This window comes from Eschscholzia californica, unplaced genomic scaffold (assembly GCF_041429995.1).
Source record: "Eschscholzia californica isolate CP2 unplaced genomic scaffold, dmEscCali1.0.p SCAF_3, whole genome shotgun sequence".
Classification (NCBI taxonomy): domain Eukaryota; kingdom Viridiplantae; phylum Streptophyta; class Magnoliopsida; order Ranunculales; family Papaveraceae; genus Eschscholzia; species Eschscholzia californica.
The window spans coordinates 11,249,857-11,354,381 of NW_028238420.1; the positions used below are offsets into that span (position 1 = coordinate 11,249,857).

General features: G+C 37.7%; 5 protein-coding genes across 13 annotated transcripts; 3 read left to right on the forward strand and 2 right to left on the reverse strand.

The window, feature by feature from the left end:
• The first annotated feature begins 33,377 nt into the window (after positions 1-33,377).
• Positions 33,378-38,533, forward strand: LOC147548383 (alpha-galactosidase 1-like). Its single transcript, XM_086666993.1, has 15 exons — positions 33,378-33,642; positions 34,816-34,874; positions 35,042-35,098; positions 35,231-35,265; positions 35,397-35,500; positions 35,695-35,770; positions 35,907-35,965; positions 36,065-36,130; positions 36,494-36,577; positions 36,665-36,729; positions 36,841-36,923; positions 37,425-37,515; positions 37,665-37,714; positions 37,957-38,097; positions 38,190-38,533. Exons 1-15 carry the CDS (start codon positions 33,488-33,490, stop codon positions 38,280-38,282), a joined length of 1,218 nt encoding a protein of 405 aa, XP_086523119.1. The 5' UTR covers positions 33,378-33,487; the 3' UTR covers positions 38,283-38,533.
• A 5,596-nt stretch (positions 38,534-44,129) lies between these two features.
• LOC147548384 (alpha-galactosidase 1-like) lies at positions 44,130-46,789 on the forward strand. Its single transcript, XM_086666994.1, has 10 exons — positions 44,130-44,199; positions 44,336-44,394; positions 44,494-44,559; positions 44,910-44,993; positions 45,081-45,145; positions 45,252-45,334; positions 45,709-45,799; positions 45,947-45,996; positions 46,214-46,354; positions 46,448-46,789. The coding sequence occupies exons 3-10, from the start codon at positions 44,504-44,506 to the stop codon at positions 46,538-46,540; spliced, it is 663 nt and encodes a 220-aa protein (XP_086523120.1). The 5' UTR covers positions 44,130-44,199; positions 44,336-44,394; positions 44,494-44,503; the 3' UTR covers positions 46,541-46,789.
• A 6,087-nt stretch (positions 46,790-52,876) lies between these two features.
• Positions 52,877-59,557, reverse strand: LOC147548385 (D111/G-patch domain-containing protein). 4 transcript variants are annotated; one of them, XM_086670604.1, is made up of 8 exons: positions 59,340-59,557; positions 59,157-59,210; positions 58,556-58,678; positions 57,931-58,026; positions 57,754-57,807; positions 56,289-56,411; positions 55,882-56,057; positions 52,877-53,310 (listed from the first exon to the last, which is right to left on the reverse strand). In XM_086670604.1, the coding sequence occupies exons 1-7, from the start codon at positions 59,400-59,402 to the stop codon at positions 55,923-55,925; spliced, it is 648 nt and encodes a 215-aa protein (XP_086526730.1). In that variant the 5' UTR covers positions 59,403-59,557; the 3' UTR covers positions 52,877-53,310; positions 55,882-55,922. The 4 variants fall into 4 exon arrangements, with proteins under 4 accessions (XP_086526730.1, XP_086526729.1, XP_086526728.1 ...); XM_086670603.1 differs by having other exon boundaries at positions 52,877-53,400; XM_086670602.1 differs by lacking the exon at positions 52,877-53,310 and adding an exon at positions 53,710-54,561.
• Positions 52,909-54,888, forward strand: LOC147548386 (uncharacterized). Its single transcript, XM_086670600.1, has 2 exons — positions 52,909-53,408; positions 53,820-54,888. The coding sequence occupies exons 1-2, from the start codon at positions 53,060-53,062 to the stop codon at positions 54,608-54,610; spliced, it is 1,140 nt and encodes a 379-aa protein (XP_086526726.1). The 5' UTR covers positions 52,909-53,059; the 3' UTR covers positions 54,611-54,888.
• Positions 59,558-72,428: 12,871 nt separating the features above from the next.
• LOC147548387 (uncharacterized) lies at positions 72,429-93,171 on the reverse strand. 6 transcript variants are annotated; one of them, XM_086671454.1, is made up of 20 exons: positions 92,206-92,341; positions 91,407-91,621; positions 89,787-90,408; positions 86,132-86,465; positions 85,805-86,012; positions 85,316-85,467; positions 82,673-82,756; positions 82,529-82,591; positions 81,849-81,980; positions 81,562-81,765; positions 79,785-79,904; positions 79,600-79,649; positions 78,139-78,298; positions 77,889-78,014; positions 75,213-75,335; positions 75,027-75,125; positions 74,375-74,464; positions 74,185-74,266; positions 73,006-73,136; positions 72,429-72,895 (listed from the first exon to the last, which is right to left on the reverse strand). In XM_086671454.1, the coding sequence occupies exons 6-20, from the start codon at positions 85,355-85,357 to the stop codon at positions 72,746-72,748; spliced, it is 1,656 nt and encodes a 551-aa protein (XP_086527580.1). In that variant the 5' UTR covers positions 85,358-85,467; positions 85,805-86,012; positions 86,132-86,465; positions 89,787-90,408; positions 91,407-91,621; positions 92,206-92,341; the 3' UTR covers positions 72,429-72,745. The 6 variants fall into 6 exon arrangements, with proteins under 6 accessions (XP_086527580.1, XP_086527577.1, XP_086527578.1 ...); XM_086671451.1 differs by lacking the exon at positions 85,805-86,012 and having other exon boundaries at positions 86,327-86,465; positions 92,206-92,449; XM_086671452.1 differs by lacking the exon at positions 89,787-90,408 and having other exon boundaries at positions 85,831-86,012; positions 92,206-92,336.
• Positions 93,172-104,525: the final 11,354 nt, after the last annotated feature.

Genomic DNA, 104,525 nt, shown 5'->3' on the forward strand with positions numbered 1-104,525 from the left:
GTTATGGATTAGCCATGAATTATGTCAAGGGTTACACTCGGTTCGTGGCCAGCCGTTTGGTAACGACCATTCTAGTTTACCTGGAATGGGGTCCGGAGAGGATGGGAGTTGGGGTATTCCGACCCTTGGAGTGATTAGGGGACTGACCCAATGCCATGCTTGTTTATTTATTCTGCTAAACCACTGGTGTGTGTGGTTTGAATTCTGTTGTGATTGATACTTACAATGTTTTCACCGAAATAAGAGAGGGTGTTTACCCGAGTTTTCTTAATAAGAAAATACTAATTCCCTGAAAGTGGACACTAGTAAAAGCTTGGCTTTAAACAGGGTTTACCCTACCTTAAGACATGAGAACGCTCTTCTCCTTTGGGTTGATGGGACCTTAGGAGGGCTCTGTTTTTGTAGCTTTGGGAGCCTATCAGATCATTTAATACTATTATAGGTTCATGCATATGTTTGGGTATTCTTCGAATGGTCAATGAGTTACCTTGCGAGGAAGCGTCAGATCTGGCCGGAGATAGGACGCGCCTCAAGATGAGATAATTGTATCGCCGTGGGTATATGGCTCTGCTACACGACGATGTTCTTATAGTCGTCTGGGTAAGTCATGACATATTCTAAGCGTATCATTGTTTGGGTGAGATTTACTATTTGATGCGTATTGAGATCACAAGCCAGCCCGATGGGCGATGATGATGAAGGGAGAGTTACGGAAGCTCTTACCGTGGTATTACGTGGATCCATGTGTACACTGCAGTAGTCAAACGTTCGATAAGGCGCCGCCTGCCTACATACTAACAAAGGCCAAACGGTTCTTCCTAGCCGAATAGTAGGTGACCCCGACTGAGGGCGTATTCAGTCGTGATCTTGGTAAGCTAGAAGAATTATCTTGCTATATCGCCTTGCTTGATGTGCATATTGATATCTCTGTATATATGTAACATATATAAACTATTGATATAATAAAATGTTGATGTGTGTGGTGCGGGTAGGATGTCTGGATATCCTACTGAGCTGACTTTCGAGTTATCTCACTCCTTCTTTTGTTTTTGTTCAGGTACTATATACTTAGATCGATCTCATACTGCCTGTGAGCAATTTCTGATGTAAGATCGATCAGCTTTTGATATTTTCAAGTTATGTATATTATCACAGAACAAACCTTATATATGTATCACTGTAGTATTTAGTTACGTGTGAGATGTTTGGAGTTTGGACTTCGATGTGTGTTATATGAAGTATATGTGAGTATATATATATAAATGTTTGACAGGTTTTTCAGGTTTGATTGTCTCAATTTACAGAGGAGACTCTGCCCAAATTTAGTCTTGACCGTTTGACTTTTAGTTCGTTTTCAGAAAACATGATTTCTTTTTAGATTTCTGTTGCTTCATTTTTATTGGTTTGTTATCGGAGATAAGTGTTTGGCTTTGGTTTATTTTAGAAACTCCGTTTAAGCGAGACTTAGACCTAGTTTCTTTTATAAACTGCCTGGCAAACCGTGATTCAGAACACGGGGCGTCACAAAAGTGTTAATATTTAAAATTTTAATCTTAAAAGTTAGGTTTCCCTGCATGTTTTTAAAGTCATCATTCCAGAGTTTGAGGCACTTCCTCTTATAGGTAAATTACCTCTCGGGATGAAGCTGTCTATTAGTATGAGAAAGAGGATTTTAGGTATTAGTTCAATTTTTAGGCTGAGAGAGAACGAACAGGGGAGGACGAACTAGAGAGAGAGAACCAAGAGAGAAAACTCACGGGATAAAGAGAACACGGAGATTTAAGTCTTCCAGCTTCAATATTAAGGTTCCAAACTAAACCCTAGACTTTAATTTGGTTATTTTTATTTATCTTCTTGGTAAGGGTTTAAATTCTTAGAGATTATTTTAGTCACTTCTTTGGCTTCCAAACTAAACCCTAAAGTAACTAATCTTTATAGTTATGATTCCGAAAAAAGATCTGCCATTTATGAATATCACATTGAGCCATAAGTTGAAGCGCTAAGAACACTTTATAGTAAGGATTCTTAAAAGTTTTAATATTTAAAGTTTTGATCTTAAAAGTTTTAATATTTAAAATTTTGATCTTAAAAGTTTTAATTTTTAAAATTTTAATCTTAAAAGTTTTAATTTTTAAAATTTTAATCTTAAAAGTTTTAATTTTTAAAATTTTAATCTTAAAACTTTTAATATTTAAAATTTTAATCTCAAAAGTTTTAATATTTAACGTTTTAATCTTAAATGCTTTAACATTTAAAGTTTTAATCTTAAAAGTTTTAACATTTAAAGTTTTAATTTTAAATGTTTTAAGATTTAAAGTTTTAATCTTAATAGTTTTAACTTTTAAAGTTTTAATCGTAAGAGTTTTAATATTTAAAATTTTAATCCTAAAAGTATGTAACTTTCGTTTTAATGTTTAAAATTTTAATCTTAAAATAATGGTGGTGTTTGGTGAAGATAAAAAAGAGAAATAAACAATTAATATTTAACGTTTAACTCTTAAAATAATATAACTTTCGTTTTAATCTCAACTATGAGTTTGGACAGTTTAAATTTAAAACGGATCCTTTAAAGTTCTAACAAAAAGCTTAAGATATTCAAAATTTTAATAAAAAAGTTTAGAACTTGATGATATAAGACTTTTAATGTCCCAAACCTTTAAAAGTTTCAAAACCAAACAGATGTAATAAAAAGATTATAAGGAATAACAGACCCTGAAGTGGAGCTTGAAGTTCCATCTCGTTTGGAACCAGAAAGTCGCCAATATATATTGTCATATCACTACAAATCCGAGAACTGATATCTTGATGAAACATCACTGAAAGTTTCATTGTCATTTGTTTTACAACCAAACAGTGAAACATAACAAGATTTATTGGTAAATACTGTTCTGCAACAAGTTAACCAAATGGAACTCTAAAGAACTAGAAATTTCTGATGTGTAGTTTGTTTTTGTAGTTTCTAAACATGAAGAAAAAGAAAGTAAATGTCTTAGTTTAAACTTTAATTAGAAAACTTACTTGATCATTGGAACAAATTGATTTTAGAGTTGCAAGTTAGTTCTAAATAACTAAAACTTTTAATTAATAAATAACATTATTAATTTTTTTTGTTAAGATAAATAACATTATTAATTAGTATTCTCTTAATAAATTACATCATCAAAAAGTATTCTATTTATAAATATTATTAAAAATTGTTAATAGAGAAAATTATTAAAAAATTATCATAGTGTTTATATAATATTTAATTCATGTTTTTTTATTTTTTCATAATGTATTGTAACATTTTAAAAATAATATTTTTTTTATAATATATTTTCTTTTTTAATACAATATATTTGATTTTTAATACAATATATTTTCTTTTTAGTATAATGTATTTGACTTTTTTATTTAGTTCATGTACTATACATTGAATATTAATTATTAAATTTTAGAAGTTAATAAATAAAAATAGTAAGTTTTTAGCTTTAAAACTAATAAATCATAAAGATTTCATAATAGACACTAGAATGATGATTTATGTTTGAGTAAATCTTTATATTTTGAAGAAAAATTTATAGAAACTTCCAATATAGAGACTTAGAGCATCTCCAATGCAACACTCAATTTGACACATAGGATTAGTTGAGTTATTAACAAAAAAACACTCTCCAATGCAACACTCAACTAGAATCTCAATATGATGTGGCAACAATAAATATTGAGATACTGAAAAGAAAACTCAATTGTTGAGTTTTCTTTTGAGTATCTCAACATTTATTGTTGTATTTCAATTGGTCCACATCATCCTTTTATATATTAAAATAAGAAACAAGAGTAAGTCTAAAGTAAATGTTGAGTGTTTTTTAGTGTGGCATTGGAGAAGAATTTTGAATTGAGTTTCTCAATAGTGGCACTTAGGAAAGAGAAACTCAATTCACACTTAGCATCTCCAATGCAACACTCAATCGTAGGAATTCTGAGTGCCACTTAGGATTTTTAGAGTTTTTTCTTAAAATTCCTCTCCAATGCAACATTCTATTTGGATCTCTAAGATGACGTGTCGAGGGTGGAATAGAGACATTTCAAGAGGATACTCTATTTCTAGAGTGTCCTCTTGAAATATCTCTAATTGTCCAACTCATCAATATTTGATTTTCAACCAATAGAAATCGAGTCTTCTATATTTTCTAAAATAACTAATTATATATTGACAAAGATAACTATGCCACATAAGTAAATAAGATAAGTTTAGAGTTTTGCATTAGAGACAAAAAAAATTGAGGATCTCTATTAAGGCCACCTAGGAGTGAGAATCTCAATTGGAACTTGACACATAGGATGAACAGAGATTTTTGTGAGTTTTGCATTGGAGATGCTCTTATTGCTAGGAGATGCTACAATTACAAGTAAACATTTAATTTAGAACTGAATTATTAAAGTTTATCAAAAGGAGAGTTTGGACTTCTATAGGATTGTTATCCAAGAAGTTTTAGGCAATATATGTTGCCCCATTCTCAGGAGCTGGAGCAAGGAGCAGAGAAACAGAGCAAAGGAGCAGAGCAGAGCAGAGAAGCAGAGCAAAGGAGCAGAGCAGAAAAGCAGAGCTGAACAGAGGAATCTCACCTCTCTAAACAGAATATACCATCATAACGGAGGCTGTCATGCATCAACTCCCTTTTTCATGCTGATTTAACCGGGAGCCAATTTTCGACATCAACAAACTCTATGATTATCACGAGGAAGAACCCCCTAGATAGACAAACTAGCCATGAAGGAAACAGGTGAAATTGTTCACCCATCCTAGCCATATTTATAGGCCTAGGCAGTGGGAAGACGGAACGAGCAGCCAGTTTCAGGAAAATATTAACCGAGCAGTCAGTGTTGAAGACGAATCATCGATCCTTCGCGTAAAGGCAATTAATATCCAGAAGATAACAAGCAATAAAGGGAGAGCCATACCAGATGATTTTATTCATTACTCAGCTAAGTCTATTACAGAAGAAATTGCAACATAAGTACATCAACAAGAGTGTGACGACTCAGATCTATTACAGAAGAAATTGGGAAGAACACACAAAACCCTTGAAAAAGAAATCGAGGGCTAGGAAAAAGCCAAGGAACGTGAACGACCTGAAAGACAGCCACGCCATTCGGTCGAACGGAAACTCTACAGTTACCAGGTACCCCTTTCCAGAAAAGCAGCCAAGACAAGAAGACAACCAAGGAAAAAATAACCCTCTCGTCGTCATCACCTTACCCTGAGCTGATGGGGAATAACCTAGTGTATCTTATACACCTAATTGCCTATTAGTGTTGGTAGCGGAATCTCAAACATCATATGTTTAACACTAATTCCAGGATCTATACATGAACATACCAATGAACTAGATTGGAAAGAAGATTACCTCTTAATCGCTTTCCCACGAACTAAATTCCGATCAGTATTCGGAAGATAAGAGCTCCAAGTGTAGCTCCTCTACTTGAGACACCGAATAATGACTTGAACTCCCTCCTTTCAGTCAGCTAGGACCTTCTTGAAGGTAGAGATGAAGAACTCCTTCTTCTTGACTAGATACTTGAGAAAACTCCTTTTCTCTCTCTCTCTCTGAGATGTATATTCTGAAACTCTTTCAGTTAACCCTCTCAGTTGTTGAGAATTCAATCTCTTGAATTGCCTCCTCGCTTTAGGTTGTATAATTAGGTATATATAGAATTCCCTAGAAGAGGTATTAGACTCAAACTAGGATTCCATAAACCTAATTATTAGGCAACACCCAAAATACCCTCCATTGGGTCACTTAAGTGTGGCCGGCCAACATAGCCCTTTATGGGCTTCCTTGGCCGGCCCACTTAGGGCCTAGCCGGCCATCACATGGCCGGCCCTATTGCCTTGGCTGGCCATCACATGGCCGGCTTCCTTAAAGCCATTCCGGGCCTCCCTTTTGGGCCCGGACATGTTTATCTCTTTCGGACTTCTACGAATCTTTCTGGACTTACCAACAACGGATCCAATCCACTTATTTGCCATTATCCATCTAGTCAATTCTCTCCGTTCAAATCATTATTCTGTTGTGTAACCCTTGTAGGATCCGGTCTATGTTAGCCGCGAATCAACTCTTGATTCGACGATCGTAGTTGGCTTCTAGCTAAGCATTACGACCCCTAATTGGACCGGACTAATGATCTTCCGAATAAGGTCATTAAGATCCTAATAGCCAAATTGCACGCATTGCATCCTTGGTCGAAGGACACTCCTTCGGAAGGATACCATTCCTTCAGACTTCAGGCACCATATCCTTCATGAGCATCCCAGTCGGAGGTAGCAGTGGTAACCCTACTTCTTGGTGGAATCCACCAAAATAACTCATGAGGTTACCAAGGCCATTATGGAGAAGTCCATCTTTAACTATCTCCATCGTCGAAAATACACCTTTCAAGCAGGTAATTAATAAGAAATCAAACAGAGGCCTCATCTCAGATCCACGTAAAGGGGATTGTACTAGGGTATCTCATACACCTAATTGTCTAGTGTTGGTAGCGGAATCTCAAACATCTATATGTTTAACACTAGTTTCCAGGATCTATACATGAAGATACCAATGAACTAGAATGGAAAGATGATTACCTCTTAATCGCTTTCCCAAGAACTAAATCCCGACCAGTATTCGGAAGATAAGAGCTCCAAGTGTAGCTCCTCTACTTGAGACACCGAGTAATGACTTGAACTCCCTCCTTTCATTCAGCTAGGACCTTCTTGAAGGTTGAGATGAAGAACTCCTTCTTCTTGACTAGATACTTGAGAAAACTCCTTTTCTCTCTCTCTCTCTCTGATGTATATTCTGAAACTCTTTCAGACACTGACAATTCTGTCTTTGAATTGCCTCTTTTTTTCCTCCTTCTTTAGGTTGTATAATTAGGTATATATAGAAATAGGGGTGTATTCGAGTCGAGCCGAGCCGAGTAGTAAGATGTTCAAGCTCGGTTCGTGTATTTGACTGTCGAGCTCGAGCTCGAGCTCGTTCGAGTAATTGTCCACTTGTTCAAGCTCGGTTCGTATAAGTTTGAACGAGCTCGAGCTCGAACTCGAGCTCGCATTGTTTTAAGCTCGTTTATCAAAATACTTCAAATTAAAACTTTCTAAATCATCAAAATACTTCAATGATCATTTGTCACATACAATAATAATGATTAATGATTCATATTCCGATAATTTCGTAATGGTTGATATTTCATGTACAAGTTTCAATACTAATACGTAATTATGTGCTATACAATTATAAGAGTATGTTAAACGAGCTGTTCACGAGTAGCTCGTGATACACTAAAGAATGTTCAAGCTCGGCTCGTTTATGTAAACGAGCTTGATTTTGAGCTCGTGTTAAGCTCGGGCTCGTTAATATTCGAGTCGAGCACGAGCAATAGTCGAGCCGAGCTCGAGCAACTCGTTAAGAGCTCGGCTCGTGTACACCCCTATATAGAAATCCCTAGAAGAGGTATTAGACTCAAACTAGGATTCCATAAACCTAATTATTAGGCAACACCCAAAATACCCTCCTTTGGGTCACTTAAAGTGGCTGGCCAACATAGCTCTTTATGGGCTTCCTTGGCCGGCCCACTTAGGGCCTAGCCGGCCATCACATGGCCGCCCCTATTGCCTAGGTCGGCCATCACATAAAGTCATTCCGGGCCTCCCTTTTGGGCCCGGATATTTTTATCTCTTCGGACTTCTCCGAATCTTTCAGGACTTACCAATAATGGATCCAATCCACTTATTTGCCATTATCCATCTAGTTAATTCTCTCCGTTCAAATCACTACTCTGTTGTGTAACCCTTGTAGGATCCGGTCTATGTTAGCCGCGAATCAACTCTTGATTCGATGATCGTAGTTGGCTTCTAGCTAAGCATTACGACCCCTAATTGGACCGGACTAATGATCTTCCGAGTAAGGTCATTAAGATCCTATTCGCCAAATTGTACGCATTGCATCCTTGGTCGAAGGACACTCCTTCGGAAGGATACCATTCCTTCAGACTTTAGGCATTATATCCTTCACTCTCCCACTTGTACTTAGAACAAGTGCAATGCTCGATTCCCATGTTTTTTCGTATCTCATCTGATATGTCATATTCATCAGACTCTCTTGATCCCGAGAACAACTTCCAATCCAAACGATTAACTCTTAATCCGTTTGAGCACGGCCATGCATTTTTCAGTTGTTTCTCATCAAGTGGCCCGGCGATACTTTATCCTGATTTTACTCAGGAAAACATAATTCATTCTTGTACTCCCACTCAGCTTCATGTCTATCCTGTCTCCCCCAGTATCCCGCTTTTATAACCACTTTTTACGGATGGCGTTTGACGGTACCAAAGTTCGACATTCCTTCCATAAACTGAGTGAGTACTTATGTTTTGAGGAATCTCTCCAATTTGCTTAAATGAGAGTTATGACATCTTATAACTTCAACTCTTGAAGTACTCTCATTTGGCGTGTTTCCAGTGTATCAACTATACACCCATGAAGTTGACCTTTGAATACTCCTATTCCCATAGCCCAAGAAACAGCATCTTGTCAATCACTCATGCTAGTCTTCTTAAGTCATTATTGTCCAACTAATGACCTGGACTAGAGATAGTAAGATGGTGTGCTTCCATGTTCACTTAGTAGGGTTTCTTTCATTAGATCACGTATCTAATAAACCTACCTGGAACACTCCATCCTTTTGGACTGTCGTCTAAATTCTAAACCACAATTTAGCTGACGAAATAAACCCAGTTTATTTCGGATAACAAGAGTCTGTAAAATTTGAGCACCCGCGTGAACTCCTTCACGTTCTCAATTTTACAAGTCATCTTAGGATTCTCCTTCCTTGATCCTAATTCCTTAGATTCGAGCATCTCATGATCGTTCTAAGGTGACAGTTTAGTTTCCTTTTCACTTCGCTTTGTTATTATCTTGCTTTCGAACTCTTTGTAAGCTGTTACGATAATATCAGTTTTCTCCCACTGAAATTAGTAATTCCCAAGTTCTAATTTTACTTTCTTATCTAGTAGAGTTAAGTAACGACTCCCAACATGAAAAACTCTTTTTCCCCTGTTAGCCCTTCCTAAAAGATTCCTATCTTTATTTTCGGAAGATTACTTTTATGACTTTCTTCAATCTTCTGACTTGTAAGGGTGACGACATCTTTTGTACTCCAAGTACTTCTCAGATGTTCGGGTAAACAACAATCATCTCATGATCGTTCTTATGTTTTTCAAACATAAGTGTCTCTCCCATGTTTATCACGGGAGCTAGGTAGAATTTCTCTCCAAGAGATCTTCTTATTCAGACCTCTTCAAAACTCCTTTTGAACGAGTCTTTATTATCCTCTTGTCTATCTCCATAGATTTTGATGCCCATGGTTAATTTACCCTCGTCTTTCTGTCCTCTCGTGTATGTCTCCTACATACAGGACATGAAACTCGCTTGTTTCACTCCCACTTACCTTCTTGTCACACAAGATTTAACCATTCTTACTCTTATCTCTTTGGATTTCCGATCCAATTTCAGAGTGGTTTCTGCTATAGTTCTTTTGAATCTTCTCAAGACTCATCGGGGTTTTTGAGCAACCTTCTTAACTCCTTAAGAAGTTTCTACGCGATTGTCCCTTGAACCGTTCAAGGCGACATCCCTCGTCACGTAAGCCGAGTAACTCTTACTCCCTTTCGTTTTAAGGCAAGTAACTCCTAACTTCCTTTTGTTGCTCTTTATCGAATCCTATTCGATTTTTCCTCCCACTTGTCTTCTTTGAAGGACCCTCCTTTTAATGAAGACACCATCGAGAGCAACAATCTCATTGTGTTTCGATGATTTGTGCGAAAACCCCATTTTTCTTCTCGAAGAACTAATGTCTAACACGCTTTAGACATTAGAATAATTGACAAATTTTAGAACTCCTTCTAAAATTATATCCATATCCATATGGACTCAATTATTCACTATAGCTTTTCTAGGTTTTTAGTGGGTTGGCAGATACGTATTAGACTTTTGTGTTTTCGGAAGACCGATGACTATTGAACTTATGATCTCATCATATTCTTTAGTCACCCAGACCCATTACTCGATTTAGGATTTGTTTCCAAAACTTCTCCAAAATCAAGTCTTACGTCCATTCTTATCACATTAATCGCAGACTTTTATGTCTAACATTATTTTCTACGATTAACTGAACTCTTGTACTCTTACAAGATTAGAATGACTAAGTCGGATCATTCGGTATAATTACTTAAAAGTTAAATAGGCTTTTTTAAGAACATCATAAAATATCTCATATTTTATTCACTCCCATAATCTCATTACAGAGTCAATGTTCTGAAAAGAAAAAGAAATGCTAAAACTGCTTTAAAGTATTGCCTATCGAGTCTATGATCCTTCTTGAGCTTTTCCAGCAACTCTTGCCTTCTTAGCTTTTGACAGGTTCATCTCCTCTTCAATAAATACTCAGCTCCCCCTCGCTCCTTTCATTCATAATGATAAGAGTCTTTTAGGTATCACATACCTTGAGGAATTTGTATTTAATTGAATAACTTTTAATAATTTTTACCTTGACCGGAACTCCCAGTTCCGTCGTTTAATTCTTCCAAAAATCGCGGGCAATCTCTTAATCGAATATGAGATGTACTACCGCACACAAGACATCTCTTGTTAGGAAGGATAGTTCTGGGTTTCGGTGCTTTCTTGCCCATTCTCTTGCCAGACGGCTTCCTTCTCCTAACGTCTTCCGTTCCCGTATTTACAGTCACCTGGACACCTAGAATTTCTTCTAGAGTTTCAGGGGTGCTGAACCTACTTTCAGCAACTTCCAGAATCACTAGCAGACTTTCGAAGGATACCCGGCCAAACTTATCTTCAAAGTTCGTTACTACATCCTGAAACCTTTCATCTAATGAATTCAGGATGATGTCAACCGCCATGTCGACTGGCATGGGAGACCCCATCCATTCCATGTCTTTGACGTGATCAATCATCTCCAAAACGTGATAACGGACGGATTTCCCTTTCTCCAGTCGCATTCTCAGTGTCACCATTGTGATTCTAAATCTTTCCATTCGACACTGTGTTCCAAACAATTCCCTTAGTCGTCGAATGATGGTGTATGCTTCCATGTCAATGAACATATCTATATATTTTCTTTCCATGGCCATTAGCATTAAACCGGTTACTGGCGCTGACTTCCTTCGAATATCGTCTACTTGCTTACGTTCATCAGAAGAAGTTTCTGAAAGCACGGGGATCGGAATGTCCATACTTCTGCGCATTCTCCTAGAACCTTTCTCAGGTTCCTCTCCCATTGAACGAAGTTGGTATCGTTCAATTTCTCAAGTATGGTATAGAGGTTGAAGATGTTCTTTGTCATAATTAAACTACATATAAGAAATGCGAAAGTGATTAAACTTGTTATCCTGGCAATTTTCTTAATTTGCATATATTATTCTATTTTTGATGTCCCCTTAGAATAATATAATTCCAAGATCCCATTCCTTCGAAATTAAGCGTACTTTGGCAATGCCCTTAATTCGTCGTCCTGGGTGAGTAACTCCTTACTGATCATACTCCTATGACTCTTGGTTAATGATTTAAACATTAAATCGTCCTTTAGCCTCGAAGTCCAAAACCCTTTTGCTGACTCGTTGAGAATAACCATTTAGATATGTAGACCTCTTCATAGATCTACCCGTATTGTCCCGAGGTAAAAGATGGCACCCTGCTTTGGCATGACCCACCATCGATGAATAAGGGCTCAACAGGTGTCTTAATCTGGGTAGGCTTTACTCAAAATTCTTTTTGGGACTTATTACGTAATTTATCAAGTTGCGTTACTGTGAACTCTTGCATAACCATTCATGATTTATTACGTAAAAGTTTATGTGGGTTTGTGTAATGATTTGTTAAATCTTAGTATTACCCCTTAAAAGATCTCATCTTTTAAGTTTATTTCTTGTTCGCCTATGGTTCGTTTGGATCCATATCCAAGAACCTCTATTGACTACTCCCACTTGAACCATGATCTTATCATTCAGTTCGTCAATAGATTCAAGACCCTATACTCTAAGTATTATTCGGGCACAACTCCTTGCGCTTAGAACAAGAAACGATAATCTTATCTAAAGGTATACTATTCTACGCAATCACATACATCCATACATACAATAATATGACAATCATAATAAACAAAGTATGTATCCTAGATTCGTTTCTAGGTTTTGCTATGTCTCGTATAGCTATTCGTGGGAATTTGTGACATCTCTATGTCTAATGGGCTCTAAAGTTTCGTATTTCACAATACTTAAACTAGAAGCACATTACGTTTCTTCCTTAATTGTTTCCTAAATCAATATAAGGAAAAACTCCGTTCGGGCTTTTCTCTAACCCGGGTCTATGTCGGAAAAAATATGCTCGGAACCGGGAGAAAAAGTCTGAAAAACTCCCTTCTAGGTCATGGCCTAAAAGCCCTTGAGTCACACTCAAAAAGACCTAAGTCAACCCTGGTCAAAGTCCCTTGACTGGTCTCTGGTCAACCCTTGACTTAACCTTGTCAAGGTCCGGACCATGAGACAGCACCTTCCTGTCGTGCTCAGTCTCTCGGGCAGACGCGTCCTAGCCCAGCTAGACGCTTCTGTCCTGGGACAGACCGTCTAGGATGCGTCCTGGTCGCGTCCCAGACGCGTCCAGACCATCCGGTCACCTTACATCCTTCTCGGGTACTCAATCCGTGAGGTGTTGGAACTTCCAGACGCGTCCTGTACGTGTCTTAACCTGGGACAGCACATGTGCCATCTCGAATGTTCGGTCCGAGATGCACTCGTGCTCCACAGTCACGTCCCAGACGCTTCCGTGCATAGACGACAAGGCCATCCTACCTGGGATGCCTTCTGGACGCGTCCAGATGCGTCCTAGATGCTTCTGGATGTTCCGGTCGCACCCAGTCGCGTCTGGAAGCTTCCAGTCGCATCTAAGATGCGTCTGGTCGCTCCAGACGCATTCTGAATGCGTCCGGACACCCGTCCAGTGTCTCGGTCCTAGACCGAGACTCCAATAGGTTCCCTCGAGCACGTCCAAGCCGCGTCAGGGACGTCCGAGACCCGAGAGTCACGGACTTCTAGTCTGTGTCGGACTGGGATATCCCAGACGCGTACAAGACGCTCTGGGACGTCCGAGACCCGAGAGTCTCGGACTCCTAGTCCAGCTCGGACTAGGATTCCCGGTCCTTCACGGACTGGGATTTCCAGTCCGTGTCCCTGTCTGTCTCGGACTGTCTGTCCGAGACGTGCTGGTCCGGCCCGGACGCGTCCTGTCCGGTCCGGCCAGCTAGGTTTCCAAACTCTTTGGAAATCCAACCGTTCCAACTGATTTTCTTTTTGTTTTTCTTTGTTCCAGCTGCTGTTAGGTACTGTTTTTGGTAAATTCATCAACCAATCTTCATGGTTTTGATGATTTTTATCAAAATTCTTATACCCTAAAGCTTGTTTATGAAAACTCTTTTCATAAAACTATGTTTTTAGTGTTTCTAGGTCATGAATCTCATTCAAAACCCTAATTTGATCTCATCAAACTATGCTTGAATCTCTATTCAAACATCATAAACACTAGTATCTAGTTGTTCAAGTATGAATTTAATTCGTCTAGTCAAAGATAGTTTATGCAAACGGCTCGTGATGCCACTGAAGGGGATTGTACTAGGGTATCTCATACACCTAATTGTCTAGTGTTGGTAGCGGAATCTCAAACATCTATATGTTTAACACTAGTTTCCAGGATCTATACATGAAGATACCAATGAACTAGAATGGAAAGATGATTACCTCTTAATCGCTTTCCCACGAACTAAATCCCGACCAGTATTCGGAAGATAAGAGCTCCAAGTGTAGCTCCTCTACTTGAGACACCGAGTAATGACTTGAACTCCCTCCTTTCAGTCAGCTAGGACCTTCTTGAAGGTTGAGATGAAGAACTCCTTCTTCTTGACTAGATACTTGAGAAAACTCCTTTTCTCTCTCTCTCTCTGAGATGTATATTCTGAAACTCTTTCAGACACTGACAATTCTGTCTCTGAATTGCCTCTTTTTTTCCTCCTTCTTTAGGTTGTATAATTAGGTATATATAGAAATCCCTAGAAGAGGTATTAGACTCAAACTAGGATTCCATAAACCTAACTATTAGGCAACACCCAAAATACCCTCCTTTGGGTCACTTAAAGTGGCCGACCAACATACCCCTTTATGGGCTTCCTTGGCCGGCCCACTTAGGGCCTAGCCGGCCATCACATGGCCGGCCCTATTGCCTAGGTCGGCCATCACATGGCCGGCCTTCCTAAAGTCATTCCGGGCCTCCCTTTTGGGCCCGGATATTTTTATCTCTTCGGACTTCTCCGAATCTTTCAGGACTTACCAATAATGGATCCAATCCACTTATTTGCCATTATCCATCTAGTCAATTCTCTCTGTTCAAATCACTACTCTGTTGTGTAACCCTTGTAGGATCCGGTCTATGTTAGCCGCGAATCAACTCTTGATTCGACGATCGTAGTTGACTTTTAGCTAAGCATTACGACCCCTAATTGGACCGGACTAATGATCTTCCGAGTAAGGTCATTAAGATCCTATTCGTCAAATTGTACACATTGCATCCTTGGTCGAAGGACACTCCTTCAGAAGGATACCATTCCTTCAGACTTTAGGCATATATCCTTCACCACGGAGGAAGCAGGAAATCAGGAAAGAGAGTTGGAAAAAATAAAGACTTTCTTTTATCTAACCTTTGATGATGAGTAGTTGAAGAACAAAGGCAGGCTATTTATACTAGAAGAAGAATAGCCAAGGGGCTTCTTGCAAACAAACAAGGGTCATTAAAGACGAAAACCAAAAGCACCTTGGGAACACGCAAGGGAATGATGACCGATGGATACACACAGCTTTAGACCGATGGTAGAAGGCATATCAGCGGATTTCAAGGAGACGTGATAGTCTCACCACTAACAAAGCATCACGTTGAAGGATATATCCGTTCGGTCTGAAGGAGATGTCCTTCCGAAGGAGTGTCCTTCGACCAAGATGGCAATGCGATCAATTTGTCAGCTGGGATAACGATGACCATACTGTGAAGATCATCCAGTCCGGTCCAATTAGGGGTCCTAATGCTTTGCTAGAAGCCAACTACGATCGTCGGATCACTTCGGTGATTCGCGGCTAACATAGACCGGATCCTACAACGGGTTACACATTAGTGAAGGGAATTATACCCTTATACTAGTGTTTATAGAGGATAACGACATCTAATGTCTAACACTAGTATCCCCAAGATCATCATGCAAAACTAATAATTAACTAATAAGAAGATAGTAGATTACCTTAATCGCTATTTCCCTCGAGCTAGTTGAATAGATTAAAGAAGACCAAGAGCTTCAAACGTAGCTCCTCTACTTGGGACACCGAATAGTGTATTTAATATCCCTCCTTGAAAGCTCGCTAGCACTCCAGTGGTGGTTTGATAATAAGAAGACCTTCTTCTTGCTTGACTAGAAGAGATAGCTAGGGAATTAGCTCACTTTCTCCTCTCTACTTGATGTGGTAGAGTAAGAAAGCTTAGAGAGAAATTCCACACCTTATTCTCTGCCCTAAGAGTATTTATATAGAACCCTAATGAGAATACACCTCCTCAAAGGTTTCCTAAAACACCCTTTAGAATAAGATTTAGGGAAATAGTCGAAAATAGCAATTAATGATATTTTCTCAATTACCTAAGGAGCAGGTGTTCAAACACCACGAAATTTTTCATGCATACTACTGGCTATGTCAGAAAGTCACCCTCCAAAATTCATCCCAATCCGAGTCCCGGAAGTACCCGAACCGGCCTAGGCCCAAAATCCTTATTTCGGACCTTTTTGCTATCTTTTGCCCAAATTCTATTTAGTCCTATGAGATATGTTTATGGGACATTCCCAATGTTATATCACACTCCCACTAGTCATATCATCCGATTAAATACCCATTCTTTTGTGTAACCCGATGTAGGATCCGATCGAAGTTAGCCGCGAATTACTTCGTAATTCGACGATCGTAGTTGGTTTCTAGCTAAACACTACGACCCCTAAATCAATCGGACTTCATGATCTTCTTCATCAATTGTCCTAGCCGACATATTGCTCGCATTTCCATCTTGGTCGAAGGACTTCTCCTTCAACTCCTTCAGACTCCCACTTCGACTTAGAACAAGTGCAATGTCTTTATTCCCGTGTCAATTTAGTATCCCATCTGATACGTCACGTCATTAAGACTTTCTTGATCTCCGAGTACAACTGTAAAAAACAAACGATTAATTCTTAATCCGTTTGAGCGCGGCCACGCATTTTCAGTTGTCACTTATCAAGTGGCCTTGAGACACTTTTGACCTAATGTGATTAGGATGACACAATCCATTCTTGTGCTCCCACTTAACTTCATGTCTATCCTGCCCTTCCCAGTATCTGTCTTTATAACCTCCTTTTACGGCGCGGTGTTTGACGGAACCAAAGTCGGACATTCCTTACATAAGATGAGTGGAGCACTCATGTTTTGAGGAATCTCTCCAATATTGTCTTTTGAGAAGTATTTGACGTTCATCAAGAGTGATGTACTTCTCATTAGAGGGTTATCCAGTATATAAACCTTTTACACACCCACGTAGTCGAATCGAATACACTATTCCTATAGCCCATGAAACTACGCTATCCCATCGACTCCCGTACTAGTCATCATGAGTCATTGTTGTCCATGCAATGACCTGGACTAAGAATTTGACAATAAATATTCCAAGTTCGCTTAATAGGGTTTCATTCATCAGATCACGTATCTGACAAACCCATTCGGAATGTTTTATTATCAATGGACTGTCGTTTAAACACTAAACCAAATTTAGACGACTTGTGAAATAACTCTATTATTTCTGATAACGAGAGTTGTAAATCTGTGCGTCATCCGTAAAACTCTTTTTACCCACTCAGTTTTACTTGTCGAGGTTTATTCCAAATTTACCTAATGCCTTAGACTGTGTATGAATCTCATACTATGTCTTAGGTGACAGTTTAGTTTGACTACAGTGGTAGTCGGTTTTAAACTTTGCTTTTGCTATCTTCAACCTTGATAATATCTAGTAATCTTTACTAGAGTTAAGGCTTTTAATTTCTTATGTAGAATTTGCAACGGTTACGGCTTAAACACTTTTAAGCCTACTTTCCTTGCATGTCCGGAAGTTTGCAACAATGACTATTTGTACTACTTTCATCCTTTAGCCTTCTAGGATGTTTCAGTAGTGTTTCGGGTTTCCAATCCGAATTGGATGTCTAAATGCTAATCACGTTCAACATGACTTACTTTATGTTTTCAAACATAAACGTCTATCTCATGCGTGCTTGCTCATCGGTGTCTTTTCAAACTCCGATTTGGCAACGCTCTTTGTCATGAGTTTTGGGTCGAAACTCTTTTATACTTTTCCGAGTCTTTGATTTTCTGTTTCGGATCTCAAGCATCTCAGCGTACTGAGTCTCTCTAATCCTATCATCTTATTTATCTATGTTTATAGATCTTCAGATGCCCAAAATGGCATTTCATCCTTGTGTGTGGTCCTTTTATTGAGTCATTCACTGTTACACAACATCTTATGTCGTACTCAATCTTTTGTATGTACTCTGCATACGGACCCGGAAGGTTTGTTTCTCTCACTTACCTTCATGAAACTCGTGATTCAAGATTTTTCTTCATTCCTCAGGAATCAAACTTCTTTAATTGCCTCTTTGAATCGAAGATTCTAACTCTTGCGTGCTTTTAATCCGTCGATGGATTTCTGAAGCATGCCTATGGGCATAACTTGATTGGAAGAATCTTATTCTTCTTGTCTAGTTTCAGGAAACATGAATGTTTCCATCCTTCTCAGTTTCCGTTGACTTAAATTATCAAGCTTCATGTCTTGACGAGATATGGATTCCATGATGATTTTGGCTTCTAGCCAAAATCTAGAGTCACTTTCCGTTTCTGCGCAGGTCTTTTATCTCCTCGGAAATAACCTTTATTTTCTGAGTCTTTGAGATTTTACTTTTGACCTTCTAGGGCTTTTGAACAACAATTTGAAATTTTCTCAACTACTTTGAGATATTCCTTTAGAGACACTTTCACTTGCTTTGAGAGGTCTCCTGCGAATGGCATTCGCTTTTGTGCGGTGGGCTTATAAGATCATATCTTTAACCTTTCCTTTTCTGAGGAGCCGCAGTTTGTTGCTCTTGCTCGAATTTAATCGTCTTGTACAAGTTTCATGATTGTTCTTCATGATTGTTCTTCATGACTCTTCATGATTTTTCTCATGATCGAATTAAATCGACTTGTACTTTTCTCCCACTTATTCTTGTAACAATTAGTATTTTTCTCCCAGACTACTAGGTGTGCTAATTACTAGAAGAATACTATCATGAGCAACAAACACTTTGTTCTCTTGATTGGTTATGGAAGAAGCCCAAATTTCTTTCAAAAAGAAATTGCGTCAGATATTAACTAGCTTTGTAACGCTTTTACAAGTTTTAGACTTAAACGAAGTAGGTTAAGTGTGGAAGCAATCGTGTCTAGAATATATTCTAAGGTATTCGGAAGACAGGCTTAAACCCATTATTGATCGAATCATGCATAGAAGTGTTCGATTACTCCCACTGAATCCACCATCCGTCAGATGTGTTCCATGGAGCAGAGTTGGGAAACTGTTTCTCAACTCCTTTGATGGTTATCAAGTGTTTGACTCAAGTTTTCACTATCTTGTCAAAGTGATTCTTTACTTCGGTTTGTACTTTGTTTGAACCTTTCAAACATTCCGACTCACACTTTATGATTTGTACGTTTCCATACTTCATGAAGTTTATCGGAGTACGTATTGAAGTATCTCTCGTTAGCTTCTGCAAGTAAATTTATAGGTCTGCATAATACTGTATGAGTCCTAATAGGTTACCACTCTTATGCCCTTTTGATAGGGTGACTTTGTCAATTAGTCCTAAAGACCTAATCGACAATGTTGAAGTTGATGAGTGTGAATCTCTTGAAATCAGCCATTATCAATGTTAACCTTTAGTTAATTTACCACTGGTTTAAAACATCAGATGTTTCTAGAAGAACAAAATAATTATTATTAAGTTCTAAACTAGATCAGTGTCTAAGAGAAGACTTCGATCTCTTTCAGCATCCTTAGCATTACTGCTTCTGCTCCCTCTTGGATCCTTACTTCTTTTAGTCAAGTATGCGATTCCCTTGAGCTTTACCGAGCCGATCATCCGGTCTAAAAATTACCCGATGAAAGAATTTTACGATACTTGTTTAACTTTGTTGACAAGGATATGGAACCAGAATTCATAATTCCATTCCTTTTGCCCTTCAGATGCTAAGGGTAGTTTCCTTTTAAATGGTCTAGCCATTATTTGGAAACATTGACAGTAATGAGGAATACTCTTGATCATGTACTCGACAACTGCTTTTTTTTTTTATCAAATGTTTGTCTCACTTGACTGACCCTTTGCCCTTTTGAATCTCAAGAGCTCTTTCTTAGATTCTTTGTACCAAATCTCAAGAACCTTTCTTATATTGGATATTCCCATATGTTCTGTTGTCTATCTTTGTTCAGTCGATATTGAAATTAGGTGATAGATGTATTCTGTTGTCTTCCCTTAGGATGACTTTCAGATTGCCTTGGAGGTCTCGTACCTCCCCCATTTATGACTTCTGTTGGAATTTCTTCCTCAGTTTGTCTTAATGGCCGTGCTAGCATCCATTGCTCTTTCAAAGAGAATGTTATACGATTGCTTGCAAAAGGCTTTTGACCTTCTCTTGTACGAGTCAACATTGGGATTAGGTATTCTAGTCACCTTCCTTTTGAATCTGAGAACTATTCTCGGATTCATTCTTCCATTATAGGAAGTGGATCAACACCTCCCTTAGGTGTGGTTTAAAGTTGAAATCGTTTCCTAGTGTCATCTTTAAAACTACATAAAAAAATGGCAAAGTTTTAAAACTCGTTATCGTTTTTGAAAAACATTAGTTTTCCCACGTTATTCAATAAAAAACCGTCCCCGATTGAATAAGTGATTCCAAGATCCCAGTTCTTCGGAGTAAAGCGGATGAAGGCCCTACCCTTTGACTCCGTCGTTCCGGGTGAGTGAACTACTTCACTGATCATACCTTATGACTCTTGGTTGATAGATTTCATTAATAAATGACTAATCTATCCTTTTGCCTCGAGTATCCAAGACTCTCTTGCTGATCTCGTTGAGTAGAACCATTTAGACGTGTAGGCCTCTTCTATAAACCTACCCGCATTGTCCCAAGGTAGAGGAGGTACTCTGCGGAGGCCGACCCACCTTCCTCAAGGGCGCAACGAGTGTCTTAATCTGGATAGACGATTACTCAAAATTACGTTTTGGGGACTTTTACGCTAGTCTGGCGTTTGTTATATTGAACTATTTAGCCTAACTAACATCCACGACATAAAGCGTAAATAAGTAAGTAAATGCGCGGGAGAAAAAAAATCAAGCAGGAAATCCAAAGTTTAACTTTGTTTACAGGATCTGCGAATAGTTTGAGTCTTGTAATTAGAGTTTAGGTTTATGAGTCCATTGAAGAAACTCAAGGAGGAAATCCAAAGGCGAGTGGGAGAAATCAATGGAGGTTCAAAGATGGAGATCTAGACGAACTAAAAGGCGAAACTAGAAGCAAACTAAAGGAGATTAGATCTTCTAGGTTAGGGGTCATAGTAGGATCCATATGTGCTTGATTTACTTTCTCGCACGCATTTACTTACTTTTTACGCTTTATGTCGTGGATGTTAGTTAGGCTAATTAGTTCACTAAAACAAACGCCAGACTAGCGTAAAAGCCCCTAAAAGTAATTTTGAGTATAGTGCCTATCCAAATTAAGACATTCCTTGCGCCCTTGTTCGAGGAAGGTGGGTCGGCCTTCGCAGAGTACCTCCTCTACCTTGGGACATTGCGGGTAGGCCTATAGAAGAGGCCTACATGTCTAAATGGTTCTACTCAATGAGATCGGCAAGAGAGTCTTGGATACTCGAGGCAAAAGGATGGATTTTACACTAAACATGTAATCCATCAACCGAGAATTATATGGTATGATCAGTGAAAGTGTTCACTCACCTAAATCAATAGGAATTTAGGGCAGGGGCCTAGTCCGCTTAGTCCTTGAGAGATGGGATCTCGGAATCGCATTATTCATCTAGGGACACGTTTTATCTTGAATAATGTGGCAAAAACTTAGGACTTTTTGCAAAAATTATCGAATGTAATACTTAGCAAAATCTTTTTCTGCTTCATGTAGTTTTACTATGGCAAAAATCAATCTTTTCAACCTATGTTCAATCCTCGATGAGGATAAATTGAACATGGATAACTTCCTTGATTGGGAAAAGAGATTGAGAAATGTTCTCAAGTCTACAAACAAAGAAAGCGTACTAAATACCCCTATTCCAAAAATAATTGCGAACTCAAAGGTTGAGGAACAAAAGCAGGCCAAAAGTATCCGGATGAAATCAGTTTCAGTAACTTGCCTTATGTTGGCCACCATGGAGCCTAATCTTCAAAAGAGATTCAGGAAAATGGATGCGCACACAATCATCCGTCGATTAAGGGACATGTCCCGAAACAAATCACGGTTGAGGAAGTACGGGACTTCCAAGGCAATCCGGAGTGGCATTGGAATGTCTGAATCAAAGAAAGAACTTCAACTGATTCAGAAGAACAATGGGAAGAAGGAAGGAACTCACGGTTCCGACCAAGGTATCTATGTTAACTTAGAAAATACATTTGATTCTCAATCCTGGGTATTTGATACCGGATGTGGTGCTCATATCATTTCTGATGTGCAGGGCCTTAAGGGAATCAAGTATTTATCTGCAATGGAGCTTGTCCTACGAGTAGCAAATAGAGCAACGGTTGCTGCGAAAGCTGTAGGAACATTCAGTCTACCTTTAGAAACTGGTCTAGTTTTAGAACTTCATAATTGCTATTATGTACCCTCTATTTCTAGAAACATTATCTCTGTCTCAGAGTTAGACAAAGAGGGATATCACCTATTAATAAAAACCAGCGTTGTTCTTTATATAAAGGTGAAATGTTTTATACCAGTGCTAAGTTATACAACGGTCTCTATATTACGAATATTGAGAGCGAAGACTTTAACATAGAAACCAAATGGCTACGGTCAGATGATTCGAATCCAAGTTACCTTTGGCATTGTCGTTTGGGTCACATTAATATGACACGCATGAAGAAGCTCCATAAGCATGGACTTCTAGGTTCGTGTAATTTAGAATCATATGACACATGCGAATCATGTTTAATGGGTAAAATGTCGAGGTCTTCTTTTAAAGGAAAAGGAGACCGAGCCAAAGAACCTTTGCAACTCATACATACGGATGTATGCGGACCAATGAATACTCCGGCGAGAGGTAACTATGGCTGCTTCATCACGTTCACGGATGACTTCACTCGTTATGGTTACATATACTTGATGAGGCATAAGTCTGAATCGTTTGACATGTTCAAACAATTTCAGAACGAAGTAGAGAATCAACTTGGCAAGAAAATAAAAGCCATTCGATCCGATCGAGGTGGTGAATATTTGAGTCAAGAATTTGACGATCATCTTAGGAGTTGTGGTATAGTATCTCAACTCACTCCGCCAGGAACGCCTCAGATGAATGGTGTTTCCGAAAGGAGAAATCGCACCTTGTTAGACATGGTTCGATTTATGATGAGTTTAGCAAATCTTCCGAACACGTTCTGGGGGTATGCTCTAGAAACGGCTGCTTTCACACTTAACCGAGCTCCGTCAAAAGTTGTAGAAAATACGCCATATTAGTTATGGTTTGGAAAGGTTCCAAAGTTGTCTTTTCTCAAAGTCGTTTGAGTATGCGAAGTTTATGTAAAACGTTTACAAGGGGATAAACTCGCACCCAAATCAGACAAATGTCTCTTTGTAGGCTATCCAAAAAAGACAAGGGGTTACTACTTCTACCAGGAATCTTAGAACAAAGTGTTTGTTGCTCGAGATGGTGTCTTCCTTGAAAAGGAATTCCTTTCCAAGCAGACAAGTGGGAGAAATGTAGATATCGATGAAATTCGATATGAGCAACAAATAAACACGAATCTATCCACAAAGTATGGAAGAAGAAAATGAGGTCGAGATAGAGAAACTCGTGGAACCTCCCGCACAAGTCGAATTAAATTCGCAGGAGACATCTCAAATAGTTGAGAAAACTCCAAAAGTTGCTCAGGCCCCTCGTGGATCTCAAAGGCTCCAGGAATTATCTCAGAAAACAGATGTCCTATTGTTAGAAGATAATGAGCCGAGTACCTACAACCAAGCTTCGACGAGCCACGAATCCGAAAAATGGCTAAAGGCCATGAGATCGGAAATGGATTCCATGTCAGAAAATCAAGTATGGGACTTGATCGATTTGCCCGATGGAGCAACACCAATCGGATGCAAATGGGTTTTTAAAGTAAAAACTGACAAGGATGGAAACGTTAGCGTTTTCAAAGCTAGACTCGTGGCAAAAGGATACAAACAGATTCATGGTATAGACTATGATGAAACCTTTTCACCTGTCGCAATGCTTAAATCCATTCGGATCATTCTAGCAATTGCAGCTCATTATGATTATGAGATTTGGCAAATGGATGTCAAAACCGCCTTCCTAAACGGACACTTGGAAAAGGATGTGTACATGACACAACCCGAAGGTTTTGTAGATTCCAAAAATGCTGGAAAAGTGTGCACGCTTAAGAAATCCATTTATGGACTCAAGCAAGCAAGCCGGAGTCGGAATCTTCGATTCGATGAGAAAATCAAAGAATTTGGATTTCTCAAGAATGCAGAAGAGTCTTGTGTTTACAAGAAGGTTTAGTGGGTAATGGGCCTAGAAAGTTTCCTAAATAGGTCACCACCCGCAAGTATACGGGCGTCAAGTAATAATTCCGGTAAGACCGGTTCGTTCCTCAGAGACTAGTTAAACCTATTCTAAAACTTAGAGATAGTATGGTTTTGGTTTTGATTTTGGTTTTACAAAATACTAAAGTACTAAAACAAATAAAATAAATGAACTCAAATTGGGGAGAAGTCTAGGATTTTGGAATCCACTCTATAAAATCACTTTTTGGAACAAATACTTAAACTGATTAATTCTCTTTTCCTATAACTCAGAATTTCGATTAATGAACTAACTTAATTCCGGGGGATGTTTTTGTTAAAACCGATAAATCATAACAATGTAATTGTATTTATTTTGAAAAACAAACCTCTAAACTATTATCTATCAAGTGATAAGTATACACCATCAAAGGATTTAACCTAAGCATGATGTATCAAACCTAAAAGTATAGATAATGAATAGAAAAGCTATTTAACAAACTAAAACAAAGTAAACCATAAAGCATAATAAAGAATAATCAATCAAAGATATATCTCTAAAAGATCAAAAATGAGTTTCATCGTAAAATCCTAGATGAGAGATTTAGCTATTCATGATCAAAACAAATATGACAAATAAGAGAAGAAAGGGAAGAACAACTAATCTTCTTTTTGCTTATTTCCTGTCTGGCAGCCAAACGCTTCTCTGGAGAAAATAATTTTCCAGCGTCAATGGAAAATGATTTTCCAGCAACACTTCTTGACCAAACGCGGTCTTCTTCTCCAACAAAATCTCCCTCTCTCTCTACTGTTTCTCTCTCTGTTTCTATTTCAATATGAATCAGCTAACACATGGAAATTGAAATTGAAGATTGTATTATATAAAGAATTAAATTACAATCCTCTCTCTCTATATACAAATCACTCTCACTCTCTGTTTGTGTTTCTCAATTTCTACTCTGTTAGTACTCTCTCTCACAAAAAGAATTACACAAGAAGAAGAAAAGAAGATAGATGATTCTCTGATTTAGAAAAGAGGAATAAGAATACAATTCGGAACTCTCTCTCCCCTTCTCTCTCTAATATTTCTGTTTAATTGAGCTTCAAAGAGGATTTGATTTCCCAAGATGAGATGACCTATCCCCCTTCTGTTTCTCTGATTTATAGACGTTGAAGAAGAAATCAAAATCAGAAATATCTTGGTAGCTGTCCATTTCTGAAAATAACTCAATCTTTCCATAAACTTTATTCTTTCGAAAGTCGTCTTCCAAGCTAAAATTTCCTCTTCATTCCCTGATTTCTAAGAAGCAATCAAATCCTCCCTTCTCTGTCTCCAACGAATATATCCAGCTCCCATCAAATCTCACTACAAATCTTCATTTCTTTCCTTTAATCTCTGTATTCCTCTTAAACTTTCTTTTTCTTCTTTTATAAAAGCCAGCCATTAATCTTCACTCTCAATCTCTTACCAAGTCCAACCAATATTCATGATTCTTTCTCATTATCTCCTTCAATCTCTAGAGATTTCCTGTTTCTTTCCATCTATGCTTCTAAATCAATCTCTATATTATCTCTAACATTTGTTGTATTTTAATCCTCCATCTTATTTCCTTCTTCATGCTTTCTCTTTTTTTTAAAGAAAGAAATTTGAATAATATCTTTCTCCCTCTCATTTCCTTAATAGTAGTAGGCTAGTAGATAAGAGAGAATAAGGGTCAAATGAGTGAAGATGAGAGAAAGTAGGAAGAGGACTTGCCATAAATATGGCACCAATTAACGAGGATTTGCTGGCTCAATGCATTAAAGATGATTCCATGCTTCTGAGTGTAGGGAATAAATTAGCAAAGAAATTCCAGATGCAGCCACGTGAGTAGATAAGCCCACAGACGTCCAAGTCCTTCAGATTTGCGTGGGGGAGTATTAAAGCTCAAACGTGCAATGCACCGAATCTTTAATCATCCTGAATCTGGAAAGTTGTCGTCCACAAAATTTTAGTCCGTCTTTTTCATGTGTTGAGTTTTCCTTCATATTCATACTAACACATAGAGTGAACCACTCTTGAGTGACTTTAATTTTGTAATGTATGACCGTGAGGCAGTAGTCGAGGCGAAATGTATCGAGACGGTAATCAAGGTCTTGTCTTTTCAGAACCGAAATGATACTTATATTGGCTGGTCACGTGCACTTCGAGTCTTGATTACTGGTGAAGAGATTTTTAGCGTTTGTATGGTTTGATTGACTTGGATTTCATTTCTATTAACTTTTGAAAATCTACCGGATAAACATTTTTAGTCCATATCATATTTAAACCCTTCTGCATTTTTGAGATTTTTGAATTTTGTGGGTATATTCACTGCAAACCCTCACGAGACAAAACTCATCCTCTAGGGCAACCTAGAGGTTTAACGGCTTGTTGCACGTGCTAAGTGCAATCGTGATTCCCTACGAAAGTGGTGAAAATGGGTTGAGTTTTATTTTCTGTTTTGCTCGAGGACTAGCAAAATCTAAGTTTGGGGATGTTTGATGAGACATGAAAATGTCCCATCTGAATCTCTTAACTCGGGTTAGTTAGTCCATTTCGGGCAGTTACTCTAATGAATTATGTGTTTCTCTTTCCCAGGTGGCTTTTACGGAGTTCGATGTGAAAATAACTAAAAATCGAGAGAAAGACGTGTTGAGGGCATTTTGTGCTCTGAGAATTTTGACAAATATTCACAATCGGATGAAACTAGAGTTCATGACGAACTCGTGGGCGAAAACGGAAGTCAAATCGGAGTCCGGACAAGAAAGATAAAGCAGGTCAAAGTTTTGGTCCAAGTCGATTGACCTACGGTCGGCAAACACCAATTCAGCAACACGTGGCGAAGATCAGAGCCGCGACTTCTTCTTCTGAGGGTTACGTTCGGGATAGCGAGTGTATCTCAAGGTCTAATGGAGCGTTTGATACAGTACATCCGCGAGCAGGAAGCTACTGTACATCAACATGCATTTAACGGTCTCAGCTGTCCACGTCCACATGGCACTATTAGTAAAGAGCGTTGTAGCATCTTCCTGTGCTTCGCAACATACTGGATCAATTCTTATTGATAACTTTCAGCTTTTAAGTGCTGATTGGAGCCAGCTCACACGTCCTCCCTACTTATCTCTTTTCTCCATCTTTAGGAAAGAAATCAAACCAGTAAAATGGAAGTGATATTCCTAAAGAAAATTAGTGGCAACTCCATCTTAAACATATGGGTTTAGAGCATCTCCAATGGGACACTCAATCTCTAACACTTAGAGTGCCACATAGACTTTTTGGAGTTTTTGTTAAAAAATCATCTCTAATGGAACACTTTATTAGACACTCTAATATGAGGTGGACACATTTATTATAGAGTGTCTAGAGAGAGAAACTCTAAAATGAGAGTGTCTACTTGAGACTCTCTAAGTGTTACTTTTAAATTTTAACCAATAGAAAATCTTGCTTTTCAACTACTTTTTATCTATTGAATTGAAGAAGGACTTGTGTATTAAGTGTAGACACTTTAGAAATCTCCATTGGAGACCAACAAAAATTAAAGTGTCTCTATATTGACATTTAGGAAAGAGAATCTCTATTGGTCCTTGACAACTAGGACTTTTAGAGTGTTTGTTAGAGTGTCCCATTGGAGATGCTCTTAGTTGGGAAGAACAACCAAGATGGATTCGATTCATATTTCATGTAGAAACTTGAAAGAGAAAGAAAACGAAGAGGATTTGGTAGAAGAAAGAGAGAGAGAGAGAGAGAGAGAGAGAGAGAGAGAGAGAGAGAGAGAGAGAGAGAGAGAGAGAGAGAGAGTTTCTCTTTAGGAAAGATAGAGATAAACAAATAAGGTTTTTGAATTAGAAATATATGATATTATTAAATCAGAGAAAGGAAACTTTCTAATAACAGTGATGTAAAGGAGGGATTTGGTTGATGAAATATTTCTACTGAGAAGGCATGAGCTGGTGTATTAACAGAGAAGGACAGTATTGGAGGAGTTCGGCTAGAACAGAGATTGTTAGAGAAAGAGAGCTATTAAGAGAAAGAACGAAGGAGATATCTATGAGATGAAGGAGGATTCTTTTCTTTCTTATTTCTTGAGAATCGATTAAGATAGCTGGGCATCAAAAGAAGATTGAGAAAAAGATTCGGTTGGAAATTAAGGAGAACAAAGACGGTTTACTTTAGAAACAAAATTTCAAGGATTTAAGAAGATGATCTTATTGACAGAGCAGGGAATCAGTGGGCAGTGATTTTCTTTCTCTAATCAAAATGTTTTAGAGAGGGATTGACATAGGGACTGGTCGGCTTCTTCCTCTGTATAAAAAGAGAAGTTAGACAAGGGCATAATCATCTCGGTTTTGGGGATTTCATCCTCTCTTGAAGCTCAACTAAAGAGAAATATTAGAGAGAGAGAGGGTGAAAGTTCATCATTTTTTATCATCATCATCATCCACTTTTGTTCTTTTCTTTTCTTTGTATTTCTTTATTTTTTGTGAGAAGAAAGAGAAATTACAGAGGGAGAAAGAGAAAAAGAAAGAGTGACTTGTAGTGAGAGAAAGAGAGAAATCAGAGAGTTTTGAGAAATTTATTTTGGTTTATATCAAGATTGGTTTAGATTCATTCTCTCTGTTATCTCATTAGTATTAAAGACAGAGTTAATTATCATTGTTAATTTGAGAAGAGGGAGAGATTTCAGAAAGTTAGAGAGAGAAAAAGAGTTGGAGAAGATGAGAAAATCTGTGGAAAATAATTTTCCCACAGAGAAAATATTTCCGGGAAGATGAGAAAATCGTGTTCCTTTAGGGTCTGTTTGGTTTGTCGATAAAATTATTTTCCCATCTGCTGGAAAATACTTCTTTAAGGCCCTGTTTGGTTGCAAATCAGCAAGAAAGTTAATTCTCTTCTCACTTTACTCTCGTACTTTAAATTGTTTAAATATTTATCTCTCCCACCATGAATAGCTAAAATATCTTGCTAGGATTTGTAATGAAGTTTTGACATATAATTTTGATATCTTCTTTATGCTTTAATATCTTGATGTGGTTTAAATGTAGAAATATTGAATTCTTAGTTTCGATAGAGGACGATTTCTTCATTGACTATGCTTTCGATTTGATAGTGTATGCTTATAGATTGATAGTCAATAGTTGAAACTTTATATCAAGGCTTTAGAATTTAGACTTTAATTATTTTCGGCGTTAATTAAACTATTTTTCGGGGATTGGTACATTCGGTTACCAAAACTCGAGTGATAAAAAGATATGCATGATTAGGTTTTCATGAGAATGTGTTAAAATGGATTCTAAAATCCTAAGCTCTCTTCTCATTTGACTTCTCCCCATTTGAGTTCACCTTTTTAATCGTTTTAATATTTTATTTATTTTATTTTAAAACCAAAACCAAAAACTGTACTAATTCTAAGTTTTAAATAAGTTTAACTAGTCTCTGAGGAACGAACCGATCTTACCGGAATTATTACAACTTGACACCCGTGCACTTGCGGATGTAGACCTATTTAGGGTAACCTTCTAGGCCCATCATAGACCTACCAGGGCTGGAGCGACGATGGCTCAGAGGTGCTGAGCTATGATGGTAGCAGATCTAAGTCTAGAGGAGCATATTCAAGTCAAGGTGGAAAATTGTTAGAAGTGACTCGAATATGGATTAGTATCAAACCCGGTTTTGGACCCGCCAACCCGCGCCAAATTTTAGACCCGTTAGCAGAGCTGATTACTGAGACAGGGCTGGTATGCGAAGCAGGGCTCCGAGGCAGAGCTGGACTCTGAGACAGAGCCGGAATGCGAAGCTAGGCTTATGTCGGTTATTAGTGTTAACGTATCCGTGTAATGTCGGTTGTAGAGAGAGAGAGTCAGTGAGGCGGTGGGATTAGGGTTTAGTGGCTATATAAACTAAACCCTAAGGAGATATCAGTAGCACAATCTCACGAAGTCTCTTATGTAACTTGTTTGCTTATCATAGAGGAAATCATCGCGTCGTTGTCGCCGTGGAGTAGGTCTCACCAACCGAACCACGTAAGTCTTTGTGTTCTGTTCTTGACTGTTCTTTACTATTCTTGTTGCTTCTGCTTGATTACTCGTATTGATCACATTAAACCCCGATTAGCATAACAAAAAGTATGGGAGGCTTGCTTGAGAGCAAATTTGGACGATGACTGGAAACTCAATAGGAGGTGTGGGTTTTATAGAAAGGTAGAGCAATAGAAAATATTGTAGAAAGAATCATTTTAGAGGAAGTGTTTGGTAACTGTAGCCCTTTGTATTCAACGTTTTCATTTGTTGAAAGTTATATTCAACCTTTGATATTCCATGTTTGCAGAGAGAGGGAAAGACATTTAAGAGGATGAATAGGAAATGTTTTTTTCTTCCCTTTGTCTTTATATTTTTTATTTGAAATTGTGTAGTTATTATTTTTTCAAGAAGTTGAACTAAATTACTCTAAAAATATAATTTTTACATATATAATTCTTAGAATCATTCAAAGAAGATTAAACAGTAATACGTTGATTTGAAGAAAAATTTCGTCCAAGATTGTCGTTTTCTGGATGTTGTAAACTATAGTGCAGGACGAAGCTTTTTCATTGAGTCGGTCCAGAAGACATTCGATACAGTAGATTAAGACATAATGAGTAAGTAGATCTCGTTTGCCTTATTTTATATGGGTTTTTCATTTTCAACATTTTCAATGTATCCCAAAAAAGAAAATTTCTGGCCTCGCCGCTGATCCCACCGCCTCTCTCTTTCTAATTCTGAAACTTACACGGACACCCTTTACATTGATAACCACCTTAACATAAGTCTTGTCTCACATACCAATGCTGCTAATCATGTCTAAAATTCTGTGCCAACTCCACATGTTAGATACCGACCCACATTCAAATCCCTTTCAACAATTTATAAGACACCTTTTTCGGGAGGGCATTGATTACATGAAATGAAATAACTATTACAACAATAATCATTATAATGCCAACAAAAGGTTGAATTCACATATGAATAGTACTTTTTGCTTTTTCATAATTTGAAGGTTTGTCAATATGGTCGGAACTCGATTTTACAGATCCCCCTTATGGCTAGAGGTTTGGAAAAGGATAGAATGCATGAAAAGTCCAAAATCTGAGCCTAAATAGAGGAAAAAATCCACTCGAAAAATTCATGTAAAAAACCATTTTAAACACTCTTTAAACTGTCGACAACATATATAATTATGTTGTTAACAACTCATTTTTACCCTTCTATGTTGACAACATATATAAATATGTTGTTGTAAACTGTGGACAAATATATAAATGTGTTGTTACAAACTGCTGACAACATATGTAATAACGTCTTGACTTGTTATAAAATATCGACAACATATGTAATTGTCTTAACTTGTTATAAAATGTTGACAACGTATATAATGCATTATCTAAAATATTATTTGTCTGTTAATGAGTTTGTCAGATACAAAGGATAATACGCATAACATTTTAATTTTTGCAAAATACAAACTAAAAAAGGCATTAGTCTAAATGTGTTTGTCGATAACAAAGCAAAAAAATGCGAAAACTATTTCTTTCTTCACAAGACAATCGAAAAATGCTTTAACCAAAATATTAGTGTCAGTCTAGGTTTGTCAAATGCAAATCATTTTTTACAAAATAATTTTTGAGCAAAAACGGATTTTTTCAGAAATTTACAAAATTGTTGAGAGCAAACTAAGATTTGTTCAGACATTTTCAAAAAAAAAATTCCACGTTGATTTTGGGAGTAAAGTTGTACTTTTAGAAAATAAGTTCTTTTTCAAATATTATTTGAAATCGGTCTTAGTTTCTTGTTATCTCCCAAAGTTTGGATTTTCAAATATTATTTGAAATTGTTGAGAGCAACCTGTCTTTTTCTCCGCATGTGAATGGCAAATAAGGTACGTTTTTCACCACAAATATGATTTATCTTTTGAAAAGGCAAATCTGTATTATATAAAGTACCCTAAGGCAAAGAGGGCAACTAGTTACACCATCTAAGAAAGAGAAATGAAAATTTCAACAAAGTCTAACTGTATTGGTGATTACAGACTAGTAATGGATTCCGACTGAGCAAAAACTATGAGAAAGTTGATTACGTGCTAGTAATGCATTTCAATTTTAATGTAATCATCTAAAATAAAAAATTCTACCAAATTCTAAGGGATAGGTTAATATTTTCATCCTATACAAAATTTAAATTCATGAATCCGGTAGGTTTAAAAATCCGTAAATTTAAAGTTGTCAAACAGACCAAGAAATCAAAACTCCTATAAAGTCATATTTTTATCCTACTTTTAATTCCTTCGTACAATACATTGTTAACATACTTTATATGAAACCTTGCTAAAAAAAAGGTTAATTTGCGAAAGGGACGTAGATAAGTACCGGGTTTTGCGAAAGAGACATGACTATTTGTTATTTTGCGAAGGGGTCGTGGACTAAGAGATTGCGCCGACAAGAGAAGAGCTTAGGGTTTTTTTGTCAGTTTTTTGGTCTTTTTTTTTTATTCTTTTTTTTTACGAATCCTCATCACACTTCTTAAATTCCTTTTACTTTCTAACTCTTTAAATTTAGTAGACATAATAAAGTTTAGATTTATATTCATGTGCTTTTAGATTTTTTTTCTCTCTTGTGTTATGCCGGAGTTGAAATTTTGCTTCCTTTTTTATATTTCACATAAATATAATTTGATTATCTCATTTATTCATCATGTATTAGATTATGAAATTTATTATTTAAATGTGTAATGCTAGAAAATCTAGAAAAATTATGTTTTTCAAGGTGGATGCGCATAAATTTCTTAAATGTAACAATATATTTTTTAAGTAATGGAATTAGATTAACGGTGTTAGAACTTAACTGGTCAACACTAGTCCACAACCCTTTTGCAAAAAAATAAAAGGTCATGCCCCTTTCGCAAAATCCGGTACTTATGTATGATCCTTTCGCAAAATAACCCAAAAAAAAGGTTAAACTCAAATTTGTGAAAAATAGGGTGCCTAAACACAAAGAGAAAGAAAGTAGATAAGATATTAACTAGTGAGATTGATTAAGTAATGGAAATTAATGGGCATTATAAAAAAAGAGAATCCTGACAAGTGGGTTATCTAATTTTCGGTTTGACTAATTTTAGAGTTGAAGAGTTGACTACACCTCCACACAAAAGTACAAAACTTATCAAAAAGGTAAGAGAAAGAAAAAGTAAAAGGGGATAATACAAAATAGTAGTAGTAATTAAAATATTATAGAAGTCATTAATGTCCATATTGGAAGAAGGAGCGGACGCACGTAACTCTAAGCAATTGCGGGAGCATAATGCGGCATTATCCCGAGTACCAACCCCCACTTGCTTCCTTATTTACCTCCAACTTAGCTCCTACTGAATTTTTTGCATACTTAAAAGGACTATTTCATTTATATATATATATGCATAGAGAGATTGGTTTTCATAAGTTAGAGCACTTCTCATCTTGTGAAAGCTGTGGTCGAGATAGTTGAAGATGAGATATGATTTCGAGCGTCGTCTACTTTCAGTCTCTAGTTATCCTCTTATGTTACTACTGTTATTCTCTTCATCACTATATGTGATTTTCTTATCAAGTAGCTCTTCAGCCATTCCTAGTGACGATGGACTTGCAACGACGCCTCCAATGGGGTACTTTTCTCTCTCTCTCTCTCCCCACCTTCGATCAAGTTAGCCATTAGCATAACTCACTTGGTTTTGAACATGCTATAGATATATTGATGACTACACCTCTCAAGCAATTATGATGGTAAAGTGGTTTTTGATAGTGTAATAAGGGACAAAATGTACATGTTATATTTTTACGGAAAATGATAGTGACTTAGAATTTGGTACTTAGGAGATGACATGTTTCCTCATTTGGAAAAGAAAGCGGTCCCCACCGTAGTCAAAACTTCGAAAAAATCTTGTCTTTTAGTGAATTCCACGTCATTATGTCATCCTGTAAGTAACTCTAGCATCTCCCACTTTGTCCTCTAGTCCAAATGGACAAGACAGTTCAAGTGGAAGTTTGCCCAAGACGGGCTGCCTAGCTTTACTCTTTTTTTTTTTTTTTTTTTACTATCTATGATTTAATGTGTTAAGATAGACCTCTTGTTATTGATAGGAAAAATGATAGAAAGAGGATGAAGCCATGAAGGTGTAGGATTGTTACTCCGAGTTATGGGAGGAGTAGACACTAGTAGGTGGATTCAGAAATTTCAAGCCAATAATTGGTACCAACAAAGTTGATTACATATTTGGGGATGTGGGAAGGTGTGGTATGTAAATTCAATGATCATTGTTAGATTTGTAGTCATCCAACTCAAAACCATTAAACAATGAAAACCTAGACATTATATCTCTACTTACTAGATCACCCTTCTCCTATGTGGGACCTTTCTCAAAATCTAATCGAATTCACTTAGTAAGTGAATGGAATAATTTAAACAAGATAAATAATTTAAAGTGAATAGAATTTACTACGAGTGTTATTTTAGTCGTAGCATGGTTAGAGCTTGTCAACAATTGTTTTCTTTCTCATTGTCTAAACCAAACTCACATGGATCTGAATACTCTCACTTGTCAAACTCAAAATCAACAATTCACACAAGTCAGACATCACGAGTTAGATAAAAAGAAACTTTTTGACATTTGACTCGAGTCATTTCGGACTCGATTTAAATTTCCAATCCGACTTAGCACCAAAACATCAAACACTACTTCAGCCCTTTGTAGGATAATATTGGTTAAATATGATTGCTCAAACTGAAACAAAACCATAATTCTTGATGTTAATTTACTTTTCTTTTGTGGGCCGTGCAGGTGGAGCAGTTGGAATCGTTTTCACTGTAACATTGACGAGAATGTCATCAAACAAACAGGTGAGTATACTTGAGTTGTCGTCGTTCAAAGCAAGAACAAAAACAAAAATCAGAAAAGAGTTTCATGGAAAAGGTCTTTCTAGTTAACTTACATAAGTTGGAGTCTGTTATTTGTTAATGTATTTCTTATGCTCACTAACATTTGCTTATTATGGTTGAATCAACAGCTGATGCCTTAGTGTCAACTGGATTGGCCAAGCTAGGTTACCAATATGTTAACATAGGTATGCGGCCACAGACGGATAATTCATCATTTTCTCATGTATCAAACTAATTAAGCATCTTAAATTTATACGAGTACTCCCCGATGGGAAGTTTCTATTCTTACTAGATTGCTAACCCAAACTTATAAACAGATGATTGTTGGGCTGAAGCCAATCGTGACTCGAAGGTTGTTTTGTTTCTTTATCTCTTCTTCTTTAATCTATACATACGAATAAATATTCTGTATCATAACGTGAATTTCAACGTTAGTACGGCAATGGACATAGATTAATCCGGCGAAAACAATGTATATTTCAGGGTAACCTGGTTGGAAAACACTCAACTTTTCCATCTGGAATCAAAAATCTTGCTGATTATGTCCACAGCAAGGGTCTTAAGCTTGGTATTTATGCAGATTGTGGGTATACTGTTGTCTAATCATTATCTATGCAACTTCTCTGTTTTTTAGAATTGCCAAGAAAATCTAAAATGAGGGGGAAAAAAAAATACTTGATCCCTGGAGAAGATTTAACTAAATATCTCTTGACTCTTGTCAAATTCTTTTTCACTCCTGCGCGCGTTGAATTTGACTTTGATTTGCCGATGTTGCTTGCAGCGTTAGGACATGTAGTGGAACGGTACCGGGTTCCCTTGGTGTTGAAGAGAAAGATGCTAATACTTTTGCTTCATGGGTATGGATACTAGTTTGATTGCTTCGTTAATATATATATATATATGTGTGTGTGTGTGTATGTATATACATATTTCATTTGATTAGATGTAGTCTCCTCCATAAATCTTATTGTTTCTCAAACACCTCTATTACAGGGCATTGATTACTTGAAATACGATAATTGTTACAACAAGGATATAAAACCAACAATAAGGTAGTTTTTTAAAATAAGTTATGCTTTCTCTTGTTTATTATCATTACCTAGATGGTTCGTCAATATGTTAACGTCTTGTGTTTTCTCTAATCTGCACAGATACCCCATTATGACTGAAGCTCTAAAGAAGACAGGGAGACCCATCTTTTTCTCTATCTGTGAATGGTACATTTAGATAATTTCTTTTAATGAAAAAAGATGACTGAAATAATCACAAACAACTATATATGTAAGCTTAAAATCCTAGTGTTCGGTATCTATAGTGATGATCCAAGGGTTAATTTTTACGAAGGAAATTAACATCGACACTTAACAGTAGCTTGGTTAGTATCTTCGATTGGAATAAGTAGTTTTTTTTCTAAAGTGACAATTATGCGGGCACGATCTATATCCACACACACGCACTGCACACACACACACACACACACACACACACACGCAGGAGCGCACACACACAAACACACACCCACACACATATGTGTATGTATACATATGTAGTTCAATAATTTTAGTTTTTCTGTTAACTAGGGGAGATATGCACCCAGCTTTATGGGGAGCTAATGTTGGACATAGTTGGAGAACAACAGATGACATTTCAGATAAATGGGAAAGGTACGTAACATTTAATTAGTTGTTTATGACTTCGATTCTCAATTCCGTAATTAATTGATTAATCAAATGATATATATCGATGAATAGAATGCTTTACGTAGCAGACATGAACGAAGTGTGGGCTGATTATGCCAAGCCTGGTGGTTGGAACGGTTAGTTTCTTCGTGTTACTTCTTGTTTCCTTCACTTCCTTAGTAATATTATGAAATTTCTTTTTCAGTTTTATTAGGTTGGAAATTTAATTTGTCTATATTGGTGAACAGATCCGGATATGCTTGAAGTAGGAAACGGTGGGATGAAGTTCAACGAATATGTCGTGCACTTCAGCATTTGGGCCATTTCTAAGGTACATATTCATTTATGTTTTCTTCTGGTGCAGTCATAAATAGTCGAGATCAGCCGATCAACCAGAGTATCTTGAGGATCGGATAGGGAACGAGGTAGCCTAAGAAGTTATGTTTGAAACTTGAAATGTTAGAATTTCATTTAAATGATAAGATTAGATGTGTGGCCTCTTTCACTCTTTGCAAATAAATATCTATATATATATATATATATATATATATATATATATATATATATATGTGTGTTATTTAGTATAGAATAGTAATACTTTACAGGCGTTTATATATATACATAGTGAAAACTGGTTGAAACTGTGCCGAGTTAATAAGTGGGAATCAAGGATTGACCGTTCACCGATCCTCACTCCGAACTACTTAGACAGTTTGCCAAAGCCCTGGGGTGTCTGCAAGACTCTGCATGCATCTAACTATTACGTAATTTTCGAGTAGGAACTACTTAGACAGTTTTTTTTCATTACTTGTACTTGTATTTATGGATGAAGGCACCTCTTATCCTTGGATGTGATATTCGAACTATTACAAATGAGACCATGACGATAATCAGCAATCAAGAGGTCATTGCTGTTAACCAAGGTAAGTAAAAGCATTTTTATAGCTTTTTCGATGTTGAAAGTATAGATATTACCAATAAAGCTAATTATTTTACTTGAAGCGCCACATTTATTCGTATGACTATATGGGTTTCTTAAAAGATGTTTGTTTTGTGTGCACTATTAACATAGATCCTCTCGGGAAACAAGCGAAGAAGGTTAGGATGGAGGGAAGCCGAGAGGTAAATCACTCATAATCTTTACCAAAAGCACACACATATACTTTACACATTACACCCTAACAAAAAAGCGTTCCTTTGGACGATGTCAAGTGGAAACCTCCCGATAAAATATCCAAAATTCTCATTTAACATTAAGGGATCATATATCTTTGACCCCAATGATCATCTTTATAGATTATATTTACGTAGTCAAGATTCTTTTGAACTGCAAATGTATATATCTCATCTATAGTCTTCTGCAGATATGGGCTGGGCCACTGTCGGGCAATAGGACTGTGATTCTTTTGGTAAACAGAAGTCCATGGATTGCAAACATGACTGCTCATTGGGATGACATTGGAATTCCCTTTGGCACTTTGGTTCAAGCTAGAGATCTTTGGAAGGTGAGTCTAACTAACTATGTTTTCTTCTTTTTCCGTATTTCTTGAATTTATTTTTCTCCATTCAATCTTGCATTCTTTTTATTATGCACCAGGGTGAAACACTAAAGATGCAGCCCAAGGATACACTGACAGTGACTGTGGGCATCCGTTCTTGCCGGATGTTCGTATTGACTCCTGTTTCTTAATACGTCTACCACAATCATGTCATACAGTGTAATATTGATATGTACCCAATTGGTGTGTATACACCCAACGCCCAAGCCATCGTGTGATGAATTTGAAAGGAGATTCTAGGTTTTAATTTGTTTTAAGTTCGTTTTTGTCTTAGAAGAGTATAATTCTTATGAAATGCGAGGCTTGTAGTTCACCTCTTTCGCAAAACGATTTATGTTTTTATATCAATAATGATTAATATTACAAAGGTTTTTCTTACTAATTATTAGGGAGGAGTCAATCCCAATAAAAGAAAAAGCTTGCACTGAAATACTTGTGTTCTTGTGTTCCTATCATTAGTTAATCTTGAAAGTTAGACTGTTGTTCCTAACAATTTATTGATTTGGTTCTTGTAATATTTATTTATTGTCATTTCAACACCTTAGCCACACCCACATCTCCAAACACTTGAAACCCTAGTTCTCATACTCTCTTCTATAACACAAGCTGATGTAAAGCTCTCTTTAGAAACACAGAAGGAAATCTATGAGAAGTTTCGAGCATGAATCCATCTAAATCCCTAGGAGCAGATGGTTTCCTCAGTACTCTTCTTCCAGTGTAATGACAGTGCCCTCATGGTTCATCATTTTTCTTCAATCTCCATATGCAGCTGATTGTTGAAAATGGGCTTTAAACAAAATTGGGCTTTAAACCAAAATTGAGCTTGGCCTCATTATTCGGTTAAGTGAAGGTAAAAAACAAATAGAGTGTTCAAGAAGAATTATTAGATTTTGGACATTTGGTTCTTAAGAGGAAAAAGGGTTTCTAGTGAGGGAAACAAGTGAATGTTTAAAGAGTTGTGGTCTAGAAAAGAGATTGAGTTGAAGATGCTTGTATTCAAGGTAAGTTCCAATATCAAAATTAGTTTGTTGTTGAAGAACTAAATTTTTGTTGATTTATTTGAAAGTATGTTGATTGAAGCTTATTGAATGAAATAGATTGAGTTAATTTGAGTATTGGTTTTATTACTTGTGTTATTGTGATTATATACTTCTTTATCTCCAACAAATGGTATCAGAGCCATGTTATCTTGTCATTTCAATATTTTGAGAATATAGGGTTTGAAAAAAAATTTGAGGATCTTGAAAAAAAAATGTCAAATATGGTGCAATCTCAAATACCTAGGTTAACAAAGGAAAACTATGGACATTTGGTCTATCCAAATGAATGTATTGTTGGGATCTCAAGATTTCTGGGTAATTGTTCAAAATGGTTATGTAGAGCCAACTTTAGAAGAAGAAGATATTATGAATGACTTGCAAAAAAGTGTCCTTAAAGATTCAAGAAAGAATGATAAAAAAGCTTTGTTTCTTATATATCAAGGGATTGATAGTTCTATCCGGAGCAAAATCATCGAAAGAGGCTTGGAATATTCTCAAGAATTCTTTTAGAGGAGTTGATAAAGTGGTGAAGGCTCGTGTTAAAAGTTTGCGTGGTGAGTTTGAAAGGTTGAGTATGAATGAAGGAGAACTTGTCTCCGATTATGTTTCAAGAGTATTGTCCAAGGCTGACGAAATGAAAAGGTGTGGTGAAAAATGTGATGATGTTAGGGTGATGGAGAAGATTTTACGCTCTTTGACACCTAAGTTTGATAATGTGGTTATTGTTGTTGAAGAGTCCAAAGACCTGGAATCTGTGATGGTGGATGAATTGATGGGAACATTGCAAATACATGAACAACAGGTGAATAGAAATGTTTCAAGCTCTTCAAATCATTCGATGGATTAAATATTTCAAGAAAAAGTCATTTTAGAAGAAAAATAATATTCACCCCGAGAGAAAAAGACTATGACGATTATGGTAGAGGTTATGATAATAGTAGAAGTGGCTTTGGAAGCCAAAGAGGAAAGAATTTTTTTAATAGAGGAAGGACAAATGAACCAAGAGGAAGAGGAAACTTTACTAGACCTGCCAACAACCCTTGGCTCAAGTGGTAAGAGGTAAGTCTTCCAACTTAAAGGTCAAGGGTTCGAGGCACACACTTACCAATTCAAAAAAAAACTTTACTAGACCTTATAATAGGCAAGGTAGTGATAAAAGGGACATTGAATGCTATAATTATCACAAGCTTTGATATTATAGTAATTAATGTTGATATAACCAAAAAAATGAGGTACGTGAAGATGCAAATCTTGTTGAGAATGATGTAGAAATCAATGTAGATCCTACATTGTTTTTTTCTTGTGATGATCTTGATGAATCACAAACAAACACTTGGTATTTCGATACCGGTGCAAGTAATCATGTTTGTAGAAAAATAAAATTGTTTGTTGAAGTGAATGAAAGTGTGAAAGGGTGTGTAAAGTTCGGAGAATCCTCAAAGATATCGGTGCTAGGGAAAGGTAATATCCCCATTCAACTAAAAAATGTGAAACATAATTATATTTCCTATGTTTAGTATGTCCCCGCAATGAAAAATAACATTTTGAGTTTGGAAGAACTTTTAGAAAAATGCTATGATATAAGATTGAAGGATCTTCATTTCACATTAAGAAATAGAAGTTGAACTCTAATTGCTAAGGTGAAGATGACAAAGAATAGATTATTTCCTTTAACTATTCAATATGGTGATGCAAATTGCTTGAACTCTATTGTCAAAGATAAATCTTGGTTGTGGCATTTGAGACTTGGGCATTTAAACTTTGATGGAATGAAAGATTTGGCAACCAAGAATATGGTAAGGGGTGTACCATATATTGATCACTCAAATAAAGTGTGTGAAGGATGTATCTTTGGGAAGCATCATAGAACAACTTTTTCTAAAGAAGGAAGGTGGAGAGCTCACAATCCTTTGGAGCTTGTGCATACCGATGTTTTTGGTCCATTGAAACCAATGACAAATGGAGGTAAGAATTACTTTCTCACTTTTATTGATGATTATAGTAGAAAAATATGGGTATACTTCTTGAAAAATAAATCTGAAGTATTTGAAGTGTATAAGGAATTCAAGAATATGGTTGAGAAACAAAGTGGGTATGTGATCAAGAAACTAAGATCGGATAGAGGTGGGGAATTCACTTCAAGAGAGTTTCATATGTTTTGTAAAGAACATGGAATTTATCACGAACTTACCCCATCATACACACCACAACTAAATGGAGTATCCGAGAGAAAAAAATAGCAACATATTAAATATGGCACGAAGCATGTTGAAAGAAAAAATGTTACCCAGAGAATATTGGGGAGAAGCCGTGGCATGTGTGAAAGTGTTGAAGGAGATGTCCTTCGACCAAGATTTTAATGCGAGCAATTTGTCGGCTAGGACAATTGATGAAGAATATCATCAAGTCCGATTGATTTAGGGGTCGTAGAGTTTATGCTAGAAATCAACTACGATCGTCGAATTACGAAGTAATTCGCGGCTAACTTCGATCGGATCCTACATCGGGTTACACATAAGAATGGGTATTTAATCGGATGATATGACTAGTGGGAGTGTGATATAACCATGGGAGTGTCCCATAAGCATATCTCATAGGCCTATTAGGCAAAATATAGCAAAACGGCCCCAAAACGAGGTTTTGGGCCTAAACCTATTCGAACACTTCTAGGTCTCGGATTGAGCTGATTTTCGGAGGGTCGGTTTCTTATGTAAGGAACATTAAATCTGCCAATTTTGGCTGGGGTTGGACGTCACCTCATCTAGGAATTGAGAAAATATCAACTAGTTGCTATTTTCGGCAATTTCTTTAATCTTATTCTAAAGGGTCTTTTAGGAAACCAAATTAGAGGTGGACTCCTATTAGGGATCTATATAAAGACTCTTAGGGCAGAGAATAAGATGTGGAATTTCTCTCTAAGCTTTCTTACTCTACCACATCAAGTAGAGAGGAGAAAGTGAGCTAATTCCCAAACTATCAACTAGTCAAGCAAGAAGAAGGTCTTCTTATTATCAAACCACCATTGGAGCTCTAGCAAGCTTTCAAGGAGGGAGATTAAATACACCATTTGGTTTCCCAGGTAGAGGAGCGACGATTGGAGCTCTTGGTCTTCTTTAATCTATTGGAATAGTTCGAGGGAAATAGCGATTAAGGTAATCTTCTATCTCCTATTAGTTTAATTGCTAGTTTATGCATGATGAACTTGGGATGTACTAATGTCAAGACATTAGATGTCTGAGATTACTCTTATACGACATTAGTAGATACCACCATAACCCAACAGTGGCACCAGAGCCTCTTGCAAATAACTAGTTTTTGCTAAGAATCAAACTAGTCCATATTTGATAAACTTGATAGTTTGAAAAATTGAGTTTTAAAAGTGTTGTAAAAGTATTTTAAACTCACAATTTGATTACAATGAATAAAATTCAATGAGTTTTCAAATTGAAAATCAAAATTGAATGATTGAAAGTGTTTGAAAACATTGAATTTGATTGATTTTGGTTTTGAAAAGTTTTTCAAAAGTTTTGATCTTCTTGAATTAGGAATTCTCTCAAGACCAAAACAATTTGGATTTTTAGAAGTTACTAAAATTTGGGATTTTATGCCTGTAGAAGCAATTAAAAAAATAAATGAAACTTGAAAATTAATAGAAGATGCCAAAATTTGGGCTGCATATGCATGCTGGCCAGGACACGTCTAGAAGACGCGTCTGCTGGCCCGGGATGAGGGCGCGTCTGGGACGAGCCCCAGACATCCCGGGTATTTCTCAGCTAGGCCGAGACATATGCTACAAGTAGCAGCAGACGCGTCTAGCACGCTTCTGCTGGCTCGGGATAGGGGCGCGTCTGGGACGCGCCCCACACGTCCCGGGTGTGTCTCGGTCTAGACCGAGACACATGCGCCCACTAGGACGCGTCCGAGACGCATGAGAAAGCACCAGACGCGTCTGGTTGCTCGGGTAGCCCGAGCACGTCTCAGATATAATCCGAGACGTCTAAGCCGCTTCCACCAGACGCGATGGTCGCGTCTGGTGCGTCCTAGGTGTCTCAGTACTAGACCGAGACACCATGAGACCTGGCCTATGGTCAGGATGCATCCGAGATGCATCCGGACGACCTAGGGTGTCCCGGGCACCACCCTAGACACCCATAAAGGCTGCGGCCAGGACGCGTCCTAGACCTCGGTCGAGCCCGAGATGCATCTTGATGCGTCTGGCTCGGCCATACCTAGTCTGGGGCGGCATTGGGTTGTGTATATACTTGACACAACCATTTTTGGGCCAGACCAACCTAATAGGCCTTGACTTCCGGGTCTTGGGACTTGACTAAAAGTTAGTCTTGGGCTATTCCGAAGATGTTTTAGGGTCTAAAGGTGAAAACGGGTCTCGACTCGAGTGGGTGTTTTTTGACGAAAGTCTCAACTTTTTCTCCCGGTCCGACCAAAATAAAACCAAAATCAAATCGGGTCATCCGAAGACCCGAAAAGGTTTTCCTTAAAAATGGATTTCAAAATCGTTAAAAGACAAACCTTTTTTTTCTGAAATTGACCCGGTCTTTCAAAACCCAAAAACGGATTTTTTCTTGAAATTGATTTTACAATCATAAAAGATAAAACCGGAACGCACCATTAGTCGAATTTTTCGAATTTAGACTTAAGGTCCGTAATGTGACATGGGATTTATGCAGATTATGTCCACAGCAAGGGTCTTAAGCTTGGTATTTATGCAGATTGTGGGTATACTGTTGTCTAATCATTATCTATGCAACTTCTCTGTTTTTTTAGAATTGCCAAGAAAATCTAAAATGAGGGGGAAAAAAAAATACTTGATCCCTGGAGAAGATTTAACTAAATATCTCTTGACTCTTGTCAAATTCTTTTTCACTCCTGCGCGCGTTGAATTTGACTTTGATTTGCCGATGTTGCTTGCAGCGTTAGGACATGTAGTGGAACGGTACCGGGTTCCCTTGGTGTTGAAGAGAAAGATGCTAATACTTTTGCTTCATGGGTATGGATACTAGTTTGATTGCTTCGTTAATATATATATATATATGTGTGTGTGTGTGTATGTATATACATATTTCATTTGATTAGATGTAGTCTCCTCCATAAATCTTATTGTTTCTCAAACACCTCTATTACAGGGCATTGATTACTTGAAATACGATAATTGTTACAACAAGGATATAAAACCAACAATAAGGTAGTTTTTTAAAATAAGTTATGCTTTCTCTTGTTTATTATCATTACCTAGATGGTTCGTCAATATGTTAACGTCTTGTGTTTTCTCTAATCTGCACAGATACCCCATTATGACTGAAGCTCTAAAGAAGACAGGGAGACCCATCTTTTTCTCTATCTGTGAATGGTACATTTAGATAATTTCTTTTAATGAAAAAAGATGACTGAAATAATCACAAACAACTATGTAAGCTTAAAATCCTAGTGTTCGGTATCTATAGTGATGATCCAAGGGTTAATTTTTACGAAGAAAATTAACATCGACACTTAAAAGTAGCTTAGTTAGTATCTTCGATTGAAATAAGTAGTTTTTTTTTCTAAAGTAACAATTATGTGGGTACGATCTATATCCACACACACGCACTGCACACACACACACACACACACGCAGGAGCGCACACACACAAACACACACCCACACACATACGTGTATGTATACATATGTAGTTCAATAATTTTAGTTTTTCTGTTAACTAGGGGAGATATGCACCCAGCTTTATGGGGAGCTAATGTTGGACATAGTTGGAGAACAACAGATGACATTTCAGATAAATGGGAAAGGTAAGTAACATTTAATTAGTTGTTTATGACTTCGATTCTCAATTCCGTGATTAATTGATTAATCAAATGATATATGTCGATGAATAGAATGCTTTACGTAGCAGACATGAACGAAGTATGGGCTGATTATGCCAAGCCTGGTGGTTGGAACGGTTAGTTTCTTCGTGTTACTTCTTGTTCCCTTCACTTCCTTAGTAATATTATGAAATTTCTTTTTCAGTTTTATTAGGTTTTTTATTTATCTATATTGGAGAACAGATCCGGATATGCTTGAAGTAGGAAACGGTGGGATGAAGTTCAACGAATATGTCGTACACTTCAGCATTTGGGCCATTTCTAAGGTACATATCAATTTATGTTTTCTTTTGTTGCAGTACTAAATAGTCGGATTGGCCGATCCACCAGAGTATCTTGAGGATCGAACAGGGAACGAGGTAGCCCAAGAAGATTCTTTGTTATGTTTGAAATTTGAATTGTTGGAATTTAGATTAAATGATAAGAGTAGATAAGTGGTTGAAACTGGTTGAAACTGTGCCTAGTTAATAAGTGGGAATCAAGGATTGACCCTTCACCGATCCTCACTCCAAACTACTTCGACAGTTTGCCAAGGCCCTGGGGTGTCGACAAGACTCTGCATGCATCTAACTGTTACGTAATTTCCGAGTAGGGACTTGGGGTGATATTTTATTACTTATACTTGTATCTATGGATGAAGGCACCTCTTATCCTTGGATGTGATATTCGAACTATTACAAATGAGACAATGACGATAATCAGCAATCAAGAGGTCATTGCTGTTAACCAAGGTATGTAAAAGCATTTTATTGCTTTTTCGATGTCGAAAGTATAGATATTACGAATGAAGATAATTATTTTACTTGAAGCACACATTTGTTCATATGCCTATATGGGTTTCTTAAAAGATGTATGTTTTGTGTGCACTATTAACATAGATCCTCTTGGGAAACAAGCGAAGAAGGTTAGGATGGAGGGAAGCCGAGAGGTAAATCACTCATAATCTTTAGCAAAAGCACACACATATACTTTACACCCTAACAAAAAAGCGTTCCTTTGGACGATGTCAAGTGGAAACCTCCCGACAGGATATCCACAATTCCCATTTTACGTTATAGGATCATATACCTCTGACCCCAATGATCATCTTTGTGGATCATCTTTTGAACTGCAAATGTATATATCTCATCTATAGTTTTCCGCAGATATGGGCTGGGCCACTGTCGGGCAATAGGACTGTGATTCTGTTGGTAAACAGAAGTCCATGGATTGCAAACATGACTGCTCATTGGGATGACATTGGAATTCCCTTTGGCACACTGGTTCAAGCAAGAGATCTTTGGAAGGTGAGTCAACTAACATATGTTTTCTTTCTTTTTCCCTATTTCTTGAATTTATTTTTCTCCATTCAATCTTGCATTCTTTTTATTATGCACCAGGGTGAAACACTAAAGATGCAGCCCAAGGATACACTGACAGTGACTGTGGGCATCCGTTCTTGCCGGATGTTCATATTGACTCCTGTTTCTTAAGACGTCTACCACAATCGTGTCGTACAGTGTAATATTGATGTGTACACAATTTGTGTGTATACACTTAAAGGCCAAGCCATCGTGTGATGAATTTGAATGGAGATTCTAGGTTTTAATTTGTTTTACGTTCGTTTTTGTCTTAGAAGAGTATAATTCTTAAGAAATGCGAGGCTTGTAGTTCACCTCTTTCGCTAAACGATTTATGTTTTTATATCAATAATGATTAATATTACAAAGGTTTTTCTTACTAATTATTAGGGAGGAGTCAATCCCAATCAAAGAAAAAGCTTGCACTGAAATACTTGTGTTCCTATCATTAGTTAATCTTGAAAGTTAGACTTTTGTTCCTAACAATTTATTGATTTGGTGCTTGTAATATTTATTTATTTTGTCATTTCAACACCTTAGCCACACCCTAGTTCTCATACACTCTTCTAAACTCAAAGCTAATAGTAAAGCTCTCTTTAGCAACAAGAAGGAAATCTATGAGAAGTTTTGAGCATGAATCCATCTAAATCCCCAGGAGCACATGGTTTCCTCACTGCCCTTCTTACTGTGTAATGACAGTGCCCTCATAGTTTTTTCTTTTTTATGAGAATGTGCCCTCATGGTTCATCATTTTTCTTTGAGTTAATTCCTATATGGCCCCCTACTTTGTGACCAGCTTCCTTTATGGCCCCCAAATTTCTGTAAATTCAAATATGGCCCCCTATTTTCATAGAAATGTCATAACTACCCTTCCCATTAATATATTTTCAAAATAAAATTAAAAACAAAAACCTAAATTCCACCTCACTTCCCTCTCCACCACTCATCTCTCTCCACGTCACCTCTCTCTCTCTCCAAGTCAGCACTCTCATGAAGGTCGCCGGCCGGAAAATTTTCCAGCCGGCGACCTTCAAACTTAAAAAAAAAAAAAAAAAAACATTTTTTTTTCACTCACCTCTCTCTCTCTCTCCAATCAGCACTCTCATGAAGGTCGCCGGCCGGAAAATTTTCCGGCCGGCGACCTTCATACTAAAAAAAAAATATTTTTTTTTTTTCACTCACCTCTCTCTCTCTCCAATCAGCACTCTCATGAAGGTCGCCTTCAACAGACCAGATTCCGGCGAAGGGAAACCCCCTTCGCCGGAATTTTTAGAGAGAGAGATAAGTGAAAAAATTTTTTTTTTTTTTTTTTTTTAAGTATGAAGGTCGCCGGCCGGAAAATCTTCATGAGAGTGCTGATTGGAGAGAGAGAGAGAGAGGTGAGTGAAAAAAAAAAAAAAAAATTTTCTTTTTAAGTTTGAAGGTCGCCGGCCGGAAAATTTTCCGGCCGGCGACCTTCATGAGAGTGCTGACTTGGAGAGAGAGAGAGAGGTGAGTTGGAGAGAGGTGACGTGGAGAGAGATGAGTTGTGGAGAGGGAAGTGAGGTGGAATTTAGGTTTTTGTTTTTAATTTTATTTTGAAAATATATTAATGGGAAGGGTAGTTATGACATTTCCATGAAAATAGGGGGCCATATTTGAATTTACAGAAATTTGGGGGCCATAAAGAAAGCTGGTCACAAAGTAGGGGGCCATATAGGAATTAACTCTTTTTCTTTAATCTCCATATGCAGCTGATAAGTGTAGAAATCATGTAAGAGAAGGTAATAGGTAATTGTATAGTCATAAATATAATTGATAACCTTTTTTTATCAATCATGGTCTTAGTGATTTTTCTTTAAGAGAAAGGTAATTGAGGATCAATCATCAACAAAAATGATAAAAGTACTTCCTTGATGACTTCGTGGGTTGACTCCCTCGCCTACGTGGTGAATAAGACAAGTGCCATTTTGGTTTTTCCCTTGAAGAAAAAGACCAAAATATTCCTTATTTTACTAAGATCGAGTCACCAAGAGAGTCACTAAGGAAGCACTGGTATTAGTGTTGAATCATCAATCATTAGCCTGGTCCAAAATTTTTTTTTTTTTGTATCCTTCATTGTGAAAACCAAGTTAATACGAACAACCAATAAGTTTTAGAGCATCTCCAATGCAAAACTCAAAAAAATCTCAGTTTGTCCTATTTGTCGAGTTCTAGTTGAGACTCTTACTCCTAGGTGGCGAAAATAGAGATACTCAATTCTTGTATGTTTCCGATGTAAAACTCTAAGAGCATCTCCAATGGGAGACTCAAACTCTAACACTTAGAATGCCACTTAGGATTTATAGAGATTTTGTAAAAAAAAACCTTCTCTAATGGGAGACTCTACTAACACTCTATGATGATGTGGAGCATTTATTAATAGAGACAATCTAAAATTAGAGTGTCTCCTTGAGACTCTCTGGGTGTCACTCTAAAATTCTAGCCGATAGAAACTCTTGTTTTTTAACTACTTTTTATCTATTGAATTGAAGAGTGACATGTGTATTTAAGTAAAAGTATTTTACAGATCTCCACTAGAGACAAAAAAAATTTAGAGTGTCTGTACATTAACAATTAGGAAAGAGAATTTGCATTGACACTTGGCAATTAGGACTTTTAGAGTGTTTGTTAGAGTGTCCCATTGGAGATGCTCTAAACTTGTTTTTCTACCTATGTGGCATGGTTATTTTTGTAATAAAAACAATTAGTTATTTTGAAAATATGCAAAGACTTGATTTCTATTGGTTGAAATTTAAATGCTGATGAGTTGGACAATTAGAGATATCTCAAAAGGACATTCTGGAAATAGAGTGTCCTCTTGCGATATCTCTATTCCACCCTCGACACATCATCTTTGAGATCCTAGTTAAGTTTTGCATTGGATATGATTTTTTTAAAATTCAAAAAATCTTATGTGGCCCTCCGAGTTTCTAAGAATTGAGTTTTGCATTGGATATGCTCTTAGGCCTATCAACTTGTGTAAAACTGCATACCACATAATATCTAAAATTTAGCTAATAGGTCTTGATGATGTTGAAAAATAATTTTTTCGACCTGTACCTTTGAGTTATTCTTTATTCAGGTCATCAGTGAAGAGATTGGGAGATAGGGGGGTCCTGCAAAGACTCCCTAACACCTAAGTCAGATTATTGTTGAAAGTTAATAATCAAAGGGTAAAGATCGAATCTATTTTTTAACACAAACATGTGTTGTTTCTATAGATTTGCATGGCGGTTGTGAATCACCAGCTTAAAGGAGGGCACGTGGCAGGATCATTGAAGGAATTATCCTGCAAAGACTCTCTAACGCTTAAGTCAGTTTATTGTTAAAAGTTAATAATCAAAGGGTAAGGAGCAAATCTATTTTTTAACACAAACATGTGTTGTCAGTGGCGGACCCAGGATATTTTGCTTGTGGGGGCACATATTGAAAACACTAAATGAACTTTAGGCCATAATTTAGTTGAGCTTTAGATATGTTTTTGTTTGATTTCGCAGTTACCGTTCTTATCACATCTTTGATGCATCAACGCCATTGTAATGACTATCGTACTTCGAAGTCAAATTCCAAAAAAAGAAAAACACTGAATGGAATTTTAAATAATATAAAATTAGACACCTTTAGCCTTCTCTCTTGAGATACCATTGAGTCTGTTAAAATTTGAAGACTCATTAACGGTGCTTATTCGTTTAAAGTGTCTCTCCATTATCTTAGAATATCTAATGAATGTACAAATATGATTAATTTTCGAATTTAGATATATACACGATAGTGAATTTTATGATAAACATGATAGATATAAACTAAAAACTATAAGAAATAGTATAATAGATTATATCACATACTTTCAGTTGTCATTCTTAGTTTGATGAATTAGTGAGAATGTCCAATCAGTAAAAAAAAATTGAATAACTAGAATAAAAAAAGTAACATAAATAGGGAAAATAGGTATTTGAATTTAAGAAATTATAATAATTAGTGAGAATGTTCTTTAAATCCTAATTTAATTTGGAATTTAAATTGCCAAACTGGACACCCTAATTTTAATTTTAATTTGGAAGTTGGGTTGTAATTTGTAATTGAAAGTGAAAATCTCTCGCACATATATGTTTGGCAATTAATAGGGTTAGAAAACTGCTGTTTAATCGAGTGGGCCGCCGTAATAGGCATCGGAAATGGATGAATGGTTTTTGGGCTGTGGTATGAATGCCTTTTGGGCTGTGGATATCCGTGGAGGAACTTAAATGGGGTATTTATTGAAGGAAACGTATGTACTCTAAAGGGATCCACTTTGGGCCGTGGGGGCACGTGTCCCCACGGGCCCCAACGTGGGTCCGCCCCTGTGTGTTGTTTCCATAGTTTTTCATGGTAGTTGTGAATCATTAGCTTAAAGGAGGCCACGTGCCAGGATCATTAATGAAATCATCCTGGCCAAGCAATATGATCGTATCACGAGATAAGGCAAGCGGATATTTGGCGCTATCTAACCTTTTTGCGTACCCGACATTTCTCTCAGGTAAACTAGAGCTCAATGTTTTGAGCATACTCCTGCAGACCTCCCGTTCCAGGGTTCAGGTTGTAAAGTTGACTCATATACTCCATTTTGCTAGCCTTTAGAGCATCTTCAATGCAACACTCAACAAAAACTCAATTAATCCAATGTGTCAAGTATGAGTTGAGTTTTTCTTTCCTAGGTTGCACTATTGAGATACTCAATTCAAAATTCATCTCCAATGCAACACTCAAAAAAACTCAACATTTGCTTTAGATTTACTTTTGGTTCTTATTTTAATATATAAAATGTTGATGTGGACCAATTGAGATACAACAACAATTGAGTTTTCTTTTGAGTATCTCAATATTTATTGTTGCCACATCATATTGAGACTCCAGTTGAGTGTTGCATTGGAGAGTGTTTTTTGTCAAAAACTCAAGTAGTCCTATGTGTCAAATTGAGTTTTGTGAGTTGAGTGTTGCATTGGAGATGCTCTTAGGTCATGATAGAGCTCAAGATGCCTAAGAGACTCGTGCAGACATTCCATGTCAGGGCTTAGGTGGTCGAACTTCTTCGAGTCCACCTTTTTGTTGGCTTAATCATGGTCTCCGTCACCGTATTCAGGGATCTGGCACATGCCGCTCGGATTAATCAAATGACTTCTTTGATTTATCAAAGCGGACCAGTATTTGGCTTGGCACGAGCCACCCCCCCCCCCCCCCCTTTGCAGAGTGTTGAGATGTTAAGGAGTAGATAACTCAACACTTCTCCCCTTGTCGTGGATAGTCATAGGAAAAATTCATATTATCAATCCATTTTTTAAAGAATTAAGTCATACCTTAGACAGAGCAAGACGCACCGCTCTGCGATCTGTCTTTGGTTCTTTTCCCAGGCAGAACATCTGCTTCGTTGACAGAGTAGTTGTCGTCAGTTCCCACACCCAAACCTTCTAGTTGAGTTTTTTTGCTTCCTTGCAACCTCGTTGCCTCTCTGGTCAATTGTGTCAACAAACTCGAGTGTCCAGCAGTCTTCAAGTGTATTTGTGTTTAGATGAACCAAATCTTACTTCAGACAATCAAAGATCTGTCGTGGGATTAATTTCGCACTCAATGCACATGCAACATCACATGTTCCCTATGCAGCAGTTACGGGCGGAAGTAGAAAGTTGACACTCCGCGATTTTCTTAGATCTCATGTTAAAATTGAGCCTAAATTCGACTTTGTTAGCCGGGTTTCAGAAGATCTTCGTCTAATGACATTCATGAAAACCATCAAGAATCACTAGACTGATCATATAACAATTCTACACGTAAGATAAAAAGGTCTATGGAGCTCAGATTTCTAATCTAATTGTTTTATTTATTTTTGTCACCAACCCATAATTTCTGTCAATAGATGTTTTCACGACGAAAACTTTTGGCCAATAAATGCTTTTAACCATGAAAATATTTGGTGTTGTTGTCCTTTTGAAAATTTCGTTCGAAACTGTATTTTTGTTTTTAAAAAATTTGATCAACGTTGTCGTTCTTTTCTTTTACAATTTTTTTTTAAAGGAAATAACACCAAAATCTTTATTGTTAAAAGCATTTATTGGTCGGTCCAACATAAATTGATAGATAACCCTTGTGAGGTATTTATTTTTCAAATACATAGTATCTCAGATAGATCTAAAATCAAACAACATATTTTTTTCAATCGACTACCACTAATTAATTATAACCAAGATATTCTTCACTTAATTATGGGGCCCTTATTATATGACAAAACTAAACTCTCTCTCACGTGCCCTTAGTAATTGGACGGTCGGTGGAAGATTCTTCCACAGAAGTGTCTATGTCTAATATCATGGAGATCTCCATCTTGCCCTGTCATCTTTTATTAACTAAATATTGTTAGTTGACTAACATAAATTTAATTTAATTAGATACCCAATTAAGGCCACTTTTAAACTAAACTAAGCTGATATTTGCAGCTAATTTCACTCATCTTCATCTTAAATTAAATAACTATAGATTCGATATATGTTATACTATAAATACATGAAGATATCGGTTCGTTTTCATATCATCTAGTTCACTCATATTAGTGATATTGTTAGTAATTAGTGTTGATTGGGAGTTGATTCATATTCAAAAATGAATATTAACACTCTCACTATCTCCTTTTTGGTTATCTGTTCTTCATTGTTGATTGTCCCTACCCATGCTGATGATAAACCCAACCCAACACCCTACCTCTATGCATCACCACCACCACCATACATGTATTCATCACCACCACCACCCGCAATGTCGCCACCAACACCACCACCACCTTCTGATGTAGCTGGAAAAGACTTCCCACCCCAAACCTTACAATGCAATGGTAAATGCACTAGCATGGTTACCTGCCCAAAAGAATGCCCATCTTTTAGGCCTACTGATCCTAAAGCCAAAAAATGCACCATTAACTGCAACACCCCCATATGTGAATCTCACTGCACAAGTAAGTTATTTATCTTCCTTAGTCATTCATCTTATCTACTTCTATTGCATATAATGTTTACAAATGGTCTATACATGATACTTTCTATATTGGAAGTATTTTATGGAGGCTACCACGAGTTGCAGCCGAGTCAACTCGTGGTCAGCCTGACATTTGAGAGACCTGTATGTACAAACATATTGGCCATTTGTACAAACCAAAATCTATTGCTTATATGGTATTAAAAAGATTTTGTTTTACTTTTTGACCTTTTTATTTTCCTATAGCGATTTAGATGTTATTTGTTTCTTCTACAAAATCGTTTGAAATTCACCTTAAATGCAATTTAAACACAGGATTCACTTTGAAATCCATTTGATATGGTTTGTACAATATACTGGTGTATTAAATTAAATATGATAATTCCTGCAGGCCGTAAGGCTAACTGTGAAGGGCCAGGATCGGCCTGTGGTGACCCAAGGTTTGTCGGAGGTGATGGCATCGTCTTCTACTTTCACGGAAAAGCTAACCAACACTTCAGCTTGGTGTCCGACTCTAACCTTCAGATCAACGCTCACTTCATCGGTCGACGACCAGAGGGGCGAAATCGCGACAATACATGGATCCAAGCCCTAGGTCTCATGTTTGCAGGTTCTCACACCTTCACCTTAGCAGCTAAGAAGGTAGCAAACTGGGAAGACAAAGTAGATCAACTCCTCTTAACCTATGATAACAAACCACTATCCCTAAATGAAAGTCATCTCTCTTCATGGTCTGCACCAAATAGCCCTCTCCTAGTCGAAAGAACTGCAGACACCAACAGTATTACAATAACATTGCCCAACATTGTTGAGATCTCTGCAAGTGTTGTCCCTATTACTAAAGAAGATGATAGAATCCATAACTATCAGATTCCTTATGGGGAAGATTGTTTTGCTCATTTAGAAGTACAGTTTAGGTTTTTAGATCTTACTGAAAGAGTTGAAGGTGTGTTGGGACAAACATATAGACCTGAGTTTGAAAGTCCAGTAAAGAGAGGAGTTGCAATGCCAATAATGGGTGGTGAAGATAAATACATGACTTCATCTCTGCTATCTACTGACTGCAACTACTGTATTTTCTCATCTTCAATGGCAGCAAAACCTTTGGTTTTGAACCCCAGTAACACATTGGACTGCACTAGCAAGATGAGCAATGGCCGTGGAGTCGTCTGCCGCCGTTAGAACACATTTATAGTAAAACAATATATAGAGATGATATCTCATAATTATAGAGATTAATAATAAGGTCCTATCGTTATAATTATGTAGGAGGTGAGTGAGAAAGTGATGGAATAAAAATGGTGGATGAGAGTTTTAATCAGTTTCCCATACATGTATGGATGAGTTGGTCGAGCTAGGTTGGAATATCAACTTTTCTGTTTCGTTTTTGTTTTTCTTTTTCGGTTATCAACTCATGTAATGGTTCAAAATAATTGAAATTAGCAAGTGGATTTTCGTGATACAATTCTTTTAATATTTTTAAGGCAGATAAATAATATCTCAGAGCTAACTAGATGACTCAGGTTGTCTCAGACTCAAGTATATTCTTCCAAGGAAGAATTACATCATATGATACAACAAAATATTAGTATTAGTTCTTTTATTATTAGAATTTTGTATACTAAAAGAGAGAAAAGAACAAGGGAATTGAAAATTTTATTTTATCTTTCCGAAGGAAGAATTCATCACATTCATTTTATCATATGGTATGAATTCATCTGATAGGGAATAGAATAAACCCTAACTTTCATAAAATATAGCTATATAATAGGGCATTGATACATCAAGATGAACCATCGAGGTCATGAAGAGCAACAAAAATGAACAATAAACCATAAAGGTTGTAGAAACAAATCTCAAAAGCTATAAAAATGAACCCTCAAGGTCATGAAGAAGTACCTTTCCTCTATTTACATCTACAAATTACATAGGAAATTGTAGCGTAGACTACGCTCTTGAGATTCGAACTCTACGTATCTTGATAGATGCACAATCGACTAGGCTACAAACCCATATAATGGATGTTTCCCATGGATGTCATTAAAGTAGTATCCAGTTTCCAAGTATGTTTTTGGATCCTAGTCTCTCCTTTTTTCCGGTTTTGCTCATATTTCGGTTTTTACCAAAATATATTTCCTTTGGTTCGTGGTTTCTTGTTTCTAGCATACACATATAATTGTCTTGCGTTAGTTACCTAAAACTTAAGGATCTGGTCTTACTCAGAGTGATTTAAATTCAAATAATAGGAATACAACAATCTTGTATATGAAATCTGTACAAGTGAGTTGAAAAGTTTAATAGCACAAGTCCGACATTTCCAGAACTTGAGATCTATACGGGCCTTTAGATCCATATGTCACCTAATTTGAAACGTTGGATTTGCATGGTTTCAGATTAAGAGTAAAATAAAAGAAAATTTCCAACCGCCAGCGTGTTGCCACAGAAATGTGTACCTGTACCGACCTTGGCTGATAATTGCCAACTAGCTGCCTCCTCAAACATTATCTGGCCAAAACTCCCTGTAGAAAGCCCTATCAAACTCCTTTTCCTGCATTTGCTTTTCTTTCTCCAGCATCTTCTTTAACTTCTTGGAGATTTTTCTATCTTTCTTTTCAGTTTGCAAATGATCCTGATTAAGGTTAAATAATTAGTTCATGTACAACAGTGCAAGACTGATCGACTAAAACTTCCTACAGATATTTAAAAAATAATAATACATATGTGCAACAAAAATATAGATGTTAAAGTTAGCCTCAAATCATGATAGAGAGGGTAACAAAATTTTCGAGGATTATGTTTATATTGTAAAAATTCACAATTCAACTAAAATCTTTTGTAGCGACAAGCAAGAGAAACTCACAGTGCCACTTCTCCGTCGAGAAACACTTTCTTTAGGAAGCTGCGGTATCTTCTTGTGTAATTTTTCCGCACCAAGACCAGATTTGTTGTTCTTTACATGAGCCTGTAATGGTTCTAACCTTCCCTGTTTTCACGAGACATTACTTGCTTGAGACTAAATAAGATGGCATAAGAAACAAAGTACAATTTGAATAACATGAGATGCTTTACAAGTGTAGTTTAACTTTGGCAGGAATATTAATTCTCTGAAATTAGTTTTTCTTCTTTCAGAAAATTGCAAATAAGGCCATGTTTGGCATACGGGAATTGAATTCCATACTGGTAATCACGTTCCATAACAGTGTTTAGTATGCAAGTTTGCATCAGGATCGCATTCCTAGCAGAACAATATTCTCCCTGAGAGGAGGAATACCAAACCCTAGGGGTGGGATGGTTCGTGATTCCCTTTCGCTTCGAATCTTAAGTCGAATTATCCAGGGTCGTGATAAATTTTTACAAATCATAATCCTAACCAAACCAAACAGTACAATAATGTTTTGTGATTACCAAGAATCACACTACGATTTTTGATATTCCTCGCAATGTCATCCTTTACTGCGTCCCAAACATGACCTAAAGATATAAGGTGGAGAAGGATTGCCAATTTATGTGCTAGTCCCACCAACTAAGGTAGTAAAAAGGTAGAGAAGTACTTTAAAGAGTGAAAAAGAGGATGAAATTCCCTTTTCCGTATGATTTCTATAATTTTTCCATTTTCTTTGTTTCTAAAATAGATTAAGGTCCAGGGAAGACACCCTTTGCCCCATATACAACTTAAACAAAGAATCAAGGACTTCTGACTTATAACATCGAAAACAACTAAAATTTTAGCCTAAATATAGTGACGTATTAAAAGAAATAAATGTAAAACAGTACGATAATGAAGGGACATATTACTTGTTAAAATGAGTATTCAGATAAGTGTAAGATGTTACCAGATACTCTACCCCCTCACATCCCACGTACCCAATCCCCCTTCCCTTTTGGGTGGGTTCGCGTTCCAATACCCCAAACTTGGCGCACATGGGTTCTCTATCTTAATTAACACAAATTCTTTGTAACAATCAATAAGCTTAGCTAGTTGAGTAGTTAACTACAAGATTTTCTTATTTAGCTATTTAAGAATTGAAGTTTTATGGAGATAGAATGTCTGAAAGTTGGTGTATCTGTTACATATTTTGATTTGGAAGATAAACGTACTTCAATAATAGCGTACGGAAGAGGTATATCCTAGTGTACCCGATACTCACATGGTAGCTTACCACATGCCGGTACCACATACTAAAGCTATTCGCGTACCACGTAACATCGTTTCTGGACTACTCTTCATGAATATTCATTGATCAATGACACAATATGATTTACAAGCTATCCCAGTGCAACTAACAACTTAAAAGACATCAGAAGAGAGAACTACTCGTAATTACCTGCTCTGAAACACCGAGACCAGACCCTTCTCTCCATCCAGCTTTCTTCAAAAGCTATGGATAAAAACATTTGACTAATGAGAAGTAATATTTTAAATCTTTAATAATGGAATAGTAGTTACTCGAAAGAATGATGATAAATTGGAGGGAAAATCCTAGAAGGGAGGAAGTCGAGACCTGAAAACCTATATTAGACGAACTGATGGCAGTTGAACTACATGAACCAAATTGATCTCCTGTTCTTAATTGACGCTCCTCAAAATTGGTCTCAGCCTGCAAGCAAGTACATGTCCATATGGATAAGGAGATGAAAACGAAACAAAGACACCCTGGAGAAGTAATTACAAACCACAGTGTATGCTATAGTTTCTAAGATTGCATATACTTATGAGCGACGGCACCAAGCACGAACATATATAGAACTGTTTGCTGCCCAGACAATTAAAAAAATTATCTTCATTCGTAGGAAAAACACATTTCTTTTCAATCTACTGATTCCACCACAAGTTAAGATCTGTTTATTTGTCCTTTATTCTACTGTAAATGGTTTCTTAGATTTCATTACTTGACCCCATGCTTGAATCATAGATAAACGTAAAGTCCATAACCTAATACATTATAAATCAATCTCAAGTCATTTAGCTTTAAAGAAAACAATTTACTCTTTATTTCAATTTTTTTAATTTTCTTGATGATGAATCAATATGTGTAGAATCTCCCGACAGAGACTATAGCTACTTGTCTAATGAACATCGAAGAAAAATCGAATTTTTGTGAAGGCCATTGTATGTATGAAACTTACAGTGTCAGTGTTCCATTTAGTGGTGGGGTCTTCAGGTAGCTGCTGCACTTTCTTCTTTCCTTTCTCCACACCAAGGCCGAATTTGTCATTCTTTACAAGCACTTGTAATGGTTCTAACCGTCCCTGTTAGTAATGCAGCTAATTAACTGTCTCTCCTACACCAATTTCAAGACAATCTAAAACATATATAGTAGGTTAGAATGTAAAAAAAACCTAAAATACCACAAGTAGGATAAACGATAACGAACCTTTTCCCCCTCAATCTTTTAATGTACAAGAAAATAGAATTACTAGACAACAACATAGAGGGGAAATTATGATTTAAGAGAAGAAAACAAGTCTAATTAGGATTATTTTTCTTTAAGCTAAAAATAGCCCTTTTTGGCAAGACAAACAAATTTTCAAGGGAAGGCTTTCGAGATAAAAATCTGTTTACTTTATAGAAGATTGCTTTCTTAGTGTCTAGCTAGAAAGAAAATCTCTTCCCAACCAATTAGGATTTTGTAAGTGTCAAGCTAAACCAACTAATTAGTGATTTGATTTTCATTCAATTTCAATTCAATTCAATTCCCAGATAGGAATGATTTGATGAGAGTTATACCTGCTCTGAGATACCAAGACCTGTTCCTTCTTTCCACCCAGACTTCTGTAGAAGCTGTAAATTGACAAAAAAAATATTAGAAAAGCAGAAGAACAAGTGATGATGAAAATAAGGGCAGAAGAAACTACTTTAGTAACAAAGAAAACCCTAAAAATAATTGGGGATGGAGAGAGAAATAGAGACCTTAAACCCTATGTTGGAGGAGTTGATGGCTTCCGAACTAAAAGAACCTATTTCGTCTCCCATTACTTTTTTTTCTTCCCTTCCTTTCTTTCTCTGCGCAACCCGCCCTATGCTCGAATCTAGACGGCAACCCGGAAACAAATGGCACCCAAGGAAAGCCTCTCGGGGTGCCACTGCTGGTCATTTTGGATCTACCTCAAGCCAAACCAATCAATAGTGGTTTCGTTAGGTCAAAGCCTAACTAGTCAAAGACCAAACTGACTCAACTAACTCAAAAGTGGTTGTTGTAGGCAGTGGCGGAACCAGAAGTTTTGTTAGAGGGGGGCCGAACTTTTCTAGTCATATATTAAATCGAAAATTTTATATAATAAATCTATGCAAAATTAACACTTAAGAATATCAAAGTCATAAAAGTTATAAAACACAAATAAAAGAAATAACAATGAGACCTTTTTCTATTTAATGTATCAAAATGTATACAAAATATCATACGGATGTTACATATGATACGAAAAAGTAAGAAATAAGTAGTCTAATAGAATAAGGATTGATCTTTTTTTATGCCACTTTTGGATCGTCATTAGTAATTTCACGGCTCGCTAGCCATTTGAACCATTATACCTATTTAAAATAATTCTTTTATATTAGTTAAATGTAAAGAGATGGAGAGAGATAGATATAGAGAGTCTTCTCTCCCCTCCCTTTCTCTGATAATAACTCTCTTCTAGAGAGAGAAACCGTATAGTTCTTCGTTTTGCTGCGACGAAGGGTTGTCCCTTCGTCGAAATCTCCGTATAGTTCTTCGTTTCTTGCCCTAATTTTAACTATTATAATCATCCCAGTAGAATTTTAGGAGTATAGACGCAAATATTAGTATGGGAAGAAGATCAGATCCACCAATATCGACAATTCATCATCCGACTAACCATTATCAATTGTCATTGAGGGAGGAGGAAGTGGATAAAAGTGGTGGATTCTTAAGGAGATTTCGTCCATTGATGAAGATTGATGTTTCTTCCATTGATGAAGATCGACGATTTGGTCTGTATAGTATGGCACCACGAGTCGTCCATGATCCAACCGATTGCAAGTGAAAGGAAGAAGAGTTTTCGATTTTTATGAGCCCAATTGATTTATCTTTACGATTAGAATAGATAAATAAACGTTAAAAAAATAAACTGAAATAAGCTGATTGAAACTTGATGTAAATAGAAGTGAACAATCGAAAATACAAATTGAATAAGTTAAATAAACAATGGCGCACTAGAGTTCTAAATTCACTAATTTAGGACAACCATAGAGTGCATGCTTAAGTTATCGGGTAGAAAGAATTGTGTTTATGTAGTGCCGGTTTGGAATTAGGGTTGTTTAGATTAGGTGACTAGGCATTTTGACTGGATAGGAAATAAGTTGGGTTAGGTTTCAAACTTGCATTGCGTTTGGGTTACAATTAAGAGGGGGGCCACATACTTTAAAAGGAAAGTTGTGGGTCCCTGCATGGACATAAATGACGAGAACAATGTAAGGGTCAGGGGCCAAGGCGACTCCTGGGCCTTACATAGTTACGTCCCTGGTTGTAGGTGTCGTTTGACAACCAAAAGTAGAAGCACTTTTGCTTGTAGTAGATGTTCTTTTTCTTTAAAAAAGTAAAATAAAATTAAAAGTATATTTGACAAAAATGTTACTTATAAGTAAAAAAAAAAAAAGTCAAAAAGTTAGTTTGGTAACTCAATTTACTTTTGATAATCTTATTTTTCTTTCTCATAGAGATACTTGGGTTGTGTTTGATACCAATTTGGAGAAAGAAAAATAAATAGGATAAATTTTACTCGAAGAAATTTTTTCTCGAAGAATAACTTTCTCTATAATTTTTTTCATATTTTCGAATGTTTGGTTCTGCAAGAGAAACAATCCAAATGATTTGTATTATCTACACCAAAATCTAGGATTATGAAATATAAAGTAGATTATATATCTTTAAAGTCTTCTCTCCATCCCCATAAACATAACCAAAACGTTAACTATGGGATGTACTCGGGAGTCAGGACCTCCTTTGTATTGGCTAATTGGTCCAAATCTAATGGCACATGGGAGCCTTGATCTCTGTATGTAAATTTTCTCATACCCTTCAAATTCAAGCTTTCCTAAACAATTAATGCACAAACTAGATGCCACCTATAGATCTCGGCCATTTTCTCTCTCTAAGATTGACTCTATCAACACTTTTGTGCTTATTGAGGGAAAATTCATCATTTCTATCACAATTTAACCAGCTCCCTAAACTTTAATGGGGAAGAAAGGAAATGGATTATGGTGTTAAGAGTTTGATTTGGTACTTCTGAAACTGCAAAAGCAGCATTTGAAGCTTATGAAAGAGCTTCAGGAAAGTTTTAGTTAGAGAGAGAAAGCATCAATTGTAGTGAGAAGAACAAGAACATTAGGTTTAACCCATGAATCAGTTCTCAGTCGACTTTTGTCGTTGTTTATTGATATTCATCTCTTCTAATCTCGGATGATGATGGAGAGCAATCTAACCTAGTTGATGATGTGTGTTCTCTGTTACTTTCTCAGCTAAAAGAAATGGGCGCCAAAAAATGATACTCCATGGAAAGAGAGGGAGAAAGAAGGATTATATGGTCGGGGTGAGTACTTCTCTACCTGCTTCTTTTCAATTGGTGGAGAAAAAAATTCTCTTGTAAAAGGTGGGTAACAAATTCCCCCTTTTAGAAGAAAAATTTGGATAGAAAAGTCACGTGAGGGGGGTTTGCTCTTTCTCCTAATTGTCTATCAAACATATAGAAATTTTAGGTTTTAGGGAAACTTTTTCTCTTTTCCCTGAGAAAGATGACTATCAAACAGAACCTTGATCTTAATTTAAAATTATTTATGATTTCCATGATTACTCTTGTACGCGAAGTAGTGGTGGTGCCATGAAGGTATGGTTATGGGGTGTGGTGATGGTTGAGGTTTGATGGTGGTGGTGGTGGTGGTGGTAGAGAGATATGATGTTGGCAGCGATGGTGGTGGAGGTATGATGATGGCAATGGTGGTGGAAGTACGGTGGTGGTGATGATAGAAATACGGTGGTGGTGGGGGATAAGGTATGTGAGTGATAGTGACGGAGTTATAATAGTGGTGGTGATAAAGGTGGTGGATAAGATATGTAGGTGGTAATGATGGAGGTATGGTGGTAATGATGGAGGTACGGTGGTGGTGGTGAATGTACCGTGGTGGTGGTGAAGGTATGGTGGCGGTGGCGGTGAAGGTACGTACGGTGGTGTTGGTGGTGGTGGTGGTGGTGGTGGTGGTGAAGGTACCGTGGTGGTGGTGAAGGTACGATGATGGTAGTGGTGGTGGGCTACGAGGTGGTTGTTGTCGAAGTGTGGTGGTGTATGGTGGTGGTGGTGGTGGTGGTGGTGGTGGTGGTACGAAGGTGGTGGTTAAGGTGTGTGATGGGTCATGAAAATGTCCCATTGAAGTCGTTTAATTTAGCCAAGTTAGTCGGTTTCGAGTCTTTATTATAATAAAATGGTTGGTTTTCTTGATTAGGTGTCTTTTGCAGAGTTAGGTGTGAAAAACGGTTAAAAACGAGGAAAAGATGAATGAAGGGTATTTTAGTCATTTGGAGTCAAGGACATTCTGGTAATTTCACCAAGGTCAGTGCGTGGTTGAAAAGTAGAGGTCGAGACGAGTTCGTAGGAGAAAACGGAAGTCAAATCGGAGTCCGGATGACTGAAATATGCAAAGTCAAAGATGGGTCAAATTCTGTTGACGAGGTAGGATACAATCGGTGCAAATTCGGGCATGCGGGATTCTGCCTGACACGTGTCGAAGGACGGAGGCCGGTGCTTCCGAATCCCGTGTTTTTGTTAAGCAGCGAAATGGACCCTATAGGCCTGATCAGGTGCAGCGCGTTGCAACATTTTCCGTAGTCCCATATCCACGTTTTAATCTCATCCGTTCCCTGCCGCGTTATGAAGATCCGACGGTTGCTGAGCGTCCTTCTCAATCTAATGCTTCTGTGTAGCCCGTAGAAACTTAACCTCCATGCTCCCGGACGCGTGTGTTGTTCCCAACCCTCCAGATCCGTGAAACCTTCCATCCGACGGCTTTTGTACGTCCCGCAAGTTAACTCTATGAGACCGGCTGCACTGTATCATCCGAATTAAGACCCAACCCGAAGACGCGTGGCTCCTTCTTTTCACTTTTAAGCCCTCCAGAAATTACTTTTATGCCCCTCCTTTTTGTCCTTTTCAATTTTCAACCAATAAGAATCCAATTCTTGTGTAGAAAGCAACCCTAACTTCCTATTTTGACCCTCTTTCTCCCATTTTCTCCCAATTAACTCCTAAAACCCTAGTCATCAACCCATCTATAAATAAATCTCTACCTCCCTCATTTCTCTTTAGACTTGCAAACCCTCTCAATCCCTCTTCTCTATTCCCATACCTTCTCTTTCTCTACTTTTCTTTCTCTAACCCTAAAATCCCCTCTTACCTATTTCTTTCTCCAACCTATTTTCTCTTCTCTACTACCAAATCCATCTTTCTCTACTACTACGACTTCTTCTCTACCACTATTCTTTCTTCCATTAATAGTTTTCTCCTTCTTCCTTCCATATTCTTCTACATCTTTATCCCCTTTCATCTCTTCTTTCCAACTTCTTTCTACATCTAATTTCTTCCTTCTCTTTCTTTTTCTTATTTGGGTGGCAATAAAATAGCTATTACTTGGATTTCTTGGAGTAAAATTCTTGAGCACAAATGGAGCAAATCTTGGACAAATTGGAGATACATGGGGATATGAAATTTGAACATTCTTGGTGATTTCTTTCCATTAATTTCTTAGTATTTTCATTTATTTTACAATGTCAATGAATGTTACTCTAGATTCCATGTATAGTTAACTTAGCAATCTAAGGTTGTGAATGAAACCCATTTTGGATCTTTATAATACTTGTTCTTGATTAACTAAATTCTTTGATGTGCTTTAATATCTATTGATTGTTTATCTATATGGATTGGATTTTCTTTCCATTACTCATGCCTCATAATTAGATATTTCATACTTTCGTTAAGTTGTTAGATGGAGTATGCTTTTTAGATGATGAATAATAGTTTATCAATCTGAATCTCTATAAGGTAGACAATTAGAATTAGTAATTATAAAATTGTTTTATCTAGAACATCATCCAGAATCCAAATAGTTCATTATATTGGACCCTGAGTAAATACAAAAGAGATTTAAGTAATTAAGTGCTTGTTTTATAAAGTGAAATCGTGCGGTGGATTTCATGATCTTAGATATCTTCTCACCTCTCTTAGATAGTTTAGTTTTATTTATTTTCTTATTTCTTGCAAATCAATTATCAAATTTATAAAGTGGGGTGTGTGTGCTAGTCTAAGTTAGCTATTGACATTTTGATTATTGGGCTAAACTCGCCGTCAATATCCGAAGTTACCTACCTATTCCTTGGGACGATTTCCCGATTTACAAATTATACTATAACTTGACCCCGTATACTTGCGGGAATAGACCTATTTTGGGCCTATCAAGTTTTTGGTGCCGCTGCCAGGGATAGGTTTAGTATTTTGGATATGGTTTGTTTGTTTGTTCATTAGTTTAGTGTTAATTTCTTACTTAGACATTTTTGCTTTATGTGTTTTTCTATTTTCTTAAGTTTATTTTCTTTTAGGTACCATTTCAAGGAAATAGCCGGAAGAGACATAGGAGCGAAGGGAAGGAAGGAATCGAGAAGTCAAGCGAAAAGTCGATAGTATCGCATTCTATCTCTTCGTTCTTACTTTTGTGCGATTGTTTAGTTCTATAATTGTTAGTTCCCATTTTGTGATTATGTGTTACCATCTTTGAATACTGTGAGATCATGGCCCGTTCTTATAACGGTTGGCCATTCGATGTTGATGATGATGAGCTTGTTTCGAGGATTCCCCGCACTAACCGACCTGATATGACCTTAGGTGAATACCAACGGATGTGTAGGGATGCTCCGATTGGTGAGGGGAATAGACCATTTGAGCCTGACCGATCTCGTATGACCCTAGGAGAATACCGATGGATGTGTAGAGACGATCAGATTAGTGATAGATATGGTCCGACATCAAACATGTATGAGAGACCTTATAGTCAACACTATTCTGAGACCAATGATTTTAGAGGCAGGTATGATCCTAGTATGTACGGTGGGAGTTATCAACAAGAGTCCTCATCTCGTTACACTTGTGAGCCTTATCATGAAGAGACTCTTGAAGATAGTTCTCAATTAGAGTTTGTGAGTCGTCTGACTGAAATGATGTTACAACTTAAAGAGACACAAGATCGATTTCAACAGACGCAGACTCAAATGCAGCGAGAGTTACAACAAACGCAGACTCAACTGCAACAAGAGTTACATCAGAGGTTTGAGTCTCTAAATCATCAATTAGAGTCTCTAAATCATCCATTAGAGATGATGATGTCACAGTTATTAGCCGACGAGGAAGGGGTTTCACCACCCCAAAATCAAGAGGGTACTAGGTCCGATGGCGAGGGTAATACGTCTAACCCTAGTACTAAGTTAAATGTCGACGAATCAACTGAGAGGACCCAATAACTTGAACAAACTGATAACCTTGTTGTCTCGTTTCCTCACCATGTGTCATCTCATCATAGGACTACATTAGACTTCGAGATTCAGGATGATGACTCTACGAACAATTTTAAGAATGACACTATTTTGAACTTTCCAATTTTCGACACTTATAAGGAGTCAGTCTTATATGCCAAACATGATGTTATAACTGATTATGAGGCTCCAGATGCCTTTGAGGATATTGATGACGTAGTAGTTAGTGACATGTTGGATAGTTTGTCAGACTATTTACCTAAGGAAACCATGGACCTTGATTTGGTCCCCAAGCCTATTGCCTTACCTTTAGAGTCTAGTTCGACTTTCCACATGGTCTCAAACTCGGTTGTTGATCCCTTTTGGGACATTTCAGTCGTCTTTCCTAGAATGTCTATGGACTTAGTGAATGTTCTATCAACTAAGCTTCCAGATGACTTTTTGCCTTCGACTGACATCTTAGCCCTTCACTTATATGTCGATCCTTTTGACGAATTCTTAGTCGTCGCCCCTAGCATTTATGCTTACTTAGTGGACCGTGCATCCACTAAGTTTGGGGATGGCTTATTCTCTTCAATCGTCTTACTTGCACTTTATGGTTTGTACATAGTTGTGAGACAATTACCATTTGTATATAGCTTTCTTTGGGTTGACCCCCAAATCTTTCGTCTTTTGCTTTATGATCGTTAGGCCGATTAATGGGTCTTAATGTTTGTGGGTATCATCTCTGGAAACCCTCCACGAGACATAACTCGTGTTCTTGTGTGAAATCAAGAGAATCAAAGGCTAATTGCATAGCTCAATGCAATCGTGTATACCCACGTTAGTGGTAGATTTGTGTGTGGTCATGTCTTTTATGTGATTCATTCTCATGATATTTGTTGATCTTTTAGGAACAATTCTTATATGTTTTACTTCTAAGGCGTGGTTTGTTTCAAGTTTGGGGATGGCGCGAGCTTGGCATCAACTTGGAACCTCTTTATACATGAGCCTTGGTAGTATCATCTTTTATCTCCTTCGGTTATGGTAATATCTCTCCACTCTTCTCTTTAGATTGACGTGCCTCTTTATCTTTTGGTGAGTGTATGCTTAGAACATTGAGGGCAATGTTAGTTTTAAGTTTGGGGATGCGGGATATGACCATAACCAATGCATGACCATGGGTTCAAAGACAAAAGGGTTCAAATTAGCCAAAAATTGAAAATTTTGAACATTTTGAGTAGATTTGAATGTGATTCTAGTGATAGTTTTAAGAATTTTGATGCATATGTGTCGAGTTGATGAGTTTTGTGATTGCTAATGGCCTTTACATGAAAGTCGAGTCTTTTAGTGTTTGTGTTGTGCCATGTGAGTGACATCTTAGTGAAGATGAAACATTTCTAAGAGACCTAAAGTAGTCATTAGTGGAGACTTAACCCATGTGAGAGCTCAAAGCCTAAATTGCCATTCGAGTGTACTCTTCTGCGCTAACTCCGAGTAGAATGAAGAGCTACTCAACCTCGTAACTTATAAAAGAGCTCATTTGATCTCGTGTGCTCAATTTCCTTAGCCACTAGGAGTGACATTAGGATAGCGAATTAACCTTGCCCTTGTAGTCCATGAAATCCAATGAGAATGCCAACTAGAGGAAAGCGGATACTCCATCACCATCCATCATCTTATATCCCGGGAATGAAGACATGAGATAAAAGAATGAAGAATGTCAAAAGCAAGTATGAAATGAAAAGTTGATTGCAAGAATAGAGTTGTGTGTGTTGTATTTTGTTTTGGTTAATCGTATTTGTGTTATGAAAAGAAAAGAAAAAAAAAAGGAATGAAAAAAAAAAGTGATACAAAAAAAAAGAAAAAAAAAAGTGAAAAAAATGATTTTTGTGTATGTTTGAGCATGTGTTAGCTCTTTTGTGTGAGTGATGTGATTGTATTTATGTGTTGGTGTTTTTGTTCATGAATAAGTATTCGAAGCAAGAAACAAAAGTTGAGATGCTTAAGAGGTTCTACCATAATGAAGAGGTCAAATTCTCGGGAATCCACCATCGTCATCCATCTCTAGTATCCGCTAAACTTTAGAAGACATTTTTAGAGGGTAGAATGGATGAGAAGGGCGAGTAAGCTTCCCCACTCTATTTAGTGGCTAATTCCTTTTCGAAGATCATTTGTTCCAAAATGTTGTCCTCACCCCTTTTTATGTGTTGAGTTCAAGTTAAGTGATCACACTCACACATACGAGCGAACCATTCTTGAGTGATTTCATATTTGGAGTGTATGTCCGTGAGGCCGAAGTCGAGGCGAAATGTACTAACTTAGGAATCAAGGTTTTGTGACTTCGGAACATAGATGTGCTCATTATAGTACGACACGTGCATTTTAGGGTAAGACCATTAGTGAAGAGATCTTTAGCTTTTACATGAGCTTATTTACTTGATTTATTATGTTTTGACATGCTTAAACCCTTCACTATGTGAATCATGCTTATCAATGATTTGGATTTTGGACCCTTGTGTATTTGAAACTATGATGTTTGTGGGTGTCATCTATGGAAACCCTCACGAGACCACACTCGTCCACTAGGGCAACTTAGGGGTTTAACGGCTTGTTGCATACGCTAAATGCAACCGGGATGCCTCCGAAAGTGAGTTAGGTCTTTTCTTTTGTTTTGTTTTGCTCGAGGACTAGCAAAATCTAAGTTTGGGGATGTTTGATGGGTCATGAAAATGTCCCATCGAAGTCGTTTAATTTAGTCAAGTTAGTCGGTTTCGAGTCTTTATTATAATAAAATGGTTGGTTTTCTTGATTAGGTGTCTTTTGCAGAGTTAGGTGTGAAAACGGTTAAAAACGAGGAAAAGATGAATGAATGGTATTTTAGTCATTTGGAGTCAAGGACATTCTGGTAATTTGGCCAAGGTCAGTGCGTGGTTGAAAAGTAGAGGTCGAGACGAGTTCGTAGGAGAAAACGGAAGTCAAATCGGAGTCCGGATGAGTGAAATATGCAAAGTCAAAGATGGGTCAAATTTTGTTGACCAGGTGGGATACAATCGGTGCAAATTCAGGCATGCGGGATTCTGCCTGACATGTGTAGAAGGACGGAGGCCGGTGCTTCCGAATCCCGTGTTTTTGTTAAGCAGCGAAATGGACCCTATAGGCCTGATCAGGTGCAGCGCGTTGCAACATTTTCCGTAATCCCATATCCACGTTTTAATCTCATCCGTTCCCTGCCGCGTTATGAAGATCCGACGGTTGCTGAGCGTCCTTCTCAATCTAATGCTTCTGTGTAGCCCGTAGCAACTTAACCTCCATGCTCCCGGACGCGTGTGTTGTTCCCAACCCTCCAGATCCGTGAAACCTTCCATTCGACGGCTTCTGTACGTCCCGCAAGTTAACTCTTTGAGACCGGCTGCACTGTATCATCCGAATTAAGACCCAACCGGGACAGAAGACGCGTGGCTCCTTCTTTTCACTTTTAAGCCCTCCAAAAATTACTTTTATGCCCCTCCTTTTTGTCCTTTTCAATTTTCAACCAATAAGAATCTAATTCTTGTGTAGAAAGCAACCCTAACTTCCTATTTTGACCCTCTTTCTCCCATTTTCTCCCAATTAACTCCTAAAACCCTAGTCATCAACCCATCTATAAATAAATCTCTACCTCCCTCATTTCTCTTTAGACTTGCAAACCCTCTCAATCCCTCTTCTCTATTCCCATACCTTCTCTTTCTCTACTTTTCTTTCTCTAACCCTAAAATCCTCTCTTACCATCTCATCAAAAAAAAAAAAAACCCCTCTTACCTATTTCTTTCTCCAAACTATTTTCTCTTCTCTACTACCAAATCCATCTTTCTCTACTACTACTACTACTACTACTACTACTACTACTACTACTACTACTACTACTACTACTTCTTCTCTACCAATATTCTTTCTTCCATTAATAGTTTTCTCCTTCTTCTTTCCATATTCTTCTACATCTTTATCCCCTTTCATCTCTTCTTTCCAACTTCTTTCTACATCTAATTTCTTCCTTCTCTTTCTTTTCCTTATTTGGGTGGCAATAAAATAGCTATTACATGGATTTCTTGGAGTAAAATTCTTGAGCACAAATGGAGCAAATCTTGGACAAATTGGAGATACATGGGGATATGAAATTTGAACATTCTTGGTGATTTCTTTCCATTAATTTCTTAGTATTTTCATTTATTTTACAATGTCAATGAATGTTACTCTAGATTCCATGTATAGTTAACTTAGCAATCTAAGGTTGTGAATGAAACCCATTTTGGATCTTTATAATACTTGTTCTTCATTAATTAAATCCTTTGATGTGCTTTAATGTCTATTGATTGTTTATCTATATGGATTGGATTTTCTTTCCATTACTCATGCCTCATAATTAGATATTTCATACTTTCGTTAAGTTGTTAGATGGAGTATGCTTTTTAGATGATGAATAATAGTTAATCAATCCGAATCTCTATAAGGTAGACAATTAGAATTAGTAATTATAAAATTGTTTTATCTAGAACATCATCCGGAATCCAAATAGTTCATTATATGGGACCCGAGTAAATACAAAAGAAATTTAAGTAATTAAGTGCTTGTTTTATAAAGTGAAATCGTGCGGTGGATTTCATGATCTTAGATATCTTCTCACCTCTCTTAGATAGTTTAGTTTTATTTATTTTCTTATTTCTTGCAAATCAATTATCAAATTTATAAAGTGGGGTGTGTGTGCTAGTCTAAGTTAGCTATTGACATTTTGATTATTGGGCTAAACTCACCGTCAATATCCAAAGTTACCTACCTATTCCTTGGGACGATTTCCCGATTTACAAATTATACTATAACTTGACCCCGTATACTTGCGGGAATAGACCTATTTTGGGCGTATCAGTGTGGTGGTGGTAGTTGAGGAAGGGTGGTGGGGGAGGTGTAATGCTTGTTGTGGTGGTGGTGAGGGTAGAATGGTACGGTAGATGTTTAGTCGTGGTAGTGGAGCAGAGATAGACAAAAAATTCGCCAAGAAAAATTTATGTATGTCTAAAAAAAGTTACTTTACTTTGAAATCAAAAGCTAAAAATTTTAACTTAAAAAAAAATCAAATTTTAAATTAAATGAAGTCGATAATTTTTGCGTACCAAACTAAATTTTTGACTTTTCTACTCAAATAAGTTAAAAAGTAACTTATTTTAGTGTTGCCAAACGACACCGTAAACTACAGGCACTGGCGTCGTAACTCCCTCTTTGTCGATATCTAGACACCACGGTTGTCTCAAATGCAAAACACTAAACTTATCTTAATTACTTATGTGACGTAGTTATTTTTGTGAAGAAATAATTAGTTATTTGAAAAATATAGAAGACTTGATTTATATTGGTTGAAAATGAAATATCGATGAGTTGGACAATTAGAGATATCTCAAGAGGACACTCTAGAAATAGAGTGTCCTCTTGAGATATCTCTATTCCACCCTCATCACGTCATATTAGAGATCCAAATAAAGTGTTGCATTGGAGATGCGCAGAGTTTCTGAGATTGAGTGTTGCAATCGAGATGAGCATCTCCAATGCGAAACTCAATCTTAGAAACTCGGAGTGCCACGTAGGATATTCTGAGTTTTTCTTAAAAAACTATCTCCAATGCAAAACTCAACTGAGATCTCATATATGATGTGTCGAGAGTGGAATAGAGATATCTCAAGAGGACACTCTATTCTCAAGTTGTCCTCTTGAGATATCTCTAATTGTCCAACTCATCAATATTTGAATTTCAACCAATAGAATTCAAGTCTTCGTATATTTCCAAAATAACTAATTGTTTTTTTACAAAAATAACCATGACACATACGTAAAATAAAAGAGTTTAGAGTATTGCACTGGAGACGTACAAGAATTGAGGATTTCTATTTTCGACACCTAGGGGTGGAAAATCTCAACTGGAACTTGACAGAAAAGACGATTAGAGATTTTTTCATGAGTTTTGTATTGGAGATGCCAACAGAAGGTGGATAGATAAAAAAAATTAAAAACAACATAAAAATGAGCAATTTGTATTGTAAATAGTTTCACCTACAGATACCGCTCACTATATTTCAAGTAAACCACTAAGACGGTACATCCATTCATGGTAGTGAAACCCCTCTGAATATGTACAACTAGACGGACAATATAAACTCCACTTTTCGTCCTACAATGGCATGTCCATGTAGCTGAGATTTGTTTCTTTAATTTTCCTTTTCTTTTCTAATTTCAAAGAGTTAAGAGGGCGAAAAGTTCTCAATCCCTAATGGTTGAACATGACTCTTTTGTAGTACAATAATGGAAATTATTGGTAGAAATCATGACCGAATTTCGTAAATTCAATTTGGTATAATTCAAAATTTCTAGCTAGATAGTGCAATTTACGACACCAGGACTACAGCTCAACAGTCTCCCCAAAAACCTGCTTAAACAAGTAGAATTTATGGAAAAGTTAAAGATGGTTGAACCCATTTTCTCTTATTAGCTATGAAGGAAAGCTATCCCATAACACTTAAAAGGGGCAGTTCATGTTCCAGGATGACTAAGAACTACAGTCTAATTCGGTGAGCATTGAAGTTTCTCCTTTTTTGAGCATTACAAGAGCAAAGAGGAAGATGTAATCTATAATTCTACTCTTGCGAATGCCTTTCGATTGTGATTATACAGTTTGAGCGGGTTCCGGGGTTCTTAAACCCCTCAGCAGTGGACTGTGGTTGACAAGGAGATGTAGCAGCTCTGTATAGTGCAATCTTCCGTAAAATATGAATGTTGTTTGTCACTTTCGACGCGCTGAATTTGAGTGTCTGCTACCATGCGCTTTACTATCACTCCGTATCCTATCAGCATACATGGGTAGGCGAACAATCTCCCCAATCTCATCTAACACCACCTCTTCCGTGATGTTATCCGTTATGCTCCTCATCACCTGTTCTTGATCAGGTAAGCATAACTGCAGTTCTTGTGCATATATTTCTATAATGTATAATAACAGAAGAAAGAGACTGAGAGAGCCAGAGAGAGAGAGAGAGGGGAGACCTTCCGGTAGGTATTGATATCATTGGGAGTTGACTTGTCTGGCCTCATGCGCATGAACACCCAAACTTGTTCCTCGAAATCCCAGGAACACTCAATGATCTTTCCCACATATTCCATTGGATCTTCAACATCTGCGAAAAAAAATATGAGGCCTAAACGAGAAACAAAACAAAATACCCAATTATATATTATATCATTATTTCTTTTATTTACATTTTATATTTTTTCATACAAATCATATTGTACTAGACCTTACTCTTGTATGATAACATACAGAAAACTGTCTTCTAAAGTGGTCTCGAGTTGAATCTTCAATGCAAAATTGCTGTTCTGAGTAACGCTAAAATTCCATGAAAGGAAATGCAGTAAAAAAGGATCAAATTTCTTATGTATGAATATTTTTAAGCAGTTTCGCCCAATGTTTTAACAAGTGTTTTTCCGCCACAAGTAGCCTTCTAAATGTGAACTGAGCCTTGAGGTGTACACCTCGATGAGAAGCGTACATTAATTTATTTTCATTCTCCAAATTTTGTATAGAAAAATAACAAAACAGTCTTTTTACTGCTATGTCATAATCTAAAGTCTTAGGTGGAGCAATGTTTTAATGTTGGATACTAGAATAAACTTCAAAGTCCTCAAAAAGGAACAAGAGCATTATATCTTCGACATACTCATTTAAAGTTCCCACGAGAAGACAAGAGACCTGATGACAGATTGAAAAAAAACCCAATGGAAAATGGAGACAAGTGTACATCTAATTTTTTTTCAAACAGGTATAAGCCTCAGACGCCCTGATGTGTTTCGCATCACAGCGTACCCTTCACAAAGTAAATGCGTACATTTTATTGAGTAGGAAAAAGGTGTACGCCTCGAGAGAAGAAAACATCAGACCGATTAAAGACGCATCCCAAGGCGTACGCCTTACCGATTTTTAAAACATTGGTCCCGCCTAATTTTGCTTCATTCTAAAATTGAAGATAACAAGATCTCAGAAGTGCTTTCCCTAATAATGTGGATAACATTAACATGAAGAAGAGAGCACAAGGCAAACTTAGATGACAAAGCAAATAACTGCAAATTATAAGGAACAATAACTGTATTAGATGAGGAAAGGAATTGCAAGCTAAAGCAATAATAGAGCGAAGGCATAAAAATACAGAAGGGAAACATGTATATTACCCTTAAATAGAATCCGCTTCCCATCCATTAGCTTCTTCTTCCCTCGTTCATAGAGAAAGAGTAATTCACGATCATCAACCATCTACAAGAATATGCACCACTACATTTAGCATGGCCGGCTGAGAAGAGCTGGATAATATAATAAGCTCAAGAAGGATGGGTAATTATAGTGAGAGATAATGATACAAACCTCGTAGAGAAAATCAACAGAGTTCATCTCAGGATATTTCCACTTAAGGAGACCTTCATGGGTACGGGGCACATAAGGATCATCCCAGCCCTGAAATCAAGTATCAGTACTCATTGATGTATAGTCAAAGAAACATTAGTAGAATATTGCACCAAAAAAAGGGGAAAAAGAAAGGAAGAAAATTAAAACAAATGAATAATCACGAGTAGAGATTTTCTAAAATATTAAGTTATGCCGCGACCAAATTTCGTATACATGCCGATTTTTTTTAGGCTGAAGTACACTATGCTCAATATTGGTTTAGACTTGGCCTCCCTGTTCCAGACTGCCAGCCTATAAAAACCTCTTCAAACCCGTGCAAACCTGTGCAAACCCGTGCAAATTCAAAAATACGTGTGAATTTGGAAACCTCTGCAGACCAGTGCAAACCTTACTGGGGAGCTGAAGCCAAAAGACATTGGTGGATCCTTTTGGCAAAGAAAATGTGGTAGAGGGAATTTTGACGATTTTCCTTAGAAAAAAACTAAAATGCATAGAAACAAGAGAAAGGACCCAAGTTTCAGGGCATTTCATCAGTTAGAGATCAGTTCAGCCGTTTCAAAAGTGAAGTACAAAACAATTGTTTCTGGAATAAAAGATGTATCTCAATCACCTGAAATATAAGACCATCTGCTGCGTGTGAAAGCTTTGGAATGAAATCCTTTAAGAGCTTGGTAATCGTAGATAGCAACCAAAAGTCTTTTCTTCTAACCTGACCAAATTCAAAACCACATTAATGGACAATATAAAAGAATTGGGAAGATGAAAAAAACTTACAAATTACAATATATCTTCATACTCTGAATGGCTCCATCTCATATCTGTAATAAGGATTTCTGCTTTTATATATATATTGGCGTTCCATATTTCGAGGTTCTATTACTTCTTTCTCGAGCATCTTCCATCTTTCACAGAATGGACGCTGCATCAGATTTTCATTAGAACTTCATTAATTTTATAACACCTAAAAGAAACAAGTGAAATGGCTGAATCGAGAAAGCCACTATGCCAACCTCAGAAAAAGTGCCAAAACTATACAGAATATTACAGAGGACTGCGAGAATATTTTCAACGATGTTGTGTGCAATGGCTAACATTTGGACCCATGAAGTACCAGAAAACTATGTTGGTTTGAAGCTAAAGTAACTTCATATATTAAGGTAAACAAGAAAGTCAAAAAGCATGGTGAAAGAGTATTACGTGTTTTACGTGCTCCACAGAAAAAGCTAGTAAGTATCGTATTGCAAATAAATGCAATGCTTTACAATTCAAGAACTCGACATAATAATGAATCTGCATATTTTAAATAATCAAAAGCTTTCTTATTTGGTTGCAATTAAGAAATTTTGCAAATCTAACCTCTACTATAGACACTTGATTGATTGCCATTAGATCGTATATCAGGTATCTTCTCTCTTGCTAGTAAGTATCGTATTGCAAAAAAAATGCAATGCTTTACAATTCAAGAACTCGACATAATAATGAATCTGCATATTTTAAATAATCAAATGCACCCTACCAAAGTGTTGGTCAATGGATCTATGGGTGTATTTCGTCAGCAACGTTCTCAGTGTTGGTCAATGGAAGGCCGTCCAGGGTATTCCAGAGCTCGAGAGGGATACGACAAGGGGACCCTACATCCCCATTTTTATTCTTACTGGTAGGGGAAGTGTTGAGTCACTGTATGCAACTGGCGGAGGGGAAGGAATGGATTACAGGATTCCAGGCTACAGCGTCGAGTCGAAGAATAAATCATCTTCAATTCGCGGATGATACGCTTTTCTTTCTTGATGAAAGTGTGGACCAAATGGACAAGCTCAGGGATATTCTTATGTGGTATGAGCTAGCTTCAGGTCTGAAGGTTAATTTGCTCAAGTCATATATCTATGAGGCCACGAAAGTGGGGGAAGCCAATAGGAACCACGAACTCCTTAATAGGTTTGGATGCCCGGTCAGAACCCTCCCAACATCTAATTTGGGACTGCCATTAGGACACAGGTATAAAGCTAAAGCATTGTGGGATCCGGTTATTAAGAGAGTTAACAGGAAGTTAGCAATGTGGAAGGGTACGGTCCTATCCCGAGGGGGGAAGGTAACTCTTATTAAAGCAGTCCTCCAAGCACTACCGACATACTATTTATCAATGTTCTCTATTCCCTCGGGGGTGTTGAAGATCATAGACGCAAAGATGAGTAATTTTTTATGGAATGGTAAGTCGGATAGTAAGAGGATGCATTGGGCTGCTTGGAAATACGTTAATGCCACCAAAAGCAAAGGAGGATTGGGCATAAACAAGTTGAAGATTATGAACCAAGCTTTGTTGTCAAAATGGATTTGGAGGTTTGATCAAGAAGTAGGAAACCTTTGGAAAGAGGTGGTTGGCGATAAATATGGCGAAGCCCCGTAGCAATGGGCCACACGAGTTCGTAATTCCTCTTATGGTTGTGGAGTGTGGAAAGGAATTCAGGGCCTTCTGAATAGATTCCGAAACCTTACTAGGTGGGAATTAGGTAATGGTGATAAAATTCGATTTTGGACCGATATTTGGGTAGGTTTGACGTCACTTATGGAGCGATATCCTCTGATTTATGGGATAGCGTCAAACAAGAATGCGACAGTTGGGGATATGTTTAATCAGGAGAGGCAAATTTGGGAGGTAAATGTCAGGAGGGCTCTAAACGACTGGGAAGTTAACATTTATGTGGAATTGCTAGAGACCCTACAAGAGGTCAGAATCGGCAGAGAAGCAGATAGAAGAGTCTGGAAGCACGATGCTAAAGAACAGTTTTCTGTAAAGCAATGTTATGCTCTGATGGATGAAGGAGATCAAATCATAACTCCAACACTAGTAAAAGTACTAAGGAGGCTGTCAACCCCTCCAAGAGTTGGATTTATGCTTTGGGCCTCCTTCATTGACAGGATCCCAACGGTGGATAAGCTGAAACGGAGAGGCCTCCAGATCGTCAATCGATGTGTTTTTTGCAAGCAGGAGGAGGAATCAAGAGATCATATGTTCATCCATTGTAGGTCGCTAACAGTATTTGGTCATATTTCTTATCGTCTATGAAGATACGATGGTGTATGCCATCCTCGGTGCCCCACCTTTTTGAACAATGGGAATCTGTCCCAAAGCCAAAAGCAAGAAAGGAAATATGGAATATGATCCCAGCGGCGATAGTTTGGAGCATATGGAAGGATCGTAACAATAGAATCTTCAAGGATGCTAATAGTAATACGAGTCTAGACGTGGATGATGTAAAATCGCTTATTTTCGTATGGGCGAAGGGTCTACCTAAATTTAGTCATTCGTCGTTTATAGACATTGTTTGTAATTGGGAGGCGTGGATTTCGTGAGGAATCCGATAGCCTCCTCCACTCTGTATAGTCTCTTTTCTTCTTTAATATTAATTCAAATTTTCAAAATAAAGTGAAGCTTTCTTATTTGATTGCAATTAAGAAATTTTGAAAATCTAACCTCTACTATAGACACTTGATTGATTGCCATTAGATCGTATATCAGGTATCTTCTCTCTTGCTTATTTGAATCTGGCAGGGTGTCTATCACCATTTCGCCATCAAGTAGCGTCCAGTTGTGTATACCCTTATCAGAAAAGGATTAAAAAGTTCACCATACGAATTTCAGGAAAATCTCCATTTTGCAAGCCACGATTATAACTTTCCTGAAAGCATAATAATCCTGAAAGTAAAAACACATTAATACGGACCTCAGTTTGTTTTAGTGGAAACCGCATCTGGACTCTACGGAAAGTAAAATTTCTATCAATCAAGTAACACCCGTGACCAATTATAAGCAGCATATATCGTGTGCCATCAGCTTTCCATGTAGCATAATAGTACCGTTGCCTTAACAATTGTAAGTTTTCCCTGCAATTGATATGATAAGTGCAGTGTCAGTATAAAGTTATTTCAAAGTACCAACTACCAAATAAAGAAGATATTATGCCTCTAATCATGGGATGACTGAAATGACGACATATTTCAATCAACAATACACATGACTGAAATTTGAGATATATTAGAAAAGTTCAACAAAAAGAGATTATATAGGTTCCCCCAATACATAGAAAAGAACGACACAAACAGGATATGCCAGTAGAAAATCTAACTATGAGGTAATCTAAGGAAAATATAAAAAAAATGAAACATTTAAACATATCACATTTCTCCCTCTCTCTTGCAGTCGGTTCTTCTTCACTCTGCCCGGTGGCGGATAGAGATTCGAGAATATACGTCCAGGAGGGGCCAAATAAAAAAGATTAAGACTACATTTTGTTGGAATTTCTTCTGTTAAGTACTACATATTTAACTTACAAGGTATAACTAACTATTTCTGTAGCTATAAAAACTATTGATACTACAAAGTTAAGATGAAAGAGATATTTTTGAAATCGTACAATTAAGTAAATTTCAACATAATTAGATCCGGATTTTCATGGCTGAAGCTAGAGAGAAGATGAAAGAGATACCAAAAATAAAAAGAACAAACAAAAAGATTAAATTTTAAAAAATGTTAAAGTCCGATACAAATACTAACTAAAACTCCTCATGTAACGAACTAAATTTAGCAAAAAACTAAGGCAGTATTCCAACAAAAACTAAAACAATATGCCACCAAGAAGATTCGAACCTACGACTAGAGTAAGAGGCTAGGTACAGAGAGATGAACCAACTGAACTACCACTTCTCCTTATTTGGTATTAGGGTAACAACTAACAAAAATTCAATTGTATTAGGGACGACTAATCTTTACTTCTTAAATGGTTTATCGGGGTGAGAGAGGCTACATAGGCCACTCTACCCCCCTCCCCCCCTCTCTCTCTCTCTCTAAAACACTGATAAGGCTTACGGAGATAACCAAGTCACTCGCCGAATCATGACTCAGTAGTTAGGGGTACCTAAAACCAGTTTTGATTGTTCCCCACCTCCGAGAATTTGGAAGTCACTAAGGAGTCCTACAGACAGGCCAGTTAACAAATAATATTTCATTTCAAGAAGCTTATGAAATGAATCTCATGTAACTTTAGTAAATGAAAGTTATACTACTAATAGCCTCACAGCATAACAAGTAGAGCCTAATACACTAAACCGCGAGTTATCAGCACAAGTGCACAACCAGTTAACATTGCTCGTCCTACTGGCAAATGACAATAAGAGATAAACATAACCTGTTGAGAGAAACCGGATGTGATCCTGGAAATTGAGACGTTCCTCTTGCCTATAGAGAAAGAATGCAAGTATTTTGTAACTCATCGTGAAGTAACTAGCAGTTAAGTCCTATAAACGCATTTGCTAGTACAACGAACTGTCCGACTGAGTCAAGAACCATGACAAGAGATTTTAAAGTACCTACCCCTATTGGTAACTTTAAAGTGTGATAGCAGAAGTTTCTCATAGTATCTTGTTGTGCGGAAGGAATTGCATCTCCCAAAACGTCATCATTTGTCATTACTTCATTATGCACATGATTGTCCTGAAACAAAGAGAAGAACATTAATTCCCTTAAGAAAATTAGTTTTTACATGACGTTTTCGGAAAAAAAATCAAGGAATGAAATGTCGAAAGTTCGGATTTTCAACTTAGGGATACAAAACCAACTGACAAGAATTTCGTGCAAGATTTTGAGCGAAATCAATCAACAATTTTCGAAATAGGGTGAATCTAAACTTACCTTCATTTTTTCTGGTTCAGATATTCACCTTTCTTGACTGATTCTTCTCAGATATTCAAAAAATCTCTTCATCTATTCTTAATAACTATAATATTCTTATTATCGATGAAGATCCATCAAGTTTTAGGGAATTTTGGTGATGATTCTGATAGAAAACCTAGAGAGAGAGAGAGAGAGAGAGAGAGAAGAGAAGACGAAAGAAGAACTCGGCTGGGTTGAAAGGAAGAACCGACTTTAGATATTAGGGTTTTGCTAAGTGGGCCACAACTTTTTGCTACTGAAAAGTTTTATATTTAGAGCATCTCCAATGCAACACTCAACTCTAAAAACTCAATTTGACACATAAGATTAGTTGAGTTTTTAACAAAAAACACTCTCTAATGCAACACTCAACTAGAATCTCAATATGATGTGGTCCACATCATCTTTTTACATATTAAAATAAGAAACAAGAGTAAATGTAAAGTAAATGTTGAGTTCTTTTGAGTGTTGCATTGGAGAAGAATTTTTAATTGAGTATCTCAATAGTGGCACATAGGAAAGAGAAACTCAAATAACACTTGGCACATTGGATTAATTGAGTTTTTGTTGAGTATTGCATTGGAGATGCTCTTAGTGTTGGGAAGTTTTAAAGCCACCTCTCTTTACTGTTAAAGGCACCTCTCTTTCCTCACAAATATCCCCTTAAATTTGTCTTTAGGGGCGCCTTTAACACTTAGGTGGTGCCTTTGAAAGTCTCAGTCTCATTTTATTTCAGAATAGCCCGTAACTGTTACTATTTATAACAGATTAGCCCTTACCGAACTGTTTTTAGGGGTGAGGAATTCAATTTAGCCCACTAATTTAATTGTTTTATTGCATATAGGTCCCTAACCTAACTGTTTTAGGGTAATAAGGAGTGGATAATTAAATTTAACCCTAACTTAACTGTTTTATTGCATATTAGGTCCCTAAGACACTAACCTTTCATACTAAACACACATTAATAAGGATACCAACACTTCCGTCGATTTGTAAAATTTCCACACAGACCGAAACGTTTCCACTTTTGGACTGACAGACCGAAATTTCGACCGAAACCGACATTTCATTCCTTGAAAAAGAACACTAAAGAAACACCAGTATAAAACTTCAAAGCTTAAACTGCATTTCTGGGGGGGAGGGGACTAAGGCTGTTTGGTTACTCTTCCAGACTCCTTTTGCCTTTCTGTGATAAATCTTTTTCATAACCAAAAAAAGAGGATACTATCTATAATTAATTCACATGATATTTCACGGACAAAGGGCACAAAACCAACAATAATGGTAAGGACGTCATTTGATGAGATGGCTATATATATATATATATATATATATACATATAATTATATTCTGAATGTTATCTTCCAGACTCAGTGAAAATAATGAGAAGACATAATGGCACAAATAAGGAAGAAATATTTCTGAACAAAGCGCATACCTGCAAAGGAGCTGAGTTACCACCATCATCGTCATCCGGCACAGCTTCACCATTGAGATCAAGATCAGAAGATCTTTTCCACTCTGGAGTGGAAGGGCAAACCACATTCTCCGGCTTCCTTTCATGACAGAGTGCATACAGCGAATTAATATAATCTTCTTTATAAATTCCCGGAGGACGTGCATTAGAAAATGTTTGTAGTGCCTGCCCAACAACAAATAGGGAGTTCTAAATAGATGAAAATATTATAACCAAATGGTTATTTATGAAAAATGCACATTGCTCACCTCTGAGACGGAAATTGATTGTGATCGCATAAGGAAATGAACAATCATAAAACCTGTGCGATTATGCCCATGAGTACAATGTACGAGAATATACTTCTTCGCCTTCTTTTGGCGGGAATAAAACTGAAAAACCTGGACAAAACCTCAATATTAGTGGCACAGTGATCATATGCGATCTAATGCTGATGTTTCACCGAAAGAGAAACAATTTCTTACACTTCTTCAGTAACAGAACGGATAATTTGAAGATTAAAAAATTTTGTTTGAACGATGAATTAATTTACAAGGATGTCAAGGTCCGATTAAAAGTGGGCCTTGACTGGGCAGAGTAACACACAAGATAAGGCTACAGTGTTTTAATGAGCAGACTTTCAAAAGATTAGATACAGTAAATATAGAAAAAAATAAATTAATAATCCTCAAAATGTCAGGTTAGCTGCATCAGAATTGTCCAGTTTTTCAGACATTTAGGCCATCCCATGTTTTCAGTTTAGTTTCATAGAAGGTGATAAATCAAATGTTTTAAATAAATGCATATAAAGAGGCAGAGAGAGAGAGAGAGAGAGAGAGCTTAAGTTCTGAACTAGCTATTTCGTAAAACCCGTCTACTGTGCCACCACCTATACATGTACGATGTCCTACCCTGTAGGTGCACAAAATCAAGTTTAAAAGAATTATACCTCGTAGACAAAGTTATTAACGGACTCATTATCAGGCACGGAATCCCTTCCCTTGCACGCAATCTAGGTAAAAAAGGATAACATGTCACTCAAAATTCATATGCATAATCAGGAATGCATTTTTAAGAGCAATTTGCTTCTCACCTTAACATGCTTGATACCTTGTTTCGTCCAATCCCCCGGTTGATAATACCGAGTAGTGTTTGTCAGATCGATTACTAAACCAAGCTAAAGATAGAACATGAAAATACACTGTTAACCAACCTTACAGTATTAATTCTGAAAAACTTTTTTATTTGATGATCTTACTCGTAAATTGTCAAGAATGCATATCAAAGTGGTACACAACTAGACTGAAAATTGTAACAATTAGATATGGTCTGAAATTACAAAATACAGAACTGTTTGTACATAAATAATTGAAAATAAGAATAAACAAAAAAAAATAGAAATAAAAATGAGTGGCAGAATAAAGTAGTTCCCAAGTCATATAGTTTTTACAAGTGATTAAAAAGAATCGATCCTACAAATCCTAATGCATAGTACATTCCAGGATACCAGATGCCTACTCGTCAAAGCAGATCTTGAGAAAGGCTATGATCGGGTAAGTTCGGACTTCCTGTAGCAGACAATGGAGAAAATGGGATTTTCATACAAGCAGCAACTCTGGATTTATGGATGCATATCTTCGGCAACGTTCTTAGTCCTGGTTAATGGTAGACCTTGGAGAGTCTCCAAAAATTCCCTAAGGATCCGTCAAGACGACCCAATCTAACTGATGTTGTTTCTTATGGTAACTGATATCCTCAGTTTATGCAACAAGCAGAGTCGAAGGTTTGGATCAGGGGTTTTAAAGCAATTGCTGATGGAAATTCATTGAATCACCTGCAGTTTGCTGATGATACATCATTCTTTACAGATGAGATTCGAAGATAACTCAAGAGGCATACAGACATTTTTATTTGGTATGAAGCGGCCTTCGGTCTGAAGGTAAACTACTCCAATCCTCAATTTATGTAGTACCTCAAGAGGCAGACAGAACGCTATCAGGCTTGAAGACAAGAACACTACTGAAAGGAGGAAAGCTAACTCTTATCAAAGCAGTTCTATCAGCGCTGGCTATATACCTTCTCGCTCTTTATGCTATCCAGGAGGAGTTCTAAAGGTAATAGAGAATAAGATGAGCATTTTTTATGGGATGAAAACTCAGAGGATAAAAGGATGCACTGGTGGCCTGGTCAATCATATGTAAAGATGTAAATGAAGGAGGCCTAGGAATAAAAACAACATAAGAAACATGAACAATGCCCAGTTAACTAAATGGTTGTGGGGACTTACAGAGGAGAAAGAAGCACTTCCGGGAAGGATTATATAAGAAAAGTATGGGAGCTCCATGAAGAAGTAGGTGATTAACAGGAGGAAAACACACGGGTGCGGGGTTTGGAGAGGGACCAGGAACCGGTGGAGGAATACATGGAGCTAACTGATGGAAGGTTGGAAATGGACCGAAGACTGTGTTCTGAGAAGATAGCTGGTGTCATAACATTACCCTGAAGGACAGGTTTCCAGCTAATATATCACATAGCAAACTCATAAGAAGCAACAGTTAGTCAGGTATATGACTCCAACCACGCCTACTGGGATATGAACTTGAAAAGAACTTCAACGATTACGTCGTTTAGGAAGTCCCTATACTGATAAAGTTGCTGATAGATGAGGAAAAAATCCCTAATGAAGAAGAGGGTGTGGAGAGAAAAAGAGGATAAAATCACTGTAAAAAATTTACAGAAGGAAGAAGCCAGACGGGATAGAAGATCATCTACTGATAAAGTGATAAGCATAATAATGTTGACTAAACCTCCTCTCCCAAGAGTATGTTTTACCGTCTGAGCTGCCTTCAGAAACTACTGACAGTGGATCAGTTAACTCGAAGAGGTCTCTGCCTAGTTAATAGGTGTGTCATGTGTAAAGAGGCGGCAGAGTTGGCAGATCATCTGATTCTTCATTGTCAAGTAGCAACAGCACTTCGAACTTTCGAAGTTACTTCACTACCTCTATAAAGCTAAAATGGTGTAATCCAAGGTCGATTAAAGAAGTGTTGGAACAATTGCAAAGGGGGAAGAGGAGCAAGGGATTCAAATAACTTTGGAGCATGATTCCTAAGGCCATTATTTGGGGAATCTGGAAAGATTCCTATAGTAAAATCTTTAAGGAACAGAATATGTATAATTCAATTGGAGAAGACGGAATAGAAGGTTTGCTGTTCCTCTGATCCAGAAACCTAAGTAATGCCAGAACAATTTCTTACAATGACTTCGTTCAAAATTGGGAGACTTGGTTGCCAAACACCTTAATCAAAAGTTTCAAAAAAGAAATTAATTGTTTTATCAGTGCTGTTAGAAAGTTGGCACTATAAAGCCACTTCAGGCCCAAATACTTTGTTATATAGTCAAAACCAGTTTTTATCCTCGTCGAGATTTAGATATTCATATTAACTATTACCCACAATATTTACACAGATTGCTCTAATTAGTTCGCCATTTAAAGCAATCTGTGAGTAGCATGTTAACTTTCTGACACAATAAGAACCCAGAAAAACAGAAAAGTACTTCCCCAGTTTATAACACCATAAAAGATGTCAAGAACAGACACTAAACATGCAAAAGATAACGAGCAGATGTTCTACTTTGGACTTTCAATAGGAAAGGGAGACACTTGTTAAGCATCCAAATGAAGACATAACGAAAGAAATGTTTATGATTATTAGCTTAAAGTCGGCACACTTACTTCCCTTCCTTGTGATCTTTGTAGATGAATAACCTGTCTCATAGAGTATCTTTTACCAGGAGCAATGCAATCATTAAATGTTTCATCAAGAGGAACTTTGGAAGGGATTATGCAACCTATATTCTGACCAGATGAAGGGCAATCCAACCAACCTGATATATGAAAACTGCTATGAGAATGTTTCGCACAAGTCACATGCAAATGTTTACCACAAGTCACATGCAAATGAGAAATGAAATAGCAAATGATATGAAAGCAAGATCACAAAAGAAGCTTTTCATGCAAATGAACAAAAATGGTTTTTTATGTGATATCTTACTACGTAAACTCTAGCCTCAATCACAAATTGGGTTTTTACGTAGATTGCTTCTTGCTTGAGTTAAAACTAAGAGTACAATGAAGAACCTTCTATCTTAGTCCATGATCATGGCTGTAAACATTATACTATCTAGTCTAATTACTACAACCTGTATTTAACTTTTGTATTACCTACATACAAAAGCAGCTGTTATCACCTGAAAAGCATTCCATGCTTTCATTCATACTGAAGGATTTGACAGCAAATAGACAGAAAGAGATGTGTCTTGATTAGAAGGTACGTAAGCTTCGGATGCTATTTAGCTAAACCATGGGATCTTTTAAATACTTGACATTGATAATGTGAAATTATCATATACGACTGAGGTTATAGCCATACCTGGAGATTACATGTAAGTTGTTTAACTTCGAGCAACAAAACAACTGCTCTCATAGTTCCCACCAAATGTAAACTTAATTCCAAAATATGATTTAATAGAAACTGGAATGTACACATACCAGAAATTTCAGAAAAAAATCCGAAGAGATTACCCAGGTAAAAATTTCAGAAATAAGGTGGCAGGAGCCACGAACACATACCGATCACTCCATTAGACATACAACATTCGATGGAAAATCAAAGAATATACAATCAGATTTGCATATCTATTACAATCTACAAAAAGTTACATGAAGTATATTTAGAGCACCTACCAGGAGGAAGCTTGCTTTTGTCATAAACTCTTGTGTCTCTATTCTGGACAACAGGATCTGCCCTTCTTTGCCGTACATCCCGCACTGGTCCCTCATCTGAGAGCTCTCTTCTCAGTTTCTGTCGTCTTTCTTCACGCTCCTAGGACATGAAGCACACAAAATCAACAATGAACCGAAAAAAAAAAGTTTCCTTTAACAAAAAAAAACAAGGTTGTATCTGAAAGGCCGGTGTTACGGGGAAATAAAGAAATTTTCCAGGGTGTGAAGTTTTGGGTGGAAACAAAAAAAATTAGATTTTTTTATTTCCCCCAAACAACCAAATCCTTTTCAGCTTCTTCTTCCTTTCTCCGGCGACTCCACCATCTCCAGCGACAATTTTTTTTTTCGCCTGTTCTCCATCTCCGGCGAAGGGGAGGATCCCCTTCGAGCTCGTCTGGTGCAAACCAGACGAGTCTGGTTTGTCTTCAAACCAGATCCCGTCTGGTTGCAAAACCAGATCCCGTCTGGTTGCAAAACCAGATCCCGTCTGGTTGCAAAACCAGATCACGTCTGGTTGCAAAACCAGATCCCGTCTGGTTGCAAAACCACATCACGTCTGGTTGCAAAACCAGATCACGTCTGGTTGCAAAACCAGATCCCGTCTGGTTGCAAAACCAGACGAGACTGGTTTTCTTCAAATCAGATCTCGTCTGGTTTGCACCGGACGAGCTCCGGCGAAGGGGCTCCTCCTCTTCGCCGGAGATGAAGAGAAGAGAGAGAAGAAACAGAAGAGAGAGAGAGAGAGAGGAGAGAGAGAGGAGAGAAAGGGGAGATAGAAGATGATGTCGCCGGCCGTCGCCGACAACACCCGGCCGGCGACTTTCTGCCGGCAACCTATAAGGGGTGTTTGGTTTTATTCTTTTTTATTTCCACCGTCATCCCCGGAAACATTTCTGCTTTCCCCAAAGCGGTGGCCTGTCTGAAAAGAGCTACAATTGCATATGTACGTAACTGAAAGATACTTCTCTTAATTTGTCAATCACCAGTTCACCAAAGGTGGACCATTGACACCTTCCTATAACCCTAGTAACTGAAACGCGAACAAGATGACGAACTTGAGAAACAAACTTCTCTATCTTTTCATATGGCCTCTATCCTAATTGCACAACTTCGCAATTCATTGAGAAATAAAAATTTCAGTTGTTCAAGTTGGAATAAATTTCGGTTTCATTAGCAATTTGAATTAACTTGTAATGACTATAATATATGGACATACTCACAAGAATCTAACACTACATTGTTTTATGCATGGTATAGTTGTATCAATTATCAAATATATAGTATTCATCAATATTTAATAATGATGGAGGACGTGAAGTACTTCTCGGTGGGATGTCGATATAAATAGGTTTATGTTTATTGACTTTGAGAATCATCATACCGAAACTATAATATTGCACACCCAAAACACTAAGAGGATGTTTGATTTTCTGCACTTATAAGTGCTACAACTTGTAACCGCAATACCACTTGTCCTACATCACTTCTAAGTGCATGATATTTGTTTTTATTACATCACATACAGAAAATGTGTAATTATCTACTTTTTCATTATGTGAACTCCTTATTTTTTTTGAAAAGTTTGAATTAATCTGGAAAAAAAAAAGAAATAAGGTATATGAATATACTTTTAGCAACTATTGAATCAAACAAAAAAAACCACAACCCAAAGACGACAGCAGGGTCTGGAAAGAAAAGGAGACGAGGAAATTAGTGTTAACTTCTGTAGAAGAAGCAATGAGAAAAAAGATCAACTCAACTTACGCACCATAAGGATAATTTGGAAAACTCAAATCCCACCGAGAGTTAGTTTTACTCTATGGGCGACAACCTTCAGAAGCTTCCAACGGTGGACCAGCTCAAAAGGAGGACTCTAGTCAATAGATGCATTCTATGCAAAAGAGGCGAGGAATCCATCAACAATTTAATCTTACACTGCCAAATAGCTACAGTTCTATGGGCATACTTTACTTCATCCTTAAAGATTAGTTAGTGTACGCCAAGAAGCATTGTTGATGCAATGGAGCAGTGGGCAGGGCTTAAAGTTAAGAAGAATAAAAAGATCATTTGGAAAATCATCCCGGCTGCAACCATATGGAACTTATGGGGCCACAGGAACAACAAAATCTTCAAGGAGGCTAACGTAAATAGCCGAGTAGACATAGAAGACATTAAAGAATCTATTTTTGTTTGGTCTAGGACTATTAAGGAATACAGAGACATCCTATATAGATATGGTAGTGGACTGGAGGCTTAGGTAATGTAACAAGTCCCAATATCTTGTAACCACTTTTATTATACATACCTTACTCTTAATATATTCATTCAAAATTTTAAAAAAAAAATCAGGTTTACAAATGCTTGGTGTGAAAACATACATCGCAAAAAAAACTAAGATTTATGATGGAGAAAGGGATAAAACTGCATTGTGGAGTTGGGTTAATTATGTGATTAGTAAAGGAGGGGAGAGGGGAAGAATTTACAAGAATGGCAGAGGATGTTTGATTTTCTGCACTTAGAATTGCTTCCACTTACTAAGTGATAATCACTTGTGCTTAATTTTTTAGCACTTATAAGTGCTACCACTTCCTAAGTGATAAGTGATACTAATTGTAAGTGTTATGTCGTTTATTTTCTATCACTTCTAAGTGCTTGATTTTGTTTTTATATTAATTCTAAAATGTTATAAAAACAAGTAATTGTCTATTTTGGCCTTAAAGTATTTAAATATTACCATCTCATACTAATTCATTAAGCTCATGAGTTTACTAGTTTAGGTACAAAACAACTGAGGTTTATGAATATTTTGTGCCAAAAACATTAACCGCAAACAATTAAAAATTATGAAAGAGAAATAGCTTGCATTGCATCATGGAGTCTGGGTGGTTTCGTGATTAGTGAAGGAAAAGAGGTAAAAAAATTTAGGAGAAACTTATCTGAAAGATGAGTGAAGGGGCAGAGCCATCGCTATAGTCATAAAAAAATTTGTACTTATCAATTAGTTAAGATTTTCTTTTTAATTATGATTATATTGGTCATTATTATATTAGGAGAAGGATAAAAATGTCCTTAGCACTTACTCCCTCCGTCTCATATTCATAGTCCATTATCGAAACTCATCCGATTTATTTTCATTTTGTGTGTTCCCATATTGTCCCTATTAAATAAGAATGCTAGCATTAATTGTAATTCAATCTGGTGAATTTTATTAGACAAAAGTAGTGCATGCATTATCTTTCCTAATAAATGCACTTGATATTCATAGAATTAAGAAGGGGTATATTTGTCAAAATATTGGATATTATAGGCTATATATGATATGGGACTTTCCTTTTTTGGGTTGTCAAAAATCAAAATATAGACATCTTGTCCATTCTTACCCTGCTCTTATAAAATAGGTTTCATGGGTCGGCACTAGTACCTTGTACATTGTCACTACTCACTTGCATATCTTTGATCATGCCCCCCTTTTCTCCTCCAAATGCACCACAAAACTGCATGAGGTATCACCCTTCGAATTCTTTATCCATTCCTTCAGAACCCTTATGTTTTGCGAAAACTCCTTCAGAACCCTTATATTTTCACTGACCCATAGATTTCTACTAATCTCGGTTTGTGCCAGCTCATACCTATGCTTGTAATGAAATAACTTCACCTTATCTGCTACCTTGCAATGTACATTAGAATGGTTAATCGATTCTACATCTTCTTGGTACATGATGCATCTATTAACATTCGTACCTACAATTACACCTCCTACCCCAGAACAATAGTGAGGATATGTTCTTCAGCTTATGGGAGTCAAACTCCACTCTCCATCTCTGGGAATGGCTTTCTGTACTCCTTTTTACGCCACCAAATATTAGCATGTAAGATGAGTCTCCAAAACTCTTTCCTGTTCTTACAAATCGGAGTCTATCCAATTGAAACAAAACTTGTTTCAGATTCCTCTAAACACTTTAACTAACCTAAGAGAGTAATCAAAGAAGCTCCAACAACACCAGAACAGGAGTCCAGAATATAGTACAAAGGAGCTTCATTACCTGAACGAGTAAACAAATAAGCTTTGAATACTACCACCACCCATTTAACATATAACACATTTATTATTTGCAATTCTAATAGTTTTGACCATGAGTTGATAATATACAAGTCATTCTCAGTGAATGTTTTTATTCATCCTGGTTCCCGATTAAGACATCTTTATAGTTATGTTTTACTTTACGTTTTCTAGTCACAGGTATTGCGTGAGTCATATAAGGAAGAGGACACCAAGTCCACCTCTCTTTGTGGAAGGCTAAAGAAGGGTGACCCATTACTCCATTAGGCAAAATTACTCATGATAAGTTCATTGTTCATAACTAAACTAATATAGTTCCTTATTTTTATTAAACGTTATAGAATGTGAATGGCTTTTGATAGTTCCTTGGTTTTATTAGTAAAAATCTTGAGCTTAGAGTTATATAGATGATGATTAATATATTGTATATATATATATATATATATATATATATATATATATATTTATCTTTGAATTTCTGCATCACGGATACAGTACGGTTTAGTAAAATCAAAAAGATTTACGATTTGACAACCTTGATATATGGGAGTATGGGACGATGACATTAAGTCCGCTTTTACTTAAAGTGGTTAGTTTTGAAGTAAGCTAAACACATGTATTTTCCTGCTGGGAGAAAAAGACTGAAGTGTTAGATTTGAAGATGCAGATAATCTTCTATAATGAGAGACCATTTCCGAGAATGTTACTTATAAATCAGCTTGGAGGAGGAAGTAATCAACGTAACGAATAAAGTCTGCTATATTTCTTTATTGGACTGTAGGGTTCAGACATTATCCTATGACGACAGTTGCAGCTTCCTTAGTCGGTTTCGTAATGGGCATTGGATCCTTATCTTGAGGCTTATATCTCTATCATATATAAAGTTGTTGATTACAATATTGTTGGATTACTATTAGAAAGCTGCTCTGAGAAATCAAATTCTGAAGAGAAATAAAAAGAAATTGGAAGAAGAAATAGTACTCTGCGCTGCATTTGAACTGAAGTCTCCTTTTCGTGTACGCCTTCTTCTTCAACATGTCTGAAAATCTCATCTTCGTCTTCTTCAGGTGATGGGATGGCATTTAAGTCCATTGAGATGATCGTCCAGCATCAACCAAACTTCATATGTTTGTTCACAAACTCAGTCAATCGCTTCCAACAATTACTTATACCAACAAGGATTTCAAACTCATTACCTGGCCAAACATTAAAAGAAAAATCATAATGAGTAAAGACCGTCGATCCCCACAATTTAGTGGGATAGTACCCACAGCATATGTAGCCCTTTTAAACAAACCTCAAAACCCTAGTTTTAGTAGAGATATAAAGAAAGGCGCATAGACGTTAAAAAGATGGAGGAACATAATCAAGAAAGAGATGAAGATTATAAATGTGACTTGTATAGGATTAAGCGAGTTTCCATTAAAAAAACAGAGATTTTTGCTTCTCGTATTGCAAATTTTTGAATTAAATTTATCTATTCACCAAAAACTCAGCAATTTGATCAATTAAACAGTTCACAATGGCAAATAAAGAATCCTGATTCGTGCATATTTTGTTCCAAATACGAAAGTTTGTAACTTCCTTGAGAAATAAAACATACAGACAAAACTCTCACTCATTTGCGGTAGAAAACTACATAAAACCTAAACAAAAAAATGTCAAACCTTTACCCTAGAAATGGAATTGCAAGAAGTTTCAACACGAAAAAATTGAACATATTGGACGACCTAAGCTAGTTGAACTTCTAAATCGAGTTTAGAGAGTGATATGTATGTACCTTGACGAAGCGTGAGGAACGAATGGTGGAGTTCAGGGGATCAGAGTATAAAAGAGAGAGGAGAGATAGAGAAGACGTAGAAGAAGAAAAGAAAACCTAGAAAAATTTAAGAAGTTGCTGAAACTGAATTCATTCCGTGATGGGTTTAACCTATTTTAGATTAAGACTCCGAAATTGGAAAAGAAGAAGTCCGCAAAACTACTTTAATCTACTCGGATCCAGCAGTAATTTGATATCTATGTCCAATTGGTAAGTACATGTAGGGTTCTCAACAAAAAAAAAAAGTACATGTAGGGTTGGGAATCGGTCCGGTCAGACTTACCGCGGATATGTTTTGTCGGGCTCGGGAGGTCCGGGCCCAACAGCATCATGGCCGAAAGGAGTTCCGATCCTGGTCGGGCAAATCTAAAAATTACTTGCCCAAAGCCCGCCCACGACCGGATTTATTCTTTGGGTACTCGGGTGTCGGTCCAGGTCAACCCAAACTACTAAAGATTTTAGGGCAAAATTAGAGACAGATTTAGGGCGACATTTTAGGGTTAGATTTAGGGCAAAATTAGAGACAGATTTAGGGCAACATTTTAGGTCAACATTTAGGACAAAAATTGGGGCAACATTTTAGGGAAAAAAACCAGGACCAAAATTAGGGCAAAATTTCTTAAGAAGAAATAAGAAGAAACAAGATGAAACTAGAAGAAATTAGATGAAACAAGATAAAATAAGATGAACCAAGATGAAACAAATCTTCTTCGTTCTTCGTTATTCTTCTTCGTGTCTATTTTATAGTGATAAAACCCAGGTAATGAAGTAGAAAAGGACTCCAGGAAATGAGAGACAGAGAGATGAGAGATAGAGGATTATAGGACATGAGCGTGGTAGTTTGGAGTTGATGATTTTCTCTTCATTTTTGGCAGAAGAGGGGATTCTTCAAAGAAAATAAGAGGAGATGAGATATGAGTTTAGGTCTCTAGGAGATGAGAGAGAGATTGAGGTTAATGAGGTTTTTTTCTTAAGAAAATGTTTATATACCTGGGGTTACAACCGACCAGAGTTTCAAAACCGAGACCGGACTGCCAACTCTAGTCGGTCGGTCCGGGTTTGGCCCGATCGGGTTTCAGACGGTCTCGGGTGTATGGGCCAAAATACGTTACCAGGAGCGCCCCCAGAAATCCACGATTAATGGGCTCACATGGTAACCAAGCCTATGCATTACCGGTTAATAAGCCCGAGCCACCAAGCTTCGGGCACCCCGAAGTAATGTTAAGATACGCAAGTATTCCAGCCTTGGGTAAAGAGGTTCGTCCTCACCAGCAGACCTACCTTCGCATATCCGTTGGGAGACGTTATGATGATTGAAGTGTAGGGTTTTGTGTATCCTATACACTAACTAGTGTTGTAAGCGGAATCTTAAACATCTCATGTTTAACACTAGATTGCCCAGGATCGTTATGCATAAACTAATCAATGAACTAGAGAGGGATAAATACCTTAACGCGTTTTTCCCTCGAACCATTCCAATCGCATGCAAAGATCGAGAGCTCCAACTGTAGCTCCTCTACTTGAGACACCGAGTGAATAGACTTGATCTCCCTTCCTTTCAGACTGCTAGGACTTACTAGAAGGTTGAGAAGAACTCTTCTTCTTGACTAGATTGATAGAACGGGAACTTTTTCTCTATATTCCTCTCTCTCCAATAGCTGTATATTCAGAGAGAGAGAGAGCTGTATATTTTTCCTTAGAGAAAAATCCACACCTTTTCTGTTCTCAACTGACCCAATATATAGACAAACCCTAATTAGAATCTCATTCAGATTAGGTTTTCTATTTTCTGGGTCACAGAAAAGATAATTACCAAAATACCCTTTTTGGGGTATTTTGATAATCCCCTTAAGTTTGGCCGGCCAGGGCAGCCCACCATGGGCCTTATGTGGCCGGCCCACTTACTCTGGTCGGCCATCTCATGGCCGGCCCAAAGAGCCTTCCTTCTATCTTGTCCCGAATCTCCATTCGGACCCTTTCGGCCTTTCCAGTTGAATCTCATCCAACTATAGCCAGTTCCCGTCTAGTCAATTCTCTCCGATCAAGCTACCACTCTTATGTGTAACCCGTTGTAGGATCCGGTCTATGTTAGCTGCGAATCAACTCCTTGATCCGACGATCGTAGTTGGCTTCTAGCAAAGCATTACGACCCCTAATTGGACCGGACTGGATGATCTTTACGTGTGGTCATCGTTATCCTAACTGACAAATTGATCGCATTGCCACCTTGGTCGAAGGACACTCCTTCGGAAGGACATCTCCTTCAGACCGAACGGATAAATCCTTCAGTCTCCCACTTGTACTTAGAACAAGTGCAATGCTCGATTCCCATGTCGCTTAGTATCTCATCTGATACGTCACACCGTTCAGACTTTCTTGATCCAGAGAACAACTGTCAATTCAAATGATTAACTCTTAATCCATTTGAGTGCGGCCACACATTTTCCAGTTGCTTCTCCTCAAGTGGCCCGGAGATACTTATTCCTAACTTAATAGGAGGACATCATCCAGTCTTGTACTCCCACTTAACTTCATGTCTATCCTGTCTCCCCCAGTATGCTGCCTTTATAACCTCCTTTTACGGCGCGGCGTTTGACAGTACCAAAGTTCGACATTCCTTACATAAGATGAGTGGAGCACTCATGTTTACGGAATCTCTCCAATCTTGCCTATGAGAGTTTGTGACGCCTTTTTCAACTCCTTGAAAAAACTCTCATCTTTGGGTTAATCCAATGTAGATTCCCCAATCTACATCCATGTAATTGACTTAAATACCATATTCCTATAGCCCATGGAACTGCGCTATCAGTCAATTCCCATGCTAGTCTTCTTGAGTCATTGTTGTCCACGCAATGACCTGGACTAGGGACTTTATAATGAATCTATTCCATGTTCACTTAGTAGGGTTCCATTTACCAGATCACGTATCTGATAAACCTACCTGGAATTCCTCATTATTTTGGACCGTCATTAAACACTAAACCATTATTTAACGACAGAAATAACTCCTTTATTTCTTTTTATTGAATGTAGCTAATTGATTACATGAAAACCCCTTTTCATTAATCCAATTACAACCTAAAGCCATTCATCGATGCGCTTTATACCTATGCCCCTTCTATGACTCTCATACTTGGGCTGAGGCAGTGGTTTAGTTAACGGATCGGCAACGTTGTCGTCCTTATCGACTTTGCAAATGACCACATCCTTTCGCTCAGTGATTTCCCTAATCACGCGGTACTTCCTTAGGATATGTTTGGATTTCTGGTGTGCCCTTGGTTCCTTAGCCTGGGCGATAGCTCCATTGTTGTCACAATACAGAGTAACCCCATTTTCTATGCTAGGAACTACACCAAGTTCGGAGATAAACTTCTTTATCCAAACTCCTTCCTTAGCTGCTTCCGAAGCGGCAAGGTATTCTGCTTCTGTGGTAGAGTCTGCTACAGTAGTCTGCTTTGAGCTTTTCCAGCTTACTGCTCCTCCGTTTAGACAAAAGACATAACCCGACTGCGATCGGAAATCATCTCTGTCCGTTTGGAAGCTCGCATCCACATGGCCTTCCGCGATTAGTTCGTCTTTCCCGCCATAAACCAAGAAGTGATCCTTAGTCCTTCTCAAGTACTTCAGGATATTTTTGGCTGCGGTCCAGTGTTTCTCACCTGGATTAGATTGGTAACGACTACACATACTCAAAGCATATGAGACGTCTGGGCGAGTGCAGACCATGGCGTACATGATAGATCCTATTGCCGAAGCATAAGGCACCTTCTTCATGTGTGCTAGCTCATTAGGATCTCGGGGACACTGAGTCTTGCTAAGCGTCGTACCATGTGTCATGGGTAGGAATCCTCTCTTAGAGTCTTCCATCTTGAACCTCTCAAGAACCTTATCTATATAAGTCTCTTGACTAAGTCCAATCATCCTCCTCGATCTATCTCTATAGATCTTGATGCCCAATATGTATTCTGCATCTCCTAGGTCTTTCATTGAAAAGCACTTCCTAAGCCACTCTTTCACGGAGTCAAGCATAGGGATGTCATTTCCAACGATCAGTATGTCATCCACATACAGGACCAAGAAAACTAGGTTGCTCCCACTAACCTTCTTGTATACACAAGATTCCTCTTCATTCTTCAGAAAACCAAACTCTTTGATTTTCTCGTCGAATCGAAGATTCCAGCTCCGACTTGCTTGCTTCAACCCGTAGATGGACCTTTGAAGCTTGCAAACCTTTCCAGCATTCCCGGAATCCTCAAAACCCTCAGGCTGTGTCATGTACACATCCTCTTCCAGTTTACCGTTCAGGAAGGCGGTTTTGACATCCATTTGCCAAATCTCATAATCGTAATGAGCTGCAATTGCTAGAATAATCCTAATGGACTTAAGCATCGCGACAGGGGAAAAGGTTTCTTCGTAGTCTATACCCTGGACTTGTCTGTAACCTTTTGCCACGAGTCTAGCTTTGAAAACGCTCACGTTTCCATCCTTGTCTGTTTTCATCTTGAAAATCCATTTGCATCCTATGGGTTTTACCCCATCGGGCAAATCAACCAAGTTCCAAACTTGATTCTCAGACATGGATTCCATTTCGGATTTCATGGCTCCCAGCCATTTTTCGGAGTCTGGGCTCGTCATAGCTTCTTTGTAGGTGCTGGGTTCATTACCCTCTACCAACAACAACTCTTGTCGTTGAGATAACTTAATCAGCCTTGCGGACCTACGCGGGGCTTGAACAACAGGTGAGACACTCTCAACTCTTTGAGGGTTCTCCTGCGAATCACATTCGCTCTGCGCGGGAGGATCTCCGAGATCTACCATCTCATCCCCTCTTTCCTCTTTTATCGGCTCATAATAGTTAGGAATCGCGACTTCTGACATCGGTGCAACGGTGCCAGTTTGTTGCTCAGATCGAACCTCTTCGATCTCTATATTTCTCCCACTTGTCTTCTTGGAAAGGAACTCCTTTTCAAGGAAGACACCATCACGAGCAACAAACACTTTGTTCTCTGATGGGTTGTAGAAGTAATACCCCTTTGTCTCTTTCGGATAACCGACGAAGAGACACTTGTCTGATCTTGGTGCTAGTTTATCTCCTTGTAAACGCTTTACATAAACATCGCAACCCCAGACTTTGAGAAAAGACAACTTTGGAACCTTTCCAGTCAATATCTCATATGGCGTCTTTTCTACAGCTTTTGACGGAGCTCGGTTAAGTGTGAAAGCAGCCGTTTCTAGAGCATACCCCCAGAAAGTGTTAGGAAGATCGGCTAAGTTCATCATCGATCGAACCATGTCCATCAATGTTCGATTCCTCCTCTCGGACACACCGTTCATCTGAGGTGTTCCTGGAGGAGTGAGTTGTGAAACTATTCCGCAACTCCGAAGATGATCCTCAAACTCTTGACTCAAATACTCACCACCTCGATCCGATCGAATGGCTTTTATTTTCTTGCCAAGCTGATTCTCTACTTCATTCTGGAATTGTTTGAACACTTCAAACGATTCCGACTTATGCCTCATTAGATACACGTAACCATATCTAGTGAAGTCATCAGTGAACGTTATGAAGTAGCCATAGTTACCTCTCGCAAGTGTACTCATAGGTCCGCATACATCCGTATGTATCAGTCCTAAGGGTTCACTCACCCGATCTCCTTTCCCCTTGAAGGACGATCTTGTCATCTTGCCCACTAAGCATGGCTCACATGTATCGTACGATTCCAAATCACACGATCCCAGAAGTCCATCTGCATGAAGCTTCTGCATGCGTTTCATGTTAATGTGACCCAAACGACAATGCCAGAGATAACTTTGGTTAGAATCATGAGTACGAAGCCGTTTCGTGTCTATGTTCAGGATTTCGTCTTCTATGTTCACAACATAAAGACCATTACGCAGCTTAGCACTGGTATAGAACATCTCACCCTTGTATAAAGAACAACTCTTGTCCTTTATTATAGCGTGATATCCCTCTTTGTCTAACACCGACGCAGAGATGATGTTCTTTGATATAGTCGGTACGTAATAGCAATTACGTAGCACTAATATCAACCCAGTCTCTAAACTGAGCTCGAAAGTTCCTACAGCCACAGTAGCAACTCTTGCCTTATTTGCGACTCGTAGAACCATCTCGCTCTTTGTCAGATACCTGACCTCCTTGAGCTCATCTAATTCAGAAATTATATGTACTCCACATCCGGTATCATATACCCATGAGGGAGAGTCAGCCATATATGCCAAATTGACCTCTATAACATAGGCACCGACTTCCACTTCCCTTTCTGGTAGCTCTATTACGCTTTCTTTCTTTGAAGCATCGAGAACTCTTCTCTGATCTTCCTCCCAATCTAGAAAGTCGTATAGATCTCTATCTAAACGTGAACTAATACTATTTGCCATCTCTACTCTACAGAAACAAAATAAGGATTTTGCTAAGTACTACATTCAATGTTTACGCAAAAACTCTTTTTGCCATATTATTCAATGAAAAACGTCCCCCTATGAATAATACGATTCCAAGACCCCATTCCTGTGAAGCTAAGCGTACTTTGGCACTGCCCTTAACTTCACCCTCCTGGGTGAGTAACTCCTTACTGATCATATCTCATATGACTCTTGGTTGATGAATAACACTTATGTGTTCAATTCATCCTTTTGCCTCGAAATCCAAAACTCTTTTGCTGACTCGTTTGAGAATAACCATTTAGACATGTAGACCTCTTCATAGGTCTACCCGTATTGTCCCGAGGTAAAAGATGGCACCCTGCTTTGGCATGACCCACCATCGATGAACAAGGGCGCAACAGGTGTCTTAATCTGGGTAGGCATTACTCAAAATTCTTTTTGGGGACTCTTACGTTTTTGTTTGCATGCATTACTGTGAACTCTAACATAATCATACACCACACAAAACGTAAATAAGTAAATGCGCGCGAGAAAATAAATCAAGCAGATATGATCCTAGTATGGCCCCTAACCTAAAAGATCTAATCTTCTTAGGTTCTTTGCTTGTTTAGCCTCCGTTCGCCTAGATCTCCATCCTCGAACATCCATTGAATTCTCCCACTCGAACCACGATCTCATCCTTTGGCTCTTCAATGGACTCTATTGTACCCTTAACTCTAATTACAAGACTCAACGATTCGCAGATCGTATAAAACTTGAAATTAAATTAATTACATCGGGCACCCATCCGTGCTTAAAAACAAGATAGAACAATTCTATGGCCATACTAGAACCCGCATTCACATCCATACATACATAATAATATGACATTCATAAAACACCCAAGTATGTATGAGATTCGCTTACTTAGGTCGAATCTAGGTTTGCTATATTCTAGATAGCTTTTCGGGAGATACTACCGACATCTCTATGTCTAACATGCCTTAAGTCTAATTATCTCATAATTCTGACTAACGGCTCGTTCTGGTTTTATCCTAAAAGATTTTGAAATCGTTTTGGAAAAACTCCGATTCAGGCTTTGGTTGGCCCGGGTCGCTTTCAGAAAAAATATGGTCAAAGTCGGAAGAAGAAAATAGAAACCTCCCACTTAAGTCAAGGCCCAAAAGACCCGAGTCTAACTCCAAAGACTTAAGTCAAACTTGGTCAAGGGACCCTTTGACTAGACCCAGTCAAGTCTCGGTCAAGGTCCAAACCAAGGTCGGACCCGGATTGGCACGTCCCTGACCGTGCCAAGTCCCTCGGGTGGACGCTTCCTGGCCCTAGGCCAGACGCTTCCCAGCCCCGCAGACGCGTCCTAGACGCTCTGCCCAAGCCTGTGCTTCTCGGACTCCCAGTCCGAGACAGCTTCTGGTCTCACCAGACGCGTCCCAGACGCGTTCTGGAAGGTCTAGTCCTGGTCGCGTCCGGATTCTCAATCCGAGACGCGTCAGGACTTCTCTGTGTGGTCGCGTCTGGAAGACGCGACCTCAGGTGCCAGACGCGGATCCTTCGGGATCCCTGTCCGAGACGCTCTCGGACTCCCTGTCCGAGACGCTCTCGGACGCGTCTTCTGTCCGAGAATAGCTCGGACGCGTCCTAATCCGAGACGCTCTCGGATTCCCAGTCCGGGAAGGACTGGGACGCGTCCTGAGCGTCCGCGACTGGCCAAACGCGTCCTGGTCGGTCCGGTCTCCTGGACAGCACCATGTTTTCTTCCATTTTTCAAAAAAATTCCAACTTTTTGCTGTTTTTGATGAATCTTCATCCAAAAACCCAGCAATTTGAAAACTCTTTTCAAAAAACCATCCACTTTAAAATTTTATTTTGAAAACTCTTTTCAAAAACACCAAATTTTAAAGTCTTCCCATTGAAACTCTTTCAATTTTCTATCCGATTAAGTCTAAATCTAATTTAAACTAATCAATTTCATGTCTAAATCCCTATTTAAACATAAAATCATCTAATCAATCAAGCTCGAATCTAATTCGACTAGTCAGAGATAGTTTCATGCAACCGGCTCGTGATGCCACTGTAGGGTTTTGTGTATCCTATACACTAACTAGTGTTGTAAGCGGAATCTCAAACATCTCATGTTTAACACTAGATTGCCCAGGATCGTTATGCATAAACTAATCAATGAACTAGAGAGGGATAAATACTTTAACGCGTTTTTCCCTCGAACCATTCCAATCGCATGCAAAGATCGAGAGCTCCAACTGTAGCTCCTCTACTTGAGACACCGAGTGAATAGACTTGATCTCCCTTCTTTTCAGACTGCTAGGACTTACTAGAAGGTTGAGAAGAACTCTTCTTCTTGACTAGATTGATAGAACGGGAACTTTTTCTCTATATTCCTCTCTCTCCAATAGCTGTATATTCAGGGAGAGAGAGAGCTGTATATTTTTCCTTAGAGAAAAATCCACACCTTTTCTGTTCTCAACTGACCCAATATATAGACAAACCCTAATTAGAATCTCATTCAGATTAGGTTTTCTATTTTCTGGGTCACAGAAAAGATAATTACCAAAATACCCTTTTTGGGGTATTTTGATAATCCCCTTAAGTTTGGCCGGCCAGGGCAGCCCACCATGGGCCTTATGTGGCCGGCCCACTTACTCTGGTCGGCCATCTCATGGCCGGCCCAAAGAGCCTTCCTTCTATCTTGTCCCGAATCTCCATTCGGACCCTTTCGGCCTTTCCATTTGAATCCCATCCAACTATAGCCAGTTCCCGTCTAGTCAATTCTCTCCGATCAAGCTACCACTCTTATGTGTAACCCGTTGTAGGATCCGGTCTATGTTAGCTGCGAATCAACTCCTTGATCCGACGATCGTAGTTGGCTTCTAGCAAAGAATTACGACCCCTAATTGGACCGGACTGGATGATCTTTACGTGTGGTCATCGTTATCCTAACTGACAAATTGATCGCATTGCCACCTTGGTCGAAGGACACTCCTTCGGAAGGACATCTCCTTCAGACCGAACGGATAAATCCTTCATGAAGATCCCGTATATACCCGTTTAGGGGTTACGATATTCTTATTAATGGTGACAGCTCCAAGCGTTACCCCATTGAAGACGACAGCTCGTGCCAGGTGACGATCGACCACAAACACTATAAAAGGACCGAGAGGAAAATGATAGGGGGCTGATGGGTCATGAAAATGTCCCATCAGAGTCGTTTAAATTAGCCGAGTTAGTCTGTTTCGAGTCTTTATTGTAATAAAATGGTTGGTTTTCTTGATTAGGTGTCTTTTGCAGAGTTAGGTGTGAAAAACGGTTAAAAATGAGAAAAAGATGCATAAAGGGTATTTTGGTCATTTGGAGTCAAGGATATTCTGGAAATTTGGTCAAGGTCAGTGCATGGTTGGAAAGTAGAGGTCGAGACGAGTCCGTAGGAGAAAACGGAAGTCAAATTGGAGTCCGGACGAAGGAATAAACCAAGGTCAAAGTCAGGTCAACATTTGGTCAGCATTCGGTACAAGTTCGGGCAAGTTTCTGGCCCGCGGTATGCTTAGGGACACGTGTCGATGTATGGAGGTTGGTATACGCGGTTCCCGTGTTAGCGCTCAGCAGCGAAGTAGCCCTTATAAGCTTGATCCGGTGGAGCGCGTTGCAACTTTCTTCTGTAGTCCCAATCCAACGTTTTAATCAAGACCGTTCGCCAGACGATGATGAAAGAAAAAGGAAAGAAAAGTTACTGTAAACCTACTGGATTAAAGGTTGATGACTCCCCATATAATAGTAATCGGAAGATTTGAGGGTCAACCCAAAAGATGAAGTATCCAGGAAGGTTCAGTCTCACGTCCATGGAATGATATGGCAGTTTAAGTGAGACTTCCAATGTGAATGATTTATCCCCAAACTTAGATGAAGCAACAATCATTAAGTTTGGCGATAAACTAAAGTTGAAAGACATTGGATAAAACGGATCCTCATAAACATGACAAATGGATTGAGAGACCATGGTAGAGTTCACAAGCGATTGCAACGGGGTAACTTGAACTTCCGAGGGACATGGTGCATAACTATTTAAAGTTGAAAGACATTGGATAAAACGGATCCTCATAAACATGACAAATGGATTGAGAGACCATGGTAGAGTTCACAAGCGATTGCAACGGGGTAACTTGAACTTCCGAGGGACATGGTGCATAACTATTTAAGAGATTGGACTCATCTAGATCAACACTCAAACTAGGAGGTTCTAAAATGACCTTATTGGCTCGTTGTAAAATCACCTCCAAGTTAGGTACTAGCTTATTTGAGTCTGACTTAGGTAAAGACTCTGAAAAACTTTCTAAAATTTCTCTTATTATGATGTCATCGGTGTCCTTAAAGAATTCTAAGGTTTCACCTAAGTCAAATGAGTCATCACTCTCTTTAGACATTTCTGCAAGCCATAACTCATCATCTTCATCTTCTGTAATACCTCCAATTGGACTCAAAAGGGTATCATCATGACTAAGTGTAGTAAAAGATTGAGAATCAAGAAATAATACAGACTCAGCTTTTGGATCTTCTAAAAGTGGCTCAAGAGTTTGCTCAACAATGGACTCGTATGATAATGGAACATTGATGTTGACATGTTTGAACAATTTCACTACCTCATCAGATTGAGGTAACTTCATCGTCTCCATTAGACGCTGAGGGTATGGAGCTCTAGGAACATAAGGTTTAAACGTTGGAGGTGGACTCTCAGACTCACGAGCCTTCTCAGGATTATCACGAGGGTGTAACTTGTTATTCTCAGGAACTCTTACTCTCTTGTCAAGAACTCTACCTCTCCTAAGGGTGGTAACTACATTGGCTTGATCGGGTGGTTGTCTAGCCAATGTACATTCTGATCCCTGCCCTGGTTGGCTCAGAACCTCACCATTTTCTATCTGACTAAAGGCTTCTTGAAGTTGACACACCTGGTTTTTTAGACTAATCAATGTCTGAGTGGTCGCTTGCATAAACTCTGGCGTGTTCATGGTGTCCTCTAATGTCATCTTCTTTTCAGAAGAATGTTGGACACTGGATTGAGCATAAGGATCGCTAGAGGCACCAAACTCAGGATGGTTCATAGAAGTACTGGGTTGACTCTGGTATTGACCTTTAGACCAAGAGAGATTGGGATGATTTCTCCAGCTTGGATTATATGTATTACACACAAGTTCTCTCGAAGTTCCCCATTGATGAGATTGCACGGCTAGTTCCTCTAAGAAGGCCATGCCCTCGTCGGCGGTTTTATTAGAAAACCCGCCATTACAGAATGATTCAACCAGGGATATGGTAGGATAATCTAGTCCTTCATACAATATTTGGACTAGTTTCATTTTTTCAAACCCATGGTGTGGACACTCTAGTAGAACATCTTTGAATCTCTCAAGATATGTATGGAGAGACTCTCCTTCGAGTTGCTCAAAATTTAGCAGACTCAGCCTTAAAGCTCTGGTTTTATGCGTGGAAAAGAACTTTTATAGAAATACACCACTAAGTTCTGCCCACGTAGAAATAGACTCTGGTTTTAAGGCATAAAACCAAGACTTTGCTTTATCCTTTAGAGAAAAAGGGAACAACCTAAGTGTAACGGCATCTATCGAGTTAGGGACGTTCATAGTCTTACATACGTCCTCAAATTCCCTAACATGATAATACGGGTTCTCATTCTCTAGACCACGAAACACTGGAAGCATGTTGATAATCCCTGACTTTATTTGGAAATAAGTGTTAGTCGAGGGTAACCTAATGCATGATGGCTGACAAACCATAGTTGGGTGCATGTAATCTTTGAGAGTCATAGGTTGATTCTCGGTCCTAGCTTGATCAATGTGATCCTCCATAGTCTCGCT

Coding starts and splice junctions, on each gene's coding strand:
- LOC147548383 (XM_086666993.1), top strand. CDS start 33,488: ATGAGATATGATTTCGAGCGTCGTCTACTTTCAGTCTCTAGTTATCCT. Junction 36,730..36,840: donor CAAGCCTGGTGGTTGGAACG/GTTAGTTTCTTC, acceptor ATTGGTGAACAG/ATCCGGATATGCTTGAAGTA. Junction 38,098..38,189: donor AAGCTAGAGATCTTTGGAAG/GTGAGTCTAACT, acceptor ATTATGCACCAG/GGTGAAACACTAAAGATGCA.
- LOC147548384 (XM_086666994.1), top strand. CDS start 44,504: ATGACTGAAGCTCTAAAGAAGACAGGGAGACCCATCTTTTTCTCTATC. Junction 45,335..45,708: donor GCATTTGGGCCATTTCTAAG/GTACATATCAAT, acceptor CTATGGATGAAG/GCACCTCTTATCCTTGGATG. Junction 46,355..46,447: donor AAGCAAGAGATCTTTGGAAG/GTGAGTCAACTA, acceptor ATTATGCACCAG/GGTGAAACACTAAAGATGCA.
- LOC147548386 (XM_086670600.1), top strand. CDS start 53,060: ATGAATATTAACACTCTCACTATCTCCTTTTTGGTTATCTGTTCTTCA. Junction 53,409..53,819: donor ATGTGAATCTCACTGCACAA/GTAAGTTATTTA, acceptor TAATTCCTGCAG/GCCGTAAGGCTAACTGTGAA.
- LOC147548385 (XM_086670604.1), bottom strand. CDS start 59,402: ATGGGAGACGAAATAGGTTCTTTTAGTTCGGAAGCCATCAACTCCTCC. Junction 58,679..59,156: donor GTCTTGGTATCTCAGAGCAG/GTATAACTCTCA, acceptor CATTACTAACAG/GGACGGTTAGAACCATTACA. Junction 58,027..58,555: donor CTAAATGGAACACTGACACT/GTAAGTTTCATA, acceptor ACTTGCTTGCAG/GCTGAGACCAATTTTGAGGA.
- LOC147548387 (XM_086671450.1), bottom strand. CDS start 91,517: ATGGACTTAAATGCCATCCCATCACCTGAAGAAGACGAAGATGAGATT. Junction 78,299..79,599: donor CATCCGGTTTCTCTCAACAG/GTTATGTTTATC, acceptor TATCAATTGCAG/GGAAAACTTACAATTGTTAA. Junction 74,267..74,374: donor CTGTTGATTTTCTCTACGAG/GTTTGTATCATT, acceptor ATATTCTTGTAG/ATGGTTGATGATCGTGAATT.